Genomic DNA, 144,179 nt, shown 5'->3' with positions numbered 1-144,179 from the left:
GTCAGGAGGTGTCTTTGTGAAAAGAAGCCTTTTGGGTTCCTCTGGTGCAGCCAGTGCTGAGTAAGTGAAGAACAAGCCAGGTTTTCTGACAGCTCATGTTTCGTAGACATCACTGAACACAGCACTATGACTTAAATATTGAAATTAACTGCCCCTAAGCATTGTCTCACTTTGCCTGTTAAATTAAAGGACATGTTAAAATTAACAAAAAAAAAAATTACATTTGAGGTTACAGGTCTGAAACCTGGCTTGCTTCTGCTCTTTTGCCCTCTCCCAGAGCAGGGGAAGAGCCAGTGGTAATTTGTATCACCTCTTCTGCCATTCTAGATCCTTTCAGGCTGCTTTGTGCTTCATTTCTCCCTCCTATTCTCCCACATGGGTATTGTCAGTGGAGTTGGGTGGAATGCAGTTAAATGCTGGTAAAATGCAGCTAACCCAGGAAAAGAGCCCCAAATTAGTGTCTGAATTAATTCCTGCAACAAGCTGGAAGTTCTCCAGTAACTTCAGAAGCTGCTTGCTCGAGTCCAGAGGAAGCAGAGATCATTCAGAGATGGAGCTGCAGAAGCTCTTGAAGTGCTTACAAGCTTTGTGAAACTGCTCACCTGAACTGAAGGCACGGGAATGTTTGGTGGAATTAGCCCGTGGGCACAAGGAAGACGACCTTGTCTCTACCATCTTCACCTTGTTAGAGATCAGAAGAACTGAAGCAGAAGTCAGAATCTCAGTAAGGTCCTGTTTCCAAAGAAGGAAGCCCAAATGATAGTGCTTCAAATGTGAGCACCTAAATGCACCACATGAGGTTCTTCTGGGAGGGCAAACAGCAGGGAAAGTCTCTGTTTCTGGGAGGAGTCACAGCGTGGAGAGGCCCCAGGGCATCACAAGGATCAGGGTGCTCCTGACAGTGCACAAGGAGCTGTCAGCACCACCAAGACAGCGTGACTGAAGCAGCCAGGTACAGAGCATCAAGTGCAAGTCTTCCTCCTGGGACAGGACTGGACTCTAGCAATTTTGCTGCTCTTCTTTTAGAGGTACAGAGCAGAGTGTGAAAGAAAGATCCAGGGGGTTTTGCCCTAAAGGAAACGAATTGTACAAAGTACATCTTTTTTCCCCATCAGTCAGATGTAATTATCCTTTCCCTTTTCTAAAGGGAGGAAAAACAGTGAAGAGTCTCTCTCCTGTAGAAACCTGTGAGGTCTGAGGCCAGCACAGGACAAGCAGTGAAGGAAGGTGCAGAGTCTCCACCAAACAGGAGTCGCACTTCAGGTGTTACCCATTCACGATAAACACATCTGCTGCCAATTTAGGGAGAGGTGCACCACAACAGGTCACTGTAGGTCTGGGTTTGCACATGTGTTGCTTTTTATTTTTAATTTCCCCCTAGTCTTTTCATTTTTTTTTCCTTGGAGGAGAGGCTCAAGCAGAATTTAGCAATGCACATTGGTATGGTACATATGTTTTGCCTGTGGTGGTGGAATGCTAGTGGTTTTGCCCTTCTAAAACAGAAAAGGAAAGAGCATCAGGATTTATGTGGATGTTTTGTAGCAGGAACCTCAATAGCCTCTTGAGAAGAGTAAAGTTAGTCTTTTCCTGGTATTGTATTTTACTAAAGTTGTGGAAATAAAGAAAATATATTCAGTGGGCAACAGAGAAGCATCAGTGATCATATTCTGGGAACTGTATCCTTAAACTTCTGGTCTTGTGTGGCAATTTTTCAATCTTTTCCCCTTGGCAAAAAAAAAAAAAAAGAAAAAAAAAGAAAAAAAAAGTAAAAAAATAGTGCCTTCAGCAGCCAAAATGCTAACACAGTTCACTTGCAAGTGGTAAGCAAGGGGCCAGGACTTTTCAGCAGGTTATAGATCATCTAATAAGTAATTTATTGGCAAAGCTTAGAGCAATCAAACCTAAAGGAGAGCTTTTTACATGGACTCATCTTCAGTATGAACTTTTCAGTATGTGCACGTGTGTAGTAGTAAATTAAACCGATACAAGGCTCCCAGCTTATAGAAATATGTATTTCTTGGATGCAGGGGCCATTCTCATGTTAAGAAATGACACCTTCAGCAAGTGGCACTGTGCTGAGGAACCTGTTCCAAAGCCACTTCAAAGGCTTTGTCAGCCTTTGGGCATCTTCTGTTACCTGCAGAGTAACTCAGGCATACTTGTGCTGTGCTCCCTCTATTCCCAGCTTTCCCAGTATGCAGATAAGCTCCTGGCTGACCTGTCAAATGGGAATGGTGATGAGGAGTCCCAGTCGTTCACAGCGAGGACATGCAGAGCGCTCCATTCCCTGCTCGTACTGTGAGGCAATTAATGCAATTTGTGCTGTTTGGCTGAATGAACAGTTTGAAATGAACCATTGAGCCATCTGTTCCTCCAGCTGACATCAGGCGTGGCAGGAGTAGCAGTCAGCTTTTGCTGGGAGAGAAACATCTCGCTGTCATTAAGGAAAGTTCAAGAAAGGGGGGGCGTGGGTTTTCTTTTTTCTTTCCCTTCTACTATCTTTAAAACAAACTCTTTCATATTTTCTTGTGGCTCAGACTACGTACCCCAGAGAATTTTTTGACCTCTGGTCAGTGTCTTGGCATCAGGGGAATGGCTGCACCAAGCACCTTCTTTTCTGACTTCTGGCATGCATTTGATGAGAGGGAGGTGCTCAGCAGCATCTGAGTTTTAAAGGTTTGTTTTGCTCTTCCCTTGTTCTGTCCATCTCCATATGCTGATTTCTTGAGCTGAAGGTGTTCTATAAACAGCATCCCTTGAAACCAGCTCTCATGAAGGTTTTCAAGTGTCTTCTGGAGGTCATATTTCATCTCCTGAAAAGGCTACCAAGAAAAAAACATTATGCCATTAGTAGGAAGCCCGGGAAAAATTGGACCTGTTCCTGTTTCCTCATGGAAAAGAAGTGCTATGTACAGATGACCCTCAGGAATTGGGTGTTTGATGCTTGTTCTGTGTTTCAGAACAAGCTCTCTTTCTGTGCTCACTGAAAGAGAGCTGCAGAGAGCAGACGCTTATGGAGTTAATGCTGGTGGCAAAGGGGTAAGATGAGCTTAGGGCAGGGAAAGTGTAAGCAGAGACTTAAGCAGAATATTTTAAGCTTAAGTAGGCCTGGTGTACTGCATATCTGAATAATACACAGAGATGTGATCCAGGATTTCTCTTAACAGTTGTGGACAGGCAAGATACCAGCAGACTGGGGAAAAGCCAGGACAGCGCCTGTTTTTAAGAGTATCTGTGGGGAGTAGGGCAAAGTTAGGGAATTTTAAAGCCTTGGCACCAGCTCAAAACTTTTAGGATGAATTCCCAAAACAGCCTGAAAGCACTTGCCAGAGAACTGACTGATCTAAAAATAACAACAAAGAAAAAAAAAGAAAGAAAGAAAGAAACTACATCAGACCAAGCTCATTTTGTTCTAGAAAAGAGTGGACAGAGAAGAAACCATAGATGTGCTTTATCTTGATTTTCAAGGCTCTGGCAGTGCAGTACAACATTCTGGTTAAGAAAGCTAGGAAAACACTGAAAGGCCTGAGCTGATGCCCAGTTGAGTGAGAAGCATCTCTGGAAGGCAGCAGTGGCAGCAGACATTACATCACAAGCTTTCCATCATTGTCTGCTCTGGAGCAGGTCTTTTAATGGGTTTGTTAATAGCCACTGCCGGGCAAAGGCCTGTGCTTATTACATCTGCAAATGATTAGAAGATTCAGGATCTGTAAAGGGCAGGGTTTGAATGCCAGATGTTATCAACAAATAGGAAAAAATGGCCTGTAAAGAAAAGGAAAAAAAAAAAAAAAGAAATTCAACTAAGACAAGATCAAGATCATGGTCTCGGGCTGAAATAAACAAATGCACAACACAGGGTAATAAAATATGACGCTTAACCAAAAGATCTGCAAAAACACAAGGTGGTGTTGTCACGTGCTAAACAGGAGTCTGCACTATAAGGATACTGATAAAAAAATATTTTGGAGTTCTTTAACTTTATAGGAGTATATTCAAAAACATTCATTCACAACCACCAGCTAGTGGAGTATTTATCTAATCTGGGTCACTGCATTCAGAGCAGGTATCGGCCAATTAGTCCAGGGAAGACTGAAAAACAAAAGAAGAGACTGAGAGATGAAACGCTTCAGTCCTCAAATGCACAAAAGCTTGTTCGGAGAGCAGGAACATCTGCTCTTCATGGTGAATAGGGTAAAAACCAGGGAAATTAAAGTTCAAAATTAGGAGGAACATTTTAATGGAGATGGCACAAAGGCAGAGGAACTCATTGCTCAAGAAGGTGGTTTTTGTGTGACCTTTGCTGCCTTCTTGGCATAAATAGAAACAAAAGTGCTGCTGCCATTGCTGCAGGAAGAAAAACTGAATATCGGTGCCAGGGAATGGGACAAATAGCATTGGGGTGGGGGTTGAAATGGGAGTGTGGTCAAGGCCCTGGGGGTACCAGCAGGCTCTGCCTCCTCTGCCCCAGCCCTTAAAGGCTTGGGCTCTGGATTGAGTCAGGCAGGGGAAGTCCCAGGGAAAGCCATGCTTTAAGGTAATCCTGCCACAATTCCCTCAGCTCTGCTTTCCTGCTGGATGCCATCTCATATTGCTGGACTTCTCTGTTTCTAGGAAAGGAAAGACATTTTTAGCACAACACTGTTTTCTTGGGAAAATGAACCAGGATTCTTTTTTTACTGCAGAAATTGTTTGTGCTAAATGGACAATAATTTTGCCAATTTTATGGTCCATTATCCCTTATAGCAGAAGAAAGCAAAGAACTATCTTAAGCAAATAGATAACAAAATAATTTCTTTTTTAATGCAGACTGAATGTTCATCAAGCCCTGTGCAGTCTTTTTTTTTTTCATATAGCAGGAATTGCAGCCAAACCAAGTTATGTGGCTCATCTCTGTTTTGTGATCATTTCATTTGTACATAATTAATGTCCTACATCCTGCAAAGCCAAGCAATAGCATCTGAGAGCTTCTTTTCTCTCTCAGTAGTCAGTAAACAGGCATCTGGCTGAGACATGCTTGGCATTGTTTAACCAATAGACAGTTGTGTTTTATGGGAGTGTGGCACACTGGGCCAAATTCCAGTCCCACTGGAAATCCTTGGGCCTGCTCCAAGGAATTCAGAGCAAGGACAACAGAGACGTCGGGGCCCTTTTTTTTTTGTTGTTGTTCTGTGGCCCATTTTTTAAATTCTGGTATGTGGATCCATCCATGCTTTATCAATGGCTCTTCACTGGTATAGGGAACATTGCTCTAAAGCTGTGGGCTGCTCTGGCAGGTGAGGTGTGGACTTATGTGCTCCATGCCAGGCTGTGAGACAGAAGGGTGTGAGGGAGTGATTCAACATCAGCCTGCTAAGTCATCTATTAACTAAAGATGGTGGGACTGTTTCCAGAAACTGCATCTAAACAGCACTCAAAGACATTTTGGCTGCCTATGTGATTGGTATTTGTCATAGCACATGAAATCCTTGTACCTATTTGGGATTTCTTAATAGGCAGCAGTTGATTGGAAAAGAATGAAGAGACCAACTGTGCTGCACTTCCAACTGGAACAATTTAGGATAAAATGTCATGATTGTATATCTATTTTAGTAGCTAAAAATTAAAATGTAAGTAATACTGTCCTCCTTTGGCATATATTTTATGTTATTCAATACACTTTGCAATGTTTCACACTTAATTTTATCTGTTCAAGGTAAACATCCCCTTAGAATCCACATTTACTTTTAAACAACCTTTCCAAAATCCTTTCCCTGTAGTATTTTACCAGGCTATCATGGACAAAGCCCATTGTCTCCCTGTTTGATACAGAAATTATCTCTTTACCTTATAAAATGCATACCCTGATAGGATTTGCTGTCCAGTAAAGGGTGAGAATTAATAAAGTGAGAGGGTCCTTTTCCCAGAGTTAAGAAGCAGGTCCCCAAAGGGTTCCTGATGGGGAGGAGAGCACTGGGTTCCAGCCTGAGTCTATCCAGGGCCAGCCCAGAGACCAGGAACCAGCCCAAGATCCCAGAGGGAAATGCTGCTCGAGTGGAGAGGATGAGAGGAGCTGGAGCTGCCTCCCCTCCTCCTCTCTCCCTCTCCTCTCTGTTGCTTCCCACGCTTCTCCAAGTGACAGAAATTTTTCATTAAAAGGAATGCTGGATTCCAATGTTAGGCTTCCTATCCATTAATGAAACTATTTTATTATTTGAAATTCAAATGGAAATCATCCATTTCTCCAGAAGAAGGCTGAGAGAGAGCAGGAGATTTTTTGAATACCCAAAGTTCCTCAAGCTTTCTCAGGTTCAAGACTTTGTAGTGTGAACATGGTGATAGTTTCTTGCCAGCTAAATATTCTTTATGTTGCAGGAACATTTTTCTGTGAGGGCAGATGGTGTTCGATTGGTAGTCAGAATAATACATGAACAGCAGAGAAGATGTGGGTTGATTAAATAATTAGCATACTGTGACATTCTATTGCTTCACTGTAACTTAAAGCTAGGTCAAAATGTTGGTCTGTATTGCACCTCCCTCCCTCCTTTCTTTCTTCTGGTTGTTTTTTATGCTTACTCCAAAGCAAAGTTTAACAGAAATCAAATCGTTTCCTGGTAGCACAGTGTTTGAATTTGTTTCTCAGCCCTGTATGTTACAGAGTAAAAGTAATATAAAGGAAATTAAATTCTGCTAAATGAATTTCAGTTGCCCAGCAACGTATCATACCCAGTGTGGGACCCAGTCAAGCAGCACTGTGGCCTAATATGGAGCACAGATCAGTGTCCAGGCCAACAGGTGTGGTCTTGGAAGCCACGACTAGTGGGAGGGCTGAAGCCTGATTTTCAGTCACCATGTGTGCCTGAACAGCTCTTTGCCTTCAGAGTTTGTTTGCATGTCCACTAGAAGTCTAATTAGTTAATCTTATCAACTCTACTGCTTCCTGTCCCCCTGCTCTCCAATGGCACAATAACAACAATTGCAGGCAGTTTGCCATCAGATGAGGAACAAACATAGGAAACATGCTTCTCTAAGCAAGGATATCATTATTCACTTACTAAACACAACCCACTGAATTACTCATCCTCCTCTCTAAGTCCTGCTATCTATTCTGGGTTTTTGGAGACTTTCTGTGAATAAAAATGCGAGAACTTGTCCCACTAAGAAATCACTGTTCTCTAAAATGTTAGTGCTGATGAAAAAGAGAGCTTTGGTCCTCTTTGTGCATCTTTGGCTGCTGTGTAGCCACTAGGCTGTAGGGGAGAAGCTGCTGTAGTACCTCACAGATTTGGGGGTCTGAGGCTTTGGATGGTGGGGTACCTCCACTATCTAGGTGTTATTGCTGTCTCTAGAGTAGTCTTCTGGGTGTCCCTAGTGCTGCAGGCTCTAGTGTCTTAAAATATCCAGGAAGAATCCCACAAAATGGGTAAATCCCATTTTCTTGTTTTGCCATGAAATCAGTTAGGTAAGTATTAAAATTTCGTGTTTGAGAACCATCATGGTAAAATTGAGCAGTTCATAACCTGTGCTTGGGTGGGCTGACACAGTGAAGAAAGAGCAGGAGTGCTCCTGGGGCAGCTGGAGAGGATGTACACTCTCAGTCCATCTGAAGAAGAGTTTAATATGTCTGTGTCAAAGTGCTGCAAACCCAAACTGCACAAGAATTGCTAATTGCTAATCTAGGTCCCCTCAGAGATTACACTTGGAAATCAAATTTCTTGATGTTCTTTTGCTTCTTTAGAGAACAAATGTTCAAAAGTGATAGTAAAACAATCCAGTTTATTTACATAAAGTTCTCTGGAAGACATTTTAATACAAATGCTACAGTTAACTGCTGTTATTTCTGAACACAAAATATTTGTATTGTGAGAAAGTAGAATGTCAACCAAAAGTAAAAAAAAAAAAAAAAAAAGGGAAATCATGTGCTTACAAATATGCACCGGGAAGGAAGAAACTTCTGCCCTTAATGCAGAGGGATAGATGGCACCTTCTACTCTGCAACTCTTGAGCTTGAGGTTCATTTGTCTCCTAAAATCTGCAGAACCATTTGCTGCTCAGGACCATGGTGTAAAGACTGGGTGCTATTCCTGAAGACACCTTCTGCCTCCCACAATTCTGGGTGAACATTTATTTGGAAATTATGCTCTGTGATTCCTGTCCTAAATGACTAAATTCCACTGCTGCGAGAAATTATTCCAGTATACTTCTGTTTATCTTACAAACATAGCTTAATAAATGCGTGATTTTAGGGTTTTTGAGTAATTAATGTTATTATTTTTTTTTTAAGTAACTTTTTAATATAACCAGGCCAGGAGATTGGAATCATTGATAATTTATGCCCTCCTTGTGCTTGAACTTGAAGGAATGATATGATGAAGACACTGCCTTACTCAAGTATTGAGACTCACAGCTACATTTCAAGATGCAAGATAAATTGATTTTGATCACATACCTCACATTCATTTACATTTTTAATTTATAAAATGCACCTTGAAAAACATATTTGCTTAATGTAGAAGCTCAAAGTCAAATAAAGAAGTCCGGACTGGACAAGAACAAATGTTTCAAAGCTGGCATCCCTTTAGCTCAGTCACAAGCAGCAAACTCACAGTGTTCCTAAAGTTCTTATTCCCCAGATGAATTATGGGGTTAATTTTCTCCCTAGCCTAATGGAAGGGAGAAATCCAATTACATTCAGAACCCTCAACAAGAACAGGTATAGCTCTTCACCTAGTTATTAATATTTACAACCATCGTCAGAGGGATTGTTTAGAAACACAGCAAATTATCTTTCCTTCTTGACCTCTAGAAGGTTTGAAAATTGGCTGTCCATAAAATATGAACAGAAATGGTCAGGTTTATACCAGGGTGCTTAGATACAGACAGTGAAAAGGACAGGCTGTGAGTATGAAGCAGATGATTTTTGAGTAAGAATACTTTTGGAAAAATATGTTTATGATATTAAAGCTGTGATTCTGAAGGTCTGGGAGGGCAGTGGATATGCAAATCTAGTTGAAAGTCAGAGGGAATGGGGGCAGGATTAACACACTCAAAGTTGGCTGGTGATGCTCACCTCAATTTTGTAACAAAACCCCACCAAACAGACAGAATTACATAGCAAAACATTCTTATCAAGCTCTAGGTGTTAATATCTCTGTGCTCTGTTAGTTTTGCTCTGTCTATTAACCATGCTGTTATAATAAGAGAGAGGGATCATCATACTAGTGGGATGAGAAGGTGGTTTAGGACTCAATGTCTTGTCCCAAAGACAAGGAACAACTGTTATTAAACATTATTGATATGTGTGGATCATAGTCCAAACAGGTAAAATGGCAGCAGCAAACCTAAACCCCATATAAATTTGCTACTTGAGTGTACAGAAGTAAAGAAGCACGATAATGCACCACATGACATTTAGCAAGCTGTGTCAGTTATGCTCCCTTAATCTGAAGAATTTATCTAAAGAAAAGTTCAAAGGATGAGGTCGATAAAAGAGCTCACAAAGACACCAGTTACTGTGTACACTCATAATGATTCCTGGCTGTTTTCCTTTAGCTAAGTAAATCTGTTTTATTGGAAGCTTGATGCTGAGATTATTTCTCAGTGGCAAAAATCCCCAACCAAACAAAAAAAAAATCTACCCAACCCCATCCATTTTCCTTAAAACAAGGGCATAATTTTGAGGTTCTTATGAGATTGGGACCCATGTGATGCTTTTATATCTATCTATCTCATACTTCTTCAAATTATAGTGAAAAGGAGTTTTTTCTCCTTTATTATATCTGCATATGTTTTTTTTCAACATTAGTTTGGAATATTGCTGTTAACTGCTGCAAAAGTTCCTTGTGTGATAATCCCTTTCTTATTTCCAGTTGCTTGTTTGTCTGAAATATAAGGGATAAGTTGCCATCTGCCATTACAAAAGATGCTCAGTCATCAATATCAATAAAACCTTCTAAAAAAACAGGGGAATTTTTAAGGTTGCTTTGTGGATTTTAGCATCCATCTTCTGATTTACTGAGAACGTAAATGATGTGCATGAAGCATATGGATGATGTACTGTTCTGAAAGATGCTGTGACTAGAAGTGCTGAAACACGAGATGCTGACTCAAAGGTGAATTTATATATACCATTATATTTCTTTGGGTTTGTTCCAAATAACATTGGAATGGATTTTAAAAGCTGCTCTTCCTATCTGGAGGAAAGAACAAAAACATTCAAAACCATCTTCAACTTGTTGCCTTTCTTTGGCATTGGCAAGTACTCCTTTTTTACAGTTAGAAATAGAAATCTTCATTGCTGTTTAATTTGTGCTGTACAAAACTAGTTTTCAAACTATCTCTATGCAGGAAAGAAGCATGCAGCTTCCTCTCTGAATTTGTCCAGAAACTGCACAAGAAGAGAAGCAGGTCCTGGTGATCTAGCCCTGCCAGACACCTCACTGGAGAGCTATGGAAAGCCTCCAGAGGTAAACTTAATGCTCTCTAGTTGTTTGTCAGCTGCATGAAGGCCTAGTCTCTCTGAATAATTTAGAGATGTTTTAAGTTACTGTCATTACAAATGGCCTTGAAAAAGAAAACAAGTAGTGATCTGGAGGGGTCCAAAAATATCCTGCCAGTGTACTTTACATGTCTCCATTCATTCCCTCTCTGCTAGCAGGGTAACAGAAGGCTCCCTTTGCATATTCATGCTCAACTTGTGTTCAGTAGCAAGCAGAGGTCTATTTTCACATCAGAGTGGACACACCGATGTCCTTTTGAGGCCATGCTACATTCACTGTATTAACCCTGTTTTTTTCTGGAAAACTCGTTTGACGAAAGGTGGTAGGTCAGGTCCCACATCATAGTTATGCTTGGTGTTTGTTCTGCTCAGTACTGCCTTTAGCCCTCCCATTTTCTGTTGTGCTTTAATTATTCCTGTGGTGCTCATCCCTTTTTGGACATACACATTGAATCAAAAAAATTAAAGGCTAGACGTTAAAGGATTTTGTGGCTGTGGAAAATGAAGTGAGGAATGTTTCATAATGATAAATAATAGCAAAATTGATAATATAGAGTTACTTTTTCAAGGTGTAATTATGAGTTTATTGTGAATATCCTCAGTGCAGTCTCAATCAATTGTATAAGTTGTGCCACAAACATAAAACCATTTTCTTATGTGAATTCAGAGGATTATTTTACATCTGTATATGAGACCTGATATAAATGCTGTGCCAGTGCCAAATGGATGGTTGAACGTATAGAGTGTGATTGAAGAAGACAGGCTGAGGTTTTGGGGATTGGCACTATCTAAAATGAAATTTTAATTCAGTCATACATAGTACTTATAACATTTCATGTCAGTAGCTTCAAAATAAACATATAACAATAAAAGCTTTCCATGAATAAAACTCCATCAATCAAAAAAGTGGTCTTACTGTATTTCTCATCATAATCAGTTTTAAAAACTATTAAAGACCTAACCTGCTGATTTTTAAAAAGCCACCAGGATAGCAAACGTATTTATTGTGTGAATGAATTGCCTGCAGCTTTTTGTGTTCTGCATGTTTGAAACAAATCAAGGCAGACTTTCTGTGTCAGGGTAAATTGATTTCCAGAGCATGTATTTCAGCCATTAGTACCCAAAGATGACTGAAACATACTCCATGTATGTAGAGATTAGCGCAATACAAGTCTCCAGAAAAAGGTATCTTTTGCAGGGCAAATTGGGATATTGAAAGCTAATACAGATTTTTAAGATGTCCCCCATAATCCACACTGGAATATTATTTTAAGACTTGTTTATTTCCTTCTCTCTGTAAAGCGTTTACTATAGATCTGGTAAGCCTGGGATAGTTCTGTCATTAATATTACCATCCATGATATCCTGTCACAATGTGCAGGTGATGAGCAAAAGACAAAACAGCAAAGAGCCCATGGCTTATGCTGGAAAACAGCCATCCATTAATGAATACACGCATACACACATATATATATTTACATATGTGTGCATACCTTCAGTAACTCTGGGAGAAGCAGCTGATATGGCAGCTCAGGCGCAAATGCATATGTAACACAGGTAATGTAGATGTAAAGACATAGGAAACTAAAAATCTCTCTCAGAAATTCTTTCATAAGATAATCCATCAGTTTACTGGAGCTAGCATCTCTGTAGGATCTCACCTCCAATGATTCTTTAGTGGATTCTTTGTTCCTGTGGTTTTAGCACATAATTTGGCTTAAAACATATAGGATAAGATCAAAAGGGAAAAAGTTGCAAGGAAAGAGAGGGATTTGCCTGAATATCTTCTGTCTTGTGCATAAATGGTATGATGCAGCTCTGGAGGAACACTGTCTCTATTTTTCTGGTTTGTGTTTTAGACTTCATGAACTGTATTATGCTTGTAAGCATTGCATAATTGATAGGGTATAATACCAACCTGATAAATTCCTGGCACTGTTCGTATACAGTTGGTAGGTGAGATAAATTGTTTAACCAAGAGCTTGGAGGTGACAAGAGAATTGGTGCCTGCTCCAGTCACTCTGAGTCCCACAAATGCAGGGAATTATATTTCCAAGTATTATTTCTGCATGTATAGGAATGATTCAGTGACTCACTCTGGCCAGCATACTAGTGGAAGAGGTTTCTGAAGAGACCTGTACATGAATACATAAAACATTACTATCAGGTCAAGTGGAAGATCGATTTCTAATTCAATACAAAGCTTTTATCTTAAATAAATACTTTAATTGTAACGTTAGGTGGCCTGTGGGGATCACATTGACAAATATGTTCCCTGTGTTACCAAGTGGCTTAAATCTGGGACAGTGCTTGCAACAAGTTAAGTGTGTACAAGAAAGCTTTTTGTAATAAAGTAAAAGAAAGGAGGGTCAGATTGAGTTATGAATAACTATATGATACCAGGGGAACTGAAATTATTCTTTTGGTTACTTGCTGTCCCTTAATTACAAGAAAGACTGTGTGAGGTAACACAGCCAGGTATAACTTTTTTTAAAATAAAAAAAGATGGAGTTCAGATGTGTTCTGTGGACAATGTAATGCAAATCCTTTACAAGCTTAAGTTAGGAGGGCCATATGTCTCCTTTGTCTTCTGTCTCCTTTTGGAGGACAGAAGATAATGCTGTTTCCTCAGAGATTGTCCTTTAATTGAAAGAACAGTTGCCTCGTGATTTGGTGGTGGCATTCTTTCCCACCCAAGCTGCATCTCTTGCCTGTGTTTTCCAGGCTTCAGGAGCTCCTTTCTGAGTTATGAAAATGCTGTGCATAAAAATGTTACAGAAAATGTGAAGAGTGGAAAACAGAGAAATGAGCAGGAGCAGGGCTGGAAGTGGATGCCCAGGGGTTATAAGCAGAAAAAAAGATTGCACATGAAGGACAAGGGAAGTTGAGGGAAGGATTTTTCTCCTGTTCCCAAAACAGTTTTCTGTGGCCACAGGGATAGGAACAGGGCACCACTTCTGTCTGGGAGCTAGAGAAAGAGATTATTGAAAATTCATTCTGCTATATCTGGTGAACTGAATCTTAAAAGCATCCATTTAAGTGTTGCATAGCTTACTCATGATGTATGGGTATGTTTCTAACATCATATTACAAACACTATTACCTTGTGTAGCATAGTTAACAATCAGAATCTCGTTATGGATGGCATTTTACAAATGCTTCATTTTTCTTGGGCTTGTAACCTTTGAGCACATTAGTGTTTTACTGGAAGTTTTCCATTAGGAAAATATTTACCCTCCTAATTCTAATACAATTGTTTTGCTTGGGAATTTTCATGGGCACTAATTAGGTTAATACTGATCATTATAACAAAAACATAATTAATTTCCCATAGCAGTAAAATTAATTACACATTTAAAGCTAAATTGAATCAGTCAACAGTGAGAATGAACAATGGCTGTGCTTCTGATTTCAGTGTCTCAAGGTTTCTGAAATAAAACCTTTGCTTACATAATAGAGATAGGCGATGTCTGTGTTTCCATAGCCATCCAATAGCAATAAACTAATTAGAGGGTAAAGAAGAACAAGGGCTGACGCTCCAGAAAATGTGAGGGAATCACTTAATCTTTTGGGGGGATGAAAGGAGAATTTGGGGTTACTCATATGCTTTTGTTTCTTCATTGCTGAACAAAAATAAGCAAGGGAGTCTGAAGAGCAAATCCTCCTGATCTGCACTCAGCAAGAGAGATTCTCTGGGTTTGTTGGTTTCCTCATGCCATTTAGGAGATAATGTTCTTTGAGGTGTCTTCTGCACATGTGGATGTGGTGTTGCAGTCTGGTTTTTTCCAGACAAAAGAGATAGTAGTGTGCCCTTTCCTGCAGCCTTGCTGATTGCCTGCATCCAGTTTCTTTGGCAGAGTTTGGACCCTGGGTTGTTTTTATCAGATGTGTCAGGTGGATACATCCAGTGTGTTCTCAGGCCAAAGAGGGTCAGCAAAGCTAAATATTATTGCTTCAGGACACTTCCTATCCTGATGCTTTCTGATTCTTCAGCTTTCTTTATTTCAAGGGAAATAGGCAAGAACTCAAGAGCCAGAGCTTCCTTACCCAGGTCTTCCCCACCAGGAACTGGTGTGAGAAAACTTGAGAGAGCCTTCTTTGCATGTAAGCCTCACCATGTAGTTCTTTCCACTGGAGGAGGGGAAATCACTGCCTGGATTTAATAGGAAATGTAATTAAGGTTAACCTTAATTTAAATAATTGTTAAGTTATTAAAATAGCTATTAGCATGCCCTATTATTTGCTATCAGAGAAATGCAAATATATGTCACCACATCAATTCACGAGAACACAGATTGGAAGCTGATAATTGTTACTGTAGTTCCCACACCAGAGATCCAGGAGGTTTTTGTTATTATATGACAAACCTCAGCATTTGCAATAGCCTCTCTATCAGCAGCAGTAAGCTGAGGTGGGAGTAGGCAGAAATATAAAGGCATTTTCATCCTCCTGCATTTGCAAAACAGATTTACCTTCAGTGATGCAAAATGGAATATGTCCAGAATCAAACCTCTGTACATTTTGACATTGTTTTGTAGCAATGATCCATGATCCATCTTGTTTCTATTAGAGATTCAACATTTTAATGAGCAATGGATGAACAAGATCTTTTGGCCTGGGCCCTTGAAGTGCACTACAGTCTATAAAATATGTGTTGTTAAGAGCTACTGCAGTCAAACGAAGCATTATGTAATTCTTTGGCAAATGGGCTCCCTGTGAAAGGACTTGGAAGTTATAAGTTTGTTAACTTTGTCTTCCCAAGCAGTAAAAGGGTCCCATAATAGCAATTTCTCTTGGCTTGCCAGGCACAGAAATTAACTCTAGAAAACTATGTAACAGAAGATTAAAAAGAAAACAGTATCTAAAGATGCATTGCCCTGTTATGTGCATTATTTACCTCCAAAAGAACTGAGTATCAGGTAAATAAAAACCAGATTTTTTTTTTCCTTTTTAGATGAAAATAATCTAAGTTGTTGTAGTAGTTCTAAAGAATATTGATCTTAAGATAAAATTCAGGAGATAGGTAGGCCTAATCCATGACTATTTTTATATGAAGCAGTCCTTGGTTTTGAGAACACTGTCACCATGTATTGAGAATATGGTTTGATCTGTCTTTTTAAAAATAATTTCTTTGAATGTAGATTAAATTTCTTTTCTTGGCATTTATTCTTGTGCCATCAGTGAGAAAACAGAAATGGCAAGCATTGTGATAAAAGAAAAATTATTTCATTTCCCTGCAGCTTCTGTAATTGCCTTTGTGTCCTTTTTTGAACTGCTGTTCTGAAACTCCTCAAGTCCCTTCCTTGAACAGCAGCTCATTGTTCAGAACTTCTATGCCTACTATGGCAACAGGACCTTAAAACACAGTGGAAAAACTCAGATATCTCCAAATCATGTGGTAGAAAAGAAACTGATTATTTGCCCATTCATATTAATAGATTCAGTTCTCAGAGTTTAATTCTGATCACTGCCCTGAGCACAAATGAGAGTGTTCAGCAGAGTTATTCTGTGCCAGTGATGAAGCCACCCCCGATCTTTTCCCAGGTTGGGCAAAATTAGCATAAGTACTCCATGCACACAGCTGCAGCCTCCAGCATGCAGGAGATCCTGCAACAGCTTCCCTTCTCCAAGAGGGGATTTTGCCAGTGGAATGGCCCTGGCATGGATTCACAAACCATACGCCTCCTTTTGCTTCCCACGCGTTCTTTTGTACTGTCACCATGGATCAGTGTAGAAGCACAGCTTCACAGGTCACAGCCTGGTTAGACTCTACTGAACATGCTTCCTGAGTGCTGTTCTTTCCCTGTCCCCAGAGAGCAGAATCTCTTTCTCCGGGCAAAATGTAAGCCAGATGGGATAACGCATCTGAAAGCTTGAAAGTCAGATCCTTTGAATTATTTTGCTTTATGATCTTAATTTATGCACATATGAAAGTGAAGTGTGGCTTTTTCTCTCTCTCTCTCCTTGTCTCTTTAGTACGCAAAACATTAAAAAAAATCTTTTCCAATAACTTTTAAAAAATTTGTTTTAGAATCAAGAAAATTTGCAAAGATAACTCATGAAAAACTTCCAGCAAACAATTATAAAACAAACCATGAGATTTATTTTTAATTTTCCCTTATCAGCTGCATAAGGAACACCAAAGAAAAGTGTTTTCTGTGACTTCCAGGGGACCACAAAAGTGGGTTGGATTTAGACTTTGATTTGTTACTCAAGAAAGTAATACAGCCAATGGACATCAGAAATGTAAGCATCAATAAGTAAACTTAATTGAAATTATCTTTTACCCTAAGCATGCTCTCACAAACATCAAAAGTTTTGTCTAAACTTTCCAAGCTGAGGCTAAAAGTGTAAAATGTTGGGCAAAGGTTCTAAATTTGACAACTGTACAGTCAATTGAAAACTAGATGATAAAATGCAGCAACTAAAATTATGCCATGCTGAAAGGCTCACCCCATTGGAGTTATTAGTAAAATGGCTGTATGGTCATTCACAGGCAGGAATGGCAAATGTTTATTTCCTTCCCAGAAGCACAAGGTTTTAGAGGATTAGCAGTTAGGTTTGATGTTACAGCTCAGTGTATTTTTTAATACAAAGGGGCATTTATCACTGGAGTCACTCAGGACTATTCTCTGCCTACTGAACATCAGCACGTAATTGCATACTGTCTGTTCAGCACTCACATATTGCTGCTCATCTGGGACACAGAGCAGTATATTATCTTTAAATATAAATGTCTAATCATTAACTTGGAAGATAAATTATATCCATTTTTCTGATCTGGCTCATCTGGTACAGCTGTAATATGCTGGCTTGGAAGAAATGCAGAATTTTAGAAGACCAGTATAGTTTGTGGCAAAGCCTGTGAGTGGGACATGTACAGCATGGATCTTATTCTGCATAAAGTTGGTTTATCTCTACTCCTGTGACCTCAGTCATATCATGTGGGCATATAATTCTGCTGAAATTCCCCAGTATAAATACCTGCACACAGGGTATAATGCAGTTAAGGACTTTCAACTGTTGAAAGTAGAAACTTATCCCCAAAATTTTGGACCCTTTTTCTATCTAAACAGGATGTTTTATTCATGATCATTGTTGAAACCTTGATCTCTAAGGTGTGCCCACAGATAGCTAATTACCAGCTCAAAGAAACTGAGATGGAGACATCCAATATCTTGCTCATGGTCAGACAGCAGATTAGTGGCAGCAGTGGGAACACCAAGTCTTATGACTCCAACCTTGTGCTCAGTGCACTAGATCACAGTTGTCTTGTTTTTATCACCATATTTTCTGAAAGGATTTTTTTCGTGGTTTTGTTTTTCTTCTTTCTTCTAATCAGATGCTTGTAAATTAAGTTGCTGACTGTAATCAGAAATGTATTTATCACTGACACTGGCTCACAACCAAGCACACTGTTATTTTTGAAACAGGACAGCATGTTCCTCTCATTCCAAGGAAAAACTAATTATGAGTCGCAGGAGGCTATGTCGTGATTAAGTTGTGGCCGTTTGTCCTCTATTGTGTCACTATTGCAAAAGAAAATTAGTTTCCTAATTCTCATTTGGTGCAACAGCATTGCCTCCAGAGAGCTGAAGTTTTAGTATGCTGACAAAACAAAGCAGGGTAAGTTTATAAAGCTGGTGACAATGGGAGGAAATAATCCTAATGGGCATGTTTTATAAGTGAGGGAGGGTGAGAAGACAAAAATCCCTCACTGCTTTTATAGTTCAATAATCATCAGGCACCCTAGCTACATACTATTCTTTTCGTCAACCAAGAATAATTTGTGGTTTGTAGCTTACCACGTTGTCAGAATGTAAAATCCAAACTGTTTGCTGTGCTGTCATGGCAGCAAAAAACTTCCATGTGAATGCTGTCTGTCTAGTCTTGAGCACATTTTCCTCACCTGAGAGAACCGTGCTCTGTGCCAAGGAAAAGGTCCAGTAGGAGCAGCCATTTGGATGGATCAAATGATGGCACTGGTGTGCTAGATGGAATATGCTGAATTTCTGTTTGTCAGTGCCTGATAGCAGTGTTAAGTTAGAGTTAGTGGCACGGTGCTTCCACGCAGTGTCATGCCCCATATGCCATTGCCTCTTACAGTCTGCACAGTAGTTCATTTAATGTAAGTCTGTGAATTTGTGTAAGTTCATTAATTCAGTTTGTTTATTAATTCACAGTTCATGAATTGTGAATCTTATCAGCTTTAACAGCGAAATGAGTAAGTACTTGCTTCAAACCATATTTTAGGCTAGAGACATGTAACAGAAATACCAGCACACTTTTGACAAAAAAAAATACTAACCCAAGGGAACACAGCTACCAGAAAAAACATTGCTGAATGTGACATCTGATTGAAAATAAATTCCCTAATGGATTATGGAAGCAACTTTTCCACAAAGAGAATGAAAAAAAGAAAATTGTTTTACAATGGTGCCATCTTCCATGTTCTGAACTGCCTGGTATCAGTATCATTGTGTTACCTATACCCTGAAATACAACTTTTAATGTGTGACTTTGCATCATTTAGCTAGTATAAGAAATATCTACTCCACTGGATATTCATGGCTGGGCAAAGTGACCATAGTATACCTAGCCCACCCAATAAGCACAGGGCCCTGCTTCAGGAAATACTGATCCTTAGCCTCATAAAATGCTTGCAAGACCTTTGTTACACCAAAATTGCCACTGGGTGGTACAGAAAAACCTGTACCATGTCCCTGTAACCTGTACAGTTCTCCAACAAATTAACTTCCTCTTGTACCATCATAACTTGTACCGTCATACCATCACCCTTAACTTCCTGTTGTACCATCATAACCTGCCCAATGGCATGCAACGCCTGCCCATATTTCAATAAATGCCATGAATGCACACTCCGGTGGACTGTATGTAGCTCTTGCATTGTTTGAGACATCTGAGTAGGAATAAAAAATCATGGATGCAGTGATGATGTCATAGGACCACAGAAGCAGTTCATAAGACAAAAGAAAGAACCCAGAACCATGCATCCAGGCTGTGCCAGCTGACCCCAGAGACATGGGATGGTCTCTGGTCCTGTTTTATTGAGCTGTGCGTTACAGCTTCAATATCACTGACATTTCTCTTTCAAATAAGGGAAACTTGGGTTCCTTACTTTGCAATAGTATTGTGTAGATTGATGCAATGAAGATGTAACCAAAGGAAATTGACTTCTCTTTGACTAAAATGTTCTATTATGCAACAAGTGATTAATCTCATTAAATAACTTCAAGGAGGGCCAGATCCTGTCCTAAAATATAGTGATATAATTCCAGTGGAGTACTTTTCTCTTTTGGAGAGTCACATAGGCTGCAGCTGAAAGAATATTGGGAGCAGGTTCAAATGAAACACAGAGCCAAAAAGTGACCTATCAAGGGCAAAAATTCATGTAGATGAGAGGGAAAGGAGCACACAGATGATAGCCAGCAACAAGGACCAATGACTTTGGGAAAACTGGCAAAGAAAATGATGGTAGAGAGTACAGCTTTCACTTGGACTGAAAACATTTTTGGGAGCCAACAAGAACTGCCAAGGCAAAGTAATTGTGTAGATTGGGATCAGCAGGGGAGGGGTTCCAGACACGGGTAATATGTAGCTGGAAATAATGAAAAATAAGTTTAATATTGGAAAGGGACAAAGAAGGCAGAAAGTTAGAAAGCACAATTCTAGACAGCTGTTGCCTCACAGTTTTAAAAATATTATAATGATAAATCCAGCTCAGTAACTTGGGATTTAGGATAAATATTTTTGAAATTTCGTGGTGGGTTTGTGAATATTTTTCACATAACATTACATTTTTTCCCAAAGATACTTGTGTATCTACATCTCGTAGAAAAGATGTGAATGTTAGATGGTAATTTAACACATCTGAAATGAAACAGTTTTATTTTAATATGTCTACATCAAGCTTTTTTGAAAAGCAGAAAAATAAGATACATCTTTTTGGGAAAAACATTTAGATAGCTGAAGTAAGTTTATGACTAAGTCAAACTCACACCAAACAGAAATAGAGGTTTTAAAGCCATATGACTAATACCTTACTGACCCTTCATATCGTTCCCTACTCCACAAACACAACCCATCCTTCCCCTACCAAGCCAATCCTGCTCTAGTGCCTTCATGCCCTGGAGGAATCATGTTTACTTATCTACTCTTCTAGGACAGAAGATGTTTCTCCAAGGACAACCTCCTCATTTAAATGTAAGTTTTCAGTTTTCAAATCCTTTATTACCATGGGGTATCAGTAAGATAATGAAGGGAATTAAGGAGGTCAGACTGGAATATGTATCACTTTATTTCTTCTAATGGAAGAAGCTGGGTCTTAGAGAAGGAGAAAGCAGGTTGATCAGCTTTAAAACAGTTTGTTTTACACACTTGAGTGGCAAACTCACTTCAGTTTAGTTTGTTTCCAAGTTTTCTTTTTTCTTAAATAATTTCTGCCTCTGTGAAGGCATTTATAAGTACTTGTATTTCAGAAATCTTTGTGAAAATTCCTGCTAAATTACAGCTAAATTCCAGACTGGAATTTGGGCAATTTTTGAAAGCACATGCTTAAGCTAGCAAATATAAAATGGTTTTAATGAACTAATTCAGTAGCTTTTTATTAATTACCTTAAAAATGTAGATTAAGCCTGAGTAATTAATATACATAATACTTTAACTCTGTGATTCTACAGCTCTTCTGCAAAATTCTCAATCTTGATGTAGTTGTATAAAAGAGCAACCTTTTAAAAAAATCAGCATTATACATCCAGTTTATGTATAATTTGATTTTTTTCATGGAAGGAAGCCTTTTAATAGGACAATAGAAATGTAAATAAAAATATGCATTTAAATAGGTTCTTGCATTTAACAGTGACTTTAACAATTCTGCAGGTTTCATGCACTTTAAGTAAAAATTTTTCTTTCAATTCAGAAATGTCATTAATGCATCAATAGAATATTTGTGGTGCCATCAGAATGAATGACATATTCTGGTAGTTATTTTAAACGTAAGAACAGAATGCATGCTCAGAAACAGCATTAAGAACAGCTCTGCTAAGTCCAAAAATCAGAGTAGATCATATGTCACTGTATGACTTGGAAATATTTTAAATAATTAAAAGGCAGACTAAAGCTTTTATCAGTAAAAAGAAACATGAAATTAGATGGATGCAGCCTTTTGAACCCTTATTTCTTTTCAAAATATTTTTACAATGCTGTTCCTGGGGACTAAGTTCAGTGGGAAAGGATGTAACAAGTACTCCACAGGCTTGAGCTCTCAGCTGTGAAGGAACATGTACAAAACAAGTTGCTGCAGTTAGAGGGAAATTAAATGCAGATTATATACTTAGCACAAGCCTCCCAGCAGGAATGGTTAAGGGTACCATTCGTTCCAGAGCGACCCTAAGAGGTCTGGCTGCAGCTACAGCCTTATCGTTGCTAAGGGGACAGTGTTTGTCAAGCACTTTCTTTTGTTGCTAGACACTGTCGCCCTCCTCTACAGAGATCAGTTTCGCCTCCTTTACCCGCAGAGCAGCAACACAAAAGTTCTCAGTGCGATCCAGGGATGGCAGCTTGAGCGAACCAGGTTACAGGTGGGAGGGCACAGAAGCAAAGCACGGAAGCAGAGAGTGCACTAAAGGCAATTAGAGGGAGATGAAGAGTGAGAGCGAAGGAAGCTGTTCCATGGCAACAGGAGTGACTTTGTCAAGGTTAGCCAAGAACAGCAACTGTGGGTAGGTTTGGCCAGGACTAGTCGATAAACCAGGACTGGCATACATGCTGTGGGTAACTAATGCTGTAAACCACCTTGTGAATCTCTTATCACTTCCCCTGCCTTGGGAGTGTGATTAACTCCCTGTGCTGACACCACCACCTATGCATACACCACTTTTATGAGCTGCCTGGGCCACAGGGAAGAGAATCTCTCCCACTCTTGGGTTCACAGTGCCAGTTGGTGAGCAACCAGCTTTAAGAACACTCTGACAGGAAAACTCCTGTACCGTTCAAGCAATCTGAGATTTAAATGTTTTAATAACCAACACTATGACAGCTTTAACTCTGCCTCTATGTGTGCTGTGGTTTTACAGCTTGTGGCAGCTCAGTCTCTGTTCATACCATTTGCAGCCTCTCTATCAGATGAGGTTGTGACAGCAAGGTCATTCATTTTATGCTGGCATGAACCAGGCCAATAGGCTGTTAGCATCCAGGACCTTGTTCTTTCTAAAAATAGCCCTTCAGGAGAACTGGATCATATCTTTCAATCCCCTTTTAATATTTTAAGTGTGAATAACGGAGATTGAATTTGATTTTGTTCCACAGTATTACCTTTGATCGCTTTTTGATGAAGACGATTTTTTCCATCAAAAAATCAGGTGTGGCTTTCAGAATGCCCAGCTGTTCATACTATGTATGTATGCCTGTTTTCATATCACTATTTTATACTATGGCTTCTCTAATTAGATGTTCACATAGTTATTCTGTAAGAAAGCACAGTAATCCCCATCCATTTGTGTGTTGGGATATTTGTATGCTATACCTGTCTTTGCAAGAACACAGGGATTTTTTGTTGGAAATTTGCATTAAAATGCATGCTTTGTTTTTTAAGTGTAGCTGAATGGTTCATTTTTCATATTTTGCTGGAGTTGTGAAGGACATTTGCTGGGCTTTGAGATTCCTAATGTTATTTCCCAAGCAGATTAGGCTTATGTGAACATGTTCTCTTTCTCAAATGCTTCTACCTAGGAAAGCTGAGGGAAGTCTCAGCTTAGGAACAGTTGATCAAGTTCACCAAGATCCCAGAACTGTTTAGGTTCCTTCCAGTTTCAGGGAAACTAACTTCTGTGTAGAGGAAAGAGAATGAAATTAGTACCATCATTGAAGAAAAGGTCAGGAGAACTGAGCAATTATGACAATTCATCATTTGTACCTTTCATTTGACAGCTTCTCAACCTTTCAAACAGCCTGTGCAAAGCTCTGGAATAATTGCAGCATACCCTGTTAACACTGGGAATAGCAGAGGATAACATGGGAATAACCAAGAGATGTCCCACTGGGGAGGGGTGGAGATAAGTGGTACAGAGCTACATCTCCAGGACACCCACTTCATTAGTTCAGCTTCTCATGGAAAAGCTGGCATGTCTGAATAGATTGTGCATAAATTTGGCATATGACTTTTTCTTGCACACTTTTGGTTTGCCATTTCTGTAGTTTGTGTGAGCACATGTGCTCAATGATTGCCACATTTCTTTGGCATTTAGTAGTCCTAGCTGTAACTTCATGAGGTTTTTGTTTTGGGGCAGTGCAAGACAACACAGTCGAATAATGTTAACTTTGGTTGCTTGAGCCAGCTAAGATTTTTATGAGTGCACAGTAAGAGTCATTATTTTATTCATCCAGCTCTGAAGTTTGCATGTGGCTTATGGCTAACTGAACATCCACTAGAATGAATAGGCATCAAAAGTCACAATTTTGTTTATTTCAATTTTTATTTCTGTAGCAGATGCATTACCCATGGATTAACAATGTGAATCTGAACAAAAATATTTCCATTTTGATTTAGCTCATAGGACCTTTTCCAACTGTATCCCAGTTGGAAATCCAACCTTGTGGAGTTCCAAATTTGGCAGAACAAAGATGCTGCTGGAAACAGTTTTTCAGTTTCTCAATAATTTATTCTTGTATATGAAGTTACACATTGAGTATTATTTGGCCAAATAATTTGCTTCAAGAGTAAGGTTTATGTTTCTTTTCCAAGGAGTGGAGACTTGAGTGTATCTGGTGTATCACTCTTACCACATGTAGCTCTGCAATTCCAGAGGGTAGAGGGCTCCGGTTGTCTTTCATAGCTTTCAAAAACTATGAGAAGCTAAATAAGAGTCACAGGTTATTTAACTAGTGCCAAAAAACTTGATAATGCCAATCTTAATATTGAAAGGTCAGGTATTTAATGTCCTAATAAAGAACACTGTGCATGCAAAACTAATCTGATTGCAAATCTGATTGGCAGTGCTTACAAAATTGCTGCCAAAAATCCTTACGGGAAGTTGTAAACTGATATTCCAAATCAATTAGGACACAGCACTGTATTATTATTCTTAGCCATCTTTTCATCTGCTGGAGTAATAATACCTTTGGAGACCTTTCTTGAAGATGTTTCAGAGGTCGTGTTTTCACTTCTAACATTATGGGTTAGAGATTTTGTCGATTCGTCTCTTCACTTCAACATTGCTGCACCAGGTTTTTTGCCTTCCTATAAATAATCTGCAGGAGAGAACACCCTGGAGCTGCATATCATTGTGCTTCTTGCTGGGACTTTTTTACGGTTCCTGGTCAAAAAACCAGAATTTCAGTTTTGTGGGAGTTTTGATCCCTTCTTTAAAAATCTGTTTTCTTTACAAACTGAAATACAGTCAGCGAGAAACACACAGGGAGGTGTAGCTGTATGCACACAGTTTTGGAAAGCCCCATTAAGTGAACTTTCAGCAAAAGACTGAGTTTTCTTACAGAAAGATTTTATGTAGATAAGATCAAGGTGCTTCATTTTAATGTAATTATTATTTTAAAATATCATATGAAGTAAAAAGTCTTGAGATTGAAAGTTTTTGTCTGAAATGCAAGACCTTGGATATTTCACCTCCTTCCCCAATGGCATTTCAGTGAAATCACCGTGATAGTGCAGAGTACCTACAGCTGAATGAAAAGGCAACATTCCACTGAAAAATTTACATGGAAATTTTCTTCCACTGTTTGTTCAATTGTGAACTCACTTTGTTCACATCATGACAATTATAGATACCTTATCTGTCTGGCATCTTAATTAGCAGATTACTAATCTAGGGCTTCGATCTTTCTGGTTACTGATAGTCTGTGTTTTCTGACACTTCAGTTAGTCTTTTCATTCACACATGCCATGGTTTACATATATTCTAAGTTTTCACAAAGCACATACTCTTAAATTATATCTGGTTTAATACTAAGATTATTAAGGTTAAGATGGAAGAGAAAATCCAAAGAGGTCTGGCAAAGATCAGGCCTTAAATGGATCTTTAATGTATTTCTCCTCCTAGGGCACTCATGCCAAAGTTTCCAGCAGCTTTTGGTTTTAATTGCCAAAGTGGCTTCACATCAGTGCAGTGGGAGAAGTTTCTCCTGTGTAGGTAGTTTACAAGTTGAAAAGTTTAGGGTTTATGGGATTAAATTTATCCTGTATCTGCCAGATAGCTGCATTGCTGTCAGCAAATCTCTTGTCAATAGGTTCTTCCATTTGACATGGAACTCTTGAGAACCTGTAAATTGTTTGTACATTAAGGATTTATCAACTTTACTTAAGGTCTGGAGTTGAGCTGTAGTCATGTTTGTGTGCAGCTGTGCTGTTCTGGAAAGGGCATACTTGTGGGATCAGCAGAATGAATTGCCCACTGGATTCAGTAGACAATTTCTAACACGTCCAAACTGACCAGCTGTGCTCCTTTTGTGCAGGGAACGGATGAAGCTATGGCTTACACAGTCTCAACTACACCATAGGAAATAAATTAAATAGTTGAATTTTGGAAGCATGTTCAAGATTTGTCCCTCCTGGTGACATTAAAAAAAATGAGACTGCTATGGTGGTGGGCAGGAGTATCTGCTGTTTCAATAAAGCAAGAAATTTTAAACATGTACTTGTGAAACTTAAGCACAAATAGAACAGATTTGATTCAGCATAGCTCTGAAAAGTCGTGTTTTGGTTCCTTACACATACATTTCACACAATCTCTTCGTTGATGTGGAATCATGTTTATCCTGAAACTGTTTTTTCCAAACTGAGCTTTCATTACTTTTGGGTAAGTTATGTGTTTCTTTTATGTTTTGAAAACCAAACCCCTGGACCAAGAGTTACAATCATAGTGTCACTAATTCACAAACATAGGTTCATATATCACCCTCAAAAAGAGTCTGTCCAATGACATGAACTTCTGCATCCCATTATGGTAATTGCATACATGAATCATGGAATCATCATGACATATGAGGCTCTCCAAAAATTTTGGATGACTTTTTAAACATCTCAAAAATTCTATGCTGGATTCTGTATGGGTGGATGTCTGTGCCCTGGAAAGATTTGATGACATCTGATTGGTAGTTCCTTCATACTGCAGATGCTGCCAAAAGCAGGGGGAGAAATAAAAAACAGAGCAGAGAAGAATAATAACTCTATGTACTTGATCCCATGGGAAGCTTCATCCCTGTAATCAATACAGTAATATCGTCAGAATGATGGCCATCAACACAAACTGTAAGGAAAGGGGGGCTGGAACTCTTTCTAGGACCAGGAGAGTTGAGGAAAAGGCATGGAAGGAAGAGGAAGAACAGCAAATCATTAGGGTATTTGAGGTAAATGGCAGTGCTGGTACAGAGAAATATATTTGCCATTAAGCTCTGCTGACATTTTCTCTTTGAAGATCTTTTTTACTGTTGGTTCTGGTCTGGACATATGTCTGTCATTTGGGACTTGTGTTTTTCAAGACAGCCATTTTGCTCAGGCTGACTGTGCTTTTAAATGACACACTTTAAAGTTTTTTTGTTTTCTGTTTTTCTCCTGAGGTGGAGAACAAATTTGAGAAAACACATTGATTTTTCTATATGACAAAAGATTTCTGAGGGCTGTGAGACTGAAGGGGATTAATGCTTACAGGATTTGAATGGTGACTAAACATTTGGCAGAAAGATGACACTGTTACAAAAAGTATTCCTCCTTACCATCTTGTGAAAATTTTCTTATGTTTGGCCAGTCTACCTATGTATGAAAAACCTGTTTGCATGTAGCAATGTGTTTCTTTATAGCTTCAAATGCTACCAGGACTTTCTGTCACAGTAACAGAATTTTATGTACATCCTATATCCTGTACAAGATTACAGTATAAAATCCATAATACAAGCTTTCAGGAGCCACGCATGATTTGCCCCAGATATCCTTCTGGATCCTTGTGGTAAATGCTGCAGGGCCTTGCAAAGCCCTGTCCTCTTTGCTCACTGTGATGATCCTTTTGCCACTTCTAGGAGGCGAGGAAGAGAGTGTAGAAGAAGAATTTCCTGGCTGGCAAAACAACTGCAGAACTCCAGGGAAAGAGAGGCTGGTACAAGTGCAAGAGAGCTGAGGAAAAGGCACGGAAGGGAGAGGAAGAACCTGTGGTGGGTGGGACAGAGGAAGGAGTAGCAACAGAGGCTCCAACACCTCTTGACCTGCTCCAACAGGACCACAGCCTTCTTATATTGCTGGCCCCAGAGCTGGATGTGGTATTCTAGGTGTGTTCTCATGAGAGTGGAATAAAGGGGGAGAATCCCTTTAAACTTACTTCCAAAAGACAGTTTCAGCATGGTATTTTGAAAGAAAGGGAGAAGAATCCTGGAAAAGACAATCTGTAGAGGCAGCGCTAGAGCTGCCACAAGCATTTTTGTGCAGTTATGGATGTAATTAGTTATTGTAATGAACCAAGCTGGTTTTATTATAAACTGTGAGTTAGAAGTGGCTGAGGTCAGTTGGTCTGCTCAGCCTGGAGGAGAATGAGGGGAAATCTCACTGCAGTTAAAACTTCTTGGTGAGGGGAAGAGGAGGGGCAGGCGCTGATCTCTGCTCTGTGGTGCCCAGTGACAGGACCCGGGGAATGGCCTGAAGCTGTGTCAGGGCAGGCTTGGGTTGGGTATCAGGACAAGGCTCTTCACCCAGAGGGTGTCTGGGCACTGGAACAGCTCCCCAGGGCAGTGGTCACAGCACCAGCCTGGCAGAACTCAGAAAGGTTTTGGACAATGCTCTCAGGCACATGGTGTGACTCTTGCTGTGTCTTGTGCAGAGCCAGGACTTGGACTCAATGACCCTTTTGGATCGCTTCCAACTCAGGGTATTCTGTGATTCTGCGAAGCAGAAGCGTGAAGCACGGCTTTGCTGACACTTAGTGCCCTCAGAGCTTTGGGGTTTATTTCAGCCACTCGCTTTGAGAAGGAAACCCAGGAACAGCACAGTGGAACGCGCCGCAGCTTCCCTTGGCGGGCCGCCTTTGCCCAGGGGCCGTGAGGGGCTGAGGGCTGCCGGGGCGGGCGGGGCCGGGCGGCGGCGGGGGGAGTGACGCGCCCCGGCCCCGCCCCGCTCACCTCCCGCCCCGCCCCTCCCGCCGCTCCCGCCTGGCAGCCGCGGCGCCCGGCAGCGCCTCTCCTGCGTGCGCTCCCTCCGCTTGGTACGGCCCACCCCGCCGGGGATCATGGCGATTGATGGTAAGTAGGCCAATAACGGGCTCCTCTCTCTCGCCCCGAACCGCTCCCCTCCCCCAGCCCCCTCCTCTCCCTCTCCTCCCCCGGGCACGGGGAGAGGGGCGGCTCCGGGGGGAGGGAGGGCTCCCACCGCGGTGGGAGGTGGGGGCGCACCGAAGCCGAGCGGGACCCCAGCCGAGAAGGGCGGCGGAGGGGCGCCTCCTCTGCTCCCTGTGCCCCTCGGCCCGGCTGCAGGGGCTACGGGTCAAGGGCTCTTTGATGATGGGGGAGAGGTGAGTGTGGTGCTCCCTTCTCCCGTCTCCGTGCCCAGGAGCCGGGCGGGGTAAATAAATCCCTGGCACCGTGGCCGGCATCCTTCTCCTCCTCTTCCTCCGCCGCCGCCTGCCCTGGGGATGCCGGGCGTGCGCCCGTGGGCGTCGCGGAGGGGACCCGAGGAGGACGGAGCCGTCCATCCCTCCGTGCCGTGAGCCGCCCTTGCTCCGGCGGGGGCGGGCGGCGCAGCCCCCCGGGCCGGGCGCTGCCGCCCCTGCCCGCCGCCGCGTCCCGGACTGCCCGGGCCCCCGCACCCGAGCCGGGAAGGTCGGTGCCGGGGGTGCGCAGCCCTGTCCACCCTCCCCGCAGGGACTTTGCCAACTGCTCTAAAACTCGTTGTCACTCTCTCCGGGCCCCGGAGTCTCTGAAAACTGAGTCCCCAGGCGAGGGATGCTCCCTGCTCTCCGCCGGTTGCTGGGCGCTAACAGGCTGCACTGGAGCTGCTGTCCGCGGATCTTTCTAGTCATCACTTAGAAACAACAACAAAGGAGCGAGATGTACTCGACACTTGTTGGGTTTGTTTGGAGATGCTCATCTTCAAAGACAGGGCTTCTGAGCATTGCTTTGAAACCTCTCCTCTCGACTCTGAGAGTAATTTTACACCTCTTTAAAAATCCTTTAAAAAACCCCAAAAAACAAACAGAACTTTATTTCTAGCCAGACAAGGACCTAAAGTATACAGCTTCCTTGGCCGAGGTGTTTCTTTCTGAAAGCATCTGTTGTTATAGCTTAAAGCATTTAGGAAAACAGTGGGTATGTGGGGGAAACAAACTGTTCTGGTTTGTTTCGCATGTGGGATGCTTCTCTGCTGTCAGTTTCCCTGGATTCCGGCCTCTGTAAGGAGAAGTTGCACTGATCAAGCAAAGCTGCATGTTCACCCTGTCTTGGAAGCTGTGCACACCAGGAGTCTGAGCTGGCCAGCTTTGTGTTGGCTGGGTTCTTTTCTGCTGAAAAGTCGTCTTAATATTATCAAGAAGATAGCAAAAAAATTCTGCTGGGTCTGGACGTTTTACATAACTTGAGCTCAAAAAAAAAAAAAAAATCCTTCAAAATCTGTCTCTGTTTTCATTTTAGGCAGCATTATCCCAGAAATCTGTGAGGATCTGTTAGATCTGAAAATATTCACAATATGTGAAATTCGTGTGTAATATTTTCAGAGGCTTTAGGGTATTATTTCTTTAAAGCAAATAGCCATGGATGAATAAAGCAATCTAGCATTTGAAAAGAATGCAACACTTCTTATTATGGCCAGACTTCAGAAATAGCTTAACTGTCCTGTAGATGCTTATTTGAAATATCCAAAATGGGACTTAACTCTTGAGAAAATTGGGTGCATAGTTTACTTTTAAATGTGAGGTGGGATGAAAAAACATTCCAGTCATGAAAGGGGTCTGCTAGATTTTGATTTAGGGCTCTTCCTGAAGACAGCAAATACAAAGTATTTTTCTGCTGTAGCCTGTAGCAGGCATGCCTCCTCCTCTCTGTTTTCAGCTGACTGGCTGATTGCTGTAGGGTTGTTGGTAGGTGTTACAATTTTTATTGCATACCTTGATGATCTCTCCCTCCCTGTAATTTTTAGCAGTACTGTGTTCTGGCCAGCAGTTTAAAAAGATGAGTTTAGGTTGAGTATTAGCTCTTGAAGGTGGAATCAAACCATGGGATTTCTAGTCTAAACTGTCAAAATACAGAATTTACCTTGTGTCAAAGTAAATTTGTAAATGAATTTAAGTAAACAGAGAAAATACTTTGCTCAGTTTTAAGGACACTGCATTTGGCCAGATTTTTAAATTTTTTTGTTTGTTTTTGGTAGAGGCAAAGAAAATAAGCAAGATTGAAAACTTCTCTTTGAAGAATAAATATAAAATAGTTCAAAACTCCTTCAAAGCAGGACATAGATCTGAAGAGTGCACAAAATTAAAAGAGCTCAAATTAATATATAAAAATTAATATATAAATTAATATTGTTAGCTGCTTTCATCTGTTATTAAAAATCTTTTAAAGTACCATTTCCAGTGTCACTTTTTCAGCATACCAGCTTCCAGTGGTTCTAACACTAAACCCCAAAGTTTTTGTAAAAGTGAGGCATTTTGTATGAAGTGTTACAGAGAACCGGAGTGCCATGGCCAGGGACCCGTTTGGTCAATGCCAGTGGTTTGTTATGGTCACTGAAAGACATTTAGAATTCGAGTATTCTTCATGTGATCAAGTTCACAGCCCCAATCTAGTGATTGCAGGAACTGTTACATCTTTTTCTTTAGAAAGTTCATATAATGTTAAAACATGTTCCATTTGTGTGTCTTTATAATTACATCCAGTTAGAGTTTGCATAGGTCAGGTAATCTCAGATTTGTGAGGAAACAACAGACAGCAACTCTATTGGAAAAATTCTGGCTCAAATGAGTTTAAAGAATTGTATTTGCAGTTCTTAGTTTCTGTATAGTTATCCTCCAAAACACATTTAGTATTTACTAGGAGCTCTGTTTTATGATGCAGGGTTATTTATTGCTTAATATTTCCACTTCTTCATAGGGCAGGATTAAGATAAAGATCAGAATGAGGAGCTGTTAAGTGTGGAAGAGAGTGAGGCCAAATGGGAAGGAGTAGTAAAACCAGACTGGTGGTCAGTCTGAGATTAAAATCCTCTCATCTACTGCTGCCCAAGCCTGGGGTCTTGTGGCAGTTTGCTTGGAGTGGGGAAGAAAGTTGAGCAGTGACTTCTGAGAATCCTTCAGCACCACTGTGGTAATGTTCCTCCTGGCAGCATTAATTTGATTGCTCTATGCTGCTTCTCCTCTTTTGAGAAATAGCAAAGCTTTGGTGCCTGCCTTAAGAGAAATTTGTTGAATTGAGGTCTGTGTGAGGAACCAGCAATGGAAACCACACTGTATTGCATGGAGTGGGCGTGGGGCAAAGAAATGTTAGAGGTCACAGATGGAATGTTTGCTAACCTAAGGCAGAATTGTGTATCTTGTATATCCTCATGAATCTACTTTTACCAGATTTTTGGGCCACACTTGAACATGCTGTAATCTGGCTCTGGCTATACAAGTTTACATTTTCAAGGAGGGGAAAATATCTGTAGATGAGCTTTCTCAGACTGAGCTAAATCTTTTTGATTTAAACTCTTTTCATATGGTTTCCATTGTGAGGAGTTTAGTGCTAACAAATGAGAAGTAGGATTAAAGACAATAATGAGCTGTACAGATAAAAGGAATCTAGTAGAGGAGAAAGAATTACAATGTAGTGTGGGTGTTGTCGTCTAGTAAGTTACTGATAGAGCAATGAGACTAATGAACATGGGTTCCCCTATTTTCCCCCTGTGCTCCTATCAGTTTAGCACTTCTCTTTCCTGATGTAGAGCTCAAGGTCTTTACCAAGTATGTACCTTTTTGATAATTTTGCTCCTGAATGTCTGTGAAGTGTCCTGATCTCTCTGAGGTTTCTGAGAAGATTGTCTCCTTCTTTTCCCCCCACCTTCCAGCTGCTTGGTTTGGAGCAGGCAGCTGCACCTGTTTGTGCTGTGCAGGGGTTTATTAGCTGGTGGGCTGTCCTTGGGTGCGGTGGAGCTTGTGTTTCTGTTGTATTTGCTGATTTTTATGGAAGATTGCATTAGGTTCTTAAAACTTTCTGACTATTTTGTCTTAAATTAGCCAGAGAATTTGTAAACAATATAAGGATGAGGCAGGAAGTGAACTGTTTAATTATATAACCCTCATTTCCTTGGGAAACAAAGAAATTGTGGAATGAGCCTACTTTTTGTTTATGGATACGAAAAGAGAGAGTATTTAGAACACTGCTTCATATAGGTCACATGAAAACTATGCCTAGTTGCAAACTTCCAGAATCTAGAAAAGGAAACAACAGAGCAATGAACTGCTTACAGAGCTTAAGTAGGAGTATCATGTGTAGCTTGTAGGTTGAATCCGGCCTGGGGAACAGTTTTATCTTGACTTCCCGGTTACCTGGGTTGTGCAGGTGTCACTGCAGGGTGCACTAGAAGGGTGTAAGGTGACATGGAGATCCTCAAGTTAGTGCTGTCCTGAAATGACAGTAGTGCTTCTGAATCCAAGTTGATGTGGCCAGGGCAGAGGTTGGGCAGCATCATCAGTATTTAATGAAGTCTAAATATAAGAAGACATATTTTATACTTAGGCCCACTTTTAAACACATTTGTCAGCTGTGTGGTGGATCACATGTCAAGGTATCATATTGGATCAGCCACACAGAATTGGTTTAATGCTGCCGTATGCTTAGCCAGTCACTGTGGTGGAAACTATTCAGTGAGTGTTGCCTCGTATTGTCATTGTAAGGATGATTGCTTGCATTATTTGCTGATGACAGTGAAACCTTTGACATAGGCAAAATCACCTGGCTGGATTGTCTTACACCATAATCTCTGTAGTATTGAATCTATTGGAATAAAGAAAGATGACAGGTCTCTTATCTTTTAGATAACAAAGGGGGCAACCGTTTTTAAAAAAACCCACCTAATTTCTAATGTTTTACAGACTTCTTTTTGACAAGTACCCCGTGGGCTGAGATGAAGCTATCATACTTAATATAAGAACAGTTGATGTGTTCAGAGTGAAATTTTTCTGGAATTGTCTTTATTTTTAATGCCTAGCACTTCTGCAAATTGGAATTCTTGGCTTTCAAGATGGTCATGCAGGAAAGTAAACACGGAGTCACTACCTGATTAAAAATGTTTGCCTATGTAGCCATCCGAATACAAGGAACCTCTTAGAAAGGAGAGAGTTTTGCTGTCTTCCAGAGAACTTTCAACTGTTTTAACAATTAGGTCTTATTTTCTCTTCAGACTAATTCAGTTATACCTCTTCCAGCTTTTGTAGTGACTGATGGAAGGGATTCTCAGCTGATACTCCCAAACTTTTTCTTGCATATTGTCAGCTTTCGAACTGCATGAGGCCAAGGGTCCATGTTGCATGTAAAGGTTAGAGTGGATTTCAAGTCAGCAATTAATCACTGAACCTCCTAATTTTTGTGTGTTTCACTCTTGGAGATGGGAGATGTTTCCTGATTTCTGTGCAAACCAGTTTGTAGAATAAGAAGGGGAAATTTTGCAAGGATTTTGAAAGTTGATTCTAAGACAGCAAATGAGGGTTGAGTTTGTGAACTAATAGGTACTGTTCTGCAGAGGAGAATAATCTTTGATGTGAAGAGGGATAAATTCAGGATGACTGACACATCTTCTGGGTACTTTTGTTCTGTAGGCTAAAATAAGCAGTTTTCCTACCAAGTGGAATCTTTTGCAATACAAATTCTTCTTGGTAATTTCCTTTTGTATCACAAACTTACTGCATTATCTGAAATATTTGAAACTATTTCTATGACTATATTTTTCTCAATAGATCATGGAGTCATTCTAAAAGAAGAAATGTTTCTCAGTTTACGTTCTTCTGTGAAGCTTTGCTCTAGATTAGTGGTGTTAAGTAAAAATGGTAGGAATTTGCTAGAAGTCATACTAATTTTTCACGTTTTCTCTTTTTGTTTTCAGCTTTTGTTGCTGATGTCTTCTTTTTTATTTCCTGAATATTTGATAGCGTTTTACATTGCTTGTCAATGTATGTTTAATCTTTTTGTCATGTTCAGTGAAGTTGTTTTCTGGTTTTCTTTCTATTTTTAGTAAAAAGAAATTATAGGTTTTAGGTCAGATTTGAACCATTTATACTGGATGTTTCTATTGCTAGCTTTATTTACTGTATTTCTTCATTTCTACCAGTAAGACTTACCTGAAGAAGTACTTGACTGAGAACAAAGTGAAATAAAGAACTTACTAATATTTTTATAGTGCTAATTATATTTCAGTTGTCAGAAGAGTATGGAAAGAGAATTTTGTGGTCATTTTGGGTAGAAAGGAAGCAGAGATAATACTATTTTCATGATGAGGGGAGAAGGTCCCAAATAACCTCTCGACTTTATGTCTTAGTTTAGAAAATCCATCTCTGTTTAGCTGCTTTCAGTCCATATAGATGCTTCCATTTATTTCAGTGTGGGTAGGACTGGATGCAAAATTTGTTTGAGAAACAGAAATGGCTATGCTGTTCTTCATCAATTGTCACTGATTGCTAATTCATTGGTTCTGTTGATTGCAAATACAATTTAAAAAGAAAGTATTTCCCATGAAAAAAATATTTTGATGTTTGCCATTACTTTTATAGTTGGAAAACAAACCCCAAAATATTCTTAGGACAAGTAGATAACCTATCCTTAGGCTAAGAAATTTTTAGATAGGGGTCTTTTAAAATGGTGCCAGCAAAGAAGATATTCGTTACAGTAGGAGTTTGTATCATAAAATCAAAACATAGATTTCTGAGTTTTACTCTTCTGGTCTTGAACATGTCTGCTGCTAATTTAGTCTGATAGTTATTTCTCTTATTAGTGGGTTAGACAGAGAGTAATATTGTTCTATATTCACCTGTTTATGTCCACCATCTGTTGTGGGTTTTTTTCAGGTCCAAGAATCTTAGTGTACTAAGTCATTCCTCATATGGAAACCATTTGCTTTTTAACTATTTTAATTGACCTTTTTGTTCTTTGGTTTTTTTTTTTTTTTTCTTTCTCTGTGTCTTCTGTGGCTCTATTTTATTCTTTAAGGTTTTGGAACCAAGAGGAAAGCAAAACTGCACAAAATGTAAAAGATGTAAACATATACTAGATTTTATATATTTTTATAATATATATTTTATATATAATAGATTCTTTTTTACCTTGCTGTCTCTCTCCTTATGAATTCAGATGTTGTTTGCTTTTTAGTTTGCTTTTTGACTAGTTCTCAGCATTGAACTTTAAACATTTCTATTTTTATGTATGTAGTATTATTTGTAGACTAAACTTGTGAAAAAGGATGCTAAAGGAATGCAGAGGTGATTTTACACCGTGAGTGAGGATGGGCTAATGATTGTATGTAACCTTCTCAGGAAAAACACTGATGGCAGCTGTAGGGTTACTCTTGTGCAAAAGTCTTCAGCTTTGTTTATTTTCCATTACAGTTGGCTGTCTGTTCATCCAAGGCCAGATTCTTCCCTGAATTCAGCTTATGGCATGAGGCAACTTTTCAAGTAGATTTGTTGGTATATGGAATCCAGAAATCTTTCATTAGAGTTGTCATTTTAATAAATTTGTAGTGTGTTGTATGAAACTCTTAACATTAAAATGCTTTTCCTGGGTCTCTTGCATTCCTAGCAGAAGCATTAGCATTTCCACTTGCTTAGACATGGTAACATTAACATTGTTTTGGGCTTTTTCACTTATATCCTGTTTTATGTTGTAGCACCCTGTTCCTGCTACTCAACCGGCTCAGTGTTGTCGTTCTGAGCTGGAATGTCTTGGGTTTACCAAGGGAAAAATAGTTGTCTGAATAAAATGTTAAGTAACCGTTTGTTGAATGTGATCCAAACTTATGAAAATGCTAATTAGAAAACAATTCTCAGCAGGAAAGTAATTTATCATGTAAAAAGTGCATCCGAAAAATTACACCTGCTGACAAAAGGCTTTTGTGATACAATGTAATGTTAATGGATTTTTTTTGCTGAACTGAAGAATAATGAGTTTTATATGCAGCAGCCCAAGTTGCATCACAGTTTTGGTACTGGGACTGGGACTGTGCACCATGTTTGTTGGTGGGATGGCATGTACCCTGGCTGAGTTTATGGATGATGCCAGGGAAGGAGTAGTTAATAATCTGGAGGGCAGGGCTGGCAAGCGCTCAGCAAGCTCAGAGTGGGCTGAAGGATCCTCAGAAACTTCCACAAGGACAGGTGAAGTCCAAGCCTTGCACTACCACCTGCAGGCAGGCTGGCTGGGAGCACCTCTGAAGAAGAGACCCCGAGGATCCGGGTGAGCAGCAAACTGAACATGGACCAGTCAAGTATCCAGCTGTGTTAATCCAGCATGAGAGGCTGACAAGCTGGGAGACCTCAGCAGAGTGCCACTAAGCTGGGAGGGAACACAGTGTACCTGGCACATGAGGAGAGGCTTAGGAAATACATTTGTGTGGCCTGGGGAAATCTGACAGGCGCTCTTGCAGCCTTTCCTTGTGCAAGGGGATCTGAGAGATGGAGGTGGGTTCTTGAGCTGCCCAGTGAAAGCGTGTGGGCAGTGGCTGTGAGCTATGTCAAGGGGAGTCCTGGCTGGCTGTAAGGAAGAAGTGCTCGCAGTGACAGGGGTGACACCTTCCCCCTGAGAACCACTGGTACCCCAGAGGTTTTGGAATTGTGGTCATTGCAGAACGTGGCTGGTTGAGGCTCAGAGGAGCTTTCTCTAACGCTGGTCCTGGTCTGAAGTCTTTGAGAACACCAGATGTCATTCGTTCCCAACATGCATCAGTCTATGGTAATGCCTGGCCTAAATTTTCTTGACAATTATTATCAGCATCTAGTGGTGAAGTTCCAGCTAAACTCTGAGCACAGTAGAACTTTGAATCTTGAATTGTGCTAATTTAGAAAGACATAAAATTTTAAGTTAATACAAAATTCAGTATCTTTGATGTACATATTTTCATCTTGTTGCTGCCATAATCATCTTAGCAAATAGAGACTTGGCTTACAAAACCTTTGTCTTTAATTGAGAAAATTAAACTTCATTGGGTGTTTCAGCTGCCTCTGGAAAATATCTGGCCATTCTTTTTGTTTTAAATGTTTGAATGATTTAGATTTTTAGGGTCACTAGGTGGTTCTTCTTGCTCAAGAAAATGAAAATGTTTTGTTGAATATGCAGTTCTAAAATTATTTGATCTTTCATTAGCTCTGTGTACCCAAGTGGGTTTGTTTCTCTTCTCAGATTACATTTTGGACAGAGAATTGTGTAGTTTTATATGCAAACTCACTCAAAACCTTAAAATCTTAAATAAGAGATTATATTCCTAGTCAAGATGGAATCGAACTAATAATAATTTGTGTCTAAATCAAGCAATTTTAATTAACCATAACATTATGGTGAACTAACACTGTACTATGATAAATTACCTAAAAGTAATATTTAAAGAATAAAATTTAATTGTGTCATGCCACTGAACCTTTGGGGTTTGTGGGCTAACCCAAGCAAACCCATTATTTTCAGACTGAAATGCTAAATTAATGCTTGGCATCTTGCTGTCATGCAAAATGTTTCCATATTTTCAGTTTGGTTTCTTTCAGTAACTGGTTCATTGAAAGCTGAGAGAATTCTTGGGAGTTGTAAAGACGGAAAAACTTGGGTTTATTCGTTAATCCATGAATAAAAGCAGGTGTGAATTATGTATTAGTTCCACAGTTTTGAGGACCACAGGGGAAAAGAAGAATCAGTCCAAGTCAATTTAGGATAAAATTCCATGTCTTTAGTACGTTAATTTAAAATATAAAATATGATTTCTTTAAACTTTATATCATTTGATGTATTTTTATTTAATGGTTGATTTCCATCCAAAAACAGTTTGAAAAAAAGTAATAAATGAATCACCTATTAAAAAAAGAAATAACATTCTAGCATTTTCTAGAAAAATGAAAAGAAATAAAATCCCGACTGTATGCCTGTTAAATGGTATGAATTTATTTTATAACCTTGTGGTCAATAAAAAACAACATGTTGATTAATGTAAAGTCTTTATTTATTGGAAGACCATCTTAAATTAGAAGCTGAGTGTTTGAGTAAAGATCTCTTGCTTTATAAAACAATAGACAGCAATGCAGAATCTGAATCTAGAATTAGTATTTTGTGATACAATTTCAAACTGGTTGATTTCACTGAGAGCAGTGAATATAATTAAAATCTGTTGCTGCTCTCTTCCGTCAGTGAGTTTAAGGTGAATCCTTATTTTTAACTGTCTGGCATCTGTGTAATTAAAAATTCTTTATTTTTTGCAATAATTTTTATTTTTTTCTTCGCTGCTGAATTTAAAACTAACAGGGGAAAATTCTAGGGAGAAGACTTGCAGTCAGTCTTCTGGTTTATCTTTTGTTCCCTAAAAATGATTGCAATGACTTTAAAGAAGATTGTAATCTCCTCCCTTATCTGGTTTTGAGTTTTGTTTGTTTGTTCTGTAATGCCTTGTTATTATAAAAGCGGATTATATTTTTAATTTAGTTTTTCTCATGTTTTCCTTTCAAAATCCTTTCTGAATGAAAAGGATGATGCCTAGCTTCTAGAATGCACTCAAAAGAGGGAATTATATTGCTATCACAACGGGATTTTGTAAGGGTGATGACTCTACAAAACGCCTGGGATCATCAGACTCACTGATACTTAATTTCCCACTCCAGAGTACATTTGAAGCTTGTATTTCATATTTCTGAGTATGTTGATATAAAATGCAGATTATTTTTACTTTCACAGACATTTAATTTTATTTTAGAAGAGTTACATTTTATTCTATTTATTTGATCCCTTTTGTCCTTTCTCACTCCAATATATGGATTTCCTACAGTTATTTCTTTAAAGTGTAGATTTAAGTAGAAATATGGGTATTTTCTTAAAGCTTTACAATACTATCTGCTACTGTTATCAGTTAAGGGTTTGAAGTATTGGTTGATATCATTACATGCTGTATTGTATGTCATAATTAATTTATTGTGGAATGGAGGAGAGTAATAAGTGCTATATAATGTATTTCCATATTTTTGAGAGGGGGAGAATGTTGTTACCTAAAGATTGTTTTACTGTGTTTTGAAGTGTCTGGAGCCAAGGAGTGATTAATGGATATGAAATAGATGTTTTGTGAGGTTTTGAAACTCTGTTTTGTATTTTCATGAGATTGCAGAGAACTGGGTATTAAATCTCAGGCAGTTCCCCTCAGTTCTATATTCATATCCATGTATGCTTTTGTTGTCAGTGGAAAAAGGCTGAGTGGGTTGGGGTGTACTTAAGAGAAGCCATAGCTTGATGTAGTTTGGAATTTTAAGGTTTGATCATGGGGCATATCACTCCAAAATATTTTAAGTTTAGATATTATGTGTTGGTGTTTTGTTTATGAGTTGTAATTCCAATTAAAATCATCTTTATTAAAAGGTAAACAAAAGTGTAGTATTTGTAGCAACAATTTTATTATTCTTGAATAAATATCTCAAGGTCTATACAGCTAGTTTTTTAATTTAAAAAATATCTAAAGGAGAAATTCTGTATTCCAAGTATTTGCTAATAGGGTTGGTTTTTGGGGATTTTTAAAATCTGGTTTTTTATTACTGTGGATGGTAATCATGATGTTATTTTGGCATTCTATTGTATTGGAAATTTTTTTGATTTTTTCACAATTCTTTTGTAGGGTAGTTTTCTCCAAACAGGAAATTATGCCTATACGTGGGAAACATTAGTGTGGCTTCAGTTAAGGTGCTTGCTTTTGTAATTTTATCTGTATAAATTCAGTGTAAAACTCTTCAAACTCTACCACCATTAGTGATATTAAGCCAAGGGTACATTTATTGGTTTTTTCCAAAGTATTTAATGTATAATTTCAAAATTTGTTAAGCCAGTCTTCTGCATTTTTATTAATTGATGGAGTTTTGGAGCTTTCTTTTTCACTGTTTATAAGCCTTATAAAGAAATGAAATACATTTTATTTGTTACTATTTTCTAATGGTGTATTTCCACACAGGTGGAGAACGAACTTGTGGTGTACATGAACTGATCTGCATCAGAAAAGGTGAGCAACTATTTGTGAAAGTGAACTCCTTAGCTTGTGAATATTCCTGGTGAGACATCTGCTGCCCAGTGTTATGCCCTGACTTTTTGTGGATCTTAGTACTGCATCTTTGTGTTGCAGAATCTTTTGATGCTGACAATGTCAATAGGAAAAAATAGTGAAATTATAAAATAAAAATTGATTTTTCACAAGAGGGAAAAATGTGCTTTTCCAAAATTCACTGTGTTATGTGGAATTTGTTAATGTTGTTTAGCTGTGATGGGTAACCATGAAAACTTTGATCTTCACTTTATCCAGATATTTGTAGGATTATATTATTTTCATTAGTAATAGAAAGTTGTGAGGATGTTTTAAAAAACTGATGTAATGAACTGGCAATCTCTGCTTCTTATTTCAGGTAAGATCCTAATGACTCAAACTTCTTTGCAAACAGCTGCAGCAATAGTGAGACCAGCAACTGAGAGAGCACAGAGCAGAGCTGTGCTCCAGGGGAGTATGTTACACCTTAAAGCTGAGCTGCAGTGACTGAAGTTGGAGCTCAACAGAACAGCTCAGCTGATGTAAAGGCTAGATACAGTTCTGTTTTCTGTCCCTTTTGGCAGCCCTATGCTCCTTCCTGCAGCAGTGCTGTTGAATTTATGTCTTCTCATCTGAAAGCTAATTCAAAAAAAAAATAAGGTTTCTTCAAGGGTGAGTTCCTTGAATTGGGTCTCGGTTAGGTCAGAAGAGTCTCAGTGCTTTCAAAAGGAAGGAGTAAGAAAACGTGGTGGGAGAGGAGTAAAGTTGCAAGACTCTTTTGACAACTCTTTTGAGTGTTATACTGCCTCAATAGTATTGTCAAACCACATTGTACTCTGTGGGAAGAAGTTTTGCTTGTCCTCTCAGTTTCCATTGCATTCACTGAGACATTTTGGTAAAATTGTTTGGGTTTATTGAAACATTTATTTGACAATGCTTAAATTAATCAGAATTAAGCTTACCAGTTAAGGTCAGAATAGCTTTATGGTGACAAGTAATCTTTTCCAAGTATCTGTTGAAAGAATTTTTGAGTGTGTATGTGTTACAGTACTGTAATTAAGAACATTTCTCCGCTTCTCTAAACTATGAATCATTTAGATCTTGCTTTTATAAAATTCTTACTCATTTTGGAGGGGAGCAGAATTTTTTCTTTTTGTTGCTGTCTCACTTTTTCCCATTGACAGATAAGGTGGTACACACAGTGCTATGTATTCCTTCTGTAATAGCTCCTGTTTATCTTTCTGAATTGGAAAACTCATTGGAATTTCTGAAAGCCTTCTGATAAACTTTCAAGAGCTGTTAATCTTGCTAATCCTTGTTGATTTTAGAATGCTGTACTGATTTTAAGAAAAACAAATTTTCTGTGTTCTTGGAGACAGTGCTGTATGGTTTTAATGTTAATTGCTGGGAAGTTAAATTGAAAAGATGTGTTGTTTGTTTTTTTAAGATTCTGTGTTATGTTTGAGCATTGAATTCTAAGCTCTGTTAGCCATTGATACAATAAATTAAATAAAAATAGCATGGAACTTGTGTTTTAGCATTGGTGGTTATAAATTAGCCTAGGGGTAAGTGTGATTAAAAGAGAAATATCCTTTTAGTGCCATTTATACTTGCATTGTGTTGGGTTCCTTTTTAGGTCATATGAGTTTCCATGTATATTCTGACCTTGTGTGTCCCTATGTTACTGGCAAATTTCTCCTTGTGGTGCACGATTTGGTGCATTCTTGTCTGTCTTTGCTCTCTACTCGATGTGTACCTTTAAAGCAGAAGGTGCTTGCCGTTGTACTGCAACGTCTTAAATAAATAAGACTTTTGGTTACTTTATTTAAGACTTTACATCTTCTGATGCACATTCATGATGTTTTTGTTGTCTGGCCAAGGTTGGGCTCCTAAGGATCACTTTATTTGCCAGTTGTCCAGCTCTGCTTGCTTGGCAGGTTGAGATTGCAGACTCAAGATTTCTACTGATATCCTCAGAATAGGAAGGCATTTCCAAGCTGAGAGTTCCTGGCTATCAGCTGTCTCGAGCTGGTCAAATCAGACCTTCCAGCTCTGTCCTTAATGTCACTGAGTGCTCATGTCAAGCTTATACAGGATGGAGTTTCCCATCTCTTGGCTGTGCCCTGAAAGCTAAGCTGGTTTTTGGTCTGTGAGCTCACAGTAGAAGTTGAATGGACAGGTTAAGCGTTCACACTGACACATGGGTAATTCCCTGCAGTCTTGTCTGGTGCGGGGTAAGGTTGCAGTGTGCCCTTCTCCTTTTTCTCTGGTGTCTGTGTGACTGTGGCATCAGGAGAGTACATTCCAGCACTCCTGGCATTCATCCACTCCCTCATTTTAATCGACTACTATCTGTGAGGCTTTGAGAGATGGTGGTGTTTGACAAAATGGTTCTCCATTTGCTATTTGCCTGAAAGCCTCTTGTGCTTTCTGCCAGCGGATGGTGGGGAACTGTGACTGGCCTGTGACTGGAGCTGGAATGCCTATATGGAACCTCTGAAAGAAATATTAGTAGTAAATAGCCTGCAATAAGTAACTGGAGTTTTGCAGTGTACATTTGTGCTTTGCTTGTCTGTCCATCTTTGTTAAGTGCTTCCAAGTACATGGCTTTTGAGAAGCAACTAAGAGGATAAACAGTGATGTTTCATCTTTTTTTTTCCTGCACTGAATAGGGAAAAGGGAAAAGTAAGAATGCAAGCAAGCATGTGTCTTCTATGAATAATACATGGGAAAACTTTCTGGTTTCAAGTGATGGAATGTAATTACAATTTGTATGGGGATTATATGGCTTGAAGAACACCTATTGCTGGTGGTTAATTTTTCTTTCTAGTCAGCAAAGTAACGCATTCCTAAATTGTATTTTTCTTGCCCTTTCATTTTTTTCTATGAAAATAGGAACCTTGGTGTATCAGATGATGAAATGCGTAGAGGAACCAGAAAGGTCTTCAAAGCTGTGACTACACCATTTAGCTCAAATAACATAACGAAAACTTCTTGGCTGTAGTTGAAGGCATAGCTGTAAAAGCAAAATCTAAGCCTTAAAAAGGAAATGTCTGCTCTAAGATTATTCCGCAGTAAAAATGAAAATAACTTGAAACTCAATTTTCCTGTTTTTTAGGTTTTGTATTTCTCAGATTATATCAGTTTAAATGATAGACTCAGAGGTTTGCAAGTACCAGTTATAATGTTCATTGAATATCTGAGATTATGTCAGTTCTAGTGTAAATATGATCCCAGTATGGTACTGATACAGGACTCAGATTTGCTACCCAAAGATGTAGCAATTGTCGGGCACAGGCCTCCTCCTGTGTCACATTAATGTTATTATAGTTTTGTGGTTGCCCAAGAGAGACTGTGGTGGGTCCCCCTCTAGGCTGCACAAGAAGGATTGCAGTACTTTTACAGGTTTTTTAACTTGGTTTCTTTTTAGCAGATTCATACATTTTTGAGAAGAATCTGCAAAGAGCTGATCAGGAGTAAGGAGACTAATGGGCTTTTCTGGAAAGCCTTAAAAACTAATTCTTATGTATTTTTAAAGAGGCTTCCTCTAAATTCATAAATATAGGGAATGTTTGTCCTGAAAATGGGAGTATTTTGTGGCTGTTATATAACATCTAATAGCTACAAAGTACTGAACAAGTCACTTCACAGCTTGTAAAAAGAATTTTAAAGATGTATGACCAGCTATTAGGGAATCACCGAAATACGTGTCTCCTATGTTTAACATAGTTAAGTTGTTGAAGTGTTTGTGTGGTTTTATGTTTACACATTACAGAAATCTGGAAATTAGAAAAATGGAAAAGTAGATTCTTGCTTTTATTATAAATTAACATCTTTACTTCTATTATTTAATGCAAGTTTGTGTTTACACATTTCTGACAACACAAATTGAAGACTTGACTGTGGAAAGAAGAGTCCTGCTTAGTTTTTGACATCAGAAGGTGACAGAGTTTCTCTGAAACAACTCAGTTAACAGTTTGTGGTTTTGCTGGATATTGTCCTAGTATCCAGCTGGCTGTTTTTGAGAGAGTCAGGATATTTTTATAAGTTGTTCCTTTGGTTATTTGCTGTGGACAGACAAGAATTCAGGGAACTTGAGATTAGGCTTGAGAACAATATATCTTTTTTACCTGTATAGTGCAACTGCAAGTCTAACTTTGAGTTAGCTGTTGTTAGATTAGTAATATTTTAATTAAGGCTGTTTAAAGTTCTCTTTCTACAAACAAGAGAGATTTGTCATGAGTGTTTACGATATTGAGCTGTAACTGAAGAAACTAGTCTTTAATATATTCTGCTGTGTATTCATTGTGTGACATGGAAGTGACATTAAAGGAGAAAATATCTGGCTGTATTATTTTTAGGTTTCTTTCACCCAACATTTTTCACCTGTTTATTTCTGAAGTAGCGCAAAGTGATATTTCTAACTCAGCAGTGTGTTTTGTATTTAATTAATGGAAATGTAGATTGAGTATCCAAGTAAGGGCTGAGTTGCACAGAAGTTTAAAAATTATTTTTAAGCCCTTTTTTTCTTTTGCAAGATGTTCTTTCTTTTCTATTGTTGTGACAGTCTTGCAAACAAAGGAAATTATTCAGCAAACTGACTTTGTGACTAAGAATGGAACAAAAGTACTCTCTTTAATATGCAAAAGAGAAGTTGCAAAAAGACAATGTCTTCATCTGACAATGAAAAATGTCACTTGTAATAATAATTTTGAAAAGATAAGAAGGTGTGAATTTTTGCTTTGTCAGAAGTATGTTTTAAGTAGAACTATTCCTCTTTAATGTTCTGGTCAACTGTCCTTATCCTTTTGCATGTGTCTGAATGTTAAGCTGCCAAATGCACTTATTCCAAATGGCAAAAAGTAACATTTATTCATTAGTTTCATTTTACAGTAAAAACATTATTAAGTTGAAAGTCAACTGCATCTGATACTCAAGTTATCTTACACTATTTGTGTAAGTCTACACTAAGTACTCAGGACTAAGTAATACTAAGTAATTACTAAGTAATTTGTGTACTTAGTCTACACTAAGTAGCTGGCTCTGAAAAAGAAATAAAATAATTTTCCCCTTTCTTGCTGCTGTCATCCAGTTGGTAGAACTACTTGTTCTTCAACAAGAGAAGGGTGATGTCACAGATGGTAGCAAATTTCTTTCTATTAGATATCCTCATATTAATGTAAAATGTAAATATGTTATTTCTATGCTCATTTAGAGGTTCAGATTTGGACAGTACAAAATAAAGTGCACTTTCTCTTTTTACAAAGAGGAATAAAACCTCATCATTTAGAAACTATAAACAATTAAAGCTACTTTTATAATATATGAAGAAAATACTAATTAATACTTATTTTTTTCAAGGCTTGAAAATTTTTTTATCCCATGGATACTAAACTTCATATGCTTGGGAGATATTTAGACATACTGGTACATGTTAAAAAAAAGTAATAATGTTAAAATTAACACCAACAGAATATATATTCTGAATTTGAACTCTGTTGGAAAAGTAATCTGTATGTACATGTTTTGGATTGGAGAAAATTCAATACAGAGTAAATACTTTTCTTTGATCTTACTGATGTCCATAGAGGAAGCAGAATATTATTTTGTGTGTTTTCCTGTGTTTGGAGTGTTTTGGAAAGCAGCAGCTACTGGGGTCACTTAATTCCGGCTATGGCAATATCTTTTCTTCCGTGGCAAGTTTTGTGTGTAAGAATTTTGCTATATCCAAACTGTGGCATTTCTTCGCTCAAGTTCTCATGTTCATATAATAATTTTTACTTTGCTGTATATCCTGGTTAATTACTTTTGGATTACATGGATTGTCTCATGCTTTGTTGTTAATTGTAGTGTCTGATAGGGAAAAATTAGTTTTTAAAATATTTTTATTGCATAGATTATTTTTCTTTCCCCATAGTGGAGAGCTACTTTGTGATGAGTATGAACTTTCAAACTACAAGTCTCTAGACCCCTGTGGGCCTTTAATACTTTTACTTTGGGAAGATTATTTGAGAATACCATTAAAAATTATAATCACTGCTGTTCTCTTACCAACTGCATGGATAATAGTCATGTAATATGCTATGTAATTGCAACAGATTATTGGGATTTGGAGGTAATCAAGATGATTCCATGATCAGTGTCTATTCTAAGTGGCAAATGTGATGCTTCCTTTGCATCTTTTGCAAAAGAAATGTTCTTTTCAGAGATTTCTGTTGTGAGATATTATTTAATCAGAGATGAATTCTATGTAAGAGAGAAAAGGCATTGAGGGACTGGTAAATCAGCAGGGATGGCAGGCTGACAACTTTTCCAGCACATAAGGATTTAGGAATTAAAAGATTTCTGTCAAAAGTTTAAATCTCCATCTCAGATTATGGCTTCAGTTACTCCTACATTCTTTCTTAGATCAATGGTATTTTGGAGCCAAGCGTCCTCTTTTCCCTGTAATTAAATTTATCAGCAAAAGACAGTTTCAGCATGATATTTTAAAAGAAAGGGAGAAGAATCCTGGAAAAGACAATCTGTAGAGGCAGCGCTAGAGCTGCCACAAGCATTTTTGTGCAGTTATGGATGTAATTAGTTATTGTAATGAACCAAGCTGGTTTTATCACAACCTGCGAGTTAGAAGTGTCTGAGGTCAGTAGGTCTGGAGGAGAATGAGGGGAGATCTCACTGCAGGTAAAACTTCTTGGTGAGGGGAAGAGGAGGGGCAGGCACTGATCTCTGCTCTGTGGTGCCCAGTGACAGGACCCGGGGAATGGCCTGAAGCTGTGTCAGGGCAGGCTTGGGTTGGGTATCAGGACAAGGCTCTTCACCCAGAGGAGGTTCCCCAGGGCAGTGGTGACAGCACCAAGCCTGGCACAGCTCAAAGAGCATTTGGACAATGAACTTCTTTGGGATGGTGTGTGCAGGGCTGAGAATTGGACTTTGATCCTTGTGGGCCCCTTCCAGCTCAGGGTATTCATTCTAGAATTGTATTTTATGAAGTAAATGAACTTTATTTGATGTAATTATTTAGTCAAGTAATTTAATTGATGGTAATAAAATAAAATAAACTGATTTTGTTAATTAAAATACATTCTAGAATTTCTTCCTGTGTGCAAGAATTCCTGGAATCTAGATGTTAAAATGTGTTTTTCTTGTTAGTCCTTGTAATTAGATATTAAGGAGACAAAGGGAAAAATGAGTTCTGCTTTGTCTCTGCAGCAGTGCATAATATCCCACAGCCAGGGTGAAATTACAGAAACAGAATGTTAAATATATTGTTATTATTTCTGATAAATTTCCACTGGAGTAGGAGTGACAGTGGAGTTAGACCAGTGTTGCTTTCATGATACACTACTTCCAGTAGACTTTTTGTGTAAACAAAGACATTTATTTTTTGCTTATTGTGACATTTTTTTAAAATTAACCCAAAAGTAGCATCATGTATCACTTCAGGTGATAAAAATTTTGGGTGTTCCTCAGTATTTTTTTAAAAGGTCCATTTAAAGGGCATTGTTATTCCATATAGAACCATTTTCATCCCAGTTTCGTTCTGTCAGTCTTAAAAGACTTCGGAGAGGCTCATGTTGCTGGAATTGTTTATAATTTTCTTATTTAGGAACTGCAGCACTCTTTTCAGTTTTGCCTTGAAATTGAATGGAGTCGTCATTTCAAGTTTGTGCTCATTTGAAATTGCTGTCACTCAGGGTTGTGTCCTGGACGTCGATACTTGAAGTGTTGAAGTACAGGTGGCTCATGTTGCAGGGGCTTGTAATTTGTACTGGAGAGTATGTAAACTTGCTGTCCAACAAAGTGCAGGAGGCAGGAGCAACAAATGCAGAGGAGGGAACATCATAAGACTGGCAGAATAAAATGTATTTAGCAAAGTATGCTGAGAGCTGTAGCCATCAGTAGTGGGCCAAGGTAAAAAGACTGTGATGCATCAGGAAAGGCAAAAAGCAGTTTGGAATTGGAGGGCACAGCATCTTTATACAGAAAAACTTCAGTTTTAATGCTTCCTAAACATAACTAAAAAATTAAACGCATTGATATATGAGATGTAATTGTGTGTTTTAAGTTGAGCTGAAAGACTTCCTGATGTTTGTTTTGGCAAAACGTAGAAGAAATAGGTAATTTTTAAGAAGAGAATTTCATACTCCAGTGTTTTATATGGGAGATAGAGGAAAGAACAAAACAGGAATCATAGGATATATGTTTAGAATTTTGTCTTGTGATGTGTTCAATAAAATGTTTAGAGTTCATTGTCACTGATTTTTAGCAGCAACATCAGCTAGTCAATTTTTGTGGTACAGTTGCTTTTGTTTTTTATATGGGAAAGCATTCTAATAGTGATGCTGCCATATATAGTTCATGTTTTTGAAACAGTGCAGTTAGTCAAGAATTTAATGTTTTTAGTCAGAATTCTAAGGCAACAGTGGATAAACTATTACCCCCTGTATGTGTAGCATTTTGTTTAGCTACAAAAGGTTTTATTCACTTGTTGCTTCTTCAACTACTCCAGCAAACAGAAAGATACTAATTATGTACTGGGTCACAAATTGCTGTGAAACGTGTGTTTTGAGTTTCCATTGTTAAAGAAATGCTGTATGGAAAGAGCATGAAATCTGAGGTAGCCTTCAAGTTCAGTTACTTACGTGTAAAGAAGAGACAATCCTATGTAATTAGCAAAAGAAATTTACATGTCAATTGACACGTATGAAAGTACAGTCCCTACTCCTGTTGAGTAATCAGACCAAAGTATTTCACTTGTGAGCAGACTCAGGTGTAGAGGGATTTGTTTGGCTTTTTTCTGTTATGACATGAGTTGTCTATGAGAAATAAATACATCCTGTTTGGAGATAAATAATTTGAGCATGGAGAAAAGGCAACTAAGGCACAAATCTTGTTGTTTTGTTCAGTAACCTGCTCAGCTTTCTAAAAATATGTTAATTTCTTGTGCTAGTGGCAAAGTTGGAAAGAAGTGACAAGCAGCAGTGAATGGCATTTGGATGAAAATATTTTGAGCTGGACAGCACAGATTATTTTCAGGGAATGTCAAGATGTAATGCTGTAAAGAATGAATAATAGTAAATCATTCTTCTTGAGGACTAAATACAAAACAACACTCCTGTATATTTAAAAGAATTTAAAAGGCTAAAGTATCTTAGATCAAGTTGTAAAAAAAAACCCCAAAACCCAAGTTATAAATAAAAACAAGCTTACATGTTAAATTTCAAATGTTTTTTTTGTGCTAGGATCCTAAAGGTAATTGACATTTTTCAGGTCATACCCCCTAGTTACTTAATTTGTATACAGAAGAGATAGTATTGCATTTGTAAATGAATAATTGAAATGTCACTAAGATAACTGTGTGGCTTTGTACATTACTAAGTCAGTGGTATGGTGTAGAGTGTGAAAGCTCCAAAAATAATTGACTTAATATTAAATAAAGTTTGGGACTAGATACATAATAAAAAAGTAAATGCTTTTAAATTTCATATTAAAAATGTTTCATCTTTTTAAAATGCCTGAGGATTTTTGTTGTTCTGGTGATATATATTTGAAATGACATCATTTTCTGATGAGTTTGAAACAACTTTTTGAAATGAAAAATTATGTCATAAATAATTTATTATTTGACAAAGAGGTGCTAATTCGATATTTAAGATGAAGAGATGGTAAGTTTCTGTTCTAATACTTCTGATTCTAGTGATGATAACAACAAAATAGAATTAAAGTGATGTTAAGGTAATACTTCTCTAGTGACTATGACTTTCTATGCCACTTCCATAGCCAGCAATTCAATTAGTCTTGGTAACTTTGTAGAAAGACATTTGCTCTTTTAGTATTTCAAAAACTGCCTTATATTGTAATGAATTTCAAGCATAAATTCAGAATTTTATTGGTGTTGTTCTTAAGAACGAAAAATAATAATGAAATTTATAGAAGTAGGACATTTGAATTTAAAGGATAACTATGAGAAAATAGTTATAGCTGGTGTTTATATAATAGTTTCCTACTGGTGTCTGATAGTAGAAGAAACCACTGGGAACCTCCAACAGCTTTTGAAATGCTTTTCATGGTACAATTAATTCCCAGACAACTCAGAATTTATTGCAATATGTTTTGAATCAAAATAATTCTGGTGGTGAATGTGGTATAGATGTATTTTTTATGTAAAAAAGAATTTTAAATTTTTTTCTGTCTGCAAGGTATACCTGCTTGACACTTAACCTGTGAGAAACTAACTGAAGGATTAATGTGATGTATAAAACCTGTATTCAAAGATGGGAATCTGTGCACATTTCATGTGGAAAATTGAAGTACATTTTTTTCCCCCTGGCTTTATAATGGAAATATTTTACAGGATTTCAGCTTGATAATTTACCTAATCTGTGAACAAGTCTTCTAAGACTCCTTACATGAGTGCAAATTGATACAGAAATATAATTTTCAAGTCCTATGTTCACACTGAATTACATAAATAATTAATTAGTTTTTCTGCGGCTTAAGTTTCATTCTTTTTGTAAGGTATCAGCCAATGTTTCTCTTTTCATCCAGAAAAATGTCATCAGATACTGTGTTTCCATAGAGAACTATAAGGCTTTCAGACAGTGCCTTTTTTAACTACTTAGTATCCATGAAGTACTGGAGGCAAAAAAACCCCCAAAGTATCCAGCTTTCAGTTCCTTTTAGGTTGTGGTTAACTTCCTTAAGCACGTATTTTGATGGACCAAGGCACATGATTGCTGAGCAGCATAAGCATAAGTAAAAATGTTTAAAAATTTAAAAATTGCAATTTAAACCTACTGTTTGAAAAGTTCAAGTGTGACATATTTGACAATTTTTCCCTGAAGATGCTGTACAGTTAATATATCCTATTAAAAGGAGACTGTCACTGCCCTTTGTTGAGAATCCTTTCATGACAGGGAATTCAGTTAAATCTCCTGCTCGAAGCAGTGTGGACATGGAATTCAGGTGAAGTTGCCTAGGACAGCCTGATCCAATGACAAAGCAATCATTCTCATAGTTCATTCAAAGGTCCCATGATCTTTATCTGCCTTCTGATCTGTCTTCTTTTTTGCCTTCTTTTCGCTTTCTGACTTGTACCATGTACCCCAAATTTGTGTCACACCTTCTCACACTGATTTCCTGCCTGAACATCATTAACCTGTGCCACCTTCTACTGCTCTTTCACTTCTGCTGGTCCCTGTGTTCTGGTGAATTACAGTTCCCTCTTGCTGCCTTTTCTGCCACTGCCTCTGTGTTTGATAGATGTTATAGCAGCAACTTATTGAAAATGAAGGTTTTCTGTTCTGGGCCCAGTCCCTGGTCTCATCTGGGTCAGGATCAATAATTCAGAGAAAACTGGCTGTTGTTTCAATAGCCTTAGATATTCTCAGTTATCCATATGCAGTCTTGGAAGGGGTGGGAGCATGCCTACTGCCAGCAGAACTTGGGGAGATTTCATCTGTTAAGCTTTGAGGTAAAAAATTAATATATATTAACTGAAGCTTTTGTCAAATCTCAGGGTATTCCTGCGTGTGGGAAGATTCAATGAAAATTGGTAAATAGACACGTGACAAACAATAAAGGAATGCCTGACACATGCCAAAGTTAATGATAAATAAAATATTAATTTAAAAAAAAATTAGCTGACTTTCCCCTCTGTTCCAGAATAGAAATCCACTTTTCTCACCTTGTTACCCCTCTTGATGCAGCAGGATGTCTCAGTTGAAGTTGTTGGCAAGTTCCTTTTCATGGGAAAATTTTCAGGGCCAGTTTAGGCAAAATGTTACTTGATCTCTTCTGGTCAGATATAAGAAGTGAAGCAAAAACAGTTTTAGATAGGTCTGTATGTTCCAGCTCAAAACAGAAGTGCAAATCTGTCCAATTTATTTTTCATGGTGCAAGGCACATTTATTTGGATCTTTCTTTGTTTGTCAGATTTAAAAGACACCTGTATAATAATTTAAGAACAGCACCACAGTCACAAATGTTCACTGTCATCCTACAAAATGAACTGAGGAGGTTGTGGAACTGCATGTGTTTCTCAGTCAGTACTTTTACATAGATGTATGAGCCCAGATTTACAAAGGGCATATGTCGAATCGGAGAATGATTTCATTTGGAAGGCTCCTGGGAAAGTAATTTACAGTTCAGTTCCCTGCTCAAAGAAGGGATAACATTGAAGTTGGATTCTATAACTGATCTAGGCAATCTGTTCCAGTGATAAACTCCTCTCATTCTGGATTTTTCCCACCTCATCTCCATTTGGAACTCTTCTTGTAGTTATTTCGGACTCCTGTGTCTTGTCCTTTTGTTCTCTGCGTTCTCTGAATGCTGAGTCTGTTGCCAACTGTTCTTTAATTCCACTCCTTTTTAAATAGTGAAAGATGTTGCCATGCAGCACTATAGCTCTAAAATGAAGTGCCAAGATCTTAGCAAACATAATTTGTAAATCTGATAAAGCTTCATAAATCTTTACTAAATAGAAAAAAAAAATCAACCCCCAAGAATGGGATTTATGGAGCTGAGTGTAGTCTTGCAAGTCAGGAGGAAGAAAAGTGATATGTGAAATCCCAGTTTTCATCCAGATTAATGTAGTTGTGTTCAGCTCTTAAATATGTGTTGTCTGTGTGTTGTGGCCATAAAATCCACTCTTAGATATTACTCTTCCTATTTAGAATGCAGGTTTGAGACATAGTGTTTCTCAATTATCAGTACACTAGTAATAAACCAGTTAACAGATTAATTAATCTGTTACATATCACTAGAAATCACAATTCTGTAATGCTTTACATGGTTGTTAATTCATGTAGTTACTGAGTTCTACCACATTTTTGCCTATAAATTGCACACAAATTTATTGAATTGAAGTTTTATAACCCTTCACTTTAACCTCCTACCCTACTTCATAACAAATTTGCAATCCTGTCACTATTTTAACTTTTTGCTACAAGTTGTTTAGATACAGAGCTTGTAGAGAGGCCACTGGGTTTCCTAAGGGCCTTCCCTCTGAGACCCTGGCAGCCTTTATTAATGAAGGAGCTCAGCTTCATTATAGTCTGTGGATGCCTGCACTCCTTTCAAAAGATCTGCCCTCTCTTGATCTTGAACTGCATTTATAAGTTTTACTTATTTCTCACATTTCTAGCTTCTTGGGTTGCTGCTCTTCTATATCCCTTTCCCTGCCCACTTCCCTTTCAAATAAACAAGCTGCCATTTAAATACTCTTTTCCATTGCTTCAATTCGCAGATTTGCAAATCTGCAAATGGAAGCAGACATCTATTTGCAGATTTCATATTTCTAAAACCTGCTCCTTGACAGTCTTAAATTGTGTAAATGATGTTGTTAGATGCTGGTGGATGTCAAAGATTCTACACCTTTCAAAGATCCCCAATACTGCCTTGCCGTTATCTGCTTAATAGCAATTACATATTCTTTATTTTACATATTCTCTAAGGCATGTCAGTCTACTTTGGCCTTTTTTCCCCCCCACCTGGTTTTAAGTGTGCTTTATCTCTATTTCACTTTCTATTAGATCTTTCTTGGTTCATATACAAATGACCATACATGGTTTTTCTCACTCTGTTTTTTGCTCATTAAGTATCCTGCTTGCCAGAGGGCTTCGTGGGCCAGCTGGTCCCTGAGGGAAGAGGAGCCAGGTGCTGAACATGACGAGGTGGACAGGGCAAAGGCTCAACAGCGCTGTCTCAAAGCTGGCCCTGAGCAGAGGCAGCCAAACATCCAGGAGATGGGGAGCTCTTAGCTCCTTTCCAGGGCTGTCACTCAGGTGTTCCATCAGAAATCATTGGTTTTGGCAGCTTCTGATAATCTCCCCATTCTTCTGCAGAGACTGTCCAGTCCTCCATCAGAACCTCTTGCTCACAGCATCAGTTCTTCTCAGATTAGGACCAGATGCTTTTCTGTTTTTTGAAAAGGTGATTAAGCATTAACTCAGATTTAAACGGTGGGCTTTTAATTATATCTGGCATATATATTTGCATCTTTTGAGTTATATGTTAATGATCAATTCTGATAATATTACAATTTACAAGCCTTTACAAAGTTTTTTAAAATGTGTTTATTTCTGTTTCTTTTAGTATCTCCGGAAGCAATTGGATTCCTGTCTGCAGTCGGGGTATTCATTATTCTCATGCTACTACTTTTCCTATATATTAATAAGAAGATGTGTATTGAAAATGTTAGTGGTTTCCCAGATCTCGATTCAGGATACACTACAAGAAAGAATTCACAAGATAAACTTTGTAAGTATCTGACATACAGTGTACTAAACTTAATTATAAGAATGCACATTTTTACCAGGATGTAGCAACACGACAACATTGGCTTTTCCCGCGACTGCAGTACTTGAAAGGAGCAAACCTTTGTATCCACAAGCCACAGAAATTCAACAGCTATATAACCAAAGAGTTTGCATTTACTTATGGGGAGATGCTTCTCTTGCACTCAGAGAATACTCGAGCTTATTTTAAACATTCCATAATTTTGTATAATTAAATCCTTTTAGGTAAATTTTTGAATGGGATTATTGGATTTTCACTCAGCCTGTTAAAATCCTTCACCACACTTTTGGAAAAGGTCTTGCTTTTATTCACCTGGAAAATAATTTTAAAGATTAATTTTAGTGATATCTTATATCTGACTAACACCTTATTGAATATTTTTTAATACAATAAGATCTTTAATGATCATGTGTAATGAAAGAAATTAGACCTTGAAAAAGATATTGAGGGTTGGTAAAACAACTCTTTCTACTTTTGTACTGTGAAAATTGAACAGGCTTTGTTAGCTGACTTGAGAGAGTCAGGTACCAAAAAACAGAATGCGAAATCAAAGAGGCCTTCTTCCCCTCTACCTCTCTTAAAGATGGAGCTAAATTTTTATTTTCAATTTTCAAGGAAGCAAAAAAAAAAAAAAAAGAAATTTTCTGTCATATTAACTTTCTTTTTTGCTACAAAACAAGTCTTGATATTCCAAAGTATCTTACCTTATGTAAAAGACAACAAATATTTGGGGTGAAGAAGTCTCTATGATGTGTGTTGTGTTATGTTAAAAACCTGTTTTAGTGTGACACTGATGAAAATTTAAATGTCTCACAACTTCTTCTTCACAGGTTAGAATAGGAAAAAAAAGTCCATCTCACACAGTTGTCTTGTTTTTGAAAATAATGAATTTTATTATGGCTGGTTGATGCTGCAGTTGATGAAAGACTATGGTTTTGCTGGTTGATTGTGGCTTCAAGATACTTATTTAGCTGTTTTCTTATTATTTGCAATGATTATTGAATGAAAAGAGAAAAGCTGCAACTTCTCCTGGTAAATGTATTGATTTTTGAGATAGAAATAGCTCTGAAATTGAAGCTGGAGAAAGAGAGATGATCAGTTTGTGAAAGAGAGGACCTGTCAGTATTAAGAGCTGTTGCTGAATAGGCTGGACAAATGGCGTTTTTTAGAAACCTTCAGCAAAATCTGAGCCTTCCCTCTGTGTCTTCCCTGGTGGACACGCTCAGTAGTGCCGTGGATGACCTGGCCAGCGTTGTTGGTGAGGTTGGCTACTCTGTAGCTGACTCAGTGACAGAGCAAGTAACCAGCATGATCCATGGCCTGCGGGCAGAAGATGAGAGCTCCAAAACGCAGAGTGATAAACCTGCGGAAGGCAGAGAGGAACACACACCCTCATTAACTCATTCTCAGGAAATTAATATGAAAACGAAAAGAGGTGCTGCAGAATGCAAAGAAACTCATAATTCTAATTCGTTAGATTTTGTAAAGAAAGGTACAAGTCAAGTTGGAGTATCTGACCATGTCTTGAACAAAAATCAGTGTCACTTAAGAGGCACAGATCATAATAATCCTCTCAGTGATACAGAAGTACCTCAGGATTTGAAGACTGTAGGAGGACCTTTTAAAAGGGAAGTAGTAGGGGGAAATGAGTGTTTTGTAAATGATAAATTCTTGAAGGATAGTAACCTGAAAAGTAAAAAACTTACAGTGGAGCAATCTATTGAGGAGCAAGATAATTGTTTATATGCAGTATCAGATAATTTTAAGAATCGCAAGCATAAAAAAATCAAACCACAGTCACCTGGAGCTGATTTTGAAGATTCTGATAAAGTGCACAGTATTAATGTTCCCCAAGATTTAGAAACAAAGCTTGTTGAAGTACAGAAGGAGAAATTATCAGATTCCAGCTTGAAGAAGATGCACAATGACCATCCTAGTTGCCTTAATGAAATCAAAGAAAAGAAATCTGAAGTCTTCTATGACAGAAAAAGAAAACCCATCTCAAAGGATGAAGGCAATGTGTCAACTACAATTGTGAATGAGGGTAAAAGGAAAAACTCAAAGAAATTAGAAAGAGAGCTGTGTAATAAGAAGACAGCAGGAAAAGGTGAGGAGTCTGTCAGCAAACTGCATTCTTCAGCCTTTCCTGAAACTTATGATAGTTCCTGCTTTTTTCACCTAATTTAAACCTTTAATAATAGTGTTTCCTGTCAGTGAAAGTGCCAGGTTTGTTTCAGTGCTTCTTTTTCTAATTGTGCCGATATTTTTTGGAAGTTAATTACTTTCCAAAGTATTACTTAAAGAAGCTGATTGATAAATGCCTTTTCTATGTTCTAACTTTACTCTTTCTCTATACAGTTTTTCTTGCCTTCTCTGCCTTGTGTGGCTTCTGCTGAAAGTTAAAACTTGTTCTGTGAAAGTTATTTTTATTTTGTTTCTTTTAAAAGCATTGCATAAAATGTGCTATGACAATAAAAGGAATAACTTCTTTTGCATTTACATTACAGTAGATCTTAAGAATATTTCTGGGATATGTGAGATAATGATTTCAAGACACAATGAGAAATGAGAAACTCAATAAGAAATGGCAATTAAGCTATTTTAAGTACAGAAAGAAGTGAATGAGGCTTGTCTTAAAGTTGTAGTCTTAAAAGAAAACCTGTGTGTTGTTGTTATGGATACTTTGTGTGCCATCTTCAATATCCAATCTTGGTGTGGTAAGGTAATTGCAATTGCAGTTTGTAAGGAAAAAGTAAAACCTTGCAATTTTACATACTTTTGCAGGCTGCATAGTAAAATTTTAGAAAGCAACACATGCTTTTCCAGAGGTGCTATTTCTGTAAAGAAATGAATGATTTCCTAATAGAAACCCATTTTTTTTCCTTCAGTTGTGTGTGTTTTCCTTATCTGAAATTTCAGTTATCTGCTTCGTTGAGTTTTGGTTTGGTTTTGTTTGGTTGTTTTTTTTTTAGTTTGAATTAGGAGTGTTTTCCATGTTTGTATGGTAAACTATGGTCTTATCTATTTCTTTACATAATAATAGATTTGTAAAGTATATTCTCTCAAAAATGGCATTTAGAGTCCATAATAAGCAAATTAATAGCTTTCAATAGGTTAAAAATTGCTCATGACCCATGTCAGCCAAATAAAGGAAAGGTTTTGCTATGAACATAAATTCTCTTAGCCAAGTTTCCAAATAAGGTATAAAAATTGAATGAGAAGTGGCAAGCAAAGGCATTAAACTGTGAGATTTTTTTTTTTCTTAATGTACCGGAAGTTATGTTTTTCTGAGAAACTGAAACTGATCTGCTTTGTAATTAAAAAAAAAGGCTTTGCATGGATAGCTTATGTTTAAATTTTGAGGAGGTTTTTAAGTCCTCTGAAGAGGTCTTGCTTCATGACTTCTAATAATGGTATGCATTCTCATTCTTTTATAATAGGAACTGGGGAAAAAATAAAAAACTGCTATCACTGAGAACTTCTGTATGCTTGCAAAAGTCAGTGTATTATTAGAGACATAACTTTCAACTCTTCTTGCAAACATGTTGCTGCCATGTTTTATACTATTCCATTCTTTATGCAGGCTGATTAATGAACCTGATTTCATATTTGTGAATACATTTCTTGTAATGTTAAAGGAGGCACCTAATACTCATGTCTGGCACTGTACTTTAGGCCTGGTATGCTCTGCTTTAATTACAGTTGTGGGAATCTGTAGAAGTTTCAGTGTGGCAGGTTTCAACCCCTGCAGGGCTATATGAAATACAAAATTTTACTCTGTGTTACAGCAAAACACTTTGAGACTCCTTTTTCTGGGCAGCCTCTTGCAGTGAAGGTGTTAGCCAGAACAGATCCTGCTTGGTGTGATATTTTCAGTAAATGATCACTGAAATTGAACTTGCTTTATAGCCATCCATAAATGGGAAGTACCATCTCTGCTAGAGTTGAAAGATCCAATTTGCTCCTTAGAAGCCTTTTAAGGCACCATATTTCCTATAATTAGTAAAATAAGTTGTTGTACACATTATGTGTAGAGCTGGTAGCCCCACATCCAGATAAGGTTTTCTGACAATTTCTATTTCAAGATCTTATTACTATTTCAAGATCTTATTACGAATTTTATAAATTGTGTGCCAAATTTGGAAGAATTTTGAGGAAATTAGGCATTCTTTCTGTCTGAGATCCTATTGTTTTGGTTTCTTCCTAAATTACAGTTTAAAATCTTTAACTGTTTCCAAAAAATAGGTTATGCGAAAAAACATGCTGGATATTTTTGCAAAAAAAAAAAATAGATTTCACCTCAGCTTTACAAAGATGCTGTGACACCTTTGTGTATTGGAATATGTGCTTGAGATGTGGGAGAGCACTTCTCCCATGTCAGAGATGCCCATGGTCTTCTATGAAAAAACACCTAAGTTTGACAAAGTTGTAAATTTTTGGAAAGTTTGCTTTTTGAAAAGACATGGTAAACACTTCTTATACTTTGCTTGTTAAATTCACTGACCATCCCATTTGCACTCATATGCTTCATTGTAGGGATTGAAGAGCAGAGCAGGTCTTACCCTGCCTTTGATACTTGTGGTTACTGATGGGCTCTGAGAGTTTGAACAGAAGAATTGAGAATAAATACATTCTATGTGAGGACAGAAACTTCCTGAACAAATAGGACCCAATGCACATGGTAGATTGGGATTTAAACTACGAAGGGTGACAGCTATAGAGAGAACTGATAACTTCATATGAAGGTGCAGAGAGTAAAGGTGAAAGACCAAGGATACATGAGTAGTTGGTTAGGTGCAAGTAAAGACATTGGGATTGAATAGCCCAAGAGAATAGAGGAAATCACCGTAAGAAACCAAAAGTGGGAGCTTGGAGCAAGAACTTGGAGTATGGGGCTGGGAGACAGGAACTTGGCATAGAATTCTACTTGAATTTAACTTTCCAAAAGATTTCCAAAAGATTTCATACCTAAACTTGCAGCAGAGGTTTTTCTGTATGAGTACCAGGGAGCAAAAGACCTCTATGGGAAGTGATTCCTAAAAGTAGGAAGGACGGACCTCTGTAGTACTAAGAGTCAAACACTTGACTGTAAAAGAGATCTAGGTGGCTGGCATACATGGAGTTAATTTAATTTTAACTGGCTGACTTTTGAATAAGCTGAATCTCTCTTTTAGCAGGAATACCCAGCCAGAGGAGTGAGACTGACTGGGCATGAAGACAGACACTTAGGGAGTGGAAATGCAGATCTGGAGCTGAGCGCATAAAAACAGGGAGGGGAGAAGCAGTTGAGTGTGGCTGGATAGCATGTTAGACAACATTCCCCCAGATTTAGGAGCTGAGAAACAGCATTATGGGCATCTCAAAGCTCTGCTGGTAATGGAAATGCACTGGCAAATCATATACCATAGGTTTGCTCTCAGAGTAGAGGTAATGCTGACTTCTGAGCTTACATGAACTCTCATTGCCTATTCGAGTCTGAGATCTACAGAACCTCTGCAGGGCATGTTAAATTTGAACTTTGGAAGAAGGGAGGAGGAAATCTTCCCTTTACAGAAATAAAAACACAGCTAATCTTTGATTTGTGGGAGGAAGTTATGCTTGAGATGTAGTTGGAAAACGTTGGCCACAGGAGTAGGCACTACAGAACTGCTATAAAAGAATTAACTAGATAGATTTTTTCTTCCCATGTAATTTTTGCTGTTGCCAGATGTCTGCAGTAAAAATCTGCATTAATTTCAGTTATTGAACAAGGAGCTGTTTATTGTAAGTGAAATAAAATTGTGCATGCAAACATCTTTCACTTGCATTTTCCCATTTGTTATTGTGAGTTTAAACACTACTGGCATAACTATCCTAAAGATGATTTTGTTGTAGGCTTCTTTTTATAAATCAGTTTCATTTCTATGCTATGCTACATGCTCACAGCAAATATCAGCTGGGAATGTAGGATCAGGAGCTGCTTGCTTGGTGCGTAAGGTATCCAAATGTAATATTGCAGCAGTGTTGGATTTACTTTTACTTCAAGAATGTCTGTGTGCCACCTTACATGAATTGATCTGTTTTCTGTTGAATAAGTGTTAGTGTGGTTTTCTGGGGTTTAATGATCTTTGAAGTCTTCTAGAAAGTGAGAACAGCTCTCAGCAATTACAACATCACAATGCTTGTAATTACAACAAGGTATTTTTAAAATATTACAGAAATTTTAATTGAAATGGCTTAAATATCTTCAATGATAACCTCTTATGGTTATTTTCTTGTATTCTATTTTGAGCTGTAGTCGATTTGCTTTATTTTATTCAAACAGACAATTCTTATATGAGTAAAGACCAGCATGGTTCATCATCTGAGAGTGAAGATGAAGCACTTGGTAAATATCATGAGGCCTTGTCTAGAACCCAGAGTTCCAGGCTGCCAGTGGTGGATGGCAGACAGCAAAAAAACTATATATGGGAAACCAGACAAAAATATAGTCCCCTGTCTGCAGAATATGATGGATACAGTAGTGAAGCCTCAATAGATGAAGGTAAGAGCGATTTAAAAGCCTTCCTTTTATTCCAAATTTCAGAAATGTGTTCTGGATAAGTAAGTCCAAGATGAGAGCAGCTTGACTAGCAAATAGTCAATGTCTGCAAGAAATATCCAGACACCTCTTATATTAGTGCATGCTCAAAAAAAAAAAAAAAAAAAAAAAAAAAAAAAAAAAAAGCACACACTTTTATACATTCTTCCAGAGAAGCTACAAATGATACAATATCTTGCTACATTAAGTTTCATTTAATTTTATCATTATTCATTTAATTTTTGGGGCAATTTAAGCTGTTTTGATTTAGGAAGGAAACATGGTAACTCTTGCTGAATTTGTGGTATTATAAATACAAAGAAGATGTTATTTCTGTATTGATAAGCTGTTCTAACAGCAAAGTAAATGGAATTGGTTATTGGCTACAGTGCATATGGTCATTGCAGTGTGCATTGCTGGAATGTTCTGTATCTTCTCTTGAAATGACACGAAGAAATTACTAGAACGATTAGATTAATGTATTTTTCCATGGTGCTAAAAGTTGGATTTAAACAGTGGATGTTTTCTTACATGCTATATATTTCTTGATTTTAAGTTGGGATGACAGCTTGATGTAGAGGCTGAGAATTCTGCTGTCAATATTTTATCAATATGCTTTTTGTATTTGAAAATAATTGTGTGAGAACTGTGTCCATAGCCAGTTTCAAGCATGAAAAGTGAACTTTTCTTGGAGTTAGGTAAAAGTCTCATTCTGATACAGGTACTATATTATAGTAAGGTATTTTTTGTCTTCCTTTAGTATGGTAAAATGTAAAAGTTTCTTAGCGTTTGATATTTTCTAATAAAAAGTGGATATATGTAATTAAAAGATATTTCACCTTAAATGTTCTATACCATCCAGAAGGGCTTGAAAAAGTTTACAGTTTCTACAATTTGATATAATTAAATTATGTAAAAGTCTGTTTGCTGTTGAAATTTGAAGTTAGTATATGGTCATTCATGATTCCGAGCTAAGACCTGAAGGACATGAAAGCCATATTTCAAGTAAGTTGCAGAGTAAAAGGATTCTCTGTTGATCATCAGAAAATTCCTTTCTTTCCTTTGCTGTTAAATTGTAGGAAGGCAGGTAGTCTGAGTTCCAGCAAATAGTGAAGGAGATGCAGAGGTGAGGTCAGGTGGTAAAAACTGATCCTTGAGCACTGTGATGGAGAAGGAATATGGATAGTAAAAGTATGTTTGGTTTTGAAATCGACTGAGATCTCTCAACAGTATTGGTGGAGGGAATATGAAAGGCTTTTTTATGGCTTTTTTCCCTGTTGGGAAAGAATGATGATGTATATTAACAGGAGATGGAAAAATGATTAGCAAATAATACCAGATATTAATTATACAAGAATTACATAGGAAGACTTCTTTCAGATATCTTGAATAAGGTATTTCTCTTTCTGCAGACTACTGAGGCTAGTTGTTGAAATAGCCATAGTTATATCACATTCCTCTTTTTATTTTGTAATTGCTCTGATTTTTTTATCCAATCTAGTTCTTCTTCTCAGTGAAAAGCCCTGAGTTCATCTGAGCTTTTTACTTTGCCCCTATAGGATTTAAGCTTCAAAGACGTTGTGTTAGCCTTTATCAATTTTTTTTTAAATTTTTATGATTGTGTTCCTTACAATCCTTTTAATTCATCAGAATTTGTATTTACTGATACAAAGTGGTATCTGTAAATCCGTATCAGGATTACAATATAAGACAAAAGAACCTTTTTGGGAAGTCCAAATATTGCATCCAGAAAGTTACAGTTGTTACCTCCTCCTCATTTTTTGCTATTCTTCTGTTGCTAAATATATCTGTCACCAGGTGCTATTCCTTTTCTATGCTCTCTCCATTCTGGAAGCAGGCTGGATATAAATGCCATTTTAAAATTTATTGTAATGAAAGAACATTCAGTGTTTGGAAGCAAAAACCTTCTAAAACAAAAGCTATCAAAACATTCTAACTTAAAAACTTAGATTTTTTTTAACCACATACTTTTACTTGCACAAAAATTTTAATATTGTCAGTATTTTGCTTTTGCTGCTACTTATGAGAGCATTCCCTTCCCACATTTTACAAGGAATGGAGAATAAACAGTGTTATTTTTTTGACAGCCTGCAATGATTTTACACCGTATGTTTGGCAAAATGCATGCAAATTAGAGTCAGGAGTTTGTCTCATTTTATTAATCCATTATTCTCAACAAAATTATGTTCAATCCTATTAAAAAAAAGTTTTGGACATGGCAGCAGATTAACTACTTAACATTTTTCACTTCTCAGTGACCTGAAGGTGGCATGCTGGAATAATTAGTGCCAGTACTTTTTATGTTCTTCCTAAATTACTTCAAAGAATCTTTGCACAATGATAAAAATGTTTTAGAATAGAGAAAGAGACAGTGTATGCCTTATGTGATGGCATTACAGAGGGAAAAGCTGCCCAACATAGAAACTTGATGGAGAGAGGTGAAAACTTCATGAAGAAGGCCTGCAATCAGAAATAAAGGAGAGATTATTACTACCAAGCTGTTCATTTGTGTTCAGAGAAGCAGTTCACTTAACAGAAGACATTAAAAATCTGATTCCAAGAGGGAAGCATCAGCATTCCAGATGTTTCAGTGTGATTTTTAAAAATGCAAAGCTTTACTGTTCCTTAAACTTGCAAAAAAAAAATCTGTAGAAGACTTGATGCCATAAGAATGCTGATTTTTTAAAAAAATACTTGGCTTTTATGGGTATTGAATTATTTTTATAAGAAGTGTGAAGACAGATGATCAAACCATTTCTTGACTCTTCTGTGGAACAAGCAGTGTGTTCCTATGTACTTGGTTTAATATGAGAAAAAATTGTCAGTGCATTTGACTTTGTGTGCTTCTTTTTTCTCATATGTGCTTTATCATTTCTACTTCTAAGTCTTTAACATTTTGGCTGTGCTTCCATCGTAAGGCACTGATCAGTCCATATGTTGAGCATATAACACTTGATAGTGTTAAAGTGAAGTGATGAGAGGACAGAATTAATTTTTGTCTCACCTCTGTTTTCCTCCTGCTCGTTGCCAGTAAAGCAGCCCCTGATCATTAAGAACAAGGACAAGGGGGAGTGGTTTTAAGGAGGTCTGGAAGATCTGCTCAGAGAGAGCAGATTTAGATTAGATATTAAGAAAAAATTTCTTTTCTGTGAGGGTAGCAAGACACTGGAACAGATTGCCCAGAGAAGCTGTGGATGCTGCATCTCTAGCAGTGTTCCAGGCCAGGTTGGATGGATTTCTGAGCAACCTGCTCTAGTGGAAAGTGTCCCTGTCCAGGGCAGAGAGGTTGGAATGAGGTAGTCTGTAAGGCCCCTTCCAAGACAAACCATTCCATGATTCCATGACTCTATGAATTCCATCAAAGATAGAGTAGTATGAGTGATGAAAATGATTCCTAGTTTTCAGGAAATTTTGGATTTCTTTGCTGAATTTTCTCTTCAGCAGCTAATCTCTCTCACATGTTCTATTTCACAGTAGTGAGCTGTGTGTTTTTAAAGGAGTCAATAAACAGTTTTACTGATAACTGTTTACTCTGAACTTGTCTTTTTAAATGCGTTTGTTTAGATGTGTGTGTACTTGACTCTGCATACACAAAATTTAACAGAGACAAGAACATAATCTTGTCTTTATTAATACACCCTGTATGTTTTGCTTGTCTTGCTAAAAACATGTTTAATATTAATATGTTTGCATCATTCAGACCACCAAAATATCTGAATGTATTATTTTAAGGTTTGCTTGTTATAAATTCTGTAATTAGTTTATTACAGACTATTATGTCTTTTTTCTGGCTGCATGCCTCTAAAAGCATCATATTCTGAAGGCTGAAAAATTGTGTTGTATGTTTTCATAGCATTCTTTTCTCCTCTAGATGGCCATATTAATCTTTCTTTTCAGCATATTTGTATCGAACTCACATGGCATTTTGTGTAATGTTTTTAATACTGAAATGAAGAAAGCTATATGCTCTGCAGGCTTTGTTGTGTATTTTCATGATGGAATGTTCTAGTAGCACTTTTGGTAATTCTCTGCAATTCAGGGGTTTAAATTTCATTTACAAATACCTGCTTTTGGCCAGCGTCTGACATAATTGATATATTTGTATTGCACATTTGATGCATTTAGATTTTTACATGTTTTACATATAGATACACAAAATGAAAAATAAATTACTACTGTGCTTGGATGCAAGTATCTCTATAGACTGTAAGCCATTGTAAATATAAAACTTTTGCAGTGAACTCTTCAGGGACAGGCTTAATTCCAGAGTATCACTAAAGGAAAACCTAATTCAATACAAAATCAAGTTGATGAGAAATGTCAACATTAAAAGCAAAATGGTGCAGATGTTTACATCTGAAATTTTCAACTCTTGCACAAAAGACCAAAAGTTTTTAATCTAAGAAAAGAGAAACCTGTGTGACTACAGGATGTGTGGCTCAATCTCTGTGCTTATGTCCAAAGTTCCAGGGTCAGCTTGAAATTTGAAATCTAAATTTTGCCAATAATGTTATTTTTTTATTTTCTAATATTATCCAGTAAAGTATGGATACTTGCTGGAGTGACCTCTTTTTCCTGTTTTCCTGACAAAACTTCCTTTTAAGTTTTTATAATGTGTATCCTACTTCTTATATTATTTCCTACCATTTCAGTGTTGAATATGTAGTATTGTCTTTATGTGCTCCAACTATTTGTAGTATTTTGGGAGAGGGGATTAATATAGACTGTAATATTTGCACATTTATTTCAGAAAATAAAGAATAAAAAATAGGGGCGGGGGGATTGAAGCAAGGAAAAACAACGCCATAAGATATTTCTGCTAACAAACAGTTTATGAGTTGAAATAGGAAACTAAGGGATAAGGAAGTGTAAAAATTTTATATTTAAAATTGGCATTAAAATTGGCAATCTTTGTATTTCATGAAAGAAATATTTTTTAGTATCTATATTGAGATTTTAAATGGACCATACCTTCTTAATAACTTGAATTTCAAAAAGACATACTGTATTATATTGAATTGGCCTCTTTGTCTCCAGTAGTGGCTGCTTCCTCAACTTTGAAAAGTCAAGCATTATACTGACAAGTTGTTCTGGTTTTAGTATCTCCATAAGTGTCATAGGCAATATATTTTCTCTAAGGAAAGTGTCGCCTAAATTCCTAAAAATTGAAGTTTTAAAAATTTTTTAAATTGAAATTACGTTTCAGTATATCCTATTGAATATATTTTGAAATATATTGAAATCACAGTTTTACAGGCAGATGTCAAAAACCATTGATGGGTCTTTGTTTCTGAAATCAAGATTCTCTGAATCCCCTGAGAAGGGTAGAAGAGGAGAAGAAAACCGTTTGGGTTTTTTCATACTTAATTTGTGATGTACTTAAAGCATTACCTCTTTAACAGCTGTGCAAAATTCCTGATTAGGAGCTAGCAAGGAGAATTGATCCCATTTTGAGGCAAAATAAGTCACATCGTGAAGGAAAAAGGGGTAAGCTCACTTGCTTATTTAGCAAACTTAGAAATACTTTATTTAGCTGTAGTTTACCAGTTCAGTACAACTACAGGTTCCATCTCCAGCCTGTTTTAAAATCTTTTTCTAACTTCTCAATTGGTAAAGCCCCCTGGCTGAAGACATGTTATTTCTGAGATTGGCCCAAGTGCCTTACATTTCACAAGGTTTTTTTGAAACATATGGAAGCACTAAAAGACGGCAGCGAGAAAACATAAGTTCTCTTAAATGAGAATCTGCTGCTCTAGCAGGCATATGCTACTGGATTTTATCCATCTTTTCCATATTGTGAAGGTAGAATATGGTTATTTTTGTAGTTTATCTTCTCCCCTTCTATTCTTCTCTAGGCTTTCGGCACTTTATGTTGATGTGTCTGTGGACATATGTTTGCCGTGTTCCTCTGTGTCAATCTTTGCACGTGAAGGCGACTGTTCTTCTGGAATCTCTTGGATCTAATTCTTTATGCAGCTTTTTGCCTTTTTTTTTTCTCTCTTGTTAGTTTTCGTGTCTCAGGAAAAGTCTCCTCACTGAATTACTTAAAGTATATATAGAGATCTCCTCATAGTATCTTTCCAGTGTAAACACTAAAAGCTCTTTCTCAAGCATCTCAGAAGTGGTATAGAGGTGAATCTCCCCAGTCTGTTTAAGCAGCCTGGCCATTTTTCATTAGTAAACACATTCTGTGAAGCAGGATCCTACTTCAGGCTTACCAAGCTGAGGTGGAAGCCTTTGGACAGGCTGAGAGAGGAGCAATGGATCACTCAGTGAATTCCATGATAACAGTGTTTTGCAGTTTAGATTCTGTCATTGCATGTAAGTAGATCTCTTTTCAAGCCAAGTGTGAATGAAAACTTACTGTTGGAAACTATAGGGTGAGGGCCTCTGTATGGCTGTATTGTCTTCAGCAAAATAAGGCCACAAAGTTCTCTCAAAATTGGTCTCTATGTAAACTTCAGACACTAAGAATTACAGGAAAAAAATATGTCTGCCATGGAAAAGAATTGTGTACTGGTGTTCACACTGGAGGCCTGATAGCTCAGTTGAATACTCAGTCATAAAATAGTTATTTGTCTTCTTTTTGCTCTAATGGGCTTTAAAGAGATAAATAAGTTCAGTGAAAAGAGTATTTAGGAAAAAGGTGGCCACCCACTTTTTTCTTAGGTGTCTTTATGAGATTACCTGTGAGATTTCTCTGGTGTAACACCTTTTGGAAGTAAATACTCTTTTTGTCCTGCAACTTCGGATAGGCTTAGGGTTTCAAATAGTACATCCAAGGTACTTTGAAAGGGTCTTTAGTGAAGAGATTTAAGTCTTAAGACACCTTCAGAGCAGCATTTCTAAATGCTTCAGAGGGTATTTTGAAAGCTGAATCTTGTTGCACCTGTGAATACTCCTGGTATTCATACTCTTGTATCTTATCTGATAGTAATTGTGTACCATCAATTCATGTTATTGATATACTTTTTGGATATTCTGGGGGATTTTTTAGTTACAGTATTTCTTTAATTGGTCTAGCTTCCTTATTCTTGTTTTTCTATTATATGGGCATCTACCCCTGACATTTTTTATTCTAGGAGTAATTAAGAATCTTCCTGTAGTGTACAGGAGAGTGCGGTGATGCAATACTAATTATACAAAGTTCTGGTTCCTGATCATGTGTGTTTGCCACCTCTGGTTAATTGAAACAAATCTTCATTGGCTCCCAGCCCTTAGAATTTGGAGAATGACAGTATCTTGTGATTTTGAAGCTTCTAGGGAGTGTGGCTGTTGAATCCATTGCTATATCAAGGGAATATTTAAGGATAGTTTTGTAAAAAAGATACTTTTTAAATTCAAGGACATGCAGAATAGTGTCTAACCTGATTTGCAGTGCTTTCTACTTAGTGTCTGTGGTGCCGTGGGTTTGGGTTTTCTTGTGTTTTTTCTTAAGCCAGGTTTTTGCTTGGGATTTAGTGGGATTTTTCTGAGTTCCAAAGTAGCTTCCTAGTGCATTATGACAGACCTCTATTGTTCTTCTGTAATAGTGGAAGACAGTTCTCTTAAGTGCTTGAAATTACGATGCGTGTTTCCACAAAATATACTCAACTGAGCGTTGCAGAGACTAAGGTGATTTAAAGATTAACTCTTGCTCTATCTTTTATTCAGTTTTACAGAATTCATATGTTTTTTTCCTTCCCAAGAAAGTATAACCCTTGTCTTGGGAGAAGTTCCTGATAGAAAGGGCCTTTTCTTGTAAGCAATTGGGCTATGATCATGTTGAGGTTAGCTTCTTTACGTGTATGGATAGCAGACATGCATAATGCTTACAAATTCTTGAGTCCTGGAATAGGCTGAATTCACAGATGGGGGTAGAAAGTATATGTGCAATTCAGTATTACTCATGGAATTTTCTTGAGGAATCTTATGGAGGAGGCAAGACATAAACAGGGATTGAAATGCAGAGGAGATCTGTGTCTGAGTTGAAACACACATTCTATTTAGAATAGAATGGATTTACATTGAGAACTTGTGAGTTTAAAAGCCAGATAGGTAGTATCAAAGTTGTGCACAGTCTTTTCAACCAAAGGAAGCACATGAAAATGCTTGATAGCATGAATTTGGGTAATTCTGAAATCATGGGTTTACCCTGTGATGAGCAGCAGAGATGCTGGGGAGAAAAAGATGCTATTTGAGTATGCATATCATCTACTGCTGAGAGAAGAAACCTAGTAACAAAACTTAGAGTTAGGGATGATGACAAGATTTTCCATAGAAAAAAATTCTGACCAACTTCAAAGAGGAGGAAAAACTGTCTTCCAATGGGAACGGGCCTTTTCTCATGATGTGTGCAAGTGAGCAAAGCAATCTCTCAAATTAGGTTCCTCCTGCCAGCATCTTGAATTCTTTGAAGAAATACCCTTGCATTGATGTGAAGGCTTTGAAGAAAGTCACCCCTAGCAATATGATATCTCTGAAGTGATGTAAATCATGCATTAATGATAACAGGAAAGTTTTCATTTTATTGTAAACTTACTCTTTTAATACCTCTCTTATCTATTTGAATCTGGAATGTATAAGATCATTAACTTGGAAAAGTTTGCAGACTGAAAAAGTGACTGGAATAGTTTATATTTAAAATAGATGCTCTACATTTGTAAAATGTAGAACTGTTCTGTGATATAAACACAACAGATAGTACTATATCAGCTGTAAAGATCATTTCCGTGATGAACCAAGTGTTTTTGCTGATTCTGAGGGCTCATGGCTCTATCATGGAAGGAATGACTAAGAAACAAGATTGAATAGTAGACTGGAAATCTCTGTGTAGACATTATTAGGTACATTGGGAAAAGGAATTTTACCCAGTACTCTACTTACCTCCTGAGAATAGTCATGCTGCTTAATTAGCACAATAGAGCGGTTTAGGAAAATATGAGAAGTAAAAACTAGAACAGCATTCATAGAATGGAATAATAGAATGTTTTGAGTTGGAAGGGACCGTAAAGATCATCTAGTTCCAAACCCCTGCCATGGCAGGGATTCCAACCACTAGATCAGGTTGACCAAAGCCCCATCCAACCTGATCTTGAACTTTACATAAGAATATTACAAAAGAATGGCTGACCAGTTCTTCCTTCATAGCAGCTGTGGATAAATGGAGCATTTTTCTTACTTTACAGTAAGAAAAACTCTTTAACTCTAGTCTGAAACTAAAGTTTGTCTTTCTCTGTAGGTTAAGGAGAGGTTACCATTAGGACTGTTTGTTTATATTCTGAGCACATAACATTTTAACCTTCCCTTTAGTAAAAATACATTAGGGTTTTTTTGTAACTGAACTGTTTTTCTGTTTTGTTACCTAATGTAGATTATTTTCCTTATGCATATGTATAAGTTTCATAGACATGCTACAACTATCTTGTAAGTATTCTCTTGGAATGGTTTAATGAATATTTTGTCCTTATACAAGTTGAACAGTATTATCATTTTAATCTGATAACATGTATTTTATTGTTAGGATAACTATTTTCATAGCTACTTTGAGAATATTATTGGAGACTATATTGTATCTGAGTAAACAATATAAAATTGTGTCTGTAGCTTCTGTGGAGGCAAAGATCTGTAATTTGTTTTCTTGCAAAATGAGTTCTTATTTGCTATTTGGAACACATGCCTTATGAAGTTATCCTAAATTTTTGGATTTGTTAGAATATTTTCCTTGGGGAAAGGGTAAGCATGATATGTTATACAACTTGAAGTAACTTTATTGCTTTGTGTCCTTTTAGTTTGGGTCAAGCTTTTGGTTTTTTGGGGGTGGGATTGGTTTTTTGCAATTACCTTTCCTCCACTGTATTTACAAGCTGGAAATGGATCCTTAGCTAATGTCATTGCCATGCTTCTGCTCATTTCAGTGCAACTGGAGATTATCTGCTATGAAGGAATCATGGTCTCATGAAAGCACACAGGAAACCTTTAAGGGAAAATAATTATGGAAATTCTGATTCTGGTCCTTTGAGAGAAGCTAGCAGACTTGGTTAACTGGGTATAAGATTTTCTTTGTGGTCTCACCTATGCCCAATTCAATTAAAGCTGATCTTTAAATCTGTAAATAGGAAATCTTGCTGCATTCACCTTCTCACCACTTAGTAGTTCAACAGCATGTGCTTTTGTGTATATATCTGTACAATTTGCTTGAAAAAAAAAATACTAATGACCTAACTCTCCATTTTGACCTTTGGTTTCAGTCTTGTTGAACCATTCTTAATTTTTGTCCTTAAAAGTATTTTGTAAAATATTTTCAATTATTGTGATTTCCTAATTGTTTTAATTTTTAAAGAAGTTTTATCACATTCCTTTGCAAATATATCAATTTGCCATATAAAGGTTAAAAATTAGATACATTTTATTCATGTTAAAGTCACACCCAGCTTATTTAAAGGCAGCTTTGACTTAAGAGTTGCAAGCCTGAGGATATTGATTTGAATTATGCATGACTGTCTGGTATGCAGTTCCATTAGCCTGCTGGATGGATAATGTAAACATGTTCAGAATTTTAAGTATCCTATATGAGCAGCAGGTTAAAAATAGAGCTGATAAGAGCATGTGTATCTGAAAAATCCAAATCTTGGAGAATGAAACTACAAAAGGATCATGTCTTCAAGAGGCTGACTTCAGGTGTGACTTTCTTTCCTTTGAAACTGCTCAGCCTGAACAAATACAGCTGATGTGTGTGATTTGAACGGTGACACGATTGCTGTTGGCTGCTGCAAAGCATTGACATCTGTATCAGAAAACACTCACAACCAAAAGGCCAGGCCCAACACTGTGGCCTTTGGCCAAAAAAGAGGGGTTTTGTCTGTTCTGGTTTAAATTGGTCAAGATTTGCTCTAGGGATCAGGCTAATTTCTTCACATTTTCTAGGAAGATATGATTTGTAATGCTGTTTGATTTTGCTCAAACTTTCTGTGGCTTTCTCTTCATGGTTGTATCTGATCAGTTGTTTGATTGATTATCCCTGTGTTCTGCTCAGTCAGTAGTTAGGTAGCAGAAATAATGGCTTCTGAACTTTGCTCTTAAATCCTCAGCACTGTGCTAGTAAGATTTAAAAATAGTATTTTAGAATTTTGCCCAAGTTCTTCCTGTGCATTTTAATAGAAAAAACCCACTACTCCGGAGTGAAAAGTACAATGTCATCTATGTTACATTTTATAAAGATTTATTATGTTTCCAAGTGTTTCTGTTGCATCTGTAGCATTTGTGGCAATTTGATGAATTAAATGAAAATTTTAAAAAATCCCACTGCAATTATTTTCTGATGTGATCAATACAACATCTGATTGATACAAACCAGAAAACTGGTCTAAATTTGCATTAATTTTTACCTACCTTCTCAAAACTATTTTTCTTGGAATCCTTTGTATTTGGCTTTGTTAAATGCTGTACATAATGCCAGAATGGAACTATTTTTAGGTTATAAGAATGAGAGAGAATAATGATGTCTTTTCCTTGGACTTTACAATTTTAATTTACTTATGTCTTAATATGGCAATAATCCCATGAAAATTTGCAAGTGTATGTATGACTTAAAAGCTGTTGTTGTTAATGACATTGATTATACTACTCTGATATATTTTTTTATTTTCTTCTCAACTCTTAGTTCATGAATTTTATACCCACACAAAAATGTGGCCAGCAGATAATTAATTCTTGGGTAACACTGGTAAAGTTTGAAAAGATGCTTGGTGTTGATGGTCATTTTCCCTCTTAACTGAGGAATAGTTCATCTATTAAGAGGCGGGCATCTAATGCTCTCCTTCAGAGAAACTCATCATCCTGCTATTTGAGAATAGCTGCTCTCTTGACTGTTTTCAGAGCAAAATTCCCTTCACTGGCAATAAGAAGCACTGTTCCCAATCATTTGCTTGTCCTGGTGCCATTTCTTTCCTCTCAAGAGAAGGCACTTCAGAAGAAGAAAATCTTTTGAAATAGCAACAGTAGTTGCCATAAGTGTTAAAGGCAATCTGTTGGCCACAGAAGTTCAGAGAACTACTGTAGCAATTTCCAGAGAACTTCAATATTTTGAAAAGGGAGAACTTTAGAGAGATAGTAACAATAGTAGTTATTTCTCAAAAAAAGACTACTTTGCGCTTTAACTCTTCTCAGAGAGGACCGAGGGAATCTCTTGTGTGTTTTTGTGCCCAGTGAAGATAATCCAGGAGAATATTATACAGAGGAGAAATAATAGCATGTGTATCAGTGAGTGTAATAGCTTGAGAACTGAGCCATTCTGTAAATATCTCCACTGTTCCAGATGCTTTTTTTTTTTTTTTTTTTTCTGTAAGTGTGTAAGTGGTACTGACATAAAACTGCAGAACTGTAATATTTTGGTAGCACATACAACTTAGCATAAATGCCGCAATGTAGCAGTCACTTTTGAGTTCCTTATCCTTGTTCTCTAGCTTTTCTACCTTTTTTCTTTTAAAAGAAATTTTCAGGGCACAAAAAAACCCCAAAAAAACAAACAAACAAACAAACAAAAAAAGATATTTAATTCTAGTTGAAAGTTCAATGTAAGAACATTATGTGGATTTTTTTTGTCCCCAAAAGGAAGTTTGAGACAGTTAGAAGTTAAATTTAAGGTTGAAGGAAATACAGGGAAATATAAGTCTAGCCTACATTGACATTGACATTTTACTGTTAGAAAAATGAAAATATTTAGTGTTTCTTTGCTTCATAAAGTAAAGAACTTTATGGAAGACTTGTGGAAAACTTGCAAAATGATACAGTTGTTTCATAATACGAGCAAGGGTAAGAGCCTGGGGTTTATGCATCAGTGTCTCTGGCTCAGAAATTATACTTCAAATTCTCTGTATTTTAAAGCAAGGTTGAGCCTGTGGATGTGAAGAAGCCAAGTATGGTGGTTTTTTTTGTTGTTGAGTGTAATACTTAGAGAGTGTAATACTTAGAGAGTGTATTGAGTGTAATACTTTTGTTGTAATACTTAGAGAAGTTTAGATAACTGAGGAAAAGAGGCAAGAGCAGCATTTGTCTACTCAGTCTTCACTGTCTTTCTTGCTCTTAGTTGCCCCCATGACACACATTTATGCAGTTGTTGTCTTTCAAATGACTTAATGCATTGAAAGTTGGGAGACAGTTCTGAGTCTGAGTCAAGTTTGTATTACAATAATTTGTTTTTCCTTCTGGTTATTCCCCTGTACTTTTCACACAAATTCAGATTATGCTATCAGCACTTGGTTTTTGAATACTGTGTAAATTTTGCTGTCTCAGTGAGAGTCTTTTGTTTTTAAGAAGAGGTCAGAATACAAAAAACATAATGGGAAAAATCTGTTTAACTGCCCTCTTCTACACTGAATAAGTACAAATTATTCCCAGCTTGTTGGAAAGCAATCTGCATTTGAAAATGTCCATAAGATATTGGTATAAAGAGGGAGTTTAGGGGAGTTCTATTTACTCTAGTTTATGCATAATCTCAGAGTTGCATGCAGTGTTTCTGCAACTCCTTTCAGAAATGCTCATTGAGATTTGCCGTGTTTTACATCTTCTGTGGATGTATTGATGTAGAAACACTTAACTCTGTCAACTCAAAATAAGCAGCAAACTCAAAATGATCATGTATTCCCATTTCATTTCCACCTGTTTCAGTGTTGGTCAGATTAAATTAATTTATGTCTGTACCTTTTTTTTCCTTTTGTTTTTTTTTTTGAGCAAAAGTCCTGGATTTCAGACAGAAAAAAAACCAACCCCGATTGTTTACTTCATTACAAATGGTATTATATGGCTTTTTTTTTTTCTTTTTTTGGGGTTGGGGGGGAGGTGGGGGTGGGAAGAGGAAGGCAAACACTTGAAGGGGTTAGATATTCATCCTGTATAGATGGCTTAGATTCCTACTGTGCCAGTTTTCTGGTGTTCGATAAGGCACACAAAGCAGTTGTGGGAGAAAGCATATCACTTGTATCCATGGTAACTCGAAAGATACTTTGGAACTCAAAAGGATGGAATAAGCCAGAGTAATAGGTCTCATTATAAGGGCAAAATACATAAAAGGTTCAGGCATATGCTTTTAATTAGTTGCCAAAAATAGCTGGAATTGGGGATGATGCAATGAAACAACTCTTGGTGTTAGAAATGAGCAACACTTGAAATCTAAAAGATGGGCTCAGATGAAAACCTTTATCTTACCATCTTATGGGTATTCAGTCCATGAATACTAATAGGTTTGCAATGGTTTCTTAATCATGCTTAGGACATGAGAGTGCACACTGATAAAAGCTCCTGCAAGTCTCACATGACTGTAAGTTTCTGAAGTTCCATAGTGATGTTAATCATAGTGATGTTAATTCTCATGGCTGTGATGCATCTTATGAATAGTATGTGCAAGGCATTCTCTGCTGTCTCACAAGGGCTCTGCTTGAAAAATAAATGTAATGTGTGCTTCTGTGTAGGGATAACAAACAAGTAATTGAAAACGAAGATTAATTTGAGGTTAAAGATCCAGTATTTTTCAGAATAAGTCACTTTAATTAATTTTAAAATAGGAAGGTAGGCATTGGGAAAAAGTGTGAAAACCTGAATGGATAGACTAGAATGGAATACCAGAGAACAAAAATAGGCAATATATGAAGTACAAGACATAGGATATATGAAAAATCGTTTTAATAAAAACATTTTAACACAGTGAATAATTTTGAAGTTTTCTATTTGAACATCAGTGTTTGTAAGGAATCCATCTTGTATTGCAGTGCAATTCTCCACATTATTTCCTCTGTTGCTATAGAAACTAATTCTAGTGCAGCTGTGATCGCTTATCAAAATTCTAATGTTTCAATAACCATTTCTTATTTTGAGTTATTTAAATAGCCTTGTCTTACTTTGAATCAAACTGCACATTTCATCACTGCTGAATTGTTGACTGGTCAAAATGTTAATGCAAAGTGATGGCAAATGCTGTGGGGTTGTGGTTTGGGTATTTTTTTCTTTTTGCTATCTAAGCTATCTTACTTATTATTAAAGTTGGAATAACAAGCAAATTAAGGCTCTTTTCAGTTGTTAAATTTCAAAGGTCAATATTTGCTGTCTAACATGAGCATGTCTAACATCATGCACATTACTTCCTCACTGTAATCTTAATTATATTTAATATTTCATAACCCTTAAATGGTTCTGGTTGCTGGTACATGACCATGTGGGGGTGTGTGTGTGTGTATGTATATATGTGTGTTTAAATATATGTGTGTGTTTATATTTATGTGTGTATATTTTTAATATGCTTTTAATGGAAAAGTATATGTCTTCACATTTTCATTTTGCTGAAATAAATTTTGCAATGATAATATAGTAGAATGGCACCAGTTAGCAAAGTATTCTGGATCTCTTTTGCTCCTTGTATTATTTATTTCTTTGAAATTGGGTTTGGGGGTTTTATTTCATGCTGGTACTGCTGGGTTTTGTGGGGTTTTTTTTTGGGTTTTTTTTTGTTTTGTTTTGTTTGGTTTATTGTGGTGTTTTTTTTTTTTTTTGGCTGGTTGATGGTTTTGTTTGTGTGTTTGTTTGTAACAATGGAAGTGCTACACTGGAAGGTCATGTGTATTTAATGCAGGATGCAGTAACGTTCTAATTGTGAACCATGTTAAACATCATTCCGCTGAATGTTTTCAACTGTAAGGCTAAGATCTAAAAACTTCACTGACACCAAATTACGAGGAAGGGTGTGATGGTAACTGGCCTGGAGACATGTGTTGTATATTTCTGCTGCTGTAGCACAGCTACCAAAATGTTCTTGTAGTTTCAGAATAATCACTGACTTTCTAATGAGCGTGCACTAATTTCATGTAGAGTGAAATAAATAATTTTCAATTTTGAAATTATCATACAAACATTTTGCAGCTGTAGCTGTCAGTCTTTGATTACTAATTAACTGCTCTGCACCACCTTTAAGTCTCTTACTTGGCAAGCAGCACCAAACAGTAATTTAAAATTAGATATATAAATTTTTTCTAGTGTAAGAAAGGTCTTATCAGAAAGCCTTGTGATGGATAGGCATATTTTCACTCTGTGCCAGTGGCTAGTAGCTTTATTATTGTGAGTATAGGACCATGACAACGTGATTTTCCAGATAGTGTTTTGGGAAGTTCAGTGTGTTGAGAATGATTGTTCCTGGATTGTTCAGTGCTGTTTGTTTGGGTGGATGACATGGAAGAGCAGTTCCTCTCCTGCTGTTTGCTGTGGGCTGAAGCATCGTGCTCCAGGTCTTAGGAGCCCTTATGCAGCTTGGCCACTTTTTTCTCATCCTCATAAGCTCTTGCTTAGCTCTTATGGCTGGTGCTGTGGGTGAATGAAAATATCTTTACCAGCCAGACTAATACTCATTTAGTCTTGTCAAAATGCAGAAAGTTACCTATTTTGTGAATTGTATGACAACTATGGAAACATAGCAACACCTACATCGTACATTATATGTGAGCCTAGAAAACAGCTCGTCTGTGACAGTGGGAGGTCTCAGAAGTGCCGCAAAGAAGTGCAAGAAATTTAGTTTTGAATAATTGTGTTTCTTTATGCCTGGAGAAACTTGTTTGAGACCTTGCTGGAGTGAGCAGAACAGACTGACATGCTCCCTGCTGGTTAATCTGTGCCTTTTCTGTGAATTCTTAGCCCTCTTACTGGGTGTGTGAAGGAAAGATACCTTGGTCTCGAAGCATATCCATTTCCTGTGATTTCACAGTGTCTATTTTTCCTTTCTTTTTCTGTAGAGTTGGCTCTGTAAATGATACCAGAACCATTCCTAAGTAAACGTTCTATTGACACTAATATCTGAAAAATTTTAAGGGAGTTCTTGACCCTACACAGACAATTTTCTTCTGTAGTTGACCTGTTAGGCACTCCTGCAAACTGAGATCATAGTAGATTTTTTTTCTGGGTTCTAGCTGCCTTTTTGTTTGGTAAAGTTATGAGAGCTGTTTCAAAACAAAACAAAAAATCTAATTGTTCTAGAATGCTTTTACCAGAAATACTTTAATATACTGCAGGGAAGGCAGTCCATTTTACTGGAGCAAGTCACTGAGCCAGTGTGTCAGGGAGAGAAGGAGAGAAAGTGCCTGAATAGATAAGAGAAATCAAGGTCTTTTGTAATTCTAGGATCTGAATAAATAATTACCAATGTGTTCCCACCTAAAGGAAAAATAACAATAAATATAAAATATAAATGCAAAAATAAATGCTAATTTTATGTCTTGCCTCTCCTAGACTGTAACTAGCTGTGTTCTCTAGGTCGTGCAGATTTTCACCTGCAAATATGGATATTTCCACCCATCAGACATCACTGTTTTCTCTTTTATCTCTTTGCTCTGTTGACATTGCTTTTTTCTCAGATCTGAACTACTTTTTTGCATGTCATATGTTGTTTTATTTTCCCATTCCTCTACCTTTCTTCCTCTGTCATTTTTGCTTTGTTATTTTACCTGTTTGTAATTTTTCATTTCTGCTTGAATCTTGTCTATTCTTTATTTCGGTCTTTCCACTTTCTCATTTTCTATGCAGATCTACTAAACTTCTCTCCCTTTATTTCTTTTCTTTGTTTATTTGACAACAAACCACTTTTTTTTTTTTCCCTGAATCATTGCACTACTTTCTCCTTTTGCCTTTTTTTTTTCCTTATTCCCTGTACCTTTTTTCCCACCCGCATGTTTTATTTTTTATTTTGTGTTCTTTCTCTTCTTCTGCAAAGCTGATGATATTGAAAAATTCTGTGGGGGTATATATATGGGGGGTTTTCATCTTGATGGTGTTATATTTATGGGAAATTTTCATTTTGGTGGTGGTATCCATTTCAAGTGAATTTTAGATTAATAATAATTTTAAAGCCTGAAGTATAAATAAATAAAAATTTAAAAAACAAACAAACAAAACCAAACCCTCAAAACCCAACACAAGTGGCTAGAGTAATTGTAAAATACTTGGTTTCTGTTTTTCTGTTCCACGGTTCTCTGAAAGCTTTCTGTGATGAGGAGCACTTCTGAGCTAGATTCACAGCAATCTTTATCTCATTTTCACCCTATACTTCAGTTCTCCATCTGTAAAATGCCAAACCTGCTAACTTCTACTATTATAATACTACCATAATCCACCGTAATATATATTTCATTTATATCTGTGTTAACAGCTATGAGATAGCCAAATTGTGATCATATAGCTAGCTGAAGTAGATGGGCAGAAAATTTAACTCGTGCCCTGCTGAAATGGTTCATGCATAATCAGGCAGAGGAATCAAGCTTTCTGTTCCTATTCTGTAAGCAATTCTTGATGCAAAGTATCTTTTATGGTTAATTTTCACCTGTTTCTATTTATTAATAATAAATAGGAAGCTTAAATGGTAGGGAATTTTATGCCTATTTTTTTTTTCAGTTGCAAAATACAGCTACCTGGGTAAAGGTTTTTTTAAGAAACCATGAAGTTACTGCATTTTAAGTTGCAGAAGGAGTTCTCAATAAGAGAGTAGGTTTATTTGACTTTTAAAATAAAATAAAAGTGTGGAATAAAGAGTGATGGAATTCTCATAGTTAAGTTCTGTAAGTATTGTATATACTGCTGAACACGTGTATATCAGTAAATGAATTAAGATCTTGAAAGGGGAGTTGTTTGTCACTTAGAAAACTTTGTATTTTTTTATTTTTGTCAAATATAAAACCAAATGTGCCTGAAATTAGACGCAAAAACATTAAAATGCTCCACAAGAAAATTATCCACACAACATATTAATCTTGCTTTCTAATCATGCTTTGTTTCCTCATTTGAGGCTGAACAGAGTGAGAGCAGGAACATTACAGGAATATTAGCTGTGTGTTACAATACTTCACTGGGAATTGATTTTAGACCTCTGGGATCTTTTTCACCTTTTCAGCACTTCATTGCTGCTCAACTTCTGTGCTTAATACTACAGCTGTAGTAGAATTAAACTGGACTGGAATTTGGGCTTTAATTTAAGGTGATAACTGTACTCAAAAGAAGTATAGGAATGACAGGAAAATATTTCCTAAGCCCACATCCTGCTCCTGCTGTTTAGAGGTATGAGGGAGGTGCTGCTGTGCACAAACTGGTGAGAAACTGGGATTCTCAGGGGCCTGGGATGCTTTATAGTGGAGGGAGTTTCAAAGCTTTTAGCTGTTAAGCTCTAGATTTCCCTAAAGCATGCATAAATGCTGGTGAGAGAGCCGAATTTGGGAGAATTTTCACAGAGACGATAAAAGGCATTTCCTTGTCACCAAGATACTCCTAAGATTTCAAAGCTGGTTGTCAATCATCCTCAGCAAGCAGGACTTCTAGCGTATTTTAAAAGAGGGAAGAATAAATAAAAGGAAGATTCTGTGAATTAATTTAGCTTATTACCTTTTTGGAAGTGATATTTTTCTAACAATTTTGATAACTTGGAAAAAACAGTGAGCAGAGGTGCATAGGAATACCTGTTCATTTATTACGTCAGCCAACATAGTAATCTGAAAAGTAAAGGAAAGTTGTTTGCTTATAAAAATAGTAAAAGTGTAACCAGCATCTAAATGGAAAGGAAAATACATTTTTGTACCTGAATGGGCATACTTCATACATATGCTTTACCTAAGGAAATCTGTTTATGGAAGGGAAAGCAAACAATTTCACTTCTTAAAGATCACAGCTTTCAAAAAGCTTTAGAGCTGGAAGGGGTCTCAGAAAACAAGAGGTTTTAAAAGTAAAAAAAAAAAAAAAAAAGTATTCTGGAGCTTGATGTGTTGACATTCATGTCAATAAAAGATTAAAAATGTTGAACCATTAGATTTTAGCGTTATTTAGATGTATTCTATTTAAGCATTATTTAGATGTATTCTGGACGACTGAAAAGTAGAAATACAGAACCAGGTAGCAGAACTCCTTCCTATTCCCATTAATATCAATGCTGTATAAGGAACCAGAGAATGATACTTAAATTGAAAACAAATTAATTCAATACATGGCATTGTATAATTTTCATTGAAAGGCGACCAAAATATTTGGGAAGGAAACAAAAGAATGTCTTTGACAGCTAGTTCACGATAATGCTTTTAATAATGTATTTGTAGTTAAAATATTATAAATTGCACTAATTTTGGAAAAATATTTTTTTTCACTAGTGCTGGGCTTTTCTGTATTTCTCTGTAAAACAGACCATAAATTCTTAAAAATAAGAAGTGCTTTAGTAAGTACAGAGAGCGAGGAATAAATTTCTCTTTTAGGGAAACAAAACACAGCTGTAATTCTACAGGTTCAAGATGTAAACAGACACAATAAAAAAAAAAATACTATGTGTGTTTCAGTTGGTCTTAGACCTTTCCTGTGGGAGAAAATTGAAGTTTTAAGGACTGGACATAAAGATAATTCTATCATTTTGAATTACTTTTATTTAAAAAGCGAAAGTGAACCTTTTTTTATTGCATGAATGACCAGTAGCATTAGCTTGAGAGGGTGAGGAAAATGCAGTGTTAAAAGCTTCACGTAACATCAGGTGTAAATGACAGCAATGCTGTTTTGATTTCCATAGGTCTGGGCGTAAGCTCATAGTGTATGGAATTTTCTAAATACTAGGAAACAGAGTTATCTATTACTGGGAAAAAAACCCCAGTCAAACAAATACTATACTTTCTCTTGTTTACGGTGAATTGTCTAATGTAGAAGATAGTTCAGCTGTGACTAGAAGTCTAAAATGTGGCAAATGCAAGAGGAACGCAAATGCAAAAACAAAGAATTTTTTTTCTGTTGTCCACAATGATCGCATACCGCTCCTATATTCCCCTTTTTTCATTAAGCATGACTCATGCCATAACTCTTTTGGAAAAAAAATAGAATAATGGCTAAGTAATTTATTGTTCTGTGAAATAATTTGAGTTTTGTCCTCACAAAAATGCATGTAAGCTTTTAATTTTAAAGGAAGCAGAGGCCTGAGGTTTCATTCAATATTCAGTGTTTGTATTTATACTCCCTGTAATGTGGGGTAATTCAGTCAACATGATATTTTTGGATGGTAGAAAAGTTCAAACATGAAAATTCCATTTGGACTGTCTGTGCTGCCTATCAGAAATCTCTAAGGGTATTTAATCTTTCAGAATAAGAAAGGTTTCTTTAATTTTTAAACATGTATTTCATTTTATGTTTTATTTAAATTATCTTAACATTTACATAGAACCCCTTGAAGGCTTGAAAACTTGAAATTTACGTTTGATTAAAAAAATAAATAATTATGTAGCAGAGTGTGAGCAGAGATATATTAGAGAAAGGAAAAGTATCATTTGAGTATGAAGATATTCTGACAATTACAAAATATGACTTGCAAAAATTACTGGTTTATGAAGTCATTATTTATTTTAAAGGAACTGGAAGCCAGATTCCAATAGGGGTGTTGTGATACTGTTGCCTCCCACAACAGTGTGAATTTTTAAAGAAGGACTGTACATGAGAAACTCGAAGCTGTAGAAGTGTAGTTAGTGATGGCTTTTGAGATAGGGGAATTAAAGGTACAAGGGTAGTTTCTTTTTCCACATTAAGAGATGGGTGTTCTTGGAATTACTCAGGAAATATGGACTGAGGGAGACTGGGTTGGTGCTGCTGCTGTGAACCTCTGGGAAAAATAATTATGATAGGAAAGTCTGAATGCTGTAAACATGGGAAAAGGACATCACCGGCTGCATGGTGAGATGTGCAGCCTGGCATGGTCCATGAGAGACCAGAACATAGAGGAGAAATGAGCAGCTTTGGAAGAAGCAATTTCAAGTAGTAACTCAAAACTGAAAGCATTTCTGATGGTAAACTTCTGTATCTTTAAACTTTGATTCCCTCCCAGTAAAATGACTGAAAATTTTCTGGATTTTCTCATAGTTACCAATTGTATGTTCCAGGAATGCTCAGTTTGGCCTAGGTTGCTGCGTCAGATTTAACTTGTGAGTCTCTTGAGGTTGATGGCAAGGTATGTATCATCCCCCTTTGACTTGCAATCTGTCCTACAGAGGCGTGTAAACAAATTTAGTTTCACTCCTATCACGAGAATGCCAAGTATTTTCGCATACTTTGGGTGGAGAACTGAATGTAAGGTTCTGTCTTTCTATTCTTCTTTCTTTCTATTTGTCTTTTCTCTGTTATGCCATTTTCTGGCTGGTAGGAGCCTTAGACTAAACGTGATTTGATTTCTCTGTGATTGAGTCTTACTTCCACTTTTGGGACATATGCTAGCTTGTTTTTTTACCCTATCTAGTCCAAGGTGATGTGGTTATATAATATAATTTATTTAATTTACAAATGAATTTACAAAATGTATTTTCTGTGTGGTTTGAAACTTGCATAGAAGCAATGCAATGATTAATTTTAGATTTTCAGTGTACCCATTTACTTGTAACTCTTTAGCAGATGTTATTAGCCACATTCAGTGGTCTTTGGGAGGTATTCTTTGGCTTTGTCACAGTACAGAAGTATGCATAGCTGTGTCTGAAACTTACACCTTAAATAAAAGGTACAAGGTGTGTAACACACAGGGGTTTCATGTGTAAATATGCACACACTTCAGATCATTTTGCCTTTCAGCTCCAAATGTTTTTCTCCAATACAATTAGTGATAAGCCAGCAAGCACTAGCAGTGGTTTTGTACTTTGATACAAATTTTTTTTAGACAGATTGTCACTACTTCTAAGTAATTTTTAAGGAAAATACCCAGGATCAGATATTTAGTATTGCTGTATTCACTACTGTCTGTGATATCATTTGGCTTTGATATCATCAGTCATTAGAATGTCTCGATGGAATTCAAATCTTCATGGTTTTCAAAGAACCGTAACAAAAAAATTTCATTTTATTGCATCATTTACTGTGGGGCGGGGGAAATTAAAATGAGACAGTTTCATCTTGAGAATTAATTTGAAAATTTTGATATCTTTTTTTGTAGAGAAAGCTGTTGTTCAAAACCAATTTATAACTCTCTAGACAGAGGTGTCTCTAGATTTTTAATCCCAGATACTTGTTTTAAGAATTTACATGCTATTTAAGTTTGTTAAACTGAAATTTGAAAAATATGTAGTTAAAATCTGCCCCAGTGTTTTAGTTTTTTCTGAGATTTTTGAATCATAGCTGGTTAATAAGAATTTTGTCTTGACTTCTTCCATGCCTACATTAAAAGCACCTTTTCTGTCACACAGCCTGTACAGTTTTCCCACAGGGACATATAATAGAGTTCATCAAAGTGAAAAAAGTGAGTCATACAGTCCTTTATTTACTCATGTAAGACAATAATGGTGTTGATAACTACCTGGACACACTTTCATTTCATTAGACTATGGAAAAGCTGGGTGTTAAAAATTCTTATCAGACTTGATGACAAGTGAACAGAAAGAAACTTGGGGCTGCCAGGTGGTTACTGTCTCATTGAATGCTGTTTGTTGCCTTTTGGCAACAATGAGAAGAAATGCTATTTTTCTGAATTTTCTAAAATATTTAATTATATAGATTATGACAAGGAAGTCCAGTTTTCTTGGTATAGGCAGTCAAATGATACACTTCTTCATTTTATTATGATTAAAATATCAGTTTAGATTCTATGTCTATCTAGTTTCATGGGTATGAGTTGTCTCATATTCATAGGTGAGGTTTTATGTTTATCTGCTAGACAGATGACTACAATTCAAGTATAGGATTCCCTGCTGTCTGTTTTGTTTTCCAGCCCTGTGGGACTGGATTTTCATGAGTTAGTAGCACTGGTTCACTAACAGCAGAAAACCTTTTGCAGGAGTGCTGGAACAGTATTTTGGAATCACTCTGAATGGCTGGCTGGCTCTGATGGGTTTATCAGAGATGAGGGTGCTGATGGGTTCCTGACAGTGGTTTCATCTTGTAGGAGTGTTTTAATTACTTTTTTGCCATGGTTCTTTTAAAAGCTGTTGAAATAGAGAAGAGCCCTGCATTCCCCAATTAATACTTTCTTTAACTTTCTCGTTTGGTAGGTTTTTCTGTGAGTGAAATGTTATGTTTGACACCAGAAAACATTTTTGTTTTGAAATTGTTATGTATAAGGTAATTCTTTATGTCAGGGGCATTGAAATCTTCATTGAAACTGCTACAGAAAATGTCAACGAAATATGAGACAGTTCTTTACCTGTCCTTGATATTCCTTTCATTTCAGCTGCTGCACGCCTTGCTGTCTTTTCCCAGTTCCATTCAACTGTGTAATGCTGCATAGTAAAATATGAAATAAAAAATTGAAATGTAATTATTTTGAATTAACTTTCTGTGTCTGTAGCCAATGCATCAGGTTTAATTTCTGAGATGTATAACCATATTTGTATCGATCTATCTATCTAGTGTGAAAAGCAAAGATGGTCAGCATCAAGTGTTTATCCCAAGCACAAGATTGCTCATGATCCTTTTTCCACTGTCTTTAGTGACTAGAGGTAGTGTGTAACTTCCAGACACTGGATACATACCCTTTAGTTATCCTTAAGAAGTAATAAGGAATCTGAGATGCTGCTTCACTTTTTAAATTCACTGGTGAGCAGAGTTCATTTGTGTGAAAGGTTGTCTTTTTTAGTACCTTTTTTAGTACCTCTTGTCTTCAGAGTTTAATTTAGTATCTCCCTGGTGGGCAACTGCATGGGAGGTAATCAGCTTGATATCATGGCTTTAGGGAGTGCATTTTGTTTCCATAATTGGCCTCCATTCCATCTGCACAGAATCTGAATTAAGATATCCAAAGATTTTTGCAAGGTAAGCATCCCTGAAATTCAAGCCTTGAATTTTTGTCATGTCATATCCGTGCTATATTTATTTACATGTGGTTTGCACAATCTATTCTGACTATACACTTAAAACTTTGCTTTTATCTAAATTTCTTTCATCTGAGAGATCATTCATTTCCGTTTTGAACAAATTTTTTTGAAATGTAAAGTTTAAAAAAAAAGACATACATAGATTTTTAAATTCTCTGTCCAGGCATTTAGATTTACATTTTCCACAGAACTATTTGAACAATGAATAATCAGAAAGTAAGCAAAGCATTTTCACTTATTCTCAGCAAACTGCATTCAGAGGATGAGAAGAACACCTCCGCTGGATGAACTACAGCCGCCTCCGTACCAGGATGACAGTGGCTCTCCTCATCTTTCCTGTACGCCTTCCGAAGTCGGAGACAGCAAATGTGAATATTCCCAGTGTAGCAACAGCCCAAGATGTTCATATAAGTGCCCAAGTGAGGGAAGCACGGGACATGAAATAGAAAGCTTTCATAACAAAGGATATGAAGAGGATGTTCCGAGCGATAGCACAGCAGTTCTGAGTCCAGAGGTAAATTAAAATAGTTGAGCGTGGTGAAGCACTTCTTTAGTCTAAAGATCGCTGCCAGTTATACAGGCACTAATATTCCTGCTCATTTCATTTTAAAAAAAAAGTAGTTTGTCAGAAAATATGACAGTAGGATTTCAGATTGTTAAGATTGCTGTAGTTATCTTTGTGGCACCTTAGCTTTCAAACCAGCTCCCAGTAAGAGTGAATTATTTTTTAAACCATTTTAAACAAGTCAGAAAATTGTATCACACTGTAAGGAATGTAGTCAAAATTCTTCCGCATGATTTTTCAGACAACTCAAATAAAAGTTATGTTAATGCTTTTTCAAACTTAACATCCCATAATGGAAAATAAGTTTTATTAAAAAAAAATTACAAAGGTTTTCTTTTCAATTGTTGGTGTTGTATAGTGATTTGGGCCACTTAATGTTCCTATTTTTCTGCTATAAATTGTAATGATATATATGTATTTTTTTCTGTGAAGAAACCATCTTTTTTGACATGTATTTAATTGAAATGCCTTTAACAACAAGTTACTGCACTGACATCTATGGGTGAAGTCTAATTAGTGATGCCATGTGCAGAAGAAGCTCTTTTGGTACAAATTTGTCTTTTGTTGCTGCCAGAAGTTTTGAAGTGCGTGTTAGAGCTCAGCCCTGATGTTTATATCTAAGCAGCCCTGTTGGTAAGTGGATGATGTGTACCTGGGTATTGGTGCAAGGTCTGGAAGGCCCAGCTGCAAGGCCTTCCCATTTTGTGTCACTCCAGTTGTTAATGTAAGCATATTCAGTAAGAACTGAGAATGCTGCCAACGTTTTTTTATAGCCAGTCAAAGCTTCAGGAGTGAAGCCTTTAGAGGAATGCATTCCCACAGCTATCTGGCGACCAGGTTAAAATAAGAACATTTCTTAGCCCAGAAGGCTTTGTCTTGGCATCTCTTTGTTCATGTAAACAAGATTATCTTTGATAATGTGAAGACACACTTGAAATACCTTTGTTTTACATACTTGGATGAGCAGTGAGTTGACCTGTACTTGTAAATATTTTCTGTTTCAGTATCCCTATCCAACTGGCTGTTGTAACTTTATAGGGGATCAGTAGTTTATTCAAAATTTGAAGTAACAATAAACCATCTGAATTTTAAGTTTAAAATACAATTTTAGGACTGATATGGTTTACAGAGAGTTCAGAAGATGAGTTCAAAACAGATACATCTTCTGCAGTTCCAGTAACATTTCATTAATAAAACCATGATAGCAACATCTTTGGCCATAGCAGAGGAGTTGGAACTAAAAGATCCTTAAGGTCCCTTCCAACCCAAAATTTTCTGTTTCTGTGTTTCTGCGATAATTTTTGGCATAGTCATATAACTCTTGCGGACTGCAACAGGAGCTGTGTGTGCAAGGTTTGTAATTCCTGTATTCTTTGTTGGCATCTCACTGTGCTCTCAATCATTAGCTGTCTCTTCAAACAATTTAATAGGTGAACTTTAAAGTACATGTGTAAAATACGTGAAATAAGGTGGTTTTATCTTGTAACAAGTGTATATACTTTTTAACATGTGAGGCACAGAAGAAGAGGTCATTGCAGCTTAATTCAATCTCAGTTCAGTCTGGTTGGCTCCTGGCTTTTGGTGGCTATTGGCCAGGTGAAGTCTTGATTTCATCTTGACTGCCAGCCAGCCATCTCCTTGAGCTTTCAGTGCTTAATAACCTTGTTTAGGAAATGAACAGAAAGATCATAGTGCCTTCATATTGTCTGGAGTAAACCATAATTTCCATGCCAGATTTAAAAATAGAATGCAATAAATAAATAAATAATTGGGTTTTTTTCTCTTCTTCATCAGGATATGTCAGCTCGAGGATCATCTTCACAGCTTCCTAAACCTTTTGATCCTGAGCCAGTAGCTAAATATGGCACACTGGATGTGACTTTTGACTATGACTCACAGGAACAGAAGCTTTTGGTGACAGTGACAGCTGTCACAGACATTCCAACATACAGCAGGACAGGTGGAAGCTCGTGGCAAGTACACCTAGTTCTTCTCCCTATAAAGAAGCAGAGAGCAAAAACCAGCATCCAGCGGGGACCGTGCCCTGTCTTCACAGAGACATTCAAATTTAATCACGTCGAGTCTGAGATGATTGGGAATTATGCAGTTCGCTTTCGACTGTACAGCGTACGGCGCATGAAAAAGGAGAGGATTGTGGGAGAAAAGATTTTTTACTTGACAAAATTGAATCTTCAAGGGAAGATGTCAGTGCCAGTGATACTGGAACCTTCTTACAGTCTGCCTGTAAGTATTAAATGAGGCAGAATAAGAATGCAGTGAGATACAGTGTCCTGAATTCTGAATAAGAATAGTGTGTGTATTTATAGAGTCGTCACATCCACTCAGTTTTTTGAACAATCGTAGCACTGCATTAGCACAATGAAAATTTCCTTGGAGCTTCTGTAAGTACGTTCACTTTCCACCTGCAAAAGCTGGCCCTATTTTTCCTTTCAATTACTTAGAAATTTACAGTCCATAAATAGCGATATAATGGTGAATGTATGTTTCCTTGCATATAGATATGTATATGTATATAATAGTATTATCTTTACCACCTGCAGCACTTCTATTTAAAAAAAAAAAAAAAAAAAAAACCACACTAGAGTGGGAAAAAAAAAAAAAAAGAAGCTATACTAGCAAATGTCCTCCATCTGTTGCAACTAAGTCTTGGTTGAAAATAGGTATTTTCCTTGAAAGAAAGAAAGAAAGAAAAGAAAGAAGAATTTTGAGAGTATAAAGCAATTTTTAATAACTTCACTTTAGAACCTTGGAAATAATTGATTTCTGGTTCAGTCTGAAGTGAAAAGTAGATGAAACTGAAAAGGATATTTTCTGAAAAAAAAACCCTACCTATCTGATGAACAAAATTATTTTTGTACCCCAAATAATATTTCTAATAAAACAAAGCAGCAGTAATTAAGGATAAACATAGGTATCATTATCAATTAACACAGAAGATCACTAAACTGGCAGTGATCACCATCTTCTTTGTTGTTTTTGTAAGAATTTAAGAATGCTTTTGTCCAGAAAGAGAATGTTTGTCATGTTGTGGTCTGGGCATCCTAGACTAGGATTGCTTGAGTGTTCCTTGCTTGAGCATGTGTGCTATATTACAAATATATTGTGGGAAGAAAAAATTATGATTATCAAGGACATCCATATTTGGTCATTGTATGCATTTTGTGGTTTGGTTTTTTTTTTCTTTTTAACAGTTGATAAAAGAAAAAGAGGGGGGGAAGAGAAAGAAAGGAAAATATTTTTTTAGGTGAAGCAAAGCAATTAATTTGTTCTGCACTTTGAAAAATAAGTTTGGATTGATCAAAATGGCATTTCTGGTGAACATGAGTATTGCTAAAGACTCAAAATAAAAGGCTGTTGTATTTAATGACTGCAAATATACTCATTAGTAAAAGCTGAGGTTAAATCATGGATCTGGTGGAGGATCAACTGACGATAGAGCAGATTCCTCATGGTTCCTTAAGAAGCACAAATCAGTCTAGCCCAAGGATTAAATGGCTCACCTCTCTAGAGCAGATTTTCTTAGTGAAAAGTTCGCTAGTTTCACAGCTTGGAAAAAAGTACCCCATGACCCAAAACATTGAATATTCTGAAGTACTTGCTTAATGTCTGTGTTTTCCGTAGGTTTGTGTATAAAATTTACTAAAATCAGTGGAAAAGGGCAGTGAATGGGCCGTGTGTGTAATTGATTGGCGTATCCCACATGTGCACTGGTTATTCTTCAGTATTATCTTCTTGAAGTTTTGTGATAGGCAGAATAAAAACAAGTCCCATGAGGCATGAAAGATGATAACGTTATTTCTTATTTTCTATTGTGGTAAGACATGGTGTGTCAGCATTTTTCGCGTCTCATTTTTTCGGGGCTGGAACAAGAATAAGGAATTTTGGTAGAAAGTGAAGGGACCTTTCAGAATTTGTTGTTGTAACAGGATTTCAGCAATTCTACCTGTTCTGGAAAGAATCCTTCAGAGTCGTGATAGTTTAAAAGAGAGTCAATAGTCTTCTGGAACTATGCAAAACAATTTTTAAGCCTTTGGGAATTCATTAATTTCTGAGTTTATAGGTGTTTTTATCTTATCATTTATAGCCAATATAGTAATTTTTTCAGTGAGCAGGTTTATTGCAGGATTTAACATCTGTTTGTTTTGCAAGAGTGTTAAAATTCATTGTGTTTTTAGGATGTATAACTGGAAGTGAGGGGCATCCTCGGGCTCTTGAGCTCAAGCCCTGGTTACTCAAAATACCCAGGTCATCTTGATCACAAAATTGTGAATTTTCATCTGAAAACATCAGGTTGTTTTGTTTGCAACCTGAATTTCTTCATGGCCAAGTTATTAGCGTTTGTTCTTCTGCCAGCATTGGCCTTGAGCTTAATTAGTTCCTACCCTTCTCAGGTGTTTGCCTCTGGGTATATTTATACACATTGATTGTATTCCTTTTTAACTGTCCTTTTACTAGAATAAACTGACAGTCTGTATGTACAACTAATCATAAATGTCAGGCAGGAGTTATTTAACAGGATAAGGTAAGTGCTGTTTGAATTTGTAGATATCCAGTTGCTCAAGGATATTAGTAATTATAAGATCCATGTTGAGGCACATTCTGCATTCAGAATTAAATTTGCCTTGTTCAATTGCAGAGGGTTTTGTTGCTGAGAAGTGTTTATATGTGACAGCTTTTTTATGAAGATATTTCTTGGACACATGACAGGTGTCCTATTTTTTCAACTGCTTCTCATTATGTAGATTTTATATACTAAATATACCTTCTGTCACTGAAACTTCCTAATCCATTGAATATCTATGCTAATCTCTTCTGCAGAAATGTATTTTATTTCCTTCTGTCTGTGCCTGATATTATATTAATGTATTTTATTAGCTAATCGTATGCCTTCTCATTATATAAGAACAGTTTGTATCCTGTGAAGTTCTGTATTTTTTCAGTGATACCTTAAAGCTGTACACAAGGGAATCTGGCTAAAGGTAGATCAGCAAGTCCAGTGCCTTTCAAACATAGTGGCAGGATGACATGAATAGGGCTTGTAAGTCTCTGGTTATTGTTAAAATGTCAACAAATGAATGTCGTGGTGAAGACATGATACTAGTATGTTCCTTAAATAGGTTTCAAAGCACACATGGCTTCAAATTTACAAATACATTCACAAAATATTATTTTCACCCAAGATTTCACCCTGTTTCTCTCCTTCCCACATTGTGCATAATGTCTTGCATTAGCAGCTATTATCCCGTCCCGTTGCCATTTGTCTTTAACAGCCCTGTGTTGCTGCAGTTCTCCCACATAACAGGGAATTCCTCCTCAGCCCCCTTATTTATCACACGTTTTCTCCCAAGTTCAGGGAGAATGAGGATGAAGCGGTGAAACCAATATGAGTTGGGCAGAATGCAACTGTTATCTGAGACTGTGTCCCTTTAAGATTTAATAGAAATTGTCCTTGCATCAAATGTTTAATAGCAGAGGTGTGTGTACATTGTGGTTTTGTCAGGGTATAGTTTGTGTAGGAAGATATTTGTCAATGCTTTCAGAGAAATTTTTCCTTTTAGTACAGCTGAAGACAAATTTTTCTTCACCCACCTTGGAGTCTAGAAAAGCTGTTTACTCCTCTTCAGGAAATCCCTGTGGACCTGTTTTTAGTTACTCTTCGTTCTCACCCAGAGAAATTTTCCTGACAGTGAAAAACAGCCTCTAGTATGCGATTATAAAAACATATAAGCAGTTTATTGAGTGAAATCTGTTTGGAAAAGATCAAAGAAACATGGGTAATCCCATTCACCATTCCATAGGTTGCTTTTTGGTGTAGAGTAACAGCAATCAATCATGGTTTTTATTTTGTGATTGATTTGGGAAGTACTGTTTGGGTGACCGAAACATACCTCTTGCTGCTAAGAAAATCTAGTAATCATTCATTATGTATCATCAAATTACAAGGTGTTTACTGGGAAGAATTAAATTTCTTTTTCTTTCTTTCTGTAGCATTCTCCATTTCTAACATCTTGAACTTCCAGTGTGATCCCCATAACAAAGAATCAACAGTGTAGGCAGTCATAGGTGTTTAAAATATTATTTTATACATCTTTACTATAAAGGTCCCGAGTGTCTGGATAATTATTTTAATTAGTATTTTTGAGTGATGGCAATTATGCATGCGGCATATAAAAATGCTCATTCTTGCACACACACACATGCACTCCTCACTATGAGGAGAGTGGTTCATCATTTAGTGTGCACTGGTTTATGCACTGTGCTTAAGGCCGTTATTTCATGTTGGCCTTTATGTGTGGCCATGTCTTGAGTATTCCTTGTTATGTTTATCAGCTCATAAACTTTGCAGGAATAAATGCTTTCAGAGTGGCATTTCTTTTGGGGGTATTCTTGTCCATTATAGAGTCAAGCTGTCAGGTTTTGTGCACACAAAGTAGAAGAGTCACTACTAGTGACCTTACTACTGTGCTCTTATGGCATGATCTATCCAGCATTGTTTTTGGAAGGCTAAATACTGAAATTCATATGTATAAATAGAGCTTTATTAGATACCAGTATGATACTTTAGGCTGCTAATAAGAAAAATGACTAAGACTTGTCTAGGGAAGAAACAAAAAGACAAAATATTTTGTTCTTAGTATTTTAACTGGAATTCTACCTAAAATGAAGACTTCCTATGTGATTAAATATAAATGCTCTTGGCTAGCTTGCATAAATTATGTCCATCAAAGTGAGAGACAATTATATTTAAACTCTGAGCACATTTCATCTCAGGAATATCTTCCTCAATTCATCTGAGTTAGTGGTAGTAATACACAGAAAATCAGAATTGATCCTTTGATACAATAAGAAAGATGACTCCTGCCGATTTCTCTCAAGAAAGTTATTAGGTGATTGGAAGATGGTGATAATGTTAGTGAGCCTGCAGGAGAACTTGGCAGTACTTGGCAAACAAAGCATTTCCCCTGTGTTTGGCTGCTCATGTAACATTGCATGGCAGTACTGGCAAGCAGCAGTCCTTGTCTTCTCAGTGTTGTTTGTGGCTGGGGGTAAAAAACATTGACTTCCAACTCCCTTGCTAATACAGATGGGAATCAAGTTCCTCCATGGGTAGCCAGATCTATTACCATAACCCTGAATGTAGGATACTGAGAGAATTTTTTGAAGTCAGCAATGTAAAGAATTTCATCTAGACGTCAAAATCATCACTTGGTCACACAGAGTAAAATAACAATTTGAAAGCAGGCATGCTTTGCCATCCTTTAATGAGTTGCTTTGAAGAAGTTACTTACTCAATTTGGTCCCTACAGTCTTTGATATTTGCAAATTATGGAAGCTATGTTTCAGGTGTGGTATTACTATTTTGAATGTACGATGATGCTTTTCAGCTTCTCAAGTGCCTCCAGTCGAATGGCAGGCTGTGAATGACTGTTCTAGATTAACTCACAATGATCCTCTTGAGCAATACCCTTAGTCAGAAAAGCCAGTCCATCAGTGGCAAACATATTGTCTAGGATTTTGTCTCTTTTTGATCATCTTTAAAAAAATAAAATAGATAAAACTTATCAATACATAATGCTAAAAAAGTGAGATTCTATCATTCTCTGTTGTAAAAGTATGGTCTCCCAACCTGGACTGTGATTTCTAAGAGCTGTAAGGAAAATAATTATACTGTACATTTCCCAGAAGTGAAAGTTTAGAAGTTAAAAGTAAAGATTAACAAGGTTGTCCCTTGTATGAAATTTCCACTCTTGACGACTATGAGCTGCTGCTTAAACCTTTCTCAAGCAACTCTTTCAGTGGAGGTACATTCTTTAACTTATCAACTCAATTGAAATTTCTGGTTCCCTTAGGGATGCTGAATTTCCCAAATATTTTGTTTTCTTATGATTTTGACTCTTCTTGTTTGTATATATATATGTACATAGAAATATCTTCTCACATTTGTTACTGTCTACCAAGAAAACTAGGAAAGGTCAAAACACAGAATTAGTTCTATTTGCAGTTTTGACCACCCTTCAGCAAAAGCATGTGCACCATTTTCTTCAATTTATTTCCATTGAGGGAAGTCCTAATTAGACATTTTGCACAAGCAGGTAAAGTCACCTAGTCTGCAAATTCATAATGCGTGTTGTTGTGGAACTTTTGAATTAGTTTTTGATTTGCTGGATGATTCTTTGTATTACTCTGCTGGACCTTACAGTATAACATAAATCATCTCCGTTATCATTCTTCATTTCAGACTTGAGGATCTTCAGGTAATCACTTCTTTTTTATATTCAAGCAGCATGTACTTGGTATCAGATAATCATTTCTGTTCATAGGGTGCCCTTAGCAAGGGATCCTTTTAGTCATAGTGTGTCAGCCTCTTGTCAGGTTTGCCCTTTATATCATTTGACCTTGAGCTGAATCTTTCCCAACTCCTGTCTTTCTGTTGGGCTTAATCAGCTGTCAGCTGGCCTCAGGAGAATCCAGTTTATCTTTTTGCTTTCTTTTATTTTTTTGTGTCAGATAGCTCTATGAATTGAAGCAGATCCCTTCTGACTGGAAACACCTAGTGGTCCTCTGATCATGAGATTAAATGTGACCTGAGCAAATCAAAAGGGCACTACTAGCAATTGTTAATCACAAAGAGTTTACCTGACAAATACATTCTAAATGTACAGTTAATGATATGGGTTTGTTCATTGTGAAAAATAATTGCATATATTTTTATGCAATCAAATACTAATCCATAGATTGACTACTCATAAATTGTGCTTACTGTTTGATTGCTGAATCGTTCTCTTTACCCAGACTGAAAGGGTGTAATCAAGAGAAAAATGAAATTATTTGCCATTGATCTCCCCAATGAGCATAGACTCAATCCAGCTGGACAGAGCATTGTCATTTAAAGAAGTCTCGTGTTGGAAGCTGTCCTACAGTAACATCTCCATGCTCTTATATATTTGACTGGGAGTAAAGAGAGGGGGATGTGTGAGTGGATGTGGGTGGGAGCTGTTAGCATAGCTTCATCAGGAATGCAGGTAAAATGTCTGCATTTTGTGTCAGATGTTATTACCTACATTGCTAACACAAATACCTAACAGCTTTTAGTGCTTGAATGTTTCTTTATGTACCTGTCTTATCACAGAAGACAGAATTCGATAACAAAAGGCCTCTTTGCCTCTTTTCCTCCCCTGGCCCATGGCTGTATAAAAAGCTGCTAGACTTCTGCAGTTTAAAAACAGTACTTTTGCAAATGCTATAGATTCCATTGTAGGGTCATTTCCAATTGCCTCCTCCAACTGCTGCTTGGGTCTCCTTTGCAAGTTTCAAGCCCATTATGTCTGTGGAACAACCAGGTGACCTTTTCTCATCTGCCAAGGGTGTTATTTCACTACAGACTAATAGAAGTTACAGAAAACTTAAAATGTTTTCCTTTCAGTAGAAAATTAATCTTTTGTTCTGCGGAGCTGGTAATTGGAAAAAATTTAGGCACAAAGTACTAACAGCAAATTCTCCTGAGATCAGAAAAACAACACAGAAATCTCTCGAACTAGTTCAAAATCTTTCAGAAAAGTTGAGTGTTGATTTGTGATTATTAAGAATATGTATATTTAATTTTGTTATTTTAATATTACTGCTAAATTATAGTATCTTAAATTTGAATCCAAGCCTTTCTTTGTCAATACAGTAGTCTTACTAGAAATCCCACAAAGATTTTCATTTTTTTTAAATTAATTATTTTAAATTATTTTGAAATTAAAATTTCTGTATTATCATAATGTATCTTAGGAAGTTTGTTGTAGTGTCTATGATAAATTAAAGCTGTGTATAGAATTTTTAAGGTTTTAGTACTTTGAATGTAGTGAATCAAAGAATTATAATTTGATCTTAGTTTTTCAGTGTTCCATCTGTGTGAAAATGATGTGGTTTTTAGAATTCTGCATCAGAAGTTTTTCTCTCTTGAGAGTAAAAATGGGGTAGAGCAAAAGCTTTTGATGAGAAGTGGGAATATTATAATTTCAGATAATTTGATTTTCAACTGCATTGATAGTATTTAATAATCAAAACAATCCATATTTTATGTGAGTACCATTGATATTGAGTGGATTTATTTGCTAAAATTGGAATTTTTGACTAGGAAGTCCTGGAATATTTAAAGTATGCCATTTTACCCAAAATAAATATTTTTTTTCCCCCTAAGATCAAGTTGCATAATGGAAAGATTATTAGACTATTTAGTTTCATGTTTGTGATTTAAATTGACTTAGTAATGCTGTAAAGTGTTAAGTACATGAATAAAAATGCACATTATACTTAATTGGGATATGCTTCAAGGAAGCTATTAAGCAAAAACCCAAATAATTACCTGTCATAGATAATGATACTTTCCTAAACTTGAATCTTTGTGATATGCTTAAAACTATATGTTTCAATGTTTGCAAGTTCAGGCTATAAATTTAAAGCAAAATAATGATAACTGTGTGTTCTCCTAATTTCACAGTTCTTCTAATTTCACAGCGGGCTTTAAACTTTGAGATTCCTAATTATTTTGCATCTCTTCATTTTCAGGGCTGAGTTCCTCAGGTGGTTTAAGTTCTCTTTCCCAGGAATGATCTTGATATTTTTTTCAACAGCATTTTAGCTTTGAAACGTTTAAAGTATCTGGTGCTGAAGCCACTAATGAAGGATGTGGAGCCCCTAGGTTTGGTTTTCTCCTCTTGAGAGCTGGTTTGGAGCCCCTGTGGGGCTTGGGTGCTCTCCTCACCTCAGCAAGCTCAGAAGGGAATGTGAGCTTCAGGGTTAACCCTAGGGTGGTGATTGAGAGAGATAAATGCTTTCATCTAAAAACTGTTGGAGACCTGGATTGGGGGCCCCCTTTTCTAGGATTCATATTTTCTTCCCTAACCTCTCAGTTGTATTGATCTAGAAGTAGAAAAAGTAATGTCTAAAAAAATTCTTTAAGAGATCAGTGGTATAACATTAACATTTAAAATTGGAGAGAGACATTTTGACAAGTAACATGCTGTGAATCAGATTTTTGTTGCTGAAGGATTGTCAGCAAGGTTTCATCTCTTCTGTGTATATTTTGAAAAGCCAAAAGAGTCAGATTCTTATTTCGTAAGCCTACAGAGATATGATTGTAACCTGGTCATTGAGGAAAATGAACTTTTAACTGCTTTGAGAGCATGGCCACATTATTCCCTGTCATTAACTCCAGTTGGCTTAAGAGCAGAAATTATAAGCAGAAATTAGAAATTCAGGGTATAAAAAATAACAGTAGGAAATGAATATGTAAGTAACAAATATGGTGTTTCCATGGAATTATGGGGAAGGAAGACAAATAAATACATTTTACATATTTTACCATGGATGCAAATAGATAATTCTCTATGTTGTAAGAGGGGAGAGAAAAACACTATTGAAAATACTTCTCAGGGGCTGAAGTCTGACATCATGCATTCTGTGTGTTCATGTCCCCTCATGTGGTATGAGGGGAAAAAAGAGTGTTCTTTTTTTGATTGCCAGCTTTTGTACAATGGGAACATATGAAATACAAAGCCTGCTTAATGGGAATGGTTTTTATTATATATTTATTAGGAAGTAATGTCTCTTCCCCAGATAATATATGCAAAGAAGTCATCAAGGACAATAGTTTGGAGAATTAGTAATTAAGTTTTTGTAGAATATGACACATACTACTTTTACAATCCAGTGGAAAGCAGCAATTCTTGTAAGTGTTGATCAAATAAAATCAGACTAACTTTATTACAAAGTACTATCCTGTGGTTTATATGGGAAAGTTTAGGTCCTTTGCACATAGCTTTGTATTAGACAATTCAAAAGCTGAACATTTTTTATATACTGCTGTAAGACAGATATATGAACCAAATATTTGTAATAGACTTCACCTTTTTTTTGAAGTGTTTACTGTTAATAATGTATTTATAGCTAAATTGACAAAAAGGGTTCAGGATTTAGTATTAACATCCTGGAGACAACCTCAAGAGACAGTTTCTTGCACTGTAGGCAGATCAGTAACACTTTGACTGTTCGTCTAAGTTCTTAAAAATTCACATACAAGGTTTTGTGACAGTTCTCACTAGGCTCTTCTGGTGCTTCAGTGACCTTGAAAAGCCTTTGCTCTTATGGAACCTTAGTCCTTCTTTTCCCTGCTTGTTAAATTACACACAGTGTATATAAAGGATGAGAGGGAAACTTTATGAAAATAATCTTACACAGACGTTATTTCTAACAAATAGTAACTTTTGGTCTGAATCTTAAGTTTCCCATAGGGAAGCAGCAGTACCAAAGTGGGCTATGGAGAGCTTTACAGACAGCTTGAATGCAGACCTGCATGGAGGTGAAAAGCATCTGGTTGCACTGTAATGTTGTCATTGGAGCTCCATCTATACTCATGTTGTACCAATGAGCAATTTCAGTGTTGATATTTTACAATTTGGCACTTGATTTTGAAGGTTATATTTTGAGCAGGTAAAAGCGTAACTTCTTGTCTGGCTTTTTTCTTGATGAGTTTTTTAGTGCTCTTCTAGAATTCTGAGCTGTGTAAACAGAAAAACAGCCTCTAAACAGAAACTTTAATAAAGCTGTTCTTTCCAGTTCTGCTGCAGCATATGCTGTAGCACAAAGTCAGGTTACTTACCCACAGATGTTATTATCATGGAATATCTTCCTTAAAACAATGACTGGATTTCCACAATGTGAACAATAAACTGTGTGCTGGAGAAAATACTTTTCAGAAGACATCTAATAGTACTCAATATCTCTGCTTTTATTTCCTGCAAGGGAAAGTCTTTCTTTAGTTGTTGGTCTGAGCCCAGCTGATCTCAGCTGTCTCTTATGATTCTTGATTCTGGTTTCTTCTCTTCCTCATAAAATTTTTGTTTTCTTTTAAAAGAAAACTGACAGAATGCAGTCTTGCTCTCCCCTTTTCCTCAGGTCTTTTACATACCTGTCCCTAAATCCTCTGTTTTCTTCCTTGTTATAGCCACAGAAGGTATACTTTGGTTAATGTTGTTTATTTTTTTTAACTCTGTAACATCATTCTGACTTCTAATCTGCTTTGTTTTCCTTCTTAACATTTCACTTTCTCTTGTATTAGGATTTTCCAGTTCATAACTAAAAAACAGAGTATTTTTTTTAATCCATTTGCGTCAGCATGAAACAAAATGAATTGAAATTGAGGTTCTTTTAGAGTGAAAGGGAAAACAAAGTGCTGTTTAGATTTTTCCTTTAGTGAATTTAATTGCTTTATTTTAATGTCATGTCTGTGTCCCCACAGTTTTGTAGGAAGGAGATACGTAAGTTTATTATAAAATAAGGATTAAACAACATTCATTTGTTTTTCTCAAACCTGCAAAAATATTTTAGTTCAGAAAATATTGTAGCAGAATATTTAAGTTAGATGCTCTCTCCAGATTTTCATCTAGTTTACATCTACCGGTTCTTTCTGTGCAACACTTCTAAGGTACACTCATTTAGTTACATTTCCATCCACTTAGAGTTCTGAAGCATCACCTTGGTCTTCTCACCCCACCATTCAGCTGTTGGGATCCTTTTGCTTGGCCTTGAAAAAGGCAGTCTTGTCCTTCTCCTGTCTACTCAGGATTCTGCTGTAAAGGAATGGTATTTCTAGTCCATGCTTATGTAGCTTTGGAATACCACACACTGAATTTTTCAGTTGTTTTCCTGCTTCTCTATTATACCACACAGAAGCTACTTGTCTTCTCTTCCTTGGTACTTCAGGACTCATTTCCACTCAGTCGTTACTCATTTAATATTCACTGTTTCTAACAGGCTAAACCTTGGTCTGATACCCGTTGTAGTGAGTTTGACTCTGTCATAAAGTGGTTTCTAAGTCCCTCTTAGGACATCAGTAAACTGTAGAAATAAATCCCAGTTAGGAAAAGGCACTATCGTCACCTTCTCTCAGCATATCAAAGCCCTTGGAGGATTTGGGAACAATGTTACTGAGCTGCCATCTTTGTGTGGTTTTTTTTTTTTTTTTTTTTTTTTTTTTGTGTGCTTGCAGCATGGTTTCAATCAAATTTGAGACCTAAGCTTTGAACAGTGTCAGGTGGACTGTGCTAAAATTCCTGGCTCAAAAAATGATAAGGTGAATCAGCACCATGGGTATAGTGTGTTACAATTGTAAAAGACCAGAAAGCTTAAGTAATAGCTGCAGTTGTGACAGGCTGAGGTTTTCCAAGTGTGCAGTGTATACTCTGACTGCTGAATCAAGTCATCTTTCTTTTAAACTTTCCATTTTGTTCCTTCTGTTGAAGTTAGGAATCAAAGGTTTCCTGTTCTATGAATGACAAAGATCAGAGAATTAATATATACTTGTAATTAATTTTCAGCAATTAACAATTTGCAAGCAGTTTGAAATTTATTCTTGCCACTGAATAAAGAGCTTTTGGAGAAATAACCAAAGACTTAAGTTTCTGAATTTGCAGCTTGGGAGAGGAAAGTCAGAGAAATTTGTTGAGGTCCTTCTTCAGTAGTAAGAATACATTTGCTAACAATAGTTAATATTTCTTAATGAGGAGCTGGATTGCTATTTGAAACTTCTGCTAGACTTTCGGGAAATGTTCTATTGAAAAGAACTAGTTAAAATGTCAATAAAAGGGATAAAAGGGTATTGTGTCTTCTATCATTTGAGATTCTATAATGCATGTGGGCTTTATATGTCAGCTGAAGTTACTTGCTTATAAAGTTAACATTTATCTTGATGAGGATTTGTGCTATTTAGGTTTTAGGTCTGATCTTATGCCCATGTCAGCTGTTGTTGGAAATGATAGAGACATTTGGAATCTGGAAGAATCAGCTTCACAATATCATCATGACTCCTTGGAAGAGTGATGCCAGGTTCCCAAATGAGTCAAAGCATATTTGAAAAATCTGTGGACCCAATTTACACTTTTTCTGAGAGAATCATAAAGGGATGTGCTGATAATTCAAAAGTCTCTCCTCAGTTACCAAGTACATTGTCATTCCATTGGCTCCTTGCCATCCAGTTTTCTGGTTTTTTGGTACCACTCTTGTGTGCTAGTGCAAATGAGAATAGGAGCAACTATGGTGTGGTTAGCATGGCAGCATAAAGAAAGTTCATTTTTTCCTTTTTTAATGCCAATAATGAGGAGTTAAAATGATAAAAATTAGTAATAAAACCTCCCATTAAAGATGTGATGTATTCAGAATGCATGAAAGATTTTTTTGGAAGCTTTCAGGGTTGAAATTAAAGCATTGCTTCCTGAGCTTTGGATGGCATTCTTCCTTTCCCACCCAAGACAAAGGTACTATTGCAGTTCTGTGTCCCTGGATCCAGTTAAATTCCTTGTAAGCTAATTTATGCTAGACAGAGTGCATTTTTCTAATTGCATGTGTTCTGTTATTTTGCTACTCATAAATTCTCAGGCTAGAGAATAACCTTTACAAAGGATGTATAAAAATTTTCTGCATTTTATTATCTTCAAGGTTCCACTGTTGTTGTCCATTTTTTGGAAAGTAAAAGGACCAAGGTTTAATGTTTTCCAGGATGCTGACAAATTATGTTACAGGTCTTAAATTAGAAATTGAAGTAAATAGGGATCATAAAGGCTGTTCTTCATCTTCTGCTCTTATTTCTCCTTAATCATGAAGCACCTAATAATTGTTTTAATTTCAGACCACTTTATTGTTCCCTCTAACATGTGCAAATTAAGCATATATTAAGAATGTACATTTCATATTGGGTGATTTAATGGAACTTGTTATTGTGACTAAGTTGCTTTCAGAATTTTCTGTGGATTATTCTAAAAATTGACTTCCCAGTAACATCATTCCATAAGACACACAGAACTTTTAATCTGTTTTATAGGGTTGTGACTCTCAAATGAGCATGTCAGAAGTGTCCTGCAGTGAGAGTACCTCCTCTTGTCAGTCTCTGGTACATGGCTCAGCTCCAGAAATCCTCATTGGCCTCCTTTATAATGCTACAACTGGAAGATTATCAGCAGAAGTGATAAAAGGCAGCCACTTCAAAAACTTGGCAGCGAACAGACCACCCAGTGAGTGAAAATCTTTTTTCATCCTAATGCTTCTGTACTGGTGGGGCTCTTGGTAGCAAGGACTTCAATCTTATCACTTAGTCTTACCCAATCAAAATGAAATAGAGCAATCATCAACTAATCTGTTTCATGTTTTATATTTCTCGTCAGTTGGGAAATAGCAAAAATCTAAAATTCAAAATATTAATTGTAAGTTGACAAGCCTGTTTTAATTTTTCATGATGACTGACTAATAAATTACCTTTATCATAATGATTAATTGCTAAATTACTAATGCCTCACATCACAGGCCAAGAATAAAAAAGTCAGTGTTTAAAGAGAAAGTACATGCCAGTTAATATTAATATAAACATTCTGAACAGTTATTGCTGTTCCTGGAGGGGTTGATGCTGCAGTCTTTAATTGCCTATGTGCCTGCATATATGTGGTAATATATGTAATTTGGGATTGTCAGTAAAGACAAGGAGCAACCACTTGAGGCCTTTGGCATATTTACTGTACAGGAGGAATGTTCACCATCAAAAAGGGCTTGAATTGTGTCTTCAAGCATTTGTTCAAAAATATACTTCTGAAATATCTGTGAACTTCATATACTTCTTAAGTGGAGCCAGCTGGAACGTCACAGGGAGAGAATGTTATTACTATCTCTAGCTCTTTCATATAGCTTCAGAAAGTTCAGTAACAAACTTTTTTTTTTTAAACTATTTTTATTGTTTTTAAGATGGCGTGTCTGATTTACTTAAGTGCTAATAAGAAATACCTACCTGTTCCTTTTGATTTTATCAGGAGGCTCAGGTTTCAGCTACACTTTCTGGTTTTAAGCCTCAGATTAGTATGGCACTAGCAGATAATCTGCTACTGGATTATGTGTTAGGCTGCCAACATTTTGTAAGTGGTTTACACATCTCACTTTGTCTTCAGAGTTTAGGAAGTAAGCCATAGTTGATACTGATGCTCTCTCCTCTTTCTCATTTTCTTGACCCATGTTTAGTCTATTCATAGTTGGCTCACCTTACTCTGCTTTGCTTTCTCTATACTTTTCACACTGACAGAGCCAGACTTTGTTAACATGGCCAGAGAAGGAAGGCAATAGATGAATCTCTAATACTTTTATATAATTGGGTAGCTGCCCCAGAGTCACCTGTTTGGAGAAAAAGTGTAGAAACAGATGGGGAAAGCCAAAGAGGTCCAAGGACACTGGGGTGTGGGAAGAAATTAAAGGGAGAGAAGAGGTCATATGTTCCCTTAAAAGCAAAACCAGATGCTTATCTTTCTCAGAGATGGTCAGTTTTTATTTAATATTTAGAATATGCAAGGTGAGAGGGGTTCAGTGCTTGTTTTGAAAACAGAGATGCTCATTCTTATTCCCAAAATGTGCTCAGTGGGCCCCTGCTGTGTAGCTAACAGTTGTGAGTGTCACTGGGGTCAAAAATTTGTTTCAGATTGCAAGAAAGGAGCATAGAACATGGCACATAGCCCTGTAAAACCATGTTCTGTCTAACCTTTTCAGAGGGAAGAGTTTCCATGCTACCTTTTGTCCCTGTGAAGGATAGGGGAAGATTTGATATTTGTAATAACAATAGTCCAGTTCTGTTTAGGCAGATGTGGGTTCAGAGTTCTGTTTTTTCTAGAAAGCTGGAAACTAATGAACTTTCTGGGTCTGGTAAAACCATGCACAGAATATTGTGCATCCAGACTTCCCCTTTGGGCTATTTCATGCCATCCTCCTCCCCTGCCCCAGCATTGGTGGCACCTTTTCAATTCCTGGACCCAGGTCCATGCCACTGCCGTATCCCAACTCCCTGTTGAGTACATCATGGACATCTGCCAGCCTCAATCTGTGCCATCATTTCCACAAAATTAAAACTAAGGCCCGTAGGGATGGTGAGGATGGTGATGATGATGATGATGATGATGATGATGATGATGATGATGATGATGAAGAAATATCCTGTTCACATTTGTTGTTTGGACTATCAGTCCAGAATACTGAGAAGTGCTGCGAAATATATGAACAGTTCAGTTTTCATTCGTATTGAGGAACTGTGATAGAAATGGAAGCAATTACTCTTTCCCACATTTCTGTAGTCTAGGGCTTGGGAACTTGTGAATTTTTGTGAAGTGCTTCTGCAGCAAATATGAACTGAATACTAAATTTCTACTTCTTGCTAGTACATGCTCCTCTACTGCATATTTATATTGCATAGTAACTCATTTAGCAATTGAGTACAGGCAAATGGGCCAAATCCTGCAGGCAGTAACAGTGGGTGTGTTTTCTTTGTTTCTCTGTGTGACAGTTAATATTTTGCCCAAGAAAAAGATGCTTCTCAATTTTCCTTAAGGTTTACTTGAAACAGGGTATGAGCTTTTGCATATTAAATGCATGTGTGTATGCATGCGCACACACACACACATTAAATCCATAAATATGTGGATTTTAATAAGCAAGGTCTTTACATCCTAAATAGAGACCCATTGCTGAATTTCAGGTATGTGTCCCTCAGCTCTTTTTAGAGACTACATCAGAGTCATTCTTGTGCCCAAGTTCATCACTACTCAAGAACTGAAGTATTATAATCAAATATCAGTAAAATAGAAAAGTTAAGGGCAAAACCAGCTGGGTTTTTGGTTCAATTATTTTTCATTTTATTGCTTTTAATATATGAAGTTTAATTACTTTAATGTGCAGTTTTTCTAAATATGCTGGAGTTTGCATGAAAAAGCATAAGGTTTGATAAGGATACAGTGATTTTTATCCAATCTGCTATAACTTAATCATTTGGAGGATTCTTGCTATGGTAAGTGTGGCTTTGAATCCAGTGTCTATTAGTCCTAAGATAAACCATTATGTAAGCAATGTAATTTTTGTTAAAGATTACACAAAAACTGCACAAAATTTACATTTCATTAAATTTTACCTAACAATCCTTTTGTTCAGTCCTTTTTCTGATCTATAGTGCTAAGGTTTCATGTTCTTCCACTCCCATGAATAGTGTTTCCTCTTAAACTTTAACCTTTGATCCTCTCTCACCCAACTATTGACATCTGGTCATTATTTCTTTTACTGCTTTCCACCCCCCGTTGTCAGACGGACTGTTCTGTTGTCTAAAACACTTGATAGGTGGACAGGTTTATATAATCCGAGGTGAGTTCCTGTAGAAACTAATTGGATGTTGTCTTTTTCATGCAAAAGAAACCTGCCAGCAATAAAATATCCACAGCTGCCTACCATGCCAGTTTATAAAAGTACATGTTTATTTTTTGTGGCACTCTCTAATGCAAAAGTTGCATTTATCTCTGATTATGGATGTTGGGGTTTCAGTGTACCTGCAAAGTGAAAATACTCAATGTGGTTTTTTAAACATAAACTCCAACCTTTAATTGATATTATCCATTAATATAAAAAGATAGGAATAAAAATTAAATATGAAATTGTTTCATATAATTTTATATTTCCTATAATTAGTTAACTTCATGAAATGTGCATCCTTCTGTAGGAGCATGGTTTGGTGCTTTTGGTCCAATGAAATCAGATATTTAAAAATAAGGGTTTATACCCAAATGCGTATACCTATATACGCATTTGGGTATACATATACATTACGTATATATATACATAATGTGTGCTTACTACATTACTTGCATCAGCTTCTTAAATGTATGCTTAAAAGCACCATACAAGCTACTTTTTGATCATCTTGAATTATGCAAAAACTTGCTTTTCTTTAAACATGCGGTAAATGTATTCCTTCATGAATCTAGGAAATAGTAGGGGTTTTTCTATGTGTAAACTGCCATCTTTGAATGCACTTTGCTACATTTTGGTTTTCAAAATAAATAAAACTGAAAAGCCCAAAATGAGAACCACATCCATGCAGAGATTATTCTTAAGCATTTTATCCTGGCTGTTTTGATATCATTGCTGCATTTTGACATAATTTTTTTCCCACTTCATTAATTGCCTTTATTCCACTTCATTTATCCATATTCTTTGAAATTTCAATGGTATGCTTACAGTGTTGTGGCTAGCTGGAGCTTGCTAAGTGTTATTGCAATTTAAGTTTTTTTTAGATTAAACAAGGCGGGGGGGTGGTCACTGGGAAGAGGATTATGAGGTATACCTTTAACTTCACCCATGTATGTAGTGCTGGAGCTAGTTAATTTGTTAGTGTGTTTGTAATATTTTGTTTACTTGCCATCTCTCCATGTGTCTAAACTAAGCTGTGTTCAGCCATCCTGGTATACACCATATCCTTGTTCTCTGTAAATACCTCATTCTCCAAATCTTTGGTTCCAAGGTATCTGACGTTCCACGATGTGACTTCTTTTGTAGATACATATGTTAAGTTAACACTGCTGAACTCGATGGGGCAGGAGATGTCCAAATGCAAAACTTCAATCCGCCGAGGGCAGCCGAACCCCGTGTACAAGGAAACCTTCGTTTTCCAGGTGGCACTGTTCCAGCTCTCGGACGTGACGCTCATACTGTCCGTGTACAATAAGCGCAGCATGAAGCGGAAGGAGATGATAGGCTGGATTTCCTTAGGTCTCAACAGCTCAGGAGAAGACGAACTCAACCACTGGACTGAAATGAAGGAATCTAAAGGACAGCAAGTCTGTAGATGGCATACTTTACTGGAATCCTAATGGATAGCAGAAAGTGCAGCCATGGTTCTCAGGGAGCTTGTTCTCCCAGGAAGATGATCATCCCTGGTCGCAATCAGCAGATTCGTTGTGGGAGTGAAAAATGGAAATTGTGGTCAACATTCCATCGTAAAGGATGCACAACCTGCGAAATGGTGGGATTTAATACAGAATCTTCACTTGGTGTCATGAACTTCCTTGGTGTCAGAGGAGCCTTGCTGTACACAGATACGATAATGGTCCCTTCCCCATCCACCTGATGCTGTATTTGTTTGGGTTTGTTTTGTGGTTTTCAATTCAGAAACATTTTGTGCGAGGTTCTCCAAATTAATGTAAGCTCCTCCTTGTGTACCTTTTGTATTGCTTTAATACTGTAGCTTCTGACCTGCCTGCATTCAGATTAAAGGTCAACAGTTTGCACTTTCAGAAAAAGTTAATGGTCTGTAAAGCAAAAGCAAAAAAAAAAAAAAACCACTGGTGAAAGAACACTTAATAATATAGCAAATAGAAATATACTGTTGTTTTGCACTGAGTTTCTTTCCAGGAGCTTGGTAAAGTAAGTTTTTGTTTTTTGATATGCAGTTGGTTTGAAAAATACTGGCATTTGGGCATCAGGTGAACTCTGACATCAAACTAATGTTTCTTCAATTTGTGACAGGAACAAGCTCTATATATGGCAAAAAATTGGGTTTTTCCCTCTTGCCTGTACTTCTGCCTAATCCAAAGAGACCAGACCATTCGTTTGGTCCCTTCCAAAACTCCTTAGACAGGTTGTACTGTAAAACTATGTAACTTTCTGTTGAAAGCACTTCCTCTATTCATGTATTCCAATGTAGGAAGCTCATAGAGCACGACTTTACTAAAATATATTTTCATTAAACAAATTGTTACAGGTTTCTTTAAAATGTCAGCAGTTGGAAGTTAGGTTGAAAGACTGTGAAGGAAGTAGCAGCATTTGAACTACTCTGAATGAATGCAAAATACTATGGCTTTGCTTGAAACAGGTATCCATTCAGGTCTCTTGTGGGCTGTTTTAGGCATTACCATATGCTGTTTGTGGGAAGTAGAGAGCAGACCAGGGGTTTTTACCTTTCTTCTTGAAGAAGCGAATATCAGTAAGTTATTTTTCTAGTGATTTGCCAGCAATTGCACGAATGTTCACACACAAAATAGAAGTTTGCTTTGCTTATGTTCAGGTTGGGATACAGCTTTCTAATCATGCAGTTGGGAGCTGCAGTATCACCAGATAAACACTCCTGGCATCCACCAAAATTGGGGAAATATCAGTGCTTCTGAGGTTCCTATTTGTCCCAAAGCCTTTAGCTGGACTCACACTAATTTACTGACTGCTGAGTCTAATCCATGTTGCTAAAATTATAAATTACCAAGTAAATGTATTTTTAAAAAGCTTTCCAATTTAAATATTCTTTTTGCTTGTAATTACAAGTTTTGATTAATTTTAATTGTTCCTGTAAAGAAAACAAGCAATTTCTTTTTTCTTATAAATGATGGTAATGTCTTACTAATATGACACCTCACTGACTGTTGTAGCACTTGGTGGGTAGAAGAGTAAAGTGTTGGATTTTGTTGAGACAATTAGTGTTAGTCTCAAGTGTTCTCATTAGGGCAGATGTGTTCCTCTTGAATTCCTTTATAATGCCTTTGAACAATCCTGGCTTTGGGGTATACAGACAGTCAAGTACAGTGAGGCTGGGGATAGTGTGTATGCTGTAATAAAGATATTTCACATGGTTTTCAAATTCTCACACTATTTAACAATTTCATTAAGTCCTTTTTAAAGGATTTTGTAATTCCATGTCTTGGTTTATTTGGTGTCATTAGAGTGATTTATTTGCAGAGCCAGGCTTTCAGTTTTTGTTGATTTAAAGACTTAAACATTATTACAGACCTTTGGTTTTTGGGTTTTTTTCCTCCTGATACTGCACTGCTGCTTCATTTACAGAAGCTTTTTTACTAAATACAAATAATGCAAAAACTTTCTTTAAACAAGAATGGTCTTGCAGTAATACAATGCAAGTTGTCTCTCTCAGTCAGTTTTGTTAGTCCAGTTTAAGAAATGTAATGTTGAGTGTAGAATTTAATAAAAAATCAGCATTAATTTAATATGCATAAGGAAAATGCTCCGATTTTCCCAATCTTTGCAGCTTTCCATATTATAGAAGCAATGACGTAGAAGCTGTTGTGAAGCAGTTTTTCTTTGGATGTGGAAGTGGTTTTATCTATTCTGTTTGTGGATATTTAGATGCTCTTTCCTAAAACTGAAAATTGATGGTTGTCTCTTTGTACAGGTTTTGTTATTTAAAATGTACAATATTGAACAGCAAGAACTGGGTCAGGTAATTCCAGTGGAGAACATACTTAACATCATCACTGAACAAATGAAGAAGTCAGTTTGGAAGGTGCAGCAAATAACCTCTTACAGAACCAAACTAAACAAAACAGTGTCATGATGTGGGTTTCTGTTTGTAGGTTGCGTTGCTTCAGCATTGCATTTCACCATTTAGATTTCCAAGGCACTGAAATCTTAATTTAGACACAACAGAGATTGTTGTACTCTGTGTTGGGCTCATTTGGGAAGAGGAATCTCTCTCTAGGACTTTTCCTAAAGTATTCGGGACCAGTCTGTGCTTCAGAGAAGAAGGATTGGTTTATTTGGATTTATACTGTACAGAGGCTAGAAACTGAATGTTTAAAGAATGGAAATGAATGTTTAATTTTGACACAGTAGAACATGGATTTGCTGTGCAAAACCACTCACACCAGTAACTGGGTTCACCTTGGGATTTTGTGAGTTAATTGTAGTAGCAATAGCTGTCATGTTAGTTTTTTCTTCCTAGAACCTATTCTTATGATGTGATTTGTTTGTAATTTTGTTTTTCTTTGCTTATGCAAACCTACACCTTTGTATTTGAAATCTGCCTTCATCTGTTGTGAGTTTTTTAAACCCTACATAAGGGCTTGCTCACACAGTGTGGTTTTGTGCATTCACTTAGGTCTTAAGCATGGAACAGAATTGCCGAAGAACAAAAGTATCAGTAACAAATTGGAGGCACTTATATTTTCCCCAGAGTTGGCTGTGTTTTCTTCATAGCTTTTTGTTGTTTGCCTTTGTTCAAAAGTACAGTAAGTACTTGAAAAAATGTATCAAATTAGTTACTTTTCTGTGTGCCAGCAAACCATGTAGAAATTGCAGATCTTGAATTGAATCTGTTTCCTGTCAGTGTAGCCTTAAGTAATTGTAGAACAGTGACATTCGTACAGATTCTCTTCTTGTGGAAGTATTGCATCCTTTCTGTATATAACCTCTTTGGTTTAGTGCTTAGAACATTTCACATAGGTCATCCTAAAGTATTATAAATGTGAAGGAGTTGGTCAGTTCCTTTCTGTCAAGGGCAAGGCTGTGAAGGGCAGGACAGGCAAGCGTGGAATCACTGCACCGAAGGAGAGAGGCTGTGCAGCGCCTGCAGGACATCGCTGTGGAGCGGGAAGGGAGCAGAGCCATCCTGCTGCTCCTGTTCAGCCAGGGGGCACAGGGAACCAGGGGAGCACTGGAAGGATGAAAAGCTTGGTCCCTGTGCTGCTGCCTCATGCTCAGGATGTGAGATGTCCACGCTGTAGCTGCACAGTGAGGTCTGACTGCAAAGGCACAAGCAAGGCAAGGTGTAAGCTCTACTATGGGAAAAATATGACACAATTTCTAAATGAAGTGGAAGTCTGCTAAACTCATTAGTAGTTAGATTTGGAAATTTGGGGAGCCCTTGGAATGAACATATGTGCTTTTCTGGGAGCTAAACATTGCTATCAATTTAGAAAATACTTGAGCTGAAAACAAGATTTTATGGCATTTACTGTTGGAAATATTTTTATCTGTAAATTTCTGCAATGAATTTTGATGGCAGATGCAGTGTCAGCATCACCTTTCCATTTTCACACCTTTGGAGAAGTTCTTTTGTTGTCTAAAGTTTGTGTTTGTTCCTGATTTATTCTCTTTTCTTCCCAATGGCTCACTCCTGCAAACTCCCCATGGCCATGAAAAGCTGCCTGTGGCAGTCACTGGACCTTAAAGATAAGGGACACTCTGTACTTTAAGGTACTGGTGCAAAATTTCTGTCACCTCTCTAACTCACAAAGATTTCTGAAATGCAAATATCAGTTTTAATATAGCGAACCAGAAAAAGAAACCTTCTTCAAGAGAGACATTTTCATGTAGGAATTGAGTACAGATCACTCTTACACATCCCAATTCTAACAGAAAGTCTGGGGTAAGATCAGGGAATGAGGTTTGAGGGCAGGCCTTTTGGCCTGAGCTGTTCCAGCTTGAAAGTAACAACAGAATGCCCTTTCATTGAACTTAGAGTTCTAGTGAGCCCTCTACTTATAACACTTTTCTGGAGGAAAAAAAGCTGTCCTGTTTATAGCAGTCCTTCAAATCCTGGTTTGTCACTTGTTTGTAAGGCAGACTGACTTCCTTCTGAAGCTGAATTCTCAATAACAGGTAAACATCCTTTTAATTTTCCCACTGATGTGCATGCCTGCCTGCCATTAATGTTAGTGAGAGGAGCCCACGGGCCTCAAGAGGAGAGCAGACCTGACCCTGAAGGTGTGAAGAGCAATAGGATTGGTAGGTTAGAGGGGTGGTACAGCCTGGCACCTGCAACACAGACAAATATGATTTCAATTATTTATGGAGGCAAAAAACCAAACATCCAGATACTGTCACAAACTTGTTATTTAATCATTATCTCCTATTTTTATTTCTTCTTTTCCTCAGCTTTTGAAATATTTTTAAAACTTATTATTAAAAATGTTAAAGCAGTCCCTAAACATCATGATCGTTTTAACTGGAATATTCAGCAATGTTTATTGTTAGAAGGAGCCATCAAGAATGTTCTGGTTTTTTTGTCTCTAACTCAACTGCTAGATTTTGTAGTACATCCCAACTGGATTTCAGACTACTTTGTTCTGACGGTAGTCCTTGAGGGAAGAGTCACAGGAGTATTTCCTTGTCAGTGAATCACCAACACCCATTGAAGAGATGTCATCTGAGAGCAAGAGCATTAAAATAAGAGATGGCTTTTTACAGTAGCAACAACAGTGACCCATATTCCTCTCTTGGAACCCTGTGGCCCTTGGAGGGCCCTGCTCAGACAAACTGTGACATGTGAGTTGTGGAGTTCATGCATTCAGAGCAGTGCTGGTCTCTGTGGACATTGTGTGGCTTCTAAACTAGTGTATTTTACAGAGGGTAGATAGTTTTTTATTTGCCTTGGGTGAGTAGGGCAAGTGCCAACTGTCCTACAGTGACATGGATTAGTTTAGCCTTAAGAACTTATCACTGCCCCTCCTTAAATTCAAGCAGGCTTTCTTCCTTTCTGCTGACTATGCAGAAATCTTATGCACGAGTATCTGCTTATATTATGTCTACCTGAATATGGCACAATTATTAGTGCTGGCAAGCTTAGTTCCTATGTGGTGTGACTGAATTAATGGATGGGCCTGGTACATGCTGGATCAGGTTTTGCTGTTCAGGCTTTTGCTGGATCGATATAGATACATGGTCCTTATGCTGAGGAATGGGCCAGGAGTCAGCAAAGTGGCTGGTACTGCTCCCGTAGGAATGATCAGGAGACAGCTCTTCCCAGACAAAGGGCAAAGCTGTCTTATAGCAAGAAGGATTAATGCATTTCCTTGGAAGCATCTACTGGTCAAGCTGGCATAAAGGCCCTGCTCAGGAGAGAAGAAACAGTAATACCATAGCACTGAAGGAATACCTCATGGACATTCAGGGATGTAATTAATGTCATCCTTTTCTCTCTTGTGTCGAGAACAAGTGGCTTGCCCATTGTATCGATATAATTTTTTTCTGTGTTTTGCAAACCCTGTGGACACTGACTGCATGCTGAGGGTCTAAAGTGGATTGCTTTTTAACTTTTGGTTCATTTCCAAAGCGTGAATTTGAATGAATTTGCAGAATTAGCTAGAAGCATTATCATAGCTTTGAGATGTAATCTCTAGGCCATAGTACAAGCAAGGAGCAGGGCTTTGAACCAGTTTTGATTGTCAGTTTTGTAAAGGCTTATTATGACATTTTAAGAAAATTTCTAAGCAGTTGAATGTATTAGGGAATCTTTACAAAAAAGGAGATAGAGCAATGATCTTTTTTTACTATACAGCTAGTTTGCTGTCCTTTCCAGTAAACCACAAGGTTCATTAGTGCTCAGTACTGTTTCGTTTATGATAAATGTTTTTAATGTGATTTTCATGACAAAGTGTAATTAGTGAAACCTTTTATTCAATTTTTCCCTTTATTTGCTTTTTTTAAGGAGACATTTCTCCTTATATAGTATATATACTTTCTTACAGAGCTTTCTTACCTATTTTTATATAAGATGATTTAACAATGTAAAATTAAATGCTCTATGAGCAAGCTATATCACTGTTAAGGCAATCAAAAGTGCTAATATCATGACTAAGGGCCTGAACCTTCTGCCTTTTACTCAGGTCCTGGTTTAACCAGATGTCTTTCATGCTGTGTAGGACTTTTCCCTGTAAGCACTTCCATCCATTCCTGGGGATGTCTCAGAGAAAGGCACTATTAACATGAATAACAGTGGTAAAACTGAGCCTCCTCTCCATTCTTAGTGGAACATCTGTCATGAGTAAAGGCTGCTGGCTCTGTCCCAAAATATAGTCTTAGATTATAGTTCCCTTGATCTTCAGTGATTTTGAACTTGTTTTTCTGGTGACTATAAGCTAATAACTGATCTTAGTGAATACAAATATTGAATTGTGCTGTGACCAGCAAGGTTATTAAAATGTGTTTCACATTTTAATTCATTCTTTCATTTGGATATGAGGCGTTGGATTTGTGAAGCATTATATTGCATAGAGATAGCACACATTCACCACATTTCTAAAAGGTATGAAATATACAGTATGTAGCATTTTCTTGCATACTTTTATACTGCCTGTACGCCACCGATGCACTCGGTGCCTTCCTTCTTTTGTATGAAACTTAATATGTAGACAAACTGAAGTTATGGTGTGTAAGCAATGTCACTGCAACCGAAGAGATGTCTTAAACTGATTATTCCTAGTCCAGGAGGTTTCAAAGGGCAGTTCAGTTTAACACAATGCATTTCTTTGAATTTTAAGTTTTCCCCTTTCCTTCCTCTCCCCCACCCTGCCCCCCATCGAAAAAACTTCCTCATATGGCTGTTTATTCTTAATTGATTCCTGTGTCTGATGTAAGTCACATGGTGTTAACCAAAGAACCAAGCCTGTTTCTAATTTTTGGACAAATAATGTTTGAACTTGCTATTAGTTAAAGACAAAAATGATATCTGTTAACAAATATAAAATAGGCTTCTGTAAATGTGACTCCCAGCTGGCAATTCCAAATACCTCTTTTCTGACTGGATGTGCATTGTTGTATCAGTAGCAAAGTGTTTGGATTGTGTTTCTTGGTGCATTTTAATAAAAATCCTATCACACACAAAAATATCAGTCAGTAAGTGCTGTCAGATTAGCTTGGTTTACCATGTTCTACCTATATCTGAAGTGTGCTGCTTTAAGAATAGATTTGGCTTTCCTGTGTCTGAAGTCCTGATGTTGTACAATAATTATCTGGCGTATGCTGGTCTCACAGGAATGGACTGATGCTGCATCGTATGTACCTTTCCTACCAGTGTCCCTTCATTGTACAACTTCTGTGTAATATAACACAGCTTTCAACTACTGTTTCAACCTGAAATTCCTTAAATTTCAATGCATGTATAGCCTTAAACATCTAAGACACCAAGCACAGTTTTAACGGGAATAAGTTGTATTTGCAAGTCCTGTCTGTCTCAGAAGTCATAGAATTATTTTTATATATCAGTCAAAGACTGTAGAAACTGGGTACATTGCAGTTGTGTTATCAACCATGATGCTAATTATATGCACAAAAAAAAAAAAAAGGCATTTTTGCTAAATGTTTTAGAGGTGAAGTATCAGTGCTTATTTCCTTTCTTGAATTTGTTTTTGTTTTCATACTTTCATTTCTGTACAGAACCTTGGTGCCCTTAACTAATGCCTGTGACTGAATTCACACAGATTTTCAGTATTCCTTGAGCTGCTTTTCTTTTTTGTTTCTTTTTTTAAATTGAATAAGCAGTAATTAAAATTCCCCTTAAAAATTCCTTTTTTACATTTTGACAGTAACATAATTAGAGCAAATGACTGTTTGCAGCTGTTTATGCAGCCTATTAAAGCCTGAGAACTTTGTTTGAAGCTGTCATTATAATTCAGATGAAGACATACGTTCCATGGCATTCCAGTCCACATCAGGTGAGAGCAGGAGCTCTGGTGATGAATGTGCAGATCTGCACGTGGCGTGTCCCCAGAGGGATTTATAATTAAGTGTCACATTGTATCTACAGTATCTCCAGTTGAGTGTTGTCAGATACTTGTTGTTTTGGTTTCTTTCTTATTACCTAGCAAAAAACTACTTTTATCATTTTTGTGCTACTGTATATTAATCTTGAGGGTTTCCAGTGCGCAAGATCAGTTTAATGTTGTCAGTTCTCTTTCTGTAAAAAAACGCTGGACTTTCAGCTTACACATCCCAGTCCTATTCTGGGGAGAGCCAGAATGCCACCAGCTGGTTTTAGTTGTATTTGCCTGTACAGCACAGGTAACTTCAGTCCCATGTTAGTTTGATTGAAACATGCTGTAGTATATTTTCAAACCTTGGATCTGTCACAACACTAAAATAGTCATTTTGCATATCTGAAACTTTGCAGCTGTGTATTTGTATTTTGTTTATCTCTGTGAAATGTATTTTTGTCAGTTTGAGGACTTTGGATATTTCAAAGTATTTTCTGTATGTGAAATCAGCTTTTTGCATGTGAATTTAATTGCTGGAAAGTATTTGAAAAAGGAAAAATCACTTTTAAAACCTTTTGTTGTCACTTTCCTTTGGATTTCATTACCTTGTAAACAAAAACAGACTTCACTGTTCAGAAGATAGTAATGTTTGGTCAACCTTTGGAACAACTGTCTGCATTAAAAGAAAAAATATTTTTTAATTTTGGCAAGGTAATCCTAGCCCTCACACACATTTTGGCTCTGTTTACAAATTCCCTAAGTTTTCCTGATTCCCTTTCTGTCCCCACAGTCTTTGTTGATGTCATGAACCTTCTGCTTAGAGAACTTTAAATTAACCAGTGTGACAATGTTCTAACAAATATGATGTGTATACTGGCAAATAAAGACACACTCAGGTGATCATTCGGTTTGACTTTATACAGTTTCCTTCTGGGGTCATCTGTGGTTCTTTGCTTCTTTGTCCCACATGCATTTCTCAGAAAAAGATTTCATCTAACATATTTATACTAAACTTCTGCTTTCTAAAGAATAAGTAGGATGAAGTAATTGAGGTTTGATTTAAGCATGACAGAGCACTTGCCACAAGTAAAAATGATAATTTTACTGTGACCCAACTTAGATCTTCTGTACTCTCCTCGGATGATTTTTGTGATAGCTAGTAGGAAAAATCTTTCTGGGCTTTCATGGCAGACCAGCTTTAGGAAGTGTCTGAATATATAGCATACATGAAAAAAGAATTTTAGAACAATTAAAGCATTTTTTCCTATCCTAAATGTGGGAACACAGTATAAAATGCTTTTATTGTTTCTTCCCATTTCTGCAGATGAAAGGAACATAGCCCAGTGACTTTTATCAGATGAAAATTGAGAGAGGGGTACATTTCTTTGCCGTATAATCCTGACTCTCTGGACCATCACCATCCATGCAAATCCTAGAACTCCTGCAAATAAGATAAAATGGTACTTGCTGCTGTTAAGGCTAGCATTTTCAAAAGGTTGTACAGCTAGAAATAACGTGGCATTCCATGTGCAGACAGTACGTATTTGGTGTTTGAGAAACTTTGAACGGAGCACTTAGGACCATATTCTCTAGAAGGTGTCACAAGACCTTCAGTATCCTTGTCTATCAGAAAAAAATAGCAACCCAGGAGTGTCTGCCTCTAGATTATATGAGATCTGTTAACAGGTGATAATATGAAAAATGTTCACTTTCAAATGAGGATTTGTGAAGCTGTGAGAACGTGGCAGAATAAGTGAAATAGAATCTGTTGATTGATAGTTGGTCACCAATTATGAACGGCTGCTTTCTGCTCAAAGATCACAGAAAAAAGAGCCACTACACAGCTTCAGCTGCTTGTGTGGTACCTTGCAGTCACCCATGCTTCATACAAGTAGCTGAGAATGCTTGTAATGCTCAGAATTATGTGTAATGCTCATAGTTGGTAATTAGTTTGTTATGAAACACTAATTGCTTCAGACAGAGCCAAGTTACATCATTTTTAGGCAGATACTACTTTTCCTGTCAAAGGATTTATCTGAGTAATTGTGTTCATGTGGCAAATTCCACATGAGATAGTATTTAAAACCCTTTGGAAGTCACTACTTACTTGGTTCTGAAGGTTCCTATGGGCAAGGGCTATTTAGCATTTTTCCAGATTAAATTTGTAATTTTTTTTCTCTAGTATTTTTGTTTTTACAGTCCAACAGTGCAGTTCTAATTTAGTGTTCTATTCATATTAGACATTTCATTTTACTTGTAAATTAGCCCTCCCAAATGAATGAGATTCTTCCTAAGGCATTTTGTTACCTGATAATTGTATTGAGTAGCATTTCAGCATAGGGATTCAAAAACCAAACTTACTGTTGTTTTGGTATAAGAATAGTAAGGATAGATGGAAGAAAAATTGCAGAAATGAAATAAAACCTCATCAAGTAACATCATGGAACAAGTCAGCTGGGTTTTAGATAAATGATTTACTATTAAATTTAAAACCTAATAGGTTTGTGTGTCCTGACTGTAGTTTACACTGGTTTGTTTTCCACTTAATTAGAAGCCTTACATTTCATCTTATTAATAATGAAAATCCTCTTGTCAAATTGTGTAAGATCATGTTGAACTAATATGTATATTTTAGAGGCAGAATAAAATTTCCCCTCATAGCTCTTCATATTATTTCATTGCATTATGCAAAAATTATATTCTGCTTTTAATTTTGTTAGTGTGAAGTAAGAAAACTTCGTCTTCCATTCCTGTCTGAGAAAGTCCTGGTTTCAAGAACTGTGATGAAGACAGTCCAACCACTGTGACCCACTGTTTGCAATTAAAGATTAACTGCAAAAAGAAATTCAGAATGCCAGGTTGACTGAGCTTTACACATGTAGTGTGTGGGTATAAGAGACAATAGTAATCAAATCTAAAGTTATATCCTGTGATATCAGTTCTTGTTGCAGTGGTTCAACAGTTCAGAAAAGGAAAAGGCCTAAACATGCCAAAGGAGACCAGTGTTGTACCTCCGTTTGCTCTTAGAGTTAAGTACACGTTTCCCATGATACCGCTGCATTTTCATCTGTAGAGACCTAAAGTACCAATAGACTAAAACATCAGTCACACAAGTCTTTGCTAATTAATGCCTTCAGCAGAAAATGTCTGGCATTCTTAGGAAATCAGGGAGATACAGAACGCAGAATTCATTCATATTTATATTTAAAAAAATAGGCAGGAAGAGGAAAAGCCACATAATCAGCTGTTTGATAAAGCTCCAAATCAGTCAGCTAGGCTAAAGGTCATGAATATGTAGCTAGATCTTAGTAAGCCTCAGTGGCAAATCATCACACACGCTTGCTGCAGTTTCCTGAGACTGTATAAAGCACTTGGGAGCACAAGCCAGGCCAGTAGGCTGAGAAATGGCATTAACCATTCAGCCTTCGCCATCTGTCACTGTGCAGCCAAGCAGTCACCTCTGGTGGAGTCGTTCTGTGTCTCCTCATCTGGGTTTTTAACTGAACTTCTTCACATGGGGCTTGCCAGCGAATACAAAGTACTGTCACCCACAGCACTGCCATTCTTATTCTCATCGCTAAAATTCCTGTTGTCTTCCACATCATTGATATATCCAGGCAGTAAATGACCTGTCATACTAGTAAACTAATCAGTGAAACTGATGTACATCTTTGAAAGATAGCATGAAGTACTTTGTAAAGCATTACTATATGGAAATTGCAGCCATGGTATTATATCCAGAAAAATGCTTTTCTGCTTATGCTTAAACATGCCAAATACATTTGCTGAATACCTTAGTTCTGCAGTCTTTCAGTTATGCTTACTATCAGCAAGAGTCACTGAAGGATCAGGATAAAACCTAGAAAGACTTCTTTAGTTTTCAGTGAGATCAGTTCCCCAGTGTGAGTGAATTGGAACTCAAATGAGTGCCACCGCAGGGAGGGGGGTGGGAGCGCACAGCTGGAGCTGAGCTGTCCTTCCCCACAATCCCTGCTTATCTCAGCTAAATATGACATGGAAATCACTACCTGAGGAAGCTGTTCTAGCACGGAGGCATTTTACACTGCTGACTGTTGCCTATTGGAATATAACCAAGCACTTCTCATCTTATTTTGAAAAAAAATCTTGTAAAAGTTGTTAAAAGTTAAATCCATAGGTGCAGGCAGAAGCAGATTTAAATACTTTTGGAACACCAGAGAGCCATTTTGATGGGCTACTTGTTTCTAGTATAATAATTCATCCTTTAAAAAAAATCAATTAGAGAATGTATAGCAATGTCATATTTTAAAATTCTGTCCTTTAAATACAGTTGATGTTATTTTTGGGATTTTCCTAAGCCTTCAACGACATTCCCTCTTTTTTTTTCCCCCATCTTCCACTCCCAGAATACTTGTCCCACAGCAGGACCCCCTCAAGGTCCTCAGTTGCCCTTGCCATCTGACACAAGAGCAGAAGGATTGCTGCTGCTGGTGCTTGGACCCCGGGGAGCCCTTTGGGAGGAAGGGTGGCTGTGTGCGACCATGTGCGAGCATCAGCCCTGCTAGGAAGCTGAAACAGAGCAGTTACTGAAGGTAAATCAGAAACAGGTGTTTCCAGACAACCTGTAAAGATCCAAGGATGCCGGTATCCAAACCACTGCACATCTCACAGACCTGCTGCACTGCTCCCTTCTTGGTTTTTCCGTGGAGTGGGGTGATTCACCCTTAGGCAAACCTTTCACTGCCAGGAATATTTCAAGGAATTATTCTCCGAGTGTATATCCTACCCTCTCTAATTATGCAGAACATTTCACTGAAAGCTTTCTCAGTAGGCAGACGTGCCTTCAACTGTTCATTGTCATTCTGGACAAACCAAATCAAGCATCCCCAGAATATGCTGCCATCAAAGAACAAAAGCTGTAAAGTGATTCAATTAATTTATAGCCCATGTAGCCACTGGATGACAAGCATTTCTGCCTTCTACTAAAACTAGGAATATTGTTGTTTATCCGAGGGGTGGATCTGAAACAATGTTAACACATCGTGTTGGTCTGCAGTTAGATCTTCAGTCTTCACTTGTATCCACTAAATCCATTTGCCAGTGGATTTCTCAGCAAGTTTATTGCATGTGATCTTTTCTGGGTTTTTTTTTCTTGATACAGTGTGGAGTTGTGCTTTTCACATTAATTAATTAATTAATAATGTCCTTTTGAAATGTTAACAAGTACTAATTAGTCCTGGGTCATGTGAGTGTACTGATGTTCCTAACCTAACCCTGAAATCAGCCAGTTTGAAGATGAAGCCTAGAAAGCTCTTTGCAGCCATGGCTGCTCACCAGTTTAAGGGAGGAGACAAATCCATCAATCCAAGTTTAATGGGAAAATTTTCAGGTAGACAGTAATTGAGTTGGAATTTGGCCAAAGCCTTGGGGTTAAAGAACCTACTGTTATGAAATGTGTTAGAGGATCTTTAATGAATACAAACAGTTGAAATCGTGGTTTCTTCTCTTCTGCAAGGGGTAGCAGAAAATGCTGCTTTGCCTCCAGAAATAATTTGGTGCCTGTAATTGGGCTGGGGCATTGAAAAAAAAATGCCACCTTCTGAAGCACCAGAACCATTTTCTTACCAATGGAGATCTCAGTGTGTTGACCTGTAGGAGGAGTAGCTGGCTCATTTATTTTAGTAGTGACCCTCACATCAGTACAGGGAAATAACCACTAAGCAAGAAAAGAAATCCTTAACTAACTTGAATTGACTTACATTGGATTAAGTTGGGGATTTCTTGCCTGTTTTTAGTCTCAAAAAATCTGATAGTTTGCAGAATAATTCCAAACAAGTTTATTAAGCCCTTCAGTTAGGCTGGATGAGAAGAAGGTCTTCAGACTTGCTGTTTTCCATAGATAGGTATATCCATATCCGTAAGTTCTTCTGATTATTTATTTCTAAAGATAGCTAAAGGTTGGGAAAAGGGGCATGACTGGGAAAGTCCTTGGCAGCCTAAACATGAGGGAAAATTGATGCCTTACATATACTAGAATTGTTTGCCTTTGAAGTTGTCCAAGTAAAAAGAATTGTGTCAGCCAGCTGAAGCCCAAATATAAGTTACTGTGTGCTCAGAGGGGGTTGCATTTTGTTGTTTTAAACCACATTTAGTGTGGGATACTTTATCAGCTGCATCAGAGAAGTCCCTTTAAAAGAAGCAGACTTTAAAATGCCTATGAAGGTATTTACTTCAGAGATTAAAAATATATGCAAGTCAAGCTTTATGTGGGTGCTTAAATTTTTCAATATGGGACTTAAAATTCCAGATACATTGTGCTGCCTTGCATCAGGACAGCCCCCCAGAGCAGCAGTGATTTTGTAATGCTACCTGTTGAAGCTAAATTCTTGCTAAACTAGCAGAGGTAATGGTTTATTTGTACCTTCTCTAAGTATGCATTTACTCTTCATTTAAAGCTCACAGTTGGTGTGTAGTTCCCAGCACACTGACAGAGAAGGACCTGACATACCAAGAATCTCCAGAAACTCTGGAATTATTACAAGCTGTAACATTTACACCTCTGTGTGTGTAATGGCTCATGTGGTACTGGGTGAATCATGCTTAGGCCAACAAGTGCCCTGCTACAGAATATAGTGGGCCTGAGAGTGAACCGCCTTTTCAAAATCTGCATTAAGATTTATATATTTAACTTTGGGCTTCTATTAAAGAGAGTACTTCCTTTGTCCAAGAATACTTTGAAACACAGTATGTGCTCAGTATTGCTGGGATTACATTTTGGAAGGTGAAATCAACTTTATTAAAAAGCATATGCAGTATGTAAACTGAGTAACTCAATTTTAGTGCCCTGTCTGAGATTCCCTGCATTCCCCTAATGCTTTCCCCTTCAGTCTCAGTCCTTAGAAACAAATAGACAGCAAAACCTGGGCAATGAGGTGCAGTGCAAAGGGCCAAAATATGCCAAAAACTAACCTCACAAATATTGCAAAAGGAGGAGAAATTAATTCCTTCAAGATGACATGGACTTGGAATCCAATTAAATATTATTCTTCCTTTTATATTCGATTTTTGGTTTGGATTATTCTAGGATATTTATCCTTCTTTCTTGGAATAATTTTGCTTTTGGAATAATTTCAGACAACAAACATAGTACACAGTTTAACTTACTGCGACCCACTGGCTCCCAGAATAACTTCTACTGACTTATTTCTCAACTGTTGGCTATGCTCTGCTGGGTTTTAACTCCTTTTGTGCCCCTCAGATCTGGAATTGCTGCCGAGATATTTTTCTTGAGGACCTCTTATTTCTGCTTTACTGTGTGCTTCTCTAAGTAAAGGAATTACATGGCTGTAAAGTAGTAGGAAGCTGATGATGATTTTTGATAACAGAACCACACACAGGAGACCCATATAATTTGCTTTGTAATTGAATGGTACATTTCTCAGCATCCAGATTTTTAGCTGTTGTAATTTCTCTTTTAAGATGATAAATCCTTCAGAGGTTGCCATGCATTCCTATTAGAAGGCAGCTAGGATATATTTCCCAAGCTCATAATAATAAGTTGCCTGAGCACAGAACTGCCAAAGAATCTCCCTTAGAGTTTTTGTAATCCTCCAGTAACCTTGTGCAAACTTCTCCTGGGATGTAACAGAAACTTGGCACCTTCTTCTGGCTGTCCCCAAGTTGGGCTGGTGCCTCTCGGAGCTGTGCCCTGCACCGTTGCTGCGAGCTTGTTTTTGTCTTTGGACTGATTGGATCTTCCTTCTGGAGGCCAGGCTGTGCTAGCTGCATTCGGGCTGAGCGGCCCCACTGTGCTCAGTGAAACTATCCATGGAGTGAGGTGAGCTTGAGGAGCTGCTCAATGGGAGCTGGGCTGGCACCGTTTGGCCCTTGGAAGCAAAGAGAGGAAAGTCTTTTCCTCCTTTTGTGAAAAGCAGAGAGCATGTGTAACTGAGAGGGATGGTGAGCAGGAATGTGTCAAGAAGAAGTAGACATGGGAGGGAAATTAATCTTTGATTCATTATCATGGAACAGCAGCTAAGCTGGAGCCAAAAAATACTTGAGAGATTTAACATGAGACCTAAATTTTATTTTAGAGTTCATGCTGCAATTTCATTGCAATGACAAAAATGATTCAACTGAATAATTGAACTGAAGCTGATAATTGTTTGGTTGTTCTTGGTGGTTTGATGGATGAACTGATATTGAAGTTTAAAAATCTCTCTCCTTTTAGCAAAAAAAAGAGTCACTCTTCTGCTCCAGAGTGCATGCTTGAGAAGGACTGGATATACATTGTCTTTGCTGCTGCAGATGTAGGTGAATGTGGATATGGACACTGGAGTGAGTATCAATATACTGTAAAACCTTGAAAATATAAAGGAATACACAACTGCTTCTCCATATCTTCTTTTTTCTGGTTTTTTTTTTTTTTTTTTTTTGGTTTTGTTTTGGTTTTTTGGTTTGTTTTTTTTTTTTTTTTTTTTCTGTGGGGTTTTTTGTTTGGTTTTTCATTTGTTTTTGTTTTGGTTTTTTTGTTAAATTTGGAGAGTAGTGCATTTCATTGAAACTATGAGTATTGCTGCACAGGTTTGTGTAAACCAAAGCAATTGCCTGTCCCTAACCATTACTCATAGCAGTGAGAAAACTTCACAGGACTTAGCTTAGGCATCTCCCAGTCCCTGGAGCTTAGATATAGTCCAGGACACACCATGTGGATAAACAAGAGGGTTGACACAGCTGTGCAGGAGCTGTGAGGAGGTTTTGGAGCAGACAAGCAGGAACAGCTTTGGGTAATTGCCATTGCACCAGATCCTGCTCTGGAAATGCTGTTCCTCCCACGCATAACGCTGTCTCCCTTTCTGGACACTGGAGACTACCCTGGCCTGGGACAGAGGAAAGTAAATTCTCATCATCACTGTGGGGCCCAGCACTTGGTTTCCTCCACCCCTTTCACTTGTGTAGAGCAGGGGGAATATCCTGCAGGGAGCTGGGTTTTTCCAGCTGGAGCACACCCATGTGTTCCCCTTCTCCACACACACCTGGATCTGCACTTCCTGCCCAGAGCATGCACTGGAATCTGCCAGGACACCTGGTCCTTCCTGGTCCCTGGGAGTGTCATCCACACTGGACTGCACTGTCCTTATAAACAGACCCTGCTCATGGCAGTAAAAGTGCTCCTAAAAAATGAAGTTAAATAAAACCAACTGTGAGTGCTGGAGAGAGAACCACTGGTGTGGATCAGAGAGCTAAAATTCCCCGCCTCCACGAGGACACACGTCTCAAAACAATTCTCTAGTTGAAAATTAGTTCTCAACAACTTCAAGTTTTTTTAAGCTACTGCTCAAGTAAAAGGAATAATCACTTTCTGTAGCACCAGTTAAATAATTGAATGCAGATCTTAGCAGAATATTATCTGTCCAAGGACAGTGGTTGCATAATTATTTCATATGATATAAATATTTAGAGATTACTTTTCCCTTAGCAATTAAATCAATAGATTAAACTTAAAATCAGAAACTGAATTTAAAATGCTTGATTTTTAAAAAAAACCTAGTATTTTTGGGTCTGCAGTGTAAATTGAAAATTTAAAAAAAGCCTGTTATATTGTGATTAAATTGATCTTTTTTTTTGCTTGCACTTATGGGTTGTAAAAGTTGAAGTCTGAAAACAGGAAGACTGGCAAGGAGACTGAGAAATAAATAGGCAAAGTCATGTAAGAAAGAATCTACCCAAATGCTGAAATTCTGAAAAAAAATTAATTCAGTCAAATATGAAGTTCTGCATCAAAATTGTGCATGTTCTCTTAGCACTGCAGCTTGTGAGGCTACCCCAGAAAACCTTTCCCAGAGATGTCACCAGAGTACAGGGGTGAATGACTAATCCATCCCTGCCAAAAGCAGGTCACACGTGCTGCCTGTTTGCCTCATGAGCTACTTTGTGCATAAGAAATGGATACTCAACAGCACAGGTATCATAATTTTATAATCTTGACATTACTTAGACATTTCTCTTTTTCTAAGATGTTTCTTGGGCATTGCAAGTACTTACTATGGAATGAAAACATTTTAAAATATGCTTTTAAATCAACCCCCCTTGTCCCATAGCAAGGTGGGCTCTCTCCATTCTCTTTCCAGCTCCTCACTGCAGTTGTGCCACATTGTTGTGGCTGGGAGATTTTTATCCTGTAACTAAACTTTTTGTGCCTAATCTTTACAAAACATGTGGGAGTCATTCCTGGAAGGTGCCTCAACCCAGGCAGATGATCAGAGATATTTTCTGTAGTCCAGATAAAAACAGAACATAGAGGGGTAGAAGCAGTGGTGCCTGCGCAGGATTGGATCCTGGCTGGCCTCTTGTGGCTGTGGCTGCTCTGGCTGCTTCAGGAGGATTCCGGAAAGTGGAAAAAGCTGAGCACAACAAAAGGCTGAGAAAGGGGGCAGCCAAAGTGATTACAGTGATTTTTGACTTGTGGGTCTCTAAATGTTTTCTATCATGTGCTTGGCTTTATCCTTCTGCATTGCCTTCCCTGCAGTGGCCACCACTTCACAGATGATCCCTCCTTTCTGTCACTAAAATGAGCAGCCTTGCAATGATGAATATTAAAATTCACCCACTAACACTGCAATGAGGTGGGGTCTGAGCAGCTCCTACCTCCCAGCCTGCTGTGCCACCCTGCCAGCAGATTCGGGAAGGCAACACCACACTGGTTTATCCTGGTTTCCTTCCCAACCCTGACAGCTGGTTATAACTGGCTGAGCGATGGCTGGAGTTCAGCACAATTCAAATGTCTCAGACAGTCTATATAAACATCGTTCCTTACTTAGAGGTCCTGTTGGAAGCTGTTTCTGTTGGACACTTAGTGAATTACAGGCTTTAGAAACTACCTGGCAATGCCTTGAACCAGACGCAAAACTTCCACTAATGCAACCTTTAGAGTCTTAAGTAGGTACTTGGCTGCCAGTTGCTTTCAGGCACACTGTAAAGGGACTTTCTGAAAAAAAGAAAAAAAATCTGACTCTGGACCAGCATCACAGTTTGTTTCATCTCGATTTGGAGTGGTTAAATAGGAATTTGCAAAGGAAATGAATGAGGGGACCAGCTTCTTTCATTTAATAGGCTTGTCTAAGTAGAACCCAGCAACAAAGGAATTCTGTGTAAGGTTTGCAATTTCTGTTGCTCTTGTCTAACCAGATTTAAATCGTCACAAACAAAACAAACAAACAAACCCCCCAAACCAACATGAGCAAGTGTGAGCGATTTAGACTGTATGCATTACAAGTGATACAGAATATGCATTTATGATTCAAAATTTTAAACAGCTGAGAAATAAATATGCAAAGTAGATTGTTCTGTTTGCAGATGGTAATCCTGCCGCACTGATTTTGCTCAGCTGTCTGATTTTTCAGTGTCTGCATTCCTGGTTCCTGGGATTCCTGATTAAGAAATAAAATATGAGTCATGGTGCATGGTTACCTTCTGCGCATCTGAAAGGCTAACTCAGTGACTGAAAACAGATTATTAGAGGCTGATCTTGCCCTGCTGAATTCGATTCAACGTCAGGGGATTGAAAAAAAAAAAATCCCTTCTCTGCTCTGCCCTTCATTTTTACAGCTGTAGGATAAATGTTCCTGCCAGTTCTTGTAGACCGGCTTGTAGGAGTTCGTCTGCCTGGCCCTCTCTGCCGGGGGTCTCTGGGTGGGGACGGCCGGCGGGCAGCCTGCTGCTCGGCAAGGTGAGGCACATCCCTTTCCCTCCCTCTCCCGAGGATGACTCAGTCGGTTATTAAAGATTTCCAGCTTCCAGCTAAAAATGGCATCAGCAGCGGTGCCCCAGAGGGAAGAAGGGGAGAAATGGGTTCTGTTCCTGTCTACGAGTGCTAACACACACACACACACACACTCACACACTCACACACTCACACACTCGCAGAGCTGATGTGGAGCTCATCTGGGAAAAGTGTATTTTGCAATAAGAGGGTTTAGTATTCTGCTAAAGGCTTTTGCAAAGACTGGATCCAATTTTCAGAGCCCGTTGCCAGTATTTGTGAGTCATTTCCTTGGAATCCTACCTTTGGTGTTTATTTCCCTTAGAAGGAAACTTGTAAAAGAATAACAATAGCTCTCATTCTTCGTGGAAAGTAGCACAGAGCAAAGTGGGAGACAACTCGCTCTTTGTTCCAAAACACTTTTGTGTTTGTTTTGTTTACTTTCTTGAGCAGACAAAAAGTGAGGAATGCAATATAATTAACTCCATAAACCATCTCATTTACGGTGCCAGTGACATGCATGCGCTGTGCACCGGAGTGAAAGTTAAGCGGGGAAGCGGTTTTAATTGGTACCTCTCTTCCAGAGCAAGTGATGAGAACTGCCGGGTGATTTGAGAAGTCTCCTGATGTAACAGCAGGGCTTTGCTTTTTCTCAGCCCCGCCTGACTACCGGGACTCCTTTTTCTCTCCGACTTCAGTCCCAATAATAACACTGGGAGCACCTATTCAGTGTTAAACCCCTCACAAAGGTTAACAAATCTGAAATGCTGTGGGTTACAGTTTGCGCCTTTTACCCTCAGGATACTGGAGCGTTTTGAAAACTAAACCCCCACTGAGCTAAGCGGATCCTGGACAGAGTTTTTTTATGTCGAGCAAGGCCACGCAGCCACCAGCGGGGTGGAGGCAGAGAGCATATGAGACATTTTGGCTAAGAACACTGGAAAAAATATTTATGCTTACTGAAATGAATACCATGGGGCTTTATTGTTCTTCCAGACCAGGCAGGCAAAGCAGCCTCAGGGAGATGGCTGCAGTAAATGTGATGGCACCTTTTCTCATATCTGCCAGAGTCCTGTGGCAAAATAAATTGCAATTTTGCTTGCATTTTCATATATTTGCATAAATTCTGGGGAAAACTTTAACTGTTAGAACCAGCATTTAAGAGATCATTGCATATTGGCTACCAAGAGTTCTGATAGGTGACATACACCTACAAAGAAATAAGAGAGGAAACATCTTTTCTGTCAGAACAGAAACTTTCTCTTGTTCTGCCTCACAGAAACCAAAAGCAGGAGAAAGTACAAGTGTTAAGAGTCCAAAAGGACATTTTCTTTTAAATATTTTTTTTTTTTTTTCACTGAAACCCATGGGGCTCTGACAGAGTAACTCCACAAAGTCTTTCTGGGAACAATTCAACTGAAAAGTATGCAAAGAAAAAAAAAATTAGAATATGGGAGTTGGAAAAATTAGAGAAATATTTGCTTTAAATGCCGTCTGGAGAAAGACACACTTAAGCATCTGGAGCTACATAATCTAACTTAGGGTAGAAATTAAGTGAAGATACCTTTGAAAAACTTCCATGAAAGGGCTGTATCTTGACACTGAAATCAATTTCTGATTTCAAGGTAATTCCTTTTCCACCAAAGAGTAAGTCCAGCTCTAGAAAAAGAAAGTAAAAGGAAAAAAACCCAGTGGATTCCTTGAAATTCCCTGAAGTAAGGGCCAAGAAATACAGGGGAAAACACTAGACTTGGCAGGTCTGTAGTTTATCTATACCTCCAAAGGATGAAAAGCTGAGTTGACCCTGTTGGCACACAGACCTGTTGTTCTACCAGTCTAGGTATTGCAACCAGCCTTAACCCTTTCATTTCCCCCTTGGGTGCTGCTTCCAGATGGTGTTATACACATTTCTGGTAGAGGTACAGCTGAAGAAACAGAAAATCATCATGTCCTCGGGCCCACACCATCTTGCTGCACCTGTCCTCACTCCCCTCTTCACCCTGCTGCCTCTTTGATGGCTCTCCCTCTCCACAGAGCAGAGCACAATGCTCTGCACTGGCATGATGCAGTACTCCTCAGCTATCTTATGCCAGTAAGAGAAGGAAGAAATCTCCCAACCATGGGCTGTCTCTTGGAAGTCCAGTTTTCAATTTAAACCCATCATGGCCAACTCCAGAGGCTTTTCCACTTCTTGCAGCCTTGCTGCTCAGCTTGCCTCCAAAGCCCTGAGTGCAGGGATTGTCTTTGATCCTTTGCTTTCATTTCCTGTGACTGGGCTGCCCCAGAGTGCTGTGATTAGGTGTCCCTTGCATTTCCACTGCTTCATTCATAACATTACTACAGCTACATACATATCTGTCCAAACAATAAACCTTTTAGTCAAGGCCCTCATTATCTCCTATCTCTGTTTGTAACTTCCTCCTCCTTGAACCTGTGACATATCAGCCAGTTTGATCTATTTAAACACAAGCTCCCAACATCCTCTTCCCTGTCCGCTGCTGTGGCCAGAGCCAAGCCACCTCCTGCTAGTCCTCCTTATTTGCCTCCATCTAGTCTTTTATTTTCCCATGTGAGAGTGTCACAGTTCTGCCATAGCTGTCATCACTCTACCATTGTCTCTACAGCATGGCTCTGCTCTCTTTGCCAGTGATGCTGGCGTCCTGATGCCTTTATCTGCTGCTCCCAGGGGAGCCTTTATGCCCTTTTCCATGACGCTCTTGTCCACAGGATGTCCTGCCTCCCTCAGCTAGGTTGGCTACACCAAAGTTTGTTGCATCAACCATAAAGAGCAGGTAGTTTACAATGAGGTTAGCCTGGACTAGTTTACAGGTGATACAGTCGGGTCTTTTTTAGGGGAGGTACATCAGTCTGGGTATGTGTTTGTGCCTTTCCACTTCCTTTTGCCAGCTGTCATTGCTTCCTGAGACAGTGGGTCTGCACAGCCTGTGTGCAGTGGGACTCCTTATTGCTTCTGCATTGGAAATTTTCTGAAACGCCAGAAAGGTAACAGCTACCAAAACTATGGCAATTTTGTTTTCTAAGCACTGCAATCCAGATGTTAACAACGATACAGCACAGCTCAGAAATGCTATTCTCTCCTCAAGCCATGTTGTTATGCAATGGAAAGCTCCACACTATGTGATAAAAACTGAACCTGCTGCAGTACCTGGGTACAAACCCAGGGCTAAACAAGGGATAGCCATCTTAAGTCTATTCCCTTGTTTTTATTGGTCTCAGTGAGACTTGCAGCTTCATAGTCATGGACATTTTATATTTAAGTTTGGGTTTTTAGAGGCATTCTGGAACTGTATAAAAAGCCCCTTTCTCTGACATCGCATCAGGCTTTTTGTAATGTGAATGGCATCATTACAGTTCTCTCATTAACATCATAATGGCACTGGAGGAATAGGGAGTGAAAACCCCAGCAAATGGAGTAGCGTGGCAATGTATAGTCGTCTTACTGTGTGAAACTGAACACGGAAAAAGTTTGACATTTTAACCTTCAGGCTGCTGCAGATGCCTCGGGGTGTCCTCACACTGAATGCATTTGGCTGACAAAATGAAAAAATTCTGGTAGCCTAAGGATGGAGGACTGGGTTCAATAAAAAACTGTGCCTGGCTTCCATGCCACTAAAGCCCACACAAGGCTCCCAAATGGATTTTTCAAAATTGAATCCAGCCCTAAGTGTCAACCTTTTGCTGTAATTTTATATAGTAAATGTATTGTATGTTCAAATGTACATCTTTCATCCTTTCTTTCCAGAGGCGCTAATGGAAGTGTAACAATGTGTGTGCTGTTCTGCAAAGTCTCATTGCAACCAACTGGATTTTGGATGAAATCCCTCCATTGCATAAGATAATGTAATAGAAATGGGTTGGGCTTACAGCTGGAGGATGATGAGATCTGGTTCTATTTCTGGCTCTGACACTGATTTGCTATGTGACTTCTGGCAAGATACTCAGGAATGGATTTTGCCACCCTTAATGGGGAAAAGCAGTAGGCTGGCTCTTGGGGAGCTGTGCCAGAGGTCCTGTTTGCAGAGAGGTAGTGCTTCCTCAGTAAACACCGGCTCACAGTTCTGCTGTGTCCAGCTCTACCTTCAAGGAGGCCGACTTTTCCCATGTGCTGGGTGCTTGCAGCTCTCTTCCCACTCATTTTCAGCAGCTGGAAATCCGTGCTTCTGAACATCCAAAGGGAACAAATAGCACACCCAGAGCCACGAGGCCTTTTAAAAGGACTGATTCTCAGCTTCTGTATGCTGAAGCAATTCCTCTGCCACAAAATAGGACTTATTTTGCAGCTGAGAGCCACCTCTAAATCTTTATACTACATACTGAGACCTACAAGCTTTGTTTGGGGCTTTGGTTTTCTGGTGATTGTGTTTCTTTCTCCCAGGGAAGCGATATTATTTATGCCTTGTTTTTATACACTTTGGAAGCATGGAGAATGTACACGGACAGTAGCTGTTTATGGAAGTGAACTGGCCTGCCTCTATTAATTTTGCACGTTGTGAATAGCAGAAACAGTTCATTTACTTTTGTGGCTGTCCAGAAAACTCAGTTTTTCAAGATAAATCAGCAGCACTGTGCAGAAGGCATCCCAACACTTCCTTCCTTCCTTCCTGCATGTTTCTGCTTGAGCTCAGAAAGACCTATTTGTGAGGAAACACAGTAAGACGCAGACTTGAAATCGCCGATTCTCATTTAAAAAAGTAAATTCACAAAGAGGTGCTGAATTCATTATGAGCAAAGGAATCCTGACTTCCAGAAGTAGCAGTGAGTTTCTTCCAACCTTTATTCTCTCAGGACAAACACTGAGTGTTGACGTCTTGCCAATGTGAGAAGATTGATGTGCCCCTGTGAATGATTCCTCCATCTGGATTCATGAGAAGAGTCCATTGCTGCTTTCTAATGACAGCCTAATCTTTTCAGATACAAAATATCTTACTTTTTAGCTAGTTCTTGGGTCACTTCTTGGCCCTGCTGTCACATCAGCAGACTGACTCACTTGTTTTGACCACTCCTTCCATGTGTTGCTACTCAGCTGGTAAGAAAAGGTGTGGGAAACAAATCATATATATTGTCCATGTCAGGGATAACTTTCAATGGGCCAGTCCAGTGGCTTGCCATTCCCTGTGCTGTTTCTTGGTCCAAGAAAAGCAAGATGGCAAGTAGCAGTAAATTGGCTCTGAGGAAGGGGTTTAGGCACCTGTCAGTCTGGCTGCAGCGAGGCTGGTGGCCTTTACTGAGGCAAACTGCTTGGGGACTTCAGCTGCCTGTGCCTTCAGCTCCCGTTTTTGCCCCGGTGAGGAGGCAAGGCAGATCCACGCACGCAGGCATCCAAGATACAAACAGCGCACGCTGGAAGCCGTTTCTTAATAAAGTAGCAGCCTTGTGCTAGGATTTAAGAAAACAACTGGCAGATGTGAACGATTTATTTTTCCTCCCTCTTCTGCTGCGGTTTATTTTTTCCTCTTGTTCGAGAGCGCTCAGCTGCTAACACAAACAATTGCTGAAATTCCACCTGCCCACCTGCAGCCCCTCCTTCCCGCCGCCTGCTCGGGCCGTCGTCTTCCTCCGGGAGGGCTGCGCCGAGGGGAAACTACATCCCGCTTTCTTGGAGAGAGGAGGAGGAAGGAGAGGGAGGGGCCGGGCCGTGTCTGGGCGCATTGTTCCGCGCTCCTCTGCCAAGAAGTAGGTGACTATGAACTCATCCCTCGCTCCTCGCAGAAAGTTTGCCGCCTTCCCCCCCTGCTCCCCTCCCCTCCCGCCCGCTGGCGCGGCAGGAGGCAGCTCACAGCCCGGCGCTGGCCCTGGAGTCCCCGCTCCTGCTTAATATTCCGCCCGCTCCGCCGATGTTGTGCTTGGCTCCGGTGGGACCGCAACTCACGGCGTGAAACCGGAGCCAATTTTCTGTCTTAGTCTCGCAGTGTTTTGACTGGAGGCAGATCCAGTTCAGTCCGATCAGGGCTAGTGGAAACAACTACCTAAGTCTCCGCTGTCTGTATCATTTGGGAGGGAAGAAAGAAGAAAGGAACGCGATCCCGGACTGCTGGGCGCTCTCTCTCTCTCTCTCTCTCTCTCTCTCTCTCTCTCACTCTCACGCACACACACACACACACACACGCACCGCAGACACACGCACCCAGACAGGCAGACTCGCACCCCGCCGGTGCCGAGCGCGCCGTGCCACCGCCGCCGGGAAGAAATGGGAAGCCTGTGAGCGGATCCGTGCCGGTGTGTGAGCGCCGCAGGGGCCGGGAAGGGGCGGCGGGGGGAGCGGGAGCGCGGCCGGAGGCGGCGGGAGCGGGGCCGGGGGCGACCCGGGGGGAGCGCGCAGCAACTCCCGGTGCCGGGGACCCCGCGCCCTTTGTGGGAGAGGGCTCCGCTCTTTCTCTTGCCGTAAGGGGGAGGGGGGGGAACCCCAAACGTGTGTCTATGTGAGATCGATATGCGTATGTTTTTAATATACGTGTGCGCAGAGGTCTGGCTGCTGGGCGGGCGAGCGGGGCCGCAGGTGCGCGGGGGCCGCCGGGCGCCGTGGCGCTCGGGAGCGGCGGAGCGGCCGAGGGGCAAAGTTGTCCGGCGGCCGAGCGCCCTGCGGCGGCCCCGGCTCCCCGCGCCGCCGCTCATACCCGGCCCCCCGGGTCGGGCGCTCTTCAGGAGAGGGTTTATTTCTGATCGCCGCGAATAGATGCGAAAATATGCGGCGGCGTTCTCCTGTAGCGCGAAGGGAAATGAAAAGTATTTTGTTTGGAGAACCTCCGGCAAACCGCATGTCATTTGTCATATCTGATTTATTACCCACAGGATCACATTACAGGGGAATTTCAAATCCTGTAACAACATCCAAGATCACATACTTTAAAAGGAAATATGTGGAAGAAGAGGATTTTCATCCGCCACTCAGCAGCTGTACACATAAAGTATGTTTTCTAATAGTCATTATTTTTACTCTGAGTTTCAGATGCTTAGTAACACTCGATTGACCCATTTCCAGAAGGCTGAAATACTCTGCTGAAATTAGGAGAATGATCCAGCTGTTTGCTCAGAAACAAACAGTTGTCACTTCTTCACATTTATTGTTGTATTGTCATCAATTGCAAAAGAAGCAAAGGCATTTCTGCATTAATAACCACTGCAAATGGAGATGCTGAGAATAACTTTTCTTTTCAGATTATTTCATTGTTAGCTAGTTCATGCCATGCTTACAGAAACAGATCTGTAACAACAGAAAGGAAGAACATAAGTAAAAGATTTCCCACTCATATAAAACTTTCTTTCCAGAGGGGGAAATAGTAAGAGGTTCCATATACCCCACACTGGTTACAGATCCTCTAAAAAACCAGAATGACTTGGAAAGCAAATACAAGTTCCCTCAGTATTTAATCGTGTTTATTAAAAAGCTAATAACTCCCAAAGAACAGATTAATAAATGAAAGAAAAAAAAAAAAAAAAAAAAAAAAAATTTTTTTTTTTTTTTTTTTTTTTTTTTTTTAGTGAAGGTTGCCAGGGGAGAGATTAGAGCAAACGTTTCCCAGGCCAGTGAATACATAAATTGAAATCTGACTTTTTTTTTTTGCGAGATTTTATGCTCCTCTTCATTAAGGGCTCAGTTCTGTGTGGAACTGAATGCCTGGGATGAAGTGGTGAAGTACTTAAGGATAGCTCATGTCTTGAGACACTATCCTTACCTTGTTGACTCCTACCTGGCCCATGGAAGCCCAGTGCTACCCATGTTCTCTTGGCAATAGGGGAGGGATTTCTGTAGAGGAGAAGCAAGCATTAATGCTGAGCTCAGTTCCCAAAGACCTTAGAGTAGGTGAAGGAATTCTCAGCTACAAGTAGAGTTTTCTGGAAATAAGTACCTGGACCAGAAAGGTGAAAAATTGTCCTGTTGTTAATTTCAGAAGATGTCTGGTCTGCTGCCAGAGCAGTGAATAAACAGCACAAAGGGTGTTGAAAAAAATGCTCTGGTTAGTGAGTGTCTCACACATGTTACATCACTCTCCCAGTTTTCAGCCAGGTTTTTTTTTTTTTTACAAGATTGTTGGATTTTTGTATCAGTGATTAATTTCCTTACAAAGAGAGAGAGAAGGAATAGTTATTTAGTCTTTTCTCACAGCAATAAAAAGCAGTTGTAGAGGCATTGATTAGCTAGACCTAGCCACTATTTTGTGCTGTTGTGTGCAGAGGTGTAACATGTCAGAAACTCGGGGTCACCAGTTTCTTCTGTTGAGCCCAAATACGTTTTCTTCTTTGCAGCACTGAGCTCTGGCAGAGGGAGGATGCCCACCAGGTTTCCTTGAATTTCTTACATGTTTATACCTCTGCCACCCAGTAGTTATGTTCTGAGATTATTTGTCTCATAGAGGGTATGATGGTAGGGCCTGGAGCCTCTCTCCAGAGGGCTGCTGGCAAACATGTAGAAGAAAGCCTTTGACTACTTGTTCTTACTGGTATCTCTCCAGTACATATCTCCAGGAGAATCCCAGTTCAAGGCTTACTGGTTTGCTCCAGGCTTTAATGGCTTCACTGACTGTTGCTGCATCAGGTACAAAGGACACAAATGAACCTATAGGCTTAATATAATTTAAAATGAGTCATTTATTATAGAAAATTACTCTCTCTAACAAAGAGCTTCAGCTGTGAACTCATATGAAATTATGGCCAATTTTTGTTTTTATGAGACACTGTGCTGCTTCTAAGCCTTGCAGACATGACCAGGCTGTGGAAAGAGCTAGAGGGCTGAGGAGAGCTGAATGGATGTGAAAAGCAGCTGTGCTTTAAGCTCTTTCAGTCCTCATAGCTACGACTTCCACTCTGCAAAAATGCTGTAACCATGTGGAAAAGGGAAGAATGATCAAGCCACAGATGGGGGGATTTAGAGCAGTCTCTCTTTGTGCTGTGCTGCTCTCCTCCTACGCCAACCAAATTCTTACTAAAAATGAAAATTAGTTACTAGTGCTTACAGTAGCATGCATTGCCCCCTCTCTTATTTTGATTCCCAGGGTAGCGATTACAGTGCAGAATTCGGGGCCTCCCAGGGACAGTAACCTGCTCACGCTGCCAGTGCTGAGAAAGGGAGTCCTGGAAGGACCATGGAAGGGAGAACAAATCTGTGGGTGTAGAGCCAGGATTTCTGCAAATCCCTATCCTCTCTTCTTTTCCTGACCTTATCCCTGCCTATCTGCATTCCCACCGGTCCTGTAGAGCACAGGGTGTAGTATGCAGGCCAACAGCTGCTCTCCAGATGCTGAGATGCTTTGAGATGGGTTTCTTCCTGCCTCCCTCCCTGCATGCACTTCTGTGCACAAGAGCAGTGTAAGAGCCTGGCAAATGGAGACCTCCTCGCTGGAGGGCCTCTTCCACTGGCAGCAGATTAAATGCTCCAACACTTGCTGTGTGAGGCGATGGCTGCTGGCTGCCTCTTGCAAACCTTGGCGCTGCAGGAAGGACCCTTGCTTGGCTTCAGAGCTTTGCAGAAGCCCCACAGGGGATGATGGAATTGGGTCCATTTACAACAAAAGGCCCCCCTAGCCATCACTGGAGCAAAACTGCACAACAAGTTTATGTTCTAATCCCAAATGTTATTAAAGAGCCAGATGTGTGCACCTGGATTTCACTCTCCCACCTTGGATTTCTGCCCTGCAATTGCCTCTGTGGTGTAATGCTCAGCTACTTACCTCCTAAGATCAGCTGCTTACCCCCTAAACATGGGGGAATGCTGTGGCCAAGAAAAAGCAGGTCCCCAGCTACAGGGATGTTCAAAATAAAAAAAAGTTTTAGATGCCTCAGAAAAAGAATAGAAAAGTAGTGACACAGAGGGAATACTTTGCTTAATTTCCTTTCTCTTTGTCTGGAACAAAACTGGTTGCCTTCAGTTCCATATAATGTGGTTTTTGCATTTTCAGACAATCTCTGTGTTTGAGGAGCGGGCCCATATTCTCTACATGTCTTTGGAAAAGCTGAAATTCATTGACGATCCTGAAGTCTACCTGCGCAGATCCGTCCTCATCAACAATCTCATGAAGAGAATCCATGGAGAGATCATCATGCAGAACAACTGGTGCTTCTCCACCTGCTCCTTCAGTGGCACCTCCCCACAAGAGTGGTTTGTGCCTCAGGACTGTCCATACAGAAAACGCCTTCGCATGGCAAAGGAGGAGTACGAGAAGCTCCACATGTGCTGCTTCTATCAAGAATGTGGCAGTCACTATTTAAATCTACCCTACTCTGTTAATGCTAGTACAGAAAGTAATTCCTCTTCTTCCTCCTCTTCCTCCTCCTCCTCCCCTCCCATCTCTTTGCCAAGCTGTTCCCAGCAGGTGGATTATGAAGTTGGCAGTGCACCTTCTTACAGAAATGATGACCAGATACCTGCTAATGAGATATTCTTCACTAATGGCAGGTCTCACAGTAATCAGGAAAAGGCAAAATTTAATGACAAGAATGGAGGTAATGAACCTGAGAGAGAAAGCATCACCCTAAACTGTGAACCTGTAAGAGGCACCCATGCTCTTGAATGTAAAGGCAAATTTTATGACTGTTTTGAGACTGGATGTAATGACAAGAGCAGCGTAAGTGAATCTTGGAAAAAATCCTTAAGGAAAAAGGAATCTTTACCAAGTAATAAAATCTGCTGCAACAAAGGAAGTAAAATATGAGGCATCTTTCTTGCTCTATTGAAGCATGCACAGCATGTTCCTTCTCTACCAAATTTTTATTTTGAACGAATTTTTTATAGTTTTCTACGAATGGTACAATCATGCCACAAACGTGACGTGTAGAGTGGAGAGCAGATTGCGTAAAGTGTCTCTGCCGTCCGCATCAGGAGCTGTTTATAAATGTGGAGACTTCAGAAAGAACACAGATGCATTACTGCTGAGCACTGTAGTCTATGCAGCTATGGTGGAGCTTTCGTTGCTGAAAATGCCAATCAGCCAGATGGGGAAAACATATCGTTTTACATATCCCCACCCCCAAGAAGTCTGCCATTAATTAAGAAGAACCTCCATTATGTTTACCAAGGAATTAGAAGTCTGGTAAACAAATTGATGCTACCAGCAAGGATGATATGCTCCTTGTAACTCAGTATTCATTCTGATAAAGGACTGTCTTCATGGATTGGGAATAAACCATCCTTACGTTTTGTAGTGATACTCTTGAATTCCTGTATTCAGCATCTTGTTCAACTGACAAAATAGGACATAGCATAAAGAAATAACCTGTTTATGGAATCTTAATCAGAATCAAACATGCAGCTCAAGTACTTGCATGTTTTCACCTCGGCTGTAATAACTAATGAGGTTTGTTGTTACAGAGGACAGGTTTTTTTTTGGTGCCTTACTTTTTGTCTTAATTTTTGCCAGTGTGAAAATTAAGTATGAATCTGATACAGCAGGGATTTAACCTAAACAGAGATTAAAAAGAAACCCACAGGGTGGATCAATATTATTAGAAACCTTTAACCTTTGAAGTACTGAGTTCAACTTCCTATTCAAACATCTCTGTTCTTCCTTTTTGATGCTCAATTGCTTTTTGATTTGCCATCCTTAGGAAGGGATTTAAGAAACAATAGAGAGATGTCTCTTGTAAACAAGCATTCGATGCTTGAGTGTTTCTATGGCAACTGTCTGTTGCTGGGGCTCTTTTTTTTTCTTCTTCGTATAATGAAGTTCATGACCCAGTGGCATGTTTTATACTTTATTCTGTTTCGCATAATTTCTATATTTTAGATTGCAAAAGCATGCGGGAGTTTTCTATGACTTTTGCCGTTGATTTAAAAAAAGACAAGAAGGCAAAAAGCACAATGTTAATTAATAATGTGGCGATAAATGCAGTTTTATCTTAATGAATGTAAGGGGTTTAATTTTAAAAAAGAACATTTTGGAGATTTCAGTGGCTGTGAACAACATTAGTTATCCCTAGGTAGATTGATTGCAAATGTGTGCTGTGTAAAATGCCCAGAAGACATTAGTTGGGGTTGGACCAAGAGTGAGTCTTAGATTCACCAAATTAATTAGTTCCCACACTCCCCATAACAACTGGCAGGATGTGCTCAGCAAAATAGCCACATCCAGGCCACAGCTGACTCATACATAGCTGCCTGTTCCCACAGCATCTTGCACTCAAGTGACATCTCCACTTGCTTCTTGCCCAAAGGGTGAAAATCACCTCTGTGCTGGGGGAGCAGCCAGCTCAGTGCAGGGCATGAGTGTCCCCAAGGGGAAACAGCCCCGTGCTTGGCACTGGAATCAGACAGGTCTCTGGGACTGAGACCTTCTGCTTTGGGTTTCATGGGTTCAGCTGGAGGAGTCCTGAGCCATGGTTATTTTGGGTAGCAAAATACATTTTCAGACTGTATGGTCTTTTTCAGAAAGCCCAGTGGTCACAGGAAAAAGCTACCCAGACAAGGTGACCACAAACACAGCAGGATATAAATCAATGATAACCTTTATGAAGTCAGGTGAGTGTAAACCAATAAGTTTGTAAGGATTATCATTGGGAAAAATGACAAATAAAGAAAGTACAAGTCCCACCTGATTTCTCCAAGACAGAAGCTTTTTTATTAATAATAATATTATTAAATATAGATCTCATTCATACAGTGTATGAGTAGGATCATCGTTTAGACATTTGTCCACAAGGACCAATTTTTTAAAAAAACTGATTTTTCTTGTGTTATATCCAGATAGTCTAGTAATGTCTGCTCTTTTCCAATATTTGATAAACGCTTGATGTTTTAAGCTTAAATATTAGATGCTTGTATACTAATGTGTTGTTGTAGTAAAGTGAAATTTCCTTGATATATATTTATTAAAATGACCAAAATTCATTTTAATTTTACATCTCCAATGGCTACTGAGTCCTTTCCCCTATGTTCCCCTCCCTCACCAAAGAAAGCGCCGTTCAATCAAACTGCTCCCTGCTCTAGAGATTGCACAGCAGTTGACTGTGCACTTCAGGCTGGCTCTGTGAGGCAGCTCAGCCTTGCCAGGGTTTCAGGAGCATTTAGGACAGTCTGAAGGTGCACTGAGAAGCAACAGATTCTCTGTAGGCTTGCACATACAGCCAAGGAAAACACCTGGCCAAATGCTGCCCAAACCACAAATCAGCTAACACTTTTGGGGAGGCTGAAAGCTTTTTGACCCTAAGGGGCTCCTTGGTCTTCCAGAACAAGCCTGCACACATAACCTATTGCAGAGGCTTCTCAGTTCAATTTGCACAAGCTGAAGTGATGGATCAGCAGATCTTTGTCTACTCTGGCCTCTATAATGGCTTCTTTAGTTCCAGAAACTAAAGATTAACAGGTTAATCTGAAAATTAGCCTGTTACAGCTCTAGACAGTCTTATTGTCATCAGGGTCTGTAAGGGAGGAAATGCCATCTAATGAAAGTTGGCCTACAGATAAGTGGGGATTTATGCTTTTCTCTGGACCTTGCCTCACAAAATAATAGCAAATACCGAAACTGATGTATTGGAGTCAGGAGTCCACTGCTGGCCTTACAAGAGACAGAGGTATTCCACATTAGAAAAGGGAGGTGGAAACACCCTTGTCCCATCCCCAGAAAAGCAATAGACCTTGATAGGATCTCCATCCTGGGCTAGACTGAATGGACTTAAATTCAATTTCATTTATGGCATGTGAAGACTGTAAGCCTGATAGGCCTTTTCCCCATTGCACACTCCAGTGTTAAGGACATTTTGCTAGCATCAAAAATTTTCAAGAAATAGTTCTTTTACAAGATTATTTGAATGCTTTTCGTCCATATGTCCCCCACATAATTGTTGAATGAATGCTCCTGAGCTTGATCCTGGCCTGCCTGCCAGGAAGAGCTGGACAGAAGCGCTTCTCTCTAGGAAGATTGTTTTTCTCTCTATCATAAGACACTTTGCTCCTAGAATGTACCACTGTGCCTTTCAGCACATGCCAAACAGCAACAGAAAAAAATATTTCTGTTGTCACATCAATTTTGCTGTCGCTAGGAACAGAAGTGTCATTTTATCTTCAGGATCTAGGTAATACATTTCACTTGGAAATGCGAAGTTCATTTGGGTTTAAAAAATCATGTTTCTTTTTCAAAGCGTGGCATAATATCATTGTGCTTCATGTATGCTCGCTACTTTTGGTAAAATTTTACTATTTTTACTGTATTAGCTAATCTGTTGAAACAGCTTAACATGGGTACTGAAGCATCCTCAGCACTCAGACAGCCTCAGCTGGCAGTGATGTGCAGTGCCAGCAGAGCAGCTGGTTCTGCAGGGAAAACAGCCACAGCCTGAGCCACAGAAATGAAGTGCTTCTTTCAGTCCTGAAGGTGTTATGCCCCTAAGCAAAATTGTGGCAAAGACTTTTTTCACATTTCATCTTCCTGCATGCCCTCCATCCTCCTTTTACACCCCTCATCTACCATCTGTCCTTTTGTGTCCTACCATCATGCTGACCATGACACACTGCCAGTGTGTGCCACCACCCTTCAGATTTGTGCAGGGGAAGCAGGGAGCTGGTCCAGAGCCACAGCATGAGCTAAGGTGGGATTTAATCAAAGGAACCAGGTGGCTGCTCTGTGGTCCCTCTGGAGCCTTGTGCCAGTTGTGATCCCCCTCACCTAAATGACTTTTCCAGCTGCCTGTAGCTCAGATTGCCATATGGAGTGATCTGGTGATAAGAGAGTTATGGCTGAAGCAAAGAAAGAGGTGAAGGTGATTTCTAGCCTGCATTTGACTTGTGTCCTTTCATTGCCTTCTTGAGCTAAAGGTGTAGCGAGAGGTGTAGCAAGTGCAATGGCTGTTTACTCATGCCAGGAATCTCAACAAAAGAAGTTTCCTAAGTTTTATCACAAAAAAAAAAAAAAAAAAAAAAAAAAAAAAAAAAAAAACCAAAAAAACCCAAAACCAAATGAGTCAATCACATCAGGGAAAGGTTTAAACTGCTGTGAGGTAAAGGATTTCATCTGGTGTTGTACTCAATGAATGCAACTCTCACATGGAGGCCTCCCAAAGGAACCTGACCTTTTACATTGTCCATCCCTTGCTTTGCAACCTCTAAGACAGGGGCTGCCCTCGCTTTCTGGAGGTCACCATTTGGGCTCCTCAGTACTGGTATGAGCTTTTCTACAGCTGCACGAAGCACCCCAGAGGCTTTTCCTGGCAGGGTGTGCAGAGCCTGTTAAAATACCATAGCCAGGAAAGTGTTTCAAAGGATCCTGCTGGAAATGTTAGGAGATGCGAATCTTCCACATCCCATATAACAGCCAAGCCGCTCAGTCACAACTACTTGGAATACACAGTAATTTCCTGTGTTTTTTCAATCTCACTTAAACTTCTCTGACAGATGGGGAAAGATGACTAAACCAAGGGAGTTTACAAAAGTTCGTCTTGTGGTGTTTGCAAACTGTCTCTGTGAGGTCCATTTTCTCTAATGTAAACACAGCCGTGGCTGGGTGCCGAGTGCCTTTGCAGCAGCTAATCCTGCTCAGTTTAAGGCTGCTGAAACGAGGAGTACCCAGCCAGCCAGTCCACTCTGGGGGCTGAACATGAACCAGTCCTGGGGCTGAGGGGTGTTAGGGGGAGACCTTCACTTTCTGAGCGTCAAACAGCATGAAGCAAAGCAGCTGTGGCTCTAAGACCAAACTAAGTTTACTATGCTGGGTCAGAGGCTTTCCAAGGGGCCTTGGGTCAGGTGTGGAAGGTTAGATAAAACTCCAGGGTAATAATCATGTGAAAGCAATTGTCTTTGGAGCTGTAGTTGGCCTATTGTTGTTCTCCCTAGTCTTCAAATCACTGCCAGGAAGGAAGTACACCTTGGGGAAAGTGGAGTTTCAGTTCCTTGGCTTTGCAGAAGTGGTGCAGAGTATGCAAAGCTTTTTCACCAGCTCCAGCTGAAAGGCCAGGAAGGCAAATGTTTTAACTTCTCAAAGTTATTTTTATTTATTTTATTGCTCAAGTTCCCCTTGCTGAGGAATGCAGGTTGTGGGAGGAGGAGCCATAGATGGGTGGTGTGTGTACACTCAGAAGTATGCATGAGCAGAAAACCCCAAACACCAACAAAAACCCCAAAACAGAGAGATACTGAATTTGAAAAGTAACTCATCTTCTATAGCTAGTAATTCTTCTGAATTAATCCAGCATCACTCTCCAGTTTACTGTGGAGAGCATTTATTCTGTCATACTGGGATTGCAGCAAGACAAATGGCCTGTCTGCTCAAGGTCAGTCCATTTACAGCTACCTCCTGCAGTGGTGCTTTCCCTGTGGAATACCCCACTAGGCTCATCCTTCTGTATGGGGGTCTGTGTCTGCCTCCTGAAACCACTAGAGGCTCAGATCCTTGCAGAGGAGGATGATGGACTGTCAGTAGCTGGTGGTCTTCTCTCCTCCATGATACTGGCCTGTA

At 38.1% G+C, this 144,179-nt stretch overlaps 2 protein-coding genes across 2 annotated transcripts; both read left to right on the top strand.

The window, feature by feature from the left end:
* The first annotated feature begins 28,710 nt into the window (after positions 1 to 28,710).
* SYT14 (synaptotagmin 14) lies at positions 28,711 to 108,131 on the top strand. Its single transcript, XM_041477268.1, has 9 exons — positions 28,711 to 28,729; positions 40,623 to 40,670; positions 54,783 to 54,947; positions 61,291 to 61,509; positions 86,618 to 86,886; positions 88,732 to 89,181; positions 102,821 to 103,010; positions 106,099 to 106,155; positions 107,344 to 108,131. The coding sequence occupies exons 1-9, from the start codon at positions 28,717 to 28,719 to the stop codon at positions 107,655 to 107,657; spliced, it is 1,725 nt and encodes a 574-aa protein (XP_041333202.1). The 5' UTR covers positions 28,711 to 28,716; the 3' UTR covers positions 107,658 to 108,131.
* Positions 108,132 to 134,454: 26,323 nt separating this feature from the next.
* Positions 134,455 to 140,626, top strand: SERTAD4 (SERTA domain containing 4). The gene is made up of 2 exons (XM_041477272.1): positions 134,455 to 134,708; positions 137,697 to 140,626. The coding sequence occupies exons 1-2, from the start codon at positions 134,487 to 134,489 to the stop codon at positions 138,447 to 138,449; spliced, it is 975 nt and encodes a 324-aa protein (XP_041333206.1). The 5' UTR covers positions 134,455 to 134,486; the 3' UTR covers positions 138,450 to 140,626.
* The last annotated feature ends 3,553 nt before the right edge of the window (positions 140,627 to 144,179 follow it).

This window comes from Pyrgilauda ruficollis, unplaced genomic scaffold (assembly GCF_017590135.1).
Source record: "Pyrgilauda ruficollis isolate IOZ18807 unplaced genomic scaffold, ASM1759013v1 scaffold4, whole genome shotgun sequence".
NCBI classification, from domain to species: domain Eukaryota; kingdom Metazoa; phylum Chordata; class Aves; order Passeriformes; family Passeridae; genus Pyrgilauda; species Pyrgilauda ruficollis.
This window is presented reverse-complemented; position numbering and strand designations above follow the sequence as displayed.

Coding starts and splice junctions, on each gene's coding strand:
- SYT14 (XM_041477268.1), top strand. Junction 40,671..54,782: donor ACTGATCTGCATCAGAAAAG/GTGAGCAACTAT, acceptor TGTTTCTTTTAG/TATCTCCGGAAGCAATTGGA. Junction 54,948..61,290: donor GAATTCACAAGATAAACTTT/GTAAGTATCTGA, acceptor TTATTCAAACAG/ACAATTCTTATATGAGTAAA.
- SERTAD4 (XM_041477272.1), top strand. CDS start 134,487: ATGCGGCGGCGTTCTCCTGTAGCGCGAAGGGAAATGAAAAGTATTTTG. Junction 134,709..137,696: donor TCAGCAGCTGTACACATAAA/GTATGTTTTCTA, acceptor TTGCATTTTCAG/ACAATCTCTGTGTTTGAGGA.